The sequence below is a fragment of the Lineus longissimus genome, chromosome 17 (genome assembly GCF_910592395.1).
Source record: "Lineus longissimus chromosome 17, tnLinLong1.2, whole genome shotgun sequence".
NCBI lineage: Eukaryota > Metazoa > Nemertea > Pilidiophora > Heteronemertea > Lineidae > Lineus > Lineus longissimus.
The window spans coordinates 3501137-3639050 of NC_088324.1; the positions used below are offsets into that span (position 1 = coordinate 3501137).

The window sequence follows — 137914 nt, forward strand, 5'->3', positions numbered from 1 at the left end:
GTATTTTGGAAATGCTTAGGGGCGTAAAATCAGAGTGCTATGCGTAATGTGTAAAATCGGCACTCAAATCGTATTTATTACGCCAAAAACGTAAGGGTAGGCAGCCCTGATTCTGTCTCTAATATGTGGTGTTGGATTTATCATTATCATGGTGTAACCCTACCTACCACTCACACTGTACACCCTTTCCACTGCATGTACTCTCCTCCCTGCACCATCCTTCATACAACCTACTACATGTTATTGTACTCACATCATCATTCACTACCAGTATGTCATTGTCTTGTACTAGTGCTAGCTTAAATAGCAAAGTGTTGTCAGTAGTATTAGTAAGCAGTATAGCTTTAGTCTGTGTTTTCTTCCACTGCCAGTAAACTTGACATTTAATAACACCAACCTGAGTGACAACTTCTAGATTATTTTCATTTCAATTGGCTGTGGAGGTGACAGGGGCTAATCCTACATTATATGGAGGATTTATATAAAGCCAGTGTGAGTGGTAGCAGGTCCCAAGTCCTGAGAAAAGGGGAGGGCATCATGATCTTCCAACAAGTACAGACACATAATATACAGATTATAACCATGAAATGAAAAAAAGGAATAAATAAAAAGGTTCTCAGAAACAGATCTCTTTATTTCACCTTTTTTATTTACTATAGATAGTGCACAAGTGCACCCCAGATGGATGACTCACTCGGCATTCTTGCTAGAAGCAGCAGCTTTCCATGCATTTAAGCTCAATCGCCTGTCTTTCTTGCTGAGGTATGCATTGGTGCATTTTTGTAGCAGGCCTTCACTCACATACCTACCATTCAGCTTAATCATTAGGATTTTGTTGAGGTGGTCCTCCCCCAGTCTATTCCTCTGAGCAGTTTTGATAAGCTTCAGATGAGAAAAGATTCTTTCTAGTGTGGCTGTACTCATAGGCAGAGTGGCAGCCACAGCAAGGAATTTGCAGATGGCTGGGCAAGCTGATTGTACTAGTGGTTGTTTACATGCACCAGCACACAAACCCTGCAAGGTTACATCTGTTGAAAGTGTAGAATCCATGGGCCAATAGATATCTTTGAACCTGTCCCATTGTGAGAGGACCTCGTCAGATTCCAAGCCAAAGTATTCTGCTAGTGTCTCTATCTCTTCATTGCCATAGAGGCTAGGAAGCAGTACTCTCTGACCACTCACATTTGAAAAATCCAACACACCCATGGCACGGACAACACTACTGTTTTCCAGGCGTTTATTTATTGAGGCAATTGTAGCATCTATGTATCTGCACTTAGTCAGTTCAAAGTTCTGATTATGCGACTTGGTTATTTTGTATTTCTCAGCAAGTGTCTCCAACTTTGCGAGATGTCGCCCTGGGGTTTCTTTCATGTCCCCAATTGACTTCAGTGTTGATGACAACATACTGTCAATCATTGTCAAATCAACCTGAAATTGAATAAAAGCTTCAAAGTTCAGGAGAACCATGAACTAAATATGCACTGCACAAATTATGAAGATGACACTGCATAAATCTCAGTGGTGACTTCACTGTTAAGAGAATTAATACCAACTGATCTCTAGTCAAAAATTACATCATGGATGGGGATAGACTCAAAAAACTATTAGCACTGTGTCCTACTAGTACCTTTTCCTTCTGAAAATGCAGACTAAGTTGGGCCAGTCTTGGAAGCACGTCAGCCAACAGCAAAATGCAAGCCAGTGTGTTGTACTGCATCATACGCTTTTTCAGACCACTAGCCTTGGCCCCAGCTTCTCCAGTGGTTGGCTTTACCACCTCACTTTCAAGGTCAACAAGGATGGCATCATATGCCTTTCTCACACTATCTACAGCTGCATCATGTGACAGCCACCTAGTATGGGCTGCATGCTTGATTGTCACAGCTCGTCCTCTTTCCTCTGAAGTAAGTAAAGTCTGCAACTGAAAGAAAGGACAAGGACGTGATTAGAAAATGAGATTACCACCACCTGAATTGCTTAAGATCGATTCTGTAGACCAGAGAATTTTACATGTAATTTATCTGATCTGAGATACAATACACATTATCTGCTTTATAAAATACATACTAAAAAGTATTCTATTAGGCCAAAATCTGACTTAGCGACTCTGGCTTAGGCGATCGGATTTACTGTATTTAGCCTACCTGTTCCAATGAACCTTTTTTCTTAGAACTGTAGTTATAGTACTTAAAGAGGGCCTCCAATGTTTCTTCTAAATTGACAAGAACTGGCATCTGTCCAAAGCTGTCCTTGCTTGCAAGGGCAAGCCTATGATTAACACAATGAACTGCAATGATGTTTGGCTCTAAAGCCTTCATTTTTGTAACGACACCATTCACCCGACCAGTCATGACAGAGGCACCATCAGTGCCCACTCCACCAAGCTTGTTACAATCAAGTTCCTTTTCATTCACTGTCTTCACGACTGCCTCATAAATCGTATCTGCCGAACCATCAGGGACAAACATATCCTGCACAAATGCATTTTGTACTATGCCCTCTTCAGTGTCAAAATATCTACATGCCAAAGCTAAATTCTTCTTCACTGCAACATCGCATGTTTCATCCATCATCAGTGAAAAAAATGGACTTTTTTGAATGTCCTCAAGCAGGCTCTCCTCAACTTCACTGGCCAATATCTCCAACAATTCAATCATTGTACTTTCACTGGTGTAGGTTGCATTTTTGCCTTTTTGCAGCAGTGGTATACGGGGGGCTCCTACAGATATAGACAGTTCGACCATTGAACCAAACTTTGACAGAGGCATGTCATTGAAACAAATGTACTTCAGAATTCTGAAGAGGTCGTTAACGATTGGGCGATCATTGACTGTTAAAGTCTGAAGAGCAGTTCCAGTAGAGGCATCTGCTTCCTTTTTCAGTGCCTCAGTGTGTTGTCTACTGGTCTCATGGGCCCTCACAGCATCCAACCGGGCAGTTCGGAATGGCTTTTCAGTCCACACGACACTGCCATTCAGTGCCTTTACTTTATGTTTTTTACACACTTTACAGAAGAAATGACTTCCATCTTCATCACCATGCTGGTGTATCAACCAGTTCCTCAGGCTAGGGTGGATATTAAACCATTTCATGTTGAACCCTTCTGAATGTTTGGCGTTGCATGCTTTCTCCTGACTAGGTCCTGGTGTCGCTTCAAGATCAGCTGCTGCTGGTTCAGTATCTGGAAAGTGTTAGACAATTAGTTTGTCGAAAATTTCATGAGAGATTCTTTTTAAAATATGAGTTTTTGGAGAGAAAACCAGGGTTTTTAAACTAAACACTTTTGGAAAGTGCTAAAGAAATTAATATATCTTTTTCATTTCATGACATAAGTGGTTTACAAAGAACAATTCCAGTCAACAGTTTTGATTTCTGTGTATGTATGTATATACCATATTTAAATTTAAGCGCCCTTTTCAGATTATTATCCGTTCAAAGGCGCTTTTACAATATTAATAACATTGTCGATTTCTAAGACCTAAACTTGAAATAACACAACTGAATAACGTCATTTTCTTAAACATAATTACCTGGGTCACTATGTTCATCACCACTGTCATCACTAATTGGTGTATAATGTGGGGGTAACACTACAGATGCTTTTTCCTCCTCAGAAGTGTTAGAGGCAGGCTCAGGTGGTGGTGGTTGTTTCTCCTTTGTGCTTGGAAAGAAAAAATAATTCGAAGAATGTAGTCACATAATCTGATATGGCATTGCCAGCAGCCCGTTCAGTGAACTTGCACTCGCAGTTGAAGAGGGATTTGTACAAGAATGGCAAAGAAGATATACCCCAGATATACCCGGAAGATATACATGCACGGCACAGACGTAGGACTGATCTAAGTCTATCAATGCCAAAGCATGTGGCCGTGACTGCAGCCCCGCCCACCATCACGATCGGCGCATGCAACCGCCGCTGAAGAACAAAACATTGCAATATATCGGCACAACAATGCTTAATTTCACTATTATTCATTTGATAAAGATTATTTCTGTTTTATTTACCCAAATAAAGCCTCTATCCGAGGACATTTGGCCGCCAACTGAGCCAACTTTGCCTCCTTCTCCTTTGCCCGCCTCGTTTTGCCCGGCATGATTTAATAGTTTCTTCAACTACCACCAGTCTGCGCCACCCTTCGTCCTCTTGCACGTGGCATTGGTGTGACGACCTCGCGTTCAGTGATGAATAATGTGCAGATGGATATACAGGTAGACGTTCTGTTGGCGACGGCTGTTGGTGAGGTAGACCCATCGCTAGCTTGAGGCTCGGATTGGCGGATTGGATTGCGCGCTCGCGGTAACTGCATAAATTATAGACGACGGCACATGGCGGCTTGTAGATAAGGCATGGCGATCATTTGTTGAAGATAATAACGGGCTTGGCGGATTAACTGGGGGAACATTGGCGTCAAAAAAAGGGCAGTATTGGCGGGATTTGAGATCAAGGGGGCAGCATGACGGGACTGAAAGGGGGCATGGCGCAGCGCCATTCCAAAACGGCCTAGATATAACCCTGGTACTCTTCACCATGGATCTGTAGTGTATGGATGTGACCACCTTGAGTTGGAGAACGACGTTTGTACTTGGGGTAACTGTCATCTGTGACTGTTGTTGCATCAATGTAGTCTTTTGGAAAGTTTTTGCTGCACTTTCTCTCCATACCAGTACCATTCACGCTTGGGCTGTGCATGTTGACTGGACCGCAGGGTCCGTGAATGTTATTGGCAGTTATGACTTTGTGGAGTTGAGGATTGGAGAGGCTGTCTGGTAATTCGGCACTGACGACGGTGTCTATCTTCTCTGGAGATTTGGGCTTATCGTCTGGTTGCATAATCAGGAGTATGTGTGCGTGGGTGAGGCCGGGTTTCTGCCATTCAATAGTGGCTGTGTGGGCTTGCACTTTACCCATGACATGTTGTTTTAGAAGATCTTTCAAGAGAGCATCGTACTTCATCTTGAAGACTCGTGCACAGAGGTCTGGTCGATCTTGGGTTTTTTCTCCTTCATGAAGTTCAGCTTGGAATTCTGGCCATTTCGGATTTATAGTGAAGGTTATGAAGAAGTCGGGTTTGCCTAGGTGACGAACAATGGCCATGGCGTTTTGAAAGGCTTCAGAGTAAAACCGTGGTGAGCCGTATATGGTAGGTGGTAAGATAAGTTTTCGTCCTGGGTTGTTGGTATCACCTGCTTGAACAGCATCCAGAAGGCCTCGGTACTTTTCTGCACGAATCGATTTCGGATTTTGTCTAACCCATTGTAGTCTTGAGTTCATGATTTTGGCCCATTGATCAACTGCATATTGTTGAAGGAGGCGGCGTCCTCGCATAATTGTACTGGTGACATCTCTAACCTGAAGTCTGTAAGAGTAGAAAGCAGTTGCTGTTAGCGTGCGACCATTACTTTGTTGCAAACCAAGTTGCCAGCCATCAGTACCATGGGGGAAAAATAGTATATAGTGCAGGGTGTCATAAGAACGATGCAGTGGGCTGATTCTTCGCAGGCCTCCTTCGCGGCAATGTAGTATGACGTCCAGAGATCCACCGACATCTCCTGGAATTAAAGCAGAAACTTCTGAATTTGTTGGCAAATTGTACTGGCGGGTGTGAGCTTCTGATGGCTTGAGTCTGCTGTCAGCATGTAGTATGATAGTAATGTCCTGTGGATCTGGAAGGGAAGAGGTTAATTCTATGGCTGCTTTGAATGATGTAACATAGGAATTGGTGTTTCGGAGACACTGCTGGGCTGTTTGTAATATATCTGAGTCTAGAGATGGTGCATGCTGTAAGCGGTTCTGAAGTTCATGGTCAGTATCATAAAAGTATAGCTGTGCAAACTTTGGAGTTTCATCACTGTGTTCTGGAAGTAAAGAGCCAATGCTGTGGTAGAGTTTGCCTTGAATTTTGACTGTTGGGCTGAAGCCAGGGCTGCGTACCTCTTTACAACCAATAGAAGCCAAGGAGAGGGCATTGTTGTATGCACGTATGTTTGTTAGGAAATGGTTAGACTGTAGAAATAATGTGGCAATTTGTGGTGGTGGAGCAGGCAGCGGATCAAGTATGGTTTTGCCATTTTGGCAACACAGAGACGGCAACTCATGGGGCCAAAGCTTAGCACTGCAGTGGTCACATATATGATTCATTTTACCACATGAATGAAACAGGTTAGCATCTATGATAGAATGTTCTTGAAAGTCTGTGACTGTACTTGCATTGGCAATTCTGTATGAAGTTGGAAGATTGTTAGGGGCGTACACGATTTCGCCTATGAGTTCTTGGTGATGCAGCTGGAATTAAGGGAGGTGGTGTAGTTGATGGCACTGTTGGGGTGGTGGGATCCTCAGTAGTCATAACGAAAGTTGTTGTCGAGTTGCTGCCTTCATTTTGTGTTGCACGGTTTGTTGGGGTGGTGTTGCGTTCATTGCGCAGCCTCTTTGTTGCCTTGTAACGCGACACAGGGAACGGCTTCTTTTTGGCATGATGTGATACTTGTGAGAGCAGTTGTGCTATACCTGGAAATAGGAAGAACTGTGATTATTATTCAATTGTAATGGGTCAGGTAGTGAAAAGTTCAGCATTATTATTTCCTTTTTTGAAGTAGTGAGATTGGGCTTGATGTGTACCAGGAGTGAATTGAAAGTCTCTGCAAGTACTGTAATGGCAATGTTGGATACAATCATAAAGATATCAAGAGACATGTATTTGTGATATCTATGATACAATCTGATGAAAAGGTGGTGCTTGCAAATGTCCAAAGGCAATGGACTGACAGAGTTGTTTTATCTTTTCCAATTCGGGATAATAGTTAGTGCGGAAAGAACTGTGGTCGTGTGCCGACAGAAGGTGACAGTAACACTTAACACACTACACCAACCACACAGGTTCAAGCGTTTAAATATATAACAGCGTACGACCACGATGAGGATGTTGATTACATGGTAACGTAAAATGACCCAAAAATTTCCTGGACTTAAACTTCACTCTGTGTATGATCGTTGGCCAAAGTTTCAGTTATCTTGGTTGCTTTGCATATAAGTCATTTGCTGCCTTCAGATGACCATGGGTAGCAATCTATAAAAGTGAGGGGAGAAGAGGATTGAGTGTCAGTGATGGAACATTTTGTGCGACATATGCAACTTGTCGTCCAATGACGTGCAGGCCATTTGGAACATATTTTCGAAAGAACATGGAAAGCGACCAAGAGAACTGAAAATTTGGGGGAATATGGCACGCAGACTTGTATTGTAGGATTTAATGAAATCTTCATGAGTTCTGTTTTTGTTGGGTCACCCTGTATGATATATGGCTTTCATGGTTATACGAATGGCCCCGAGTGACTTATGAAACTATCATGACTTGGTTGGTACAATATTAGGCATCAAGGAATTTAAGTGCAGCGGCTAAGTTGAGCCCATCTTTTGCATCGTCATCTGCATTGTCTTCCAAGGGGAGGTCATCCTGTTTGTGATCATCTGGGTTGTCAGTGGCGTATTGATCATTGTTGTTGAAGTCATTGGTGGTGTCTCCCTGGGGCAAAAGTGGAGTAGAGTCAAGTGGCTGGGCTGCGTGTTCAGCGGAATGAGTTGTGTCCTCACATTGATTTTCTTGCTTTATGTCAGGGGTGGTGGCGCGGTTATTGTCAACTGTGGGTTTGGATTGTTCAGTTTTTGCTTGGTCATCTATGCAACATGTCTCGTCCATCTGGGACAGGGTACGGTCATCCAAGCCTTCAAAAAGATCATCATCGGAAGGGGAGGTGGGGTTAGGGGCCTCTGTAGTGGTGACTTTCTTTGGGGTACTGGTCCATCTTGCTGCTGAAGTGGACGGTTGCAGAAAGATTTGAAGACATGTCTTGTTGGCTTTCTCGGGTGTTGTTGTTGCATGCCATTTTTTTGCTGGTGTGGTATTTTTTGTTGTAGAGAGGCGTTTACGTGCGAGTTTTTCGTATTGATACTGTTTGGCCAGGTCTGTTTTAAGAGCCGTGAGCTTCTCTCTAAGAATGTTCAGCTTGCTTCTGACATTGTGGCGCATGCACCACAAAACAGTGAGGGCTTCAGGGACGTTTCTTTCCAGTAAATAAACATGGACTAAAGAGACTTCTTTAGCCATGTAGTCTCCCAGACTGTATAGCGTGGTGTCAGCCTCTTGCAGATTTGACGCTGTTGTCGTTTGGACTGACGTGCGGAGAGAAGCTAGACGTTCTCTTATGCGCATGAAGATTGATTGGGGAAGTCGTCGTAAATCCTGCATTGCAGTCTCAGTGGCTGCTATGTTGTGCTGGCGCAGATTTACCTCAAGGTGGGCACTATTCCGCAGCCACGCATTCAGGGCTTCAGAGATGTCTGTGATGATGGACATCAGGATGTTGTGATGAGGTATGAAGAAAGCCATATCTGCAAGAGGAAAAGATCATTTATTACAGTTAATGGTGAAATGCAATTGTGCTGGGGATGCTGGTTATAGGAAGGTAAGAGTAAGAGTCGGGACATAGGGAGAGCTGTGCATGTAAATATTATGATGAGGTGCTTCAAAATGAAGTTCATCTAAGAACATGTTGAGCTTTATAATGAAGGAGTTTGTCATGTGAAGTTTGTGAAAGTGTATGAAAGCCCTCAGCAGTAAGGAACGGTTTGCACCGAATTGATAGGCAGTCTTGATGTAGGCGGCAGTAGTGCTGAAATCCTTGACAGGAATGGATTTGAAGCTTGATAACGTTTGTGTCAAGACGACTTCCTTGCAAGTACTGTTGCAGTGGAATACTGGGGATTGAGTGAGTTCCGTGCTTCTTGTTGTGTTTTGGTCTCCACCTGCTGATAGGAGGACTATGTTAATGAAGTTTGTCACCATGTACTGACCTTGATCTTTATCTTGGAGGTAGGCGATTGAATTGTGGTGGGCGTTAGCAGTAGGACGGCTTGATAATTGACCTGGAATCAAAGAAGGGGTGTTAAGCTGTATGCACCAAGAGGGTGTGAAGGTTGTCTATACAGGAAGTTAAATGCAGTGGTGGCCAAGTCAGGGCCCTTTTGCCCTCAAGTTCCCAAATATTCAGTGTGCACCATCTCAGTTATCAGAGAATACAATGCTGAACCGAAATTACTACATGCATTGGTGAAACTCATTTGTGTACAAAATAAACCGTCGATAATTTTGACAAAAACCAGTTCTGGAGACAGGGGTGGAGATGAAGCTTGATTACGTTTGTATCAAGACGACTTCCTTGCGACTACTGTTGCAGTGGAATACTGGGGATTGAGTGAGTTCTGTGCTTGTTGTCGTGTTGTGGTCTCCACCTGCTAATAGGACTCTGTTCATGAAGTTTGTCACCATGTACTGACCTTGATCTTTATCTTGGAGGTAGGCGATTGGATTGTGGTGGGCGTTAGCAGTAGGACGGCTTGATAAATGAGCTGGAATAAAGAAGGGATGTTAAGCTGTATGCACCAAGAGGGTGTGAAGGTTGTCTATACAGGAAGTTAAATGCAGTGGTGGCCAAGTCAGGGCCCTTTTGCCCTCAAGTTCCCAAATATTCAGTGTGCACCATCTCAGTTATCAGAGAATACAATGCTGAACCGAAATTACTACATGCATTGGTGAAACTCATTTGTGTACAAAATAAACCGTCGATAATTTTGACAAAAACCAGTTCTGGAGACAGGGGTGGAGATGAAGCTTGATTACGTTTGTATCAAGACGACTTCCTTGCGACTACTGTTGCAGTGGAATACTGGGGATTGAGTGAGTTCTGTGCTTGTTGTCGTGTTGTGGTCTCCACCTGCTAATAGGACTCTGTTCATGAAGTTTGTCACCATGTACTGACCTTGATCTTTATCTTGGAGGTAGGCGATTGGATTGTGGTGGGCGTTAGCAGTAGGACGGCTTGATAAATGAGCTGGAATAAAGAAGGGATGTTAAGCTGTATGCACCAAGAGGGTGTGAAGGTTGTCTATACAGGAAGTTAAATGCAGTGGTGGCCTTGTCATATTGCCCCTTTTGACTTTTGTTCAATGCTGAACCAAAACTAGAATTGTCAGTTGAGTCTGCAGGCATACTCTGAAGTCTCCGCCACGGCGTAAGGCTGCTGTGGTGAAAGGTTTTGTTGTGTTTGTGGTAGCGATAATTTAAACGTGGGACATTTAGCTGGCTGTTATATTTTGCTACTTTAGCGGGTGCAAATAATTTGCGAAATGACAAGTGTGAATTGTAAATTGTTAATGGGGTTAAGTGGGGCTTGTTACATGTGGAATTGCGAAAAGCCAAGATATCCACATGTATTATTAACGGAATTTCCTTGAATCGGCGAAAATAAGCATCAGCGAATATTTTCGGTTTATCGTAGCCATGGAAGGGGTTGGACTGTTTGGCGGGGTGTGTTAAGTGTATGGGGGTGGGCATGAATGAAAGGGGGAGGCTTTATTTGTTCAAAATGTTTTTTATTGATATCTGTACTAACATAATGATAACATTATATACAAGTGTTTGGTAGTCTTGCAAGTTTTTATCTTGAGTGGTTTGGATGGGTTTGCATAATAGGCCTCTTTCTTCACCCTGGAATGCAGACTAAACGTGAAACCGCATGTAGTGAAGAAGTGTCTAGACCCGGAAGCTGGGGTTATTTGGAAGTCGTATTCTGGTTTCCAAGGGGGTATTAACGGGAATTGTGCATGCAAGTGATATCTCGACAAGTGAATAAACAATTACATGATGCATTCTCACCAAGAAACCTTCGGACTGATTTGAAATGGCCCAGAGTAAAAAGGTCTTATTATGTATGGCGCTCCAATGAGGTCATAACTCCTTACATATCGTTCACCGTTATCTATTTATCGTTCATGGCTATGTATTTATCATTCAAGGTTAATGTAATACAGTTAAATAGGATTTCCACGCGTTACACCATCAGTCTAATTCGTATAAATTCGACGCTATCGCTCGAACATCGTTAATTAACTTGTTTGGTGACTCACCAAGATAGCGTTGAAGGATAAGGACTTATTACCGCATTGCCTTGCTGCAGCCAATCGGGGCACTCGTTTCAATTCATGCTTTTCGAGACGGTTTGTTTGTGGACTCACTAATCCTCGTTAGCGCTGAACTCCGGGCGTTAAATAATATTTGACGTCCTAAGAGACGTGTAGCGTTTTGAATTCGATCGTAACGGTATCTTATTATACTTTAAGGGTCGTTACATTATACTTTAACGGTAGGAATTATCGTTGAACGATATGTAAGGAGTTATGACCGCATTGGAGCGCCATAATTATGTCATGATCGTGTTTGGCGCTATTCTAAGGGGGGTGCCTTTGGGTTGGGGATGGCAGCATAAGTGATATTGTGGTAACTGTAGTGGGTGTGGCATACTCCGAATATTGTGTTGTATGGTGTGGAGCGTTGGTAGATATGGTCTAGGAGGGTGTGGCCTTTGGTGGTTGTTTGTTGTATCATTTGGGTAAAGCCGTAGTCTGCAAGCATATCTGTTATTCGGTTTTGTGGTTGTTTGTTCAAGTCTAGGTTGAAGTCCCCAACTATAATGATTGGTTCATTTGTTTCACTTCCAGCAATTGTGGTTTGGAGAAGTTTTAGGAAGTGTGGCAGGAAGTCTGTGATGTTGTAAGTTGGGGGTCTGTAGATGTTGACGATTGTCAATGTTGGTGTTTGGCTTCGTAGTACTATATGCTCAATGTTGAGGTCGTTGTACGTTATTATGGCATGTTGCTGGTCTGTTTTGATGTATAGACCAACGCCCCCTTTCGATTTGTTGATGAATGATGTAGCTGAACTGTTGGGTTCGTCTGTGCTATAGCATTTGTTGCGTGGGTTATGACTGAATGTATAGTTTGGTAGTTGCACACTTGAATTTGTTATATCAGTGTGTTGTAACCATGTTTCAGTAAGACATATGATGTTGGCTTGTTTGATTTGACTGTTTTTTGCCATTGCTGATTTGTGCTGTTGTAGTCCTTCAATGTTTTGATGTGCGATGATGAAGTACTCTGTTGCTGGAATGTTTGTGATAGGTTGTGATGGTGTCAGATCTGCTATGGGCATGTTGATCATTGCTTCGGTTACAGCTTGGTTGCAGTATATCTTGCTGAGTGCATCGTCAAGCAGATGTAGACCTTTTAATGATGTGACCCGACTTAGTGCAACATATGCCTGTCCTGCAGAGAATGTTCTTTGGAGTGAGATGGCTGCATGACTTGTGCTGATACCCTGTACTTTATGTGCTGTACATGCCCATGCTAGTTGTAGTGGGAATTGGTGACGTATGAAACGTTTTGCATTTGGCTGTTCCATTTGTGGTTGCCTTTTTATCATGACTGTGTTTGGTGGAATGTTGTGGTTAGTTCTTTGTTTCTTCATAGTGGCTAGACCGGTGTTGTTATCTTTGAAGGTCACACATATGTAGGGTGGAAGGTTTGTTGTGGGATCTGGTGGTGGTATGGCTGCTACGAATCCTTGAGCACCATTGACTAATCCGTCTTGGACATCGAGGTTCTGTATTAGCATGACTTTTGCATTTACAGCTAGGTATAAGTCATCAGACTGTTGGGGAATTACTTGGTTCTGTGGTTCTACTTTCTTGGGTTTTTTAATTGTTGTTGTTGTTTTTGTTGATTTGTAGATGTCTAAGGCTGGTATGTGTTGAATGTTAGAACAGTTGGAGAAAAGTAGGTTGTGGTTGTGAGCATGGACTTCTCTCCTAGTGGGGAATATATGCAGTGTGTCTTTTGGGATGGGTTTGTTCATGGCAGACAGTAACATTTTGTGGTCTCTTTCTTCCATAGGTTTATCTTTGACCTTGACTCTCATGCGATTTAGCATTTCAGCAAAGGGTTGGTCGTCTTTTTGCCTCATGATCTCCTGCAGTTCCCAAAGAGAGAAGTGTCTCATCAAGTTCTTTGGACCTTGCAAGTCTGTGAATAAGGCTGGTCTGATGATGGGTGGCAGCTGATGGAAGTCACCTACAGCAAGGACTGCGATGTTACCGAAGTGTTCTTGGCGTGAAGATGTTTTTTTGATTTGTTGCAAGCGGCCATGTATATATGTGAATAAAGTCTGATTCACCATGGAAATTTCATCAATAATGACTAGTTCAATATTGGCCAATCTTGATCTCAGAGTGTTTATGGTTGTTTGGGTAAGGTCCTTGTAAGGTAATCTGATTGCTTTTGGTACATTGAGGGCACCGTGTACTGTTTGTCCGCCAATGTTTTTGGCTGCTGGGCCTGTACTAGCCAAAACCAGAACTTTGATATCTGCAGGTGATTCAGTAGGTGATACTTTGTTTTTTAGTCTTTTGTCTGCCTCATGGGTAATGCAGTGAATAAGGTGCGATTTTCCTGTTCCTGCTCCTCCTGAGAGGAATATGTGGAATGGCGGATATTCTGGGTCTTGGGCTCTTTGGTGACACCACCAGCTGATGTAGTCGAAGAGATCTCTCTGTTTCTGGTTGAGGTTGTTGATCATTTCTTTGATATGATGCTTTGGTTGGGGATGTTCGTTGACAGTAGGTATGGTTGTACTGGCATGTACTTGTGGGGTTGGCGTGTGACTAGAATTGTGTAGGCCTATTGGCTGTTCCAATTCAAGTACATCTTCTAGATCTGACGTGTCATCTAGTGGTTCTTTTTCAGCTTCATCTTGTTTTCTTTGTTGTTCAGCATCTGGGGCTAATTCTGCCCAGGCATCTTCTTGGTCTTGGTTTTCTGCTAGCATCTCCAGGGCAGCATCAATGGTGGCTTTGTTGGGTTGATATATTGCTTGCTGGTTTTTAATGACAGTTTTGACCTGTTCACCCTGATATTGTCCTAGGTTGAAGTGTTCCTCATGTGTTTCATAGGGGTTTGGTTTCAGGTCTTTGTCCTCTCGGTGTGGTAGATATAGACGGAGAAGGTTTTCATAATATCTTTCAGGGTCCTTTTCAGCATTGAATTTTGGGAAACGAATGACTGCTTTACTTTTTCTTTTCTGGATGTAGCCGAGGTTGCCTTGTAACTTGTATTTTGGTAAGTTGTTGTTGTTGTTGTTGTCCAATTCATTGTCGGGCATGTCATCTGTGGCATTCTTGTCAGGCTTGTTGACGGTGCGATAATGGGCAGCAAAGTCTGCTAGGCTCATTGTGGAGAATGGTGCTTGTGTTGGGCGGGCAGCGTACCTATCGACTATGTTCTTGGTCCAAACACCAGTATCGTTGTTCGTATTGTTGTGTTCGATGACATGGAGTGGCAGCGTGATGCGCATGTTGTCTTTATCAGTTGGTATGAAGGTGACTTCTGTGGTGCATGCTTTCAATGGCATACCGCAGACGCGATATACGGCTTCTAAAATGCTGATCTCACGGTGGTTGAGGTAGACATTACCTAGACGTTTCATTTCTTGAGCTACTTCTAGGTTATTCTGCTTACATTCTTTCTCTGCTTCTTTTAGAAGATGCCCCAATTCCCTCTCGGCTTTGCTGATATACGAAACAATGTACATAACACAACTGTAGGCATCAAGTACATATTGTATGTCCATATTTGCATTCCAGGCACGTAATAAGTGCTGGTTGTAGGGATTTACCCAGCAATCTTCATTAGTCCTCTTCAGGAATGTTGTGTTTCTCTTCGATACAATATCCAGGCTTTCTCGAAAGTCAGTTTCTGTTATGTTGGCTTCTTCAAAGGGGTTTTTGTCAGGCTGATTTGCTTCAATTGCAGCACGAACCTTCAAAATATTGTCTTTGGCCTCCTGTTTCTGTTGGTCAGTGATATCATCAGAAGGTCTAGGGCGTGCTATGAAGGTAATGGTGCTTGGTGGACGTGGGTAATTGAAGCGACATCTGCGGTTCCCTTTTCGACAAGTGTCGGTGTGGCTTGGGCTATGCTTTTGGACTTTGCTTGCGATATTGAACAGTTCCTCATCAAGGGATGCATCTGGTATTTGGCAGGTGATGTATTTGTCAATAAAGGTTGTGACTTCTAAGTCAGTATGGTGGTCAAAGATTGGGGCATCCTCTATCCAAAATAAGCTATGTATATGTGGCCAGCCTCTTTGTTGGAACTCTGTTCTGTAAAAGTAGTTCTTTACGTGACCAATGGGTTCTGCTGGGCTTTGAATGACGTTGGAAATGAATGAGACAACCCTGTGTTCGAACATGCGAGCTGCAGTCACTGGGTTGCTTGCAATGATATCTTGGTGGTGTTTCCACGTTATATTATCAGGGATTGGTTTTCCTTGTTGCTTAAGAATGACTTGGGTAATTTCCGGCCAACGACGATCTGCTGCAGAGAAGCTGCAAAACCATGTAGGGATGCCTAATTGTTGAATCATGGCTATTAGGTCTTTCATGGTTTTTTCCCAATAAGGTGGTGTACCACGAACTGGTTGTAGGAAGCGATAAGCGTCGGCCTGTTTGAGAAGTTGCTTTAAAGAGGCTTTGTCGACTAGATCTGCAGATGTTATTGTATGACCATCTGTTGTTTTCCTAGTTCCTTTGCGCATTGCAATGGAGATGTTAGATTGAATATTGTTAATTTCACTAGTATACTGGGCAAAGAAAATATAGTTTTGATCAGATGCAAAACGGTTGTCGACACTAAACAAGCGGCTATTGTAATATCTGGAGAGAGAGAGTTTGGTATCGCGCTGTATATTGAATCCAAATTGTCCAGTAGGGAACTGAAGAGGAAAAGATTGTTGCTCACAGTTTGGCCAGGTGAATATACCTATGGGTGTTCTACCCTCTCCTGGTGCAAGGCAGTAAACACCGGGGTCAGTGGTGTCAAGGTAGTGTTGTGCTATATCGGTTGGTTGCAATGAGGTTTGGAAGAGTTCATTTGTGTGTTCATCTTGGCTGTTTATTTCATCGAGTGGTTTGGATGTGTCATTGTTTGTTCTGATGACGTCTGTATCGGTGGGGTTGTTATGACCATTTTCACTTGGGGTTGGATCATTGGAGTTGTGGTTAGCTGCTGTAGGAAGGGTGCTACCTTGTTCGTCGTTTTCAACAGGTGGATTCGGTGGTGGACTTTGGGCTGCGAGTGTAGGGGCCTGTTGTGCTGGCGAGATGGTGACGTCGGCATAGTGAGTGTTGTGTTCTTTTAGATAGGTTAAGGCGGTGGTCATTTTGTCTGGACAGGCATATTGGTAAATGTGATGGCCCTTATACTGCAGTTTTCTTTTCAGTTTCAGTTTGACGAGGTGGTCATCTGTGGGGAGGCGTGGCAATAGCTGTGCTGTTGTGTCAACATCACTTGGCACACAGACAACAGGGCCATGAACACCTTTTTGTCCTCCAGAAGGAAGGCTCAACACTTTCATGAAAGGGATAATCTTAGCAATGAGGTGCCTTTCTAGAGAATTGAGGGTTTGTAGTTCAGGTGGAATTGGGGGCAAAGCTAAGTTGTTGAGTGAACACTGGGGTGGGATGTTACCTTTTCTTAGATGGCTATTGCAACAGAAACAAATCCAAGTATTGTCTGTGCCCCATGAGGCAATTGTGGCTTGCATTGAATTATACTTGGCGGGTATATATGACAACACCTGTTTGCGAAATAGCAAACGATTGCAGGATACGCACACATGTACTGGGCCATTTGTACAATTAGTCCTAAAATTGTCTATGGCATTCACAATGTCTGTATTGTCATTAATGTTTTTTTCTGGAGTCTGTACTGGTTTCTTTTTGTGGTAGTTGGCCAATGATGTTTGGCGCTTATGAATAGCATGTGCAGCATGTTTTGCATAGATTAGTCTTTTGGATGCTGCTTCTGCTACAAGGTTTCGTTTCCTTTTAACAGGAGGTTCTATTGCAGGTGATACATCTGCCTTAGGGACCTCTGTTTGTTTCCTTTTAGGAGGCGTTTGAACTGTTGGTGCCTCTGCTGCAACTGTAGATTGAGTACGTATTCTTTTAGCAGGGGGTTCATTTCCTTGTGCAAGTGTTGCTTCTGGAACATGGGTGCGTTGCTTTTTACAAGGTAGTTCATTCAAAGGTACTGCTGGTGGTCCTGGAATTTCTGGGGGTTGACATGCTAGGGTAGCCGTTCTTTCCTGAATACGTTTTTTGGTGGTATGGGACTTATTGTCTGGCACTAGTGTTCCAAAATGGTGACACTGATTGGCAGAATGTTGTTTTTGTAATTTGCCATAGTTCTGGAAGTATTTAGAAAGCAACGGGTTCGTAATCGTAGTTGGTGTTGAAGAATTTGGCACTGAAGTTGATGGGGTGGGACTGGCAAATGCCGATGGTGTCGATATCCGAGTTCCTTGCCGTCGCATTTTATTGTGTGCTCTAAGTTTCTTGGGACTCTTAGCGGTGCCTTTCTTGCCTTGGGCCATGCTTTTATTTGAATTGGGTTTGGTTACTGGAAAGAGGAAGAAGGTTGTTTTCACTTTTCATGCCTTTATTGCTTGGTAAGAGTACAGATGACAAGGAAATGTGTTTTTGGTACAAGTTATGTAGTCTTGTTAGTAAAGTTAGGCCACACCTTTTTTATTTTATGGTTTACAGATTTGTTTCTGGAGGTAGGGTGAAGGAGGGAAGAAATGAATGCCATAGTGTAAAATTGACACAAAATTGCTTGAGGCCGATCAGCACTGTAGATTTATGGATGCAGGGATAAAATGAAAAAGTGTGGCCTTATTCGGAAGTAAAGTGTGTCAGATTATAGAGGGCAGTGCCGTCATTAGTATTTGTTATGCTATGAAATGACGGTCCTGCTCCCTAAAATCGCGTAATCTGATATACAGTACTCCTGTGTAATTTGCAGCATTGCCCGAATTAATGACTAGAGTTCTTTGTACTTGCCAGTATGTGGAGGGTATGATTGTGACTAATTGAATATACAAAATGACTAATTGGATATACAAAATGCATTTTATCAAAAATATATGTGGAGATATAGAATTTAGGTATAGGGAAGTACTGTGGGTGTAATTGCCAGACTATGGAGGTCACTGTGACTATTGGTATATGTTATGCATTGATGCATCTTTCCTGCCCTCATCAGGCTTTTCAATTATTGCCAGTGTTTGGAGAAGTACTTTACGCTTTGTACTGGGATGCACTGTGTGTGAAACTGCCAGTGTGGTCATTTGAATGAACAAGCCATTGAAGGGACTGTCTTTACTTCTATAATACGGTTATCACACACACAGTGCCCCCCCCCCCTGCTCGTAACATGACCCCACTGAAGCCTTTCTGGCACCTAAAATGGCCAAATCTCATCCCAAATGGCCTTCTGATACCTGGAATCCTCAAATCCTTGTTTTGTAGGTGAATGTGTGCAAGTATCAACTAGTCAATTGGGTGACAAAAGTGCCCGAATGCACCCAAATTTATGGGTTTTGTGACCAAAAAGCCCAAACGCAGACAATCTGGATTCAGCCCAAATTATGCAATTGAAAGGCCTGCTCTTTGATATGGCAATCTCACCCTCAGCACTTCCCCGTAATTGGTGGGTAGAGGTTTAATGGTTGATGGCAATATGCATTGTATCAAAAATATCTGACAAAATATAGAATCTAAATACGTGGTTGTACTGTGTGTCGAATTTCCATATTATAGAGGGCAGTGTTGTCATTGGTATGATTTGTAGCACTGAAGGAACTTCCTTGCCCTCTATGATATGGCAATAAGACCCTCATTCTTTTGCAGTAATTGAACTGTAAGGGTTTAACAGTTAATGTCAAAAGTATATGGCAAAATATAGAATCTAAATACATGTACTGGGAAGTACTGTGGTTGTAATTGCCAGATTATAGAGGGCAGTGTATTGTGCGTCGAAGCAACTGTTGTTGTACCAAAATATTAAATCCCATGTGACAAATTTTTATTCAATTTGCATTGCTTTTACCTTTTTGTGTATAGTGGACAAAAATCAGTGGTCTCGCCTTTTATTTCATACTGGATTTTTACTGTACAAGTACGACATGACAACGACTGTCCTGCCCTTTTTAATCTGGAAATTTCACCTACAGTTCTTCTCTGCAATACTTGGTTTTCTGAACTCGTAGAGTGCCACCTAGCTGGTAAATATGAACTATGTTGGACAACAATTACCATTGATGTGACCTCGATCTAGGCTATGGTGAACCTTGACTCCTTATCTGCATTTGGTAATTGGCTGGCAGCGCCTGGACTGAGGGTGAATCGAAGTTGGATGTATTTTTACCTGCAGGTGGCACTTTAGGAGTTTTGATATCCAAGTATTGGAGGTTTGGGGTAGGACTAAATGGATAATATGAATCTATGAATTATTCGGTTGTCTCATTGTTAGAATCGATTTCGATGTCTTGGGGGTTTTCAGCATTGTTGTCTGCTGTTTCTGGTGCATCAAATTGAGAGCAAATTGTGTCCTCAGCTTGGTCAAGTTCTTGCTGTAGGGAAAGTATCTTGCGATTTAACTGCTCGATGGTTCTGTTAGCCGCCATAAGTTTTTGATGTGTGTAAAGTTCTTTTTTGTGGGCAGAACAAAGCTCGGCCTTTGTAGTGTCATGTGCATCCTGTTCAGCACTGAGTTGAAAGCTGGACTTGAAGGTTACCTGGGATAATGTTTGCTTTATTACACGTACGCCTTTCTCAACCTTGGCTTTGCCTTCAGCATGTTGCCCGCTCATTACATAGTACATGCCGGCAAAAATAGCGTCTTGCCACGAGTCATCTTTTGTTCTGGAAAAGACATAAGCATGTGAAAGGGCAATGTGGATGGTAATTCAGCATATGACTGTTTTTGGTTTTAGTGCTATATGACAGGTGCGAATTTCCATATCAGGGAAATAATAATTTGGTGGCAGAAACTACTTTGAAGCACTATCTCAGGGCCAGAAGACGGACTTATGGCACATGTAGACAGCTGTGCATAAGAACAAGCTTGTGAGGAGCATTTGTCAAGCATGATACTTGTCAGTGGAGACGGTAGGCTAATGCAAAATGATTGTTTGCCAACTTGATGTGTGGTAACTAATTACTTGATGGCATAAACTACTTTGAAGCTCGAATGATATATCGCACACGTAAACAGTTGTGCATAAGAACAAGCCTGTGAAAAGAACTTGTCAATCTGAGCAGGTGTTGTGATTGTTGATAAATTGTTAAGAAGGTACTCACTTGTCAGTAGAGGGAGATGCTGGGTTGGAAGTAGCTGGTGATTGACTGAAAATGAGATAAAAAGATTAAGGATATTGCAAGTAGATGTTTTTGAAAGGGGTCACATGACCCCCCTGAAGCGTTTTCTGACCTTAAAACAACCCTAATCTCTTCCTAAATGCCTCAAAATAACCCCCAGAGTGAAGAAACTGTTTTGGGGGGGGGTAAAAAGTGCAATTTTCATAAATATTCCGAAATGACTTTCAAAAATATGCGGCGATGCTGCAGAAATTTTGAAGCCCAAATTAGGCCTAAAAAATAGAGGGTGTAACCCCTCTGATGTAATCTAAAGGTCCTGGACTGTAAGCTGTTAATTTCAGCTGAAACTGAGAAAAGAAGGTTAAGGATATTGCATGGAGATGTTGCCCAATGTGAAAACAAAGTATGAGGTATTGAATGCATGAATTGAGTCCAAACTGGGTAGTCCACCAGGTTGCCAATAAACAGTGGGAGGTATTGTTGGCAAGCCCTGTAGTTTCCAAGTGGATGGTGGATGTACTTACCTTTGTGTGGTTGACTTGGTTGGGGTGTTAAACAATCTTTTGGCTTGTGGCAGGCCTGAATGTTGCGGTGATGTTGTAGGCAATCTGAAAAAGATAAGGTTGTTTAGCTATTTGTATGGGGTATATGTACTAATGAAGGTTTACATCGATTATGTGTGTAACAGCATGCAAGTTGGCAGTTAATTGCAGAATTGTGTTTAAGACCGTCATACTAAAGACGAGAATCTACGTGAAACAGAGCCAGCTGTTGGGCGCTGTCGACCAGAATATTTGGCACCACACTTCCTTTTAGTGCATCATGTAGAAGGGCTAGGAGGACTTTGGTGTTGCATGGGTTCAGTGTATTGGTAAGTTTGAACATACAAAGTGAAAACATAATAGTATAGTTTCGTTTTGCGTCTATTTTGCAGGTTTAAAAAAATCCTGGCAAATTGCATTCCTTTTTTTCGGCCACCCCCATGTACTAAGCATTCCTTAACCTAAGGTGAACTACAGTACGATGCGGGAGGTTGAAATTGCTGGCAATCTAGGTTTAATTGATTGCCTCATGGTGAACTAAAGTGGAGCTCAAGGTGGTTTAACTTACAGAGATGGAGAACTTGACGACCTTGTTTGGCTGGTAGCTAATTTCTTCTTGGCAGGCGTGGATGGACTGAAAAAGTGGAAGCAATGTAGTGAATTTGTCAATAAACTGGACACTACTAAGCATGTTAAACTTGCAGCCTTAACCATGTTAACCTATGCATAGCAAGGGTCTAATGCATCTCTGTTGTTTACATATGTACCAAACTTCTGTTCAAAATATTGGCAAGAGAACGACGTAAATCACTTAGACAATTGGGTGAATAAATAAAAACAAAGCTTAATCCATCAACAACGTAACCTGCATTTGTATGAAGTACTCTTAATCCAACATCGCAGTCTAGTGTTGTAGGAAATATTCTTATATCCACCATCACAATCTGATTTGTAGCAAGCAACTAGCAGTACTAGAGTTTTGGTACACACACTGAATAATAGGCGTATCATTTAAATTTATTGAACGAATTCCCAAACTCGCATGGCTGATAGTGTTACAGCTCGTCCATTATACTGTGTCTACTACAGGGAACCCTGAAGGGGAAGTAGGTAAGGGCAGTCAGACAGTGGGTGGTGTTGGTTGGCCGGGTGGTTGGCATGTTATCAGAAGAGTCAATTTCCCAACACTTGTACTTACCTTTGATTTGTATGATTGCCATTCGATACAGATGCAGAGGGACAGCCACGTTTACTTGTGTGCGATGCTGACATAATACTAATACTATAGTAGGCTATGACAAATCTGGAAAGTAATAATGTCAAAGAGTTTAGTTGTAATGTAGGCCTTACAATATTTAGCCCCAGAAGAGGTACAGTTGTGGGCTACATAAACAATAAACATTTAATGATTCATTAGTACTAGAATCTAGACTCAGAAACATGATTTCGTATATTTCATGACTACATCTGTTCAGACTGAAAGGTTAACGTGCTTAGTTGAGATTCTCGTACTAATGATTCATGCATTTAATCATCGCTGAATTATTTATTGTTAGCTCAAGACACAGTAGGGTTATGGCGCTTCAAGAAGAAAGTAAAGTAGAGTAAAGTAAGCTGATGAAGTGATGGCGGTTCGTCGGCAGAATGTTAAAAGGCCTACGATCAAGGATGTGTATTTATTTGTATTGTACTTCATTGTATAGATCGTCTGCACTAGGCCTACGCCGATGCCGTCACAATGCAATCGCGCACATGCGCAGTTTGCTGAGTGGAAGATGTACACAGGCATCGTGTACATTTCACTGTACATCTTCCACTCAGCAAACTGCGCATGTGCGCGGTTGCATTGTGACGGCACTTGACGATGCTGGACAACGGCCCAGTGCAAACGATCTATAGGCCTAGGCCTATGTCATGTCATGATGTAGCCGGCCCGCTCCGGTGATATCGGTTCGTCGGCAGTTCATAATACTTTAATACCAGTACAGATATTACATTAAGATGTCAGCACAGAATCATGACGATGGATTTATAATGTTCGTATGCATGGATGGTGTTTGTAATGTTTGTACGGCAAGGTTTTCATGGTTTGAACTCGTTTTGAAAGAATCACAACACAGGCCGCCATGATTTATCCAAGCTCCCAACATGCACTGCTGGATTAAACAAGTGAACAACGCCGGAAAGCATGACTGATGACTGGGATGCAGGGCTTCATTGTTTCAATTCCGATAATTAAAGGCGTTGTTTAAACAGTGATAAAGCATCGTCGATTATGCATAAACATAGTGTTGGGACGTGAAAACGTGCACGAGACCTTGCTAATTGTTGTCATCAGCCGAATAAATGTGATAAACGTACTTGCACTTACTAGATTGATTATTCCTAGACGAAGTTTGATTTTCAGCGCTACTCCTGACTGTCAAAATGGCGGACCGGAAAATGAAGCATTGTCGTGAAATAGCCAATAAACGTCAACAAACAAGGCTCAAAGAACTTAATACTACCGATAAAGACTTGAAATAATGAGTCAATAGTCGTTAGATGCCAACAAAATATTTTATTACAGCGTCGTTTTCTCGAAACTACTATAACACTGACCTCGTTGCAAATTTTGCGACCTTCAACAAATGAACAGTCATTTCTGAATGCGCATGTGCAGTCAGTGCGAACATCGTCTTGGTTCCCTCGGCTGTTCCTAGGAGGCGTGCTATTCCTGCCCTCTAGGAACAGCCGAGGGAACCAAGACGTGCGAGTAACGTTCCGAGTGCTCATTGCCGCAAAAACAATCTACGAAACTACAATGTATTGTCGTGAAATAGCCAATAAACGTCAACAAACAAGGCTCAAAGAACTTAATACTACCGATAAAGACTTGAAATAATGAGTCAATAGTCGTTAGATGCCAACAAAATATTTTATTACAGCGTCGTTTTCTCGAAACTACTATAACACTGACCTCGTTGCAAATTTTGCGACCTTCAACAAATGAACAGTCATTTCTGAATGCGCATGTGCAGTCAGTGCGAACATCGTCTTGGTTCCCTCGGCTGTTCCTAGGAGGCGTGCTATTCCTGCCCTCTAGGAACAGCCGAGGGAACCAAGACGTGCGAGTAACGTTCCGAGTGCTCATTGCCGCAAAAACAATCTACGAAACTACAATGTATTGTCGTGAAATAGCCAATAAACGTCAACAAACAAGGCTCAAAGAACTTAATACTACCGATAAAGACTTGAAATAATGAGTCAATAGTCGTTAGATGCCAACAAAATATTTTATTACAGCGTCGTTTTCTCGAAACTACTATAACACTGACCTCGTTGCAAATTTTGCGACCTTCAACAAATGAACAGTCATTTCTGAATGCGCATGTGCAGTCAGTGCGAACATCACGTTCCGAGTGCTCATTGCCGCAAAAACAATCTACGAAACTACAATGTATTGTCGTGAAATAGCCAATAAACGTCAACAAACAAGGCTCAAAGAACTTAATACTACCGATAAAGACTTGAAATAATGAGTCAATAGTCGTTAGATGCCAACAAAATATTTTATTACAGCGTCGTTTTCTCGAAACTACTATAACACTGACCTCGTTGCAAATTTTGCGACCTTCAACAAATGAACAGTCATTTCTGAATGCGCATGTGCAGTCAGTGCGAACATCGTCTTGGTTCCCTCGGCTGTTCCTAGGAGGCGTGCTATTCCTGCCCTCTAGGAACAGCCGAGGGAACCAAGACGTGCGAGTAACGTTCCGAGTGCTCATTGCCGCAAAAACAATCTACGAAACTACAATGTATTCCGTGCTCAAAGTGCTCGAATAACGACGTACTGCCGACGTGGACTTGGAATAATAAATGAACTCGCCGTACGTAAGAGCAGAATATTTTATCAATGTGCGGTTTTCTCGAAACTTCGTGTCAAATCTTGACAAAATTGCGACAATTGAAATCCACCCACAAGCACTACAACGTGTACACACGCATAGGCACATCGGCGCCCTAGGCCGAGGTTGATTTTGCCGAGAAAGTTTCCTAGCTAACCCAAGAGTCTCCTCTCACGGCCACTACGTGCCGTGGCGGAGACTAATTACTACAGTACATGCATAATTGCATTGGTGAAACTCATTTTTGTGTACAAAATAAACTTTCGAGAATTTTGACTAAAACCAGTTCTGGAGGCAGATTAAACATTGAGGAATGTAATGGTGGGTTTAGATTTCCGAGTAACACTTTTTTTCATGAGTGTGATACTTCTTGAAAACGGAACTATGTAACCATGTACATGATGTACAGGCGTCCAAAATGCTAAACCAGTTCTCGGAAAACCAAGATGGTGCAGACTGGTGATGTACTCGATATCAGCCAGCGATTGGCGCCAGACTGGTTTAAGTTACCGATGTGTGCGTAAATCTTTTCTCCTGATGGGTACATTGTGTCCTAAGATGAGCTATTTGTGAATAAATGGCTGTCTCGAGGTGAAAAAGCAGCATTTTTCCTTCAGATATGGGCGCTGCCATCTTGCATGCTGGCGTCAGTGACGTCGATTTTGATTGGTGGATGATGCGCGCATGGAGGGGACCATTTGAACAGGACATCTGATTAGTTGATAAGGGAGGTGGGAGGTGGCTCGGCAATTTTCGTGCGCAAGCACGTGTTGTTGAAAATATTGTGCACGCTGTGACGGCGTGTTTTTTTTGACATTATTCTATATTGGGATGGCAAGTACGTGGTTTAAGACGGGGTTTAAAAAATGGGGGGATTTATATTTGCGAATTGTTGAAAGTGAATTGAATGCCACTGTCAACGACATAATGGCAAAAACTTGACTTTTGAATCGCTCGATTCGCGATTCGATGCAATGCCAATGTCAATGCCATACCAATCCTGAATCCATCCCATTAATGATATTAGGTCGTTATTGATATCTGATGATGATGATGATGTATTTTGTCTGTGCAAAGTTGTAGTAGACATCAGGAGATGCAACGCTCCGCTCATCTATCGGTCACTCGCATGAAAACATGCACATGCAGTAGGCCTATAGTAATGCACGCTAGCATCATGCATACATGCGACCAAGAATAAGAGTAAGATGCTGCAGCACAGGGCCAGTGCATTTTTTAATCGCTCAATATGAAAGCGAATTACGCGGAAAAGGCACTTTTAAGTGCATGTGAATATTGTTTATGATTACTTGAAGAGAATGAGATCATGCTGGAGAAATATAGCGTTCGGTTTACCTGTAAATGTGAAGGAAAGATGCCGAATGATGAGGAGGATGAAACACACGTGCGAATCGCAAAATGGCTGATGGCGGCGCGAGGGGCGGTGGTGATGCGGTGGATCTATAACTCACACGCCAAATTAATGCCTACACGCCGAATTAATGCCTACCAATCTATCTATGCAACCATTTTTATATTTGTGTTTGAAGGTTAGCTTTATTTCCTTACCTTTTAATGATCTTCTGAGGATGTTTCCGTATTTGAAACCTTTCGCGGATGTAGCGAGGGCGGATGTAGCGAGGCGGAATCCTTTCGCGAGCATCGGTAATAGTGGCAGAGAGATTACTGATAGACTTCTCGGCGAAGAGATTATTTTTAATGCAGAGAGATTACTGATGGACTTCTCGGCGAAGAGATTACTTGGAGCTCTCCAGTTGAGGTCATCTCCACAAAGTTGTTATTTATTCCAAAACCACCAAGATATTCGACGTATGACACCCTCAGTGACACTCTTACTTATGATCCACACCTACGAAGCCAAAAGTTGCAAGAATTCGACGCATTTCCGAGGCCCAATTTTGAAACAAAAATCGCCTCCTATTTAGCGGCCACAACGCGCATAATAGTATAGATAGAGTTACTTGTCCAGCTGGCAACTGGGCACAAAACTTTAAAATGTATCACTTGAAAGAGACGATCACTAGTACCTTGATCGAAGTTTTCATCATCAGCTGGCATCACCTCTGTGATATCCAAATGGTTAGCTGAGCCCTCTGTGATATCCAAACAGTTAGCTGAGCCTGAGGCAGGAGTGGCGACGTCATCACAATTATATTGATCTGAAGAGAAAAATGTAATTTTAAGGGACATCCTCTAAATTAAAATACAGTCAAACTATCCTCTTGGCTTGCTACTGGACAGTGAGAATGTGAAGTTATAACAGAAAATGGAATACTGTAAATCGGATACACGTCCATCGCAACATTAAAATTGGTAAAAATAAGTTGCCACTAAAAACATGGAAAAGGCAGATTTAAATTAATTTTTTTGGCAATGTAGGTAGGCCTACCCATTCTAGTTTTTTACATTACTGAAAAGGTTGACCTTGTTGATCGTCTTCACATAAGTCTTATCTCCATGTCCTTTCCTAAATCATTTTTTTCATTTAATTTCTTTGTGGATTATCTAATTTACGCATGGGGCCACAGAACAACCAACTTATTGTTCGGATGAATAAACCAGTTCTGCATTCTGAAAGTTGTCGAAGATTCATGTTCTAAGAAGATTGTGATACAAACACCAATCAGTCTCCCACTCATAGAATACAATACCTTGATTTATTCCAAGGAAGTTGTTGTTATCCTCTAGGAGAAGGACATCCTGCACTTCCTCACATGCCAAACCGGTGATGGAATCTTCCTCGATATATGGGCTTGGTAAGACCACATCATCTGAACAACCTGAAAAATGTAATTTTTCACTAGAATTCAAATTTTTTTTACACAGTCATGGCTGTACAATGCAAATTGCTGTGGCAGCTAGTGCAAAAGGTGTGGCTGGAGTCTCACGCTTTGCATGGGAACAGGCCCCATTAGGAGCACTTATTGGTCATAAAGAATTTGGCAGGAACTGCACCATCTAGCATACATCATATAAAAAGAGTATGATATAGGAATGCAAATGAGACGGCAGTGGAGGGATCGGTCTAGTCTAGTTGTGATCAACAGGATAAAAAATAGATAAGAGAGGAAGAATGAACAACTCCAAATTTGAAAAATCAGAACTTTCCAGCTTTGATTTCCTGTAACTAGTAGAAATTTTTTTCTTCATTTAGTTCTAAAGCTGAAAAATTCGGATTTTTCAAATTCTGAGTTGTTAATTTTTCTTCTCTTATCTATTTTTGTCAGGATTAAACCCCTCAACTTATAATTGTCAGCTGTGTTGTTATGCTCCAATAAGACACCTTTAATTGAAACTTTACTGCAGATATATTTTTGATACCAGAACCGCGGTATCAAATTGCAAGCTACGCCTGTTCCCAAGGAGAATGGCTGAACCTGTAAATGAAAAAGATTCACTCTTTGTTGAACAACTTTGGAAGTCTCACCTGGAGCCTTGAATAATCTTCTTTTATTTTGGCTATCTTGAGCAGAAGCAAATTCCGATGACGAGCTACTTTTGATCAATCTCTTCTGTGTTTTTTTCATTCCAACCTTTGACATCTCTTTTAATTTGAAGCGACTTCGAAGTTGCCTTTTCAGCCACGGTGTTTTTCTAGGATAGTTCCCACCACTAAGCCTCGTTTTCCTCTTAGTGCCTGAAAAAATGGAGGATGAATCTTAAAGCCACACAGTTCTCATCGTGTGAGATGTTCCAGTCCAAGTCTAAACCCTTAAATAGAACAGTGAAACAACATGCCTATAGTTAGCTTCTAGTACAATTCAATGTCGACATCAATGCATTAATGTTTCAAAGAAAATCAGCAAATCCTAACATAGTGGTAACAAAAAGAGATGATACAACTTTTCCACTGTACCTGTATTTTAAGATTATTTATTATTTTGAATGGGAATAGCCAGAAAAAATTGTCGTCACATATTAGGCCCAGCTTCTTGTCTTGGGTCATTTTTCTAATATTTACTTTTTTCCATGAGTGTACATTCAAATCCAATATGACGGATATTTTGTGTTACTTCCAGATTTTGATTGGATAATATATCTCACACTGGGCTCACTGTGTTACTGAAGGCATGAAAGGATAACACTTCAAGATTCATTTGAACATATTTTTTTATAATTTCTTCTTTTTGTGTCATGTACATCAGTAAAAAACTCCACTCAGGTGTATAGGACAACCTAAAACTCGAACGATTCTCCCAGTAGTGAGTTTTAGCAGTCATATTAAAAACCGACCAAGACTGTCAGCGGTTATAGACTCAAATATAGCTTCAAATCATTGTTTTTTTCTTTTCCAAATACCAAAAATACATATAACAAAATAAATCAAGTGCTGTTAGTTAATTTCTGATCATTTGGACGACCAGAAACTGGTCTTCTCATCGCTGATCCATCGTCGGTAAAACCGCCAGTGCAGTTGTTGTCGTTGATTAGAGATGAAAGAAGATGGCGGACAGAAATCCCCAAAGACAGATCAGCAATGTGAAGACCGTTGAAATTCTAAATTTCTAGTGGTCCTAATGATCAAAAATTTATTAACAGCCCTTGATTTATTTTGTTACATGTATTCTTAGTATTTTTAAAAGGAAAAAACAATGAAGCTGTATTTCAGCCAATATAACATATAACTGGCCTTGGGCGGTTATTAGTATGACCCGGGCCGAGTTTTAGTTAGAACTAACTACTAGGGCTGGCCTATTTCAGTATTTGTCTAAGTCTACTTCAGTGCATGCAGTGCATAGGCCTTAGCCTATAATGTCACATGCTCACCTTTACACCCACCATGTCCATGTTTTGAATTGAAATCAGATGCAATACCAGCTGATGTGTAGTGGCTATCCTCATTATCTGCTGCCTCATGCTCATCCTCGTCCTGTGGCCCTGGGATATGTGATTTCTCCTGATTACAAAATCCACTGCCTTGGCGATTACCCCAATTTTGCTCACTATTATCATTCCCACCACCACCACTAGAACTAGAACTAGAAGTGAACCCACCATTTTTCCTAGCACCACCCGACATATCCGAGGTAGACCCGTCAGGTATTTTACTGGAGCCTGAGCCTTGGCCGTTGCTTTGATTGTTTCCTGCATATACAGACAGTGTTTACCTACACTGCGCCGATCGGCAATGAGAATGCGGTCGGGAGCATCGTTTGACAGGGTAGGAAAGTTTAGATTGACGCTGCACTTTCTTTGTTTCGTTCCGTAGTCTTGGCTATATTTTTGCCGAATGCATGTTAATTTTGCGAGATTTGCGGTTGGCCACAGTCCGCAAATTTAAAATGCGCAAATAATACTGTTTAGACTGAAAATTGACAAATCCGCAAAAAAAACCTGCCGCCAAATTATCCTGGGTTACAGTATCTGCAAAAAAAGATGGAATCCCTTTTTGAGTTACTCTCCATAGATTAAAGACCCTTAAAGGCTCATTGTCCAATACTTTCGCCTGAAATTAAGTTCATGCTGGGGAAAAGACTAATGCATGTACCCTAAACTATCACGCATAATGATGCAAATATTGGAAATTTCAGTTTGAATTTTTGAATTAAATTTGATAAAATCGGAAAAACACTGTCAAAACACGGACTTACCTCTGTTATGTAATTCAAAAATAATCTGAAATCGATGTTCACAAGTGCCAGTATCAGTCCAGTATGACAACTGAGGACAAGCCTTGAAACAGAAGATTTCCACGTGGGCAAGCATACTTTCCCGCCTTTTTACGATGTCATTTCTGGGAATATTTAGACAAAAATCAGATCACTTGAAAGCTGAGAATGGCTGCAATATGTTAGACTTCTAGACAACACAGTCATTCATCAAGTTTAATGACACAGTGGTCAAAACTGAGACGGGGTCACAGAAAAACAGATGGATTCCAGTAAACATGTGCTTAAAATTGATGTTTTGACCTTGCTTCTGGCCGATTTATGACGAAGTGTGCTATGACTTCGAGTTGATACTGAGATATGCTGTACTTGAGACCATTGCACATAGATTGGACTTCTAGATGGATAAACTGATTTAACCCTTTACGAGATATTGGCAATTTTGTTGAAAAACTTGATCATTTTACATACAAAATCGGGTGACCTAGACGCAAGGGCCCAACGCGCCGCGTAGTGGCAAAAAAGCGAAGCTGGCGAAACATTTATAACGGGTCACCGTCACTTATTATTGGACTTATAGCGCATTTACGGGGTTGCAACTATTTTGCTTTATAGTGTCACCAGGAAAGAAAAGCATGCGACCTAACGCCGATCTATTTGTATAAAGTGATAATTGGAAGGTATATAGTAGGAAATATCAATAAAATAATCATTCCATGTCGTCTTTTGAGGGCATTTTTGATTGTAAAAAATATATGTGTACGTCACCGTAGTCTCTGCAATGATAATTTTATCAGAGCAGTCTCGCGCAAGTAGAAGTTCTTTACCTACTAGTTCTTCACTTATTAGTCTCAACGTCTGGCGCAAAGCCAGACGTTTTCCATTACGATTTCACTACGATGTTTGACAAGAAGGAGCAGTGCGCGAGATATGCTAATGAGCAGACTTCCCTCGCTTGAGTTTCTGAAGAATGTTCCATATCGCGCTAAGCTCATCACTACTGATTATGACAGGCGTGCAACGGTAGGTATCTGCTCCCCAACTTCCACCCTAATACGGTACAATAAGTTACCATTTGATGGGAATGGGACAATGCCCTCACTGTGTATGGAGTCATAGGGATAAGAAGACATTATTCATTAGTGTTGGTACAAGTGATTTTGCCCAAAAAGCATGCGCATTCAAAAAACAAAATATGCAAGGTTACGGTATCACGTACATGACCATGACGACGTGCAGAAAGTGCACTGGCCAGTGCATACCCTATGGCTATGTACTAGTAAACATGGTAAACATGAACAACATCATTATTCATCGGCAGTTCATTTTACTCCGAGCTTTTCCTGAAACATATAGCCATGATGATTAGGCCTACCATGTACCATGACCAATAACAGCACTAGATCATGTAGATGTCAACAAGTTCACATGAACCGTATAATCCCGCATGGCGCATGTGGGGCATGCGTCTAAACCAAAGCCCCAAAATCACTTGTTTTGGTCTATTTCACTTGTGTTTCCCCCGTCTCCCAGTCCATAATACATTTACAGTTTACAATCCCCGATCATGGCCCAACAAAAGGTCATCGGTTGACTAAAGGAACACAACTGTTCAATGGATTTATAGTTGAATGCGATCAAACTACGTCTTTTCAATCGTGGATTGTAAATTTAACCCCATGGGCCTAGGGAAGGCCCTATAACAATACTTTCGACACAGTTATTATCTCCGCTGCCTCCACCATGTTACACACAGTGCTCACTGCTGATTCTAAAATGCGCCACCTAGTCAAAACAGGACATATGTTCTTCTAGGAATAGATCTCTTTCCAATATTTCGTCATTCCACTATCGTCATCACCTCATCATACTTTCATTGACATTACAGGCACACATCCACAGAGCACTCTTCAAATCATCTACACAGTTGTTATCCAACTAGGATTATAAAGGTAATTTCTTAGCCCCACACAGTGGGTTTCAGTCTTGATAAAGGGGCACTATTGCTAGCAGCTAGGTAGGCAAGATAAAGTTAGACGAAGTAGCCGATAGGGGTCTCTCACCCCTCAAAGTCCGTCACAACTATTCAAGCTTGTACAAGGAATACATGCAGCGCTGACTCTAACAAGACCCAATGGGAATGTCGCACAGTCATCTGTCAAAAACAAGACCTATGTTGCAGTATGATCTCTTGCCAATATTTAATAATTGCACTATCGTCATCACCTCATCATACTTCATTGACATTACAGGTACACATTGACATAGACCACTGTTGCAGTCAACGACACAGTCGCTATCCAAGTAGCATTATAGAGGTAATTATCATTATCATACCTCATTAGCATGTGAACCAATCACGTCGCGTCCTTTGCGATCACGGCAAAGCCTCATGGAATAATGTCTTTCACCGTTGAATAATTTTTCATATTCCATGCCTACAACTTCAATTTCTTCATATTCCATGGCTAGAAGTTCAATACTAATATAATATCCAAGATAAAGTTACAAGAAGTAGTCAATAGGGGTCTCTCACCTCTCACTGTATGTCCACACTATTCACGCTTGTACGAGGAATACATTCAATGCTGAATCTAACAACACCCAGGGCCCTTACTCTGTATATTAGTCACTGGAAGATGGCCCATTTCACTCCTTGCTTCTACTTCACCTATAGTCTCATTGCAAACGCCTCAGTTCTATGATATCACATTCACTTTCAGCTGTCATGCAACGCAACAACTGTGCTATCTGCCATCGCACATCAACGAAGAAGTGCAGCCGCCCACATTCCACCTCACGTCTGTCCGACCAGCTGCAATCCTCGAGGACGCCCCACTGTACCACGATTTCACTACGATGTTTGACAAGAAGGAGCAGTGCGCGAGATAGGCAAATGAGCAGACTTCCCTCGCTTGAGTTTCGGAAGAATGTTCCATATCGCGCTAAGCTGACCACTGCTGACCATGACAGGCGTGCATTGGACTGGTACAGGTTGGAACTGAACATTGAATATGCTGGTGGTGACGCTTTCTGATGAGAAGTTGGTCGTGACTGATGCAGTATCCTTGGACTTGTCCACAGCATCGTTCAATCATTGCTCTCTGTGCTGCCTTGATTCTGTACTTACCCAAATACTAAGACCAAATGCCTGTTGACTGTGCTTTAAGAGAGACTGGCGCCATGCCTAGAGATATGACTGACCCCTATTGGCAAATTTGTATGACTTTATCTTGCCTACCTAGCTGCTGCCTATAGTCTCCCTTTAACTGCGGAGCACTTCAAAGTCAATAAAATGCCATGTTCCACCTTTTAATGTGTTCAGACCGCCATTTTCAAAATAATCAAGTCAGGACACTGCCTTCTAGTCTCATAATAAATTTTGCTTTCCTCAATAATAACATTTCTTCTTCTTCAATGCTTTCATCATTCCAAACTTCTCCTCCTCTGACTTTTACAGGGGTACAGTCATGGCAATCAAAACCCAAATACTGAGACCAAATGCCTGTTGACTGTGCTTTAAGAGAGACTGGCGCCATGCCTAGTCTCTCTTAAAGCACAGTCAACAGACACCAACCCCCTCAGACTCAGAAACCACAAAAGCCCAACCCTTCCTGCTACCTTAATACTTCTGGATACTCTGATAAGAAGTGTGCTGCTTAATGCATACCCATTTTCTGATATGGTTCAATAGTATCTTACCATTTGCTGGCAAAATTTTTCTAGTTTACCATAGTATTGTTTGCTGCCATTCTAAGGGAAATGTACTTTCGTGAAATTCGGGAGGCATAGAAATATAGAACGCCCTATTCCAAGCCAAGCCAAGCCAAGCAGAGCTTAGTATAAATTATCATTTCTAGCTGTTATAAAAGAAATAAGCACATTCTTTTTGGAAAGTTGCATGGACTAGACTTAACTTACTGGTGAAATGTCCATAGAATCTCTTACTGGACTGTTGAGTGAAGGAGGCAGCTTACGTTTGCTGGATGAAGGTGCCTTAGGTGGTGGTGACAGGGCTGAAGTGAATCGTTGTGGTGCGCTGCACCGTTGCGGTGTGCTGCACCGTTGCGGTGTGCTGGAATGTGATGACAAGCTTCTACCTCTGAACTCTTTCATTTCTTCAATCAGACTTGGCAAACCTATATCACAAACTGATTTATGTATTTTATGTTGATGTAATTACCTAGGCCATAGCTATTTTCTTTCAGCCGCATTTCACTGACAGTTTTGTTGTTGGGCATACAAGGGCATTGTGTGAGGTGAAATTACTGGATTTCATGGGTTGCAAACAAATTTCTCAGGAAAGTTAAAACCAGTATTTGACCTTACATTCTTTTTTTAGCTCAAAGGTAAACCAATTTAAGAGTGGAAGTATGAGTCCAAGATCAAACATGGGAAGTAAATACCGAAGATTCATGTTTCTTAACACCAGTTCACAATATTCAAGCTGACTGCCCATGCATTCTCTGCTCTTGTTTCATGCGCCCAGTTCAAGCCAATGAATAGAACTTGCTGCTTTAAAAATTGATATAATTTATCCCATAGCATTCCCAGGGCCAGTAGATCAATGAAGAGCTAACAATCAGTGTTCAAAAGGTCCATTTATAGGATGTCTGTTATAACAAGACAAAAGTTGAAAAACATTTTTAGAGCAGATTTTGAGTAACATGGATTCTAAAAAGGCATGGTTTTACTAGTTTAAAGTGGAATTTCTGATGGTGGTGGCATTACTTTTGCACAGTACTGTAGTAGTACCTCTTCTTGGTGCCTATGGAAACTGGACACCCTGTGGCTCCAGGCCAAATGTGCTGGGATCTTGGAGGAGTTTGGGTCCACATAGGTGCTGTTACAGTGTTGGTGGTTCCTCAGGTTCATCATCTGAAATACAATGATCAATTATAATGGGTTGTACCTTTTCGACACAAGGAACCATGATACGTTTATATATTTATATGTTAGGCAATTCTCATGCCAGTTTGTGTACTTAAAAAGTGTAAGACGATAACAAACCTGAACTTATGTCCACGGCGTTTGGTATTATATATGTGTGGAAGGCCTGCATTTTGTGTGTTTCTCTGAGACGATAGGTTGACAGCTTTCCAAACTAACCGCAAACTTTATATATCCATCGCAAATAACGGGAATACGGCATAGGACATTATATGATTGACCTTACCTTTTCCGCGTTGGCATTTATTACCGGACTCGGCCATTATCCTGATTGCGATAACCTGTTTTGCAAAGTTGCCAGGATCAGAGGGGCTTGGTAACGGCCATCTTTGAAGACGAAATCAATTACCACCAATCTTACACCAATAATTGTTTTTGCACTAATATCTTTAATTATCTTTTAATGCGGAATTTAGGATAACCAATTGCGAAACTATAATATTATTGTATCCTGTTACTAGTGATAGGACTGATGACTTCTTTCATGTATTTCTCGTGTATCTTGTTGTTAGTCATAGTTCTGATTCGGTCCTTGCTCCACTGTGATCTCGTTCCTCCAATTTTTAATTAGTTTTACCTGAGGTAGATTTCCTTTTAATGGGACTACGTTAACCCTACTCATCCATTTTTCGGGTGAAAAATATTTCCAAAAGGGGGGATGATGTTACAGTGGAGTACAGACAAAATAATCTTTATAATTATAGATTGGAACTAAGGCATGATCATCTTTAAACAGAGTCTTATATCTAATTCGGTATTTCAATTATAGAAACCAAAGGCATAATCAATTTCAATTTGCTGATTAACGCAAGAGTATATCTATGTTATTTGGAATGTTAATAAAACTTATCGAGATTGAGATTGTGAATGCGTCAGCACCTCGGAAGGCAGTTCCTCCAAAGATCAGAACCTTATTTGGTGCCCAAGGCATTCCGAGCTGCTGACGGATATATAAACCCAGGGCAAGCCTGGGTAGATCATTCAATTCAAGTCATTCATTCATTTATTGTCTCCAGTAAAGACACATCGACACTTCAACTTCGAGTTGTTATAATTATTTTGAAGGAGCAGCTGTACTGGAACAGTGCAGTGTGCAGGCCCACTGGTATAGTGGACATGCTATGGCTCTCGCCAATCCAATCCCCAGCTATGGGTCAAATAGCAGGTTGAAGACAGAACCATCCTGGTGCCCGACCTTGGTTGGTACACAAAAAAATCAATTAAAAAAATGACGACAGTTCTTAAACTTTCAATTAGCACCATTCTACGATATCCACATTAGTTTGATATGAATATTGTTTCCCCGTGTGGACTAATTCATAACACATGCCCATTTGCTTTGATTTGACCTCACCCTCTCTTGGGACTGATCAGTGCTGGGAGCCTTAGTGTGCATCTTACAACAATTGCTGTATTTGATTCGCCACAAATTGTGCACTTGGTCTTCTCCCTACATTGTGATCCCTGCAAGCTTTAGAGATAGCTACAAGTTTCCTCACACCACACTGGACAACAGCCTTTAAAAGGCGACCATGAGAATACACATCACTGACTTCACTCTGAGCTTGCCCATTCAATTCTCATAATTCCCTGAGAATGATGATGGTACTCTTGGTAGACCATCTTCTGAGAAGGAGGCAGGTGGTATGTTCTGGGGTGCGATTTTAGTGTTGCATTCCCAAAGTCGATGATCTTTGGTACAAGGTTTTCTTTGGAAAACAGGACATTGTTTCCATGGAGATCATTATGAAGAATGCCTCGGCTGTGGATAAAAGCCAGTCCATCTGCTACTCCCCTACACAGTGACATCCACTGCATTTCACTGAATGACGAATTCTTCATGTGGTGGGCTAAGCTGCAGTTTTGTGTACACACAAGTTCTAACACTACCGCTTTTTTTGTGCTCATAATTCCATAAAGGAAAGGGATGGCACTGTGTCCTCCCTGGAGATGTTGAAGAACCTTTGCTTCCCGTAACAAATTACCAGTAATTGCCTCTTTCACAGCCACACTGGTACCATTAGCTATGAAGGATGCTTGTTGTATTGAAACCTTTCCATAAGCCCCAGACCACTTAGGTTCTTCATCATCACCGGTAGGTTTAACCAATGTTGCACTGATTGACACCGGCATACACTTCAAATTACAGTCAATTGCCTTAAGAGCAGATTTTCTGCTGAACTCATGGTCATTCACAGGATTATTGCAAACATACGAGCGGACACTAATCAACCTCTGACCTTTGAAACTAGAGGAAATTTCTACTGAATCTTTATGTGTGGAGCATTTTGTCAGTTTGCTTTCAAAAGACTGCAACTGTAAGTCCTTGGTAGACACTAATTCTTTTAACATCTTGTTTTCTTCTTCTACCACATTCAATGACCTCTCTTTTCGTATATTTGAATTTTTCCTGTAACGTTTGTTTGCGGCTTGTTTTTTTAACCGCTTGATTCCTTCCGCTCTGACCTTATCGCTATCTCCAATACCTGGTCCATCTACAAAAAAGTTGGGAAATATGGGGATGGGGTATACTCGTCCTCTTTTGTCGTTACAATGGCACTCATTGTACGATTTGAAAACCAACGGCTCTTTTAAACAGGCCATGTCCCATGAATTCCCCATTTCCTCATTTATTTCAAGCATAACTAGAACTGAGAAATTTGCTTGGCAGCAAATTTGATGGTCCCAAAAAGAATAATGGGGTGATTTTTAAAAGAATCTGGGTGTAGAAAGAGCTGAGTAGCGAGTAGGCTGGGTAGTTTTATTTGAATTAAGAAATGAGATCTGCAGTAACAGTGCAGTGTATAAGTGTTGGCAAATAGTATTAGAAATGAGGGGTTTGGTGGGGATTCGAACTCACGCATTCTACAGCACCTGATCGCCTAGCATAGAAATCGTACCAGCAGTCCTGACCTATTAACCATTCGGCTAAATCCTCAGACTTTCTACGGCACCTGAATATTTATATGTATACAGAGAGGACTGGGCATTGTCAGACTTTCGCCTCAAGTCTGACAGTGCCCAGGCCTCTATGTATACATATAATATTTATACATATAATATTTATATGTATACAGCGAGGCATTCACATGGTATGTAGGAAGCAAACAGAATGGAATGATAACCCTACAACAGACTAGGTTAGACACCAGACAAGGAAAGCCAGGATGTTTGCCTTCTATCATACCAAACATAGAACACCTTCAGGAAGTCTCAAGACCTCAGCGAGGCATTTACATGGTATGTAAGAAGCAAACAGAATGGAATGATAACCCTACAACAGACTTGATGAGACACCAGACAAGGAAAGCCAGGATGTTTGCCTTCTATCATACCAAACATGGAACACCTTCAGGAAGTCTCAAGACCTCAGCGAGGCATTCACATGGTATGTAGGAAGCAAACAGAATGGAATGATAACCCTACAACAGACTTGATGAGACACCAGACAAGGAAAGCCAGGATGTTTGCCTTCTATCATACCAAACATGGAACACCTTCAGGAAGTCGCAAGACCTCAGCGAGGCATCCACATGGTATGTAGGAAAGCCAGGACCAAACAGAGAACACCTTGTCTCGAAATTTCCCAATTTACAACTCACTCCAAAGCTGTATTGTGCTTTTTCTAGACACTATAAGGGTTTAAAGTTGTATATTTCAGGGTCAGATTTAAGCTAAGTCCATCGACTGAAATCAGCCCATGTGGGGAACTAAAGAAAGTTAATAAGAATGACTGACGTAGTATGCTTGGAGGGGGGAGTGGAGCAGTCATGTTTGTGGTTTTGTTTTTTACGATCAGATGTTGCAGAGGTGAGATAATGGGGGAAAAATGTACTCGGACTTCGCCCATTTCTGACACTATTAAATTGTCCACTTTGGACTTAGCCTTACTCTAACTCTAACATGTCTAAAGTATAGGAAATCATGGGGCCGAGTCCATTTCTGACACTATCAAATTTTCTAAAGTTAGTTTTTTCCCTCTACTAGGCAGAAAAGTGTAGTATTTTTAACATAGCTTTCCTAGATTAAAAGAAAAATACTTCTGGTGAGGAAAACACAAAAGAAAACAAAATCATTTCACGTCTACATCATGAAGATGTTAGCAACTTTCATTACGTATATATGGTTGTATCGCTATCTGGACTCCCTCCCCAAGTTATACACAATCTAGTCTTCACTAGTCCAAAATGATAGGTCACAGTCTTTGTAGTAGAAGTAAAACTGGATACCGTCACTGTAGTTCACAACAATGTCCATCGGTCCCTATTGTTGGGCTGTTGTGTTGCTCCACCGACGCGCGTTTCTGCCCCTCTAGGCTTCATCAGGGTGGCTGGGGTTGACTTGCACTGTCTTGTTCAGTCTTTGACCATTAGTCAAATCAAAGCATTTATTTAATCAATGAAAGCCAGTCACACAATCTAGTCACAATCATTGGCCATTAGTCAAATCCAAGCATTTATTTCATTAATCGAGAGAAAAAAAATCATATTTATATCATGAACTATGTTTATTTGACAATAAATTCAAAGAAATATTCAAAGTAGAATTATAATTCTGTGGTGCAAGTTTTAAAGAAAAAACACCCTGTATAACGCAGGCCAGTCTATTTCATTCTCAGAAATAGTTCTTCAATGCGTCACTAATAGCATTTGGATTGTTATTCCTCGTAACAAACTCAGTAGTCACAGCCCTCATTGGCACTTCAATGTCAACTAATCGATCCTGAATCTTATCCAGCCATTTGTCATCAAATGCGTCGCCTTCCAATTCGCACGAATTATGAAGTGTACAGCAGGCTATGAAAAGATCTGGGACATCTTCGTTGTTAAAATCAATGCTTTTAAGTAGACGCCTCCAACGGCCTTTCAAGCGCCCAAAACTGTTTTCCACTACCATTCTGTTTTTGCTCAGTTGGTAGTTAAAGTTCTTTTGCTTCTCTGTAGTTCCTGTGGTTTCTGGGTATGGCTTCATAATCCAGTGTAGAAGAGGATAAGCGGGATCTCCCAGTATTACAGGAGGTAATGTAGCACCGTTGACATTTACAGAGACATCATTCAAGTATCCATGCACCTCAAACTCTTTGAATAGATCAGAATATGCCAAAACACACGCATCATGAACACTCCCTGGCATTCCAACGCACAGATCTCGAAAACAATACCGATCATCAACAAATGCTTGGCAACTGTAGCTGTAATAACATTTTCTATTGTAGAAATCTGTGTGCCATGATTGGAATGTGGGTGCCATCTATAGCCCCAATACTGTTGGGAAAACCCCACTTTTCTTTGAACCTGTTCATGATGTCATAAGCCTCCTCTGATGATGGCAACTGGATCAGTTGAGGTGTTAGTAAAGATACAATGGCTTGAACAACATCCTTTACAAATATTGAAAGACTAACACGAGATATACCAAATAGGTCCGCCACAATTTCCAATTCACCGGTTCCAGCAAGAGTCCTCAATACAGCAGCCACCTTTTGATCAACCGGTATGCAGTTACGCATAACAGTATCCTGCTTCTCTAGTTGAGGTCTCAGCAGTTCACAGAGCTTGTCAAACGTTGCCCGGGACATCCTGCAATTAAAAGTAGATCTTGTTTTAGTGAGGGATGACCGGTAAATGAAGAATGCAATGACACATCGAATAAATTGCTGATTACTAACAGAATATATTCAGCGTTCAACCTAAAAATAGCATCAAAGCATTTGTCCATGTATAGAAAATAGATTATTTTTGTAAACCTTCTACATGTACTTTCTATTTTTGTAAAACTTAATATAACACCAGCCTAGTTGTTACTTTTTTTCTAATTTGATTGCTCTCCTGAATTTTCTACGCCACTGTTTATCATTATATCTCGCTTTTGCAATCAGCGTCCACCACACAGATGTCCGTGGTTCAGTCCATAAAGACCTGAAATGTATTGATAAAAATCAGCGAGGTCGGACGTAAACACTGGTGATGTGGGCCTCCTGGCCAAAAGTTGTTTAAACGCATAAGGTCCATAAGAAGCTGATAACATGTATAAGTATAAATGAAGCACTATGACATGACAGACTTCGGTAACCTCCTTGATAAGCAAGGACTCATGTGCATGTAAAGGCAAGTTAAGACCTGTGTTTACAAACAAGCACCTGTCCCATGGTAGGGCTTCTCACTTCCTGCCTAGACTAGACACCGTCCAGACCTGTTTGAAGTGGACCTACAATATAGTAGGCTCATGTGGGACCTAGTGTTGGGTGTACATAAATGTACATATAACATAAATATAGGACTTCTTTGAATGGTTCCCTGGCCTGGGTCTCGATAGGATATCAAAATACGGCAACTCTGGATCTAAAATGATGCCAGGTCATGAGGTGCTGAACTGAATACCAGGAATGGAACGAGTTTAGAATCCCCGATCACACCCCAAAAAAGGTCATCGGTTGACTAACGAAGCACCACTGTTCAATGGATTTATAGTTGAATGCGATCAAACTACGTCATTTCCGATCGGGGATTCTAAATTTTAGCCCCAGGAATCACAAAATTTACGAATCTCTGTCTATCGTACACACCTTTCAACAGTAGCGTCAGAAATGCAAAGCTGCATGTTAAGCATGCCAAGAAATGCATTCGCCAAAAGTTCCATTTCTAGAGCACGAATCTTCAGCCCATCTTCTTGCCTAACCCGAGCAGACTGCAGGGCATATCTCCTTCTCCTTCTTCTCGAATGTTTCTTCATATCCATCAGGAACTTGAAAAGCAAACACATATTGAACGACGGCATGACTTTTTGCTCCTAAAGATCGTAAAGTTTGAAGAGCAAATAAATGTTATTGTGCATGAACAGATTTCCTGCCGGGAAAAACAGCCAAAGTACCAATAGCGATAATCTTTACCTCCGCGTACCGAAACTCTTAGAGAGCTTGCCTGGTATCATTATAACCCGCATTGTGGCGCTAAATCGGTGACACCACCGCGACATCCTGCGGATTATTGGTGGAACCAAAAGAAATTAGTCCACATCAGTCCTCATTGCTGATGAGCGTCTAAAATGAGACCACATCCGGTTTTGAATGGGGTTCGATCGGATCGGATCGGAATGCGGTCTTATGCGGTCTTTTTGGAAAGCGTCTAAACGGAGACGGAGGTCCGCGCACTTCTGATCGCTTGACCCAGTTTATACCTGGAGATCAGCCTCCTTCCACGTGGTCACGTGACTGAGGGTCCTAACGCTGAGGCTCCTCATGGAAGGGTCTAAACTATATATAACATCCCCCTTGTTCAAATTACGAACTTGATGAAGATAATAATAGTTTAGACTTAAAGCAAGAACAAGTTGTTTTAAAATCTTTGGAAGTGTTTATACATTCTGACCACTGGGGCATTTAAACTTCCAAAGCGTTGATACAGACAATCGGAAACAGGGATACCTTGCTTGTAGGTTACGTAATAAAATTGAAGAGGCTGAACTAATCTCAGCTAAGTTTAACAAAGTCAGAGAGTGCAGTTCCACAGTGGAACATAATTAGACTGGTCATCCGAATACATGAAGATAGTAGACATAAAAGCACAAGAAAGTGAGCACAGCTAGCCTGAAATGAAATGGTTAGTTATGCAGGGCTTAATATCACTACTATAATCCTAAAAGGATTGGCCTTGTTCCAAAAAAAAATTTGACAACAGTCATTGCCAAAAGATGAGAAATATCTACTAAAAACTTCTAAAAAGTTTGTACAAATTTACCAATAATTGCACAAAGTTAAATTTTAAACATAGTTCTGCATGAGAACAACAACAATAATAATCAAAGAATGCACTATCATATTGTAATGTTTATGCATCAGCGTAGCCATAGTGACTGTACACATATATGGTGGCTATGGCTAAGGTACACAATGTACTTTAAGGAATGTCAATATTGACATCACATGACTTTCCTGGAACTGAATCCTGTACACAGCATTGAGTGCATTTTTAGACAGAATATTTGGCACGTAGCCCAAATGATGCAATGAAAAAATTACCAAAACACTTTAATCCAAAAATACAGCCTTTCTTCAAGATACCAAGATTTACCAGCTTATTGAACTCTTTGTCAATTTGCTTGCGATTTTCCTCTGGGATAGGATATGGGCGGACGAAAAATGGACTGTCATCCTTCAATTGGATGTCCACTTCAAAATTGGGGCACGTGCCAATTTCGCCGTAGAGGCTGAATGCCTCTTTGTAGGTATGTGGCAAAAAAAAATAAAAATAAGATCCCAACATGATGCATATCACTGGAAAGGTCTTTAAAAGACCTTTCCAATGATACTTGAACCAGCTTCCTATGACAATTATTAAGCAAGTTATGACATTTTATGATTTGCTTTTTATGCTCGTTTTGGCCGATTGTTTTAACTGGAAAAACAATGCGACCAATTTTGAGACTTGTGACCCGTTTCATGGATTTTCATGGATTTCATGCCATAACTTTCTCAATTCTTGTCCGATTTTTAAAAACTTAACCTCATTGGAAAGCCCAGTAAAAGAACAAGAAGAATAAGCTATTTCCAGCCTTATGACATGTATGATTTTTAATATTAGTACATTATGGACTTACCAAAAATCCTTTTCCTATGACTAGTATGAGAACAGAGAAGTCAACAACGACATGGCCGGGCTCCAAACACTGACGAGTTTTAGAAAAGTATCCATTAGTTCCTGAGTTTGAATCCTAAGTCTCTTGAGCTGTGCATTCAGGGTCTCAGTCTCAGTGTCCCACAGTCTTAAATAACATGAGCCCCCCCCCCCCCCCAACACACTGTTATACAGTCTAGGATAATGTGAGGTCCCCACACACGAAATCAGCTGCCAAAGCAGATTTCTTGATATCATAGTCCACAGCATCGTCCTCGTAGGTTTCACCCTCACTCCAGTATCCAACCACATACACCCCCCCCCCACCTCTCTTCAATGACTTCTCTATCTTCCCATGGTACACTGTTTTGTCTTGAGAGTCTTCATCGTACCACACATGGCAAATTCGTTGACCAACTATCTTCCCACCGATGATGTCCTGAACACCTTCCCTGATATCAACTTCCATGTCAGGAAATTCCGATGCAAGATCTACAAGAGGCTTTTTTAACTTGGCTTCAAGCTTGTTCCTTTGAAAGGTGACTTTCTTTTGCTTCTTAGCCGCCAGCCTCCTTGAAATTTCTTCCCGTATTTCATTGCATTTTTTTCGTTTCTTCTGGCGCACTTCCCCTCCCAAGGTAATTGCGAGGTTAATCAGTTTCTGTCTTTTTTCAGGCTCAAGACTGTCCAAGTAATCCACAACATTGTTCTTTTGAGCACGGATGCGAGAAGAAATGTAGCACAGTGTAGCATTCGGGGCATTGTCTTTGACTGCACTAAACATTCCCATAACCTGCTCTGCATCAATGTTGTGACACCTGGCCGATTCTGTCTCCTTTCGCAACTCTGCTGTTATGTCCAAATCAAAGTATCGACTATACTGTTTCTCCAGAACAGTAACCACAGCAGTGAGGCAGGCTTTCATCATTGCTTTGAACAGATCATCATCAACTGGACCAGACTGAAGTTTCAGCAGCCCATCGTCTTGCTTCAGTTCTCCTCCAAAGAAATCATCAGTCATTGTGAGAGTTTCCTCTGGATTTGCGAGACAGGTTCGAACTTTAGCCAAGACATCTTTTACAGTACCAATCCCATCAACATGACTGATCTGTGTCGTTGCCGCCGTGTAAAACTTCCTCATCCATGGACCGGAAAGAAGCTTGCCTATGAGGCCAAGTATCTGAATCTCCACTTTGGCTTCCGGAGATGCAAAATCATGCGCTATGCCAGACTGGAGGCCACCACAGGAAACAGTTCCTTCTTGAAAGAATTTCGAGAAAAATGTTTCATGCTCATTCAGCTGTCCGCAAATATGAAACATAATGTGAAGCCGGTTGCCCCTATAGCGTGGTATTAATCCTTTTGGCAAACCAGCATCTAGAAGAGCAGTAGTGAAACCCTTGGGGTCACCCCGCCCATCCTTGAACCGAAACTTGTTGATTGCCAATACCAGCTGACTAGCCATGCACTCTGTTCCAAACAGTTTCTTAGTAAGATCCTTTGGCTCCGCTACCTTGAGGGCAGACCTAGTCGAACTAGCTATGGTATCCAATGGATGAAGGTGGCAGTTGAGTTCATTTAGTTTGGTACCCCATGAATCCTCCAGCCGAACTATAGTAGCATGGTTCACCGCTGCCCGGTCAGTCATGGTGTTACGTACATGAGAAATAATATTTGATCGGCAAGAGTCAAAGTCAATGTCATCATGAAAGGCACAATAGATCTAGGCGACACGATCAACGGATTCTACAATGTGGAGTTCGTAGTCCTCCGCAGTTCCGCCTGGTAACTGATCCAGGTCGATCACCTGACATTTCTCTTGGTTGGTGGCATGTATCGAATTCACATGAACTCCCTCCTGGGTGGTTGCGTCGAATCCAAGAGTTAGGTTTTCCTCAAGCACCAACATTTCTGCCGCCTGGAAGTCTGATACAATGCCAAGTTCGCGTACCATTTGCTCAACTGTAGTCCTATGTGGTACTTTGTTTACAGTTACCCCAAACCTTTTTGCAAACTTCTGAATTAGGATCGGAATGTTTTTTGTTGGAACGTGGTTCACAATGGCATCATACACAATCAACCTCATGTCCATTGAGAATGTTTTGTTGCCCTCCTTTTCCAAACTTGGTTGTTCTAAGGTCTGAACAGTTTCTTCTAAAGTCATCACTCGTTCTTCTAACCCGCCAATTGTATCATCCTTTTCCTGAATTTTTTCCTTAAGTTCCACGAATTCCGATAAGGGAACATAATCCATGTAATCGCAAGCAAGTAAATCTTTCTCCTTCTTTAAACGTTTGTATTTTCTCTGCTTTTCTTTTAGCTTCTTTTGTGTGACGGCAAGTTCTCGGGCAGTAACATCCTTTGACAGTTTGATTTTAAGGGCACTAATCAGGGCATCTTTCTTTGCCAAAGCCAACTTTTTCCGATTCATATCCTGATTTAAGTATTTCACTTTAATCCTCTTCTGAGTATCTATTCTAGATCTTAAATCTTTCACAGATGTGAGGTACCTCTCCTTCATTGCAGACTTTGTGTGCGCAACAAAGTCCAAGCGTCTCTTCAGCTTCAACTTTCTTGGCGTCATGGCTTGGCTGGATCTAGATGATAAGGACCTAATTGGAATATTTAAATCCTACGGAGTGACTGCCTCAGGTACAGACGTCGGTTCATCACGTTCAGCAGATGGGTTGACACGGACAGTAGATTGAGATGAATCTGTTGTCTGTTCACACAATGTGTAAGGCGTGTTACAGACTGCCGAAAACTTGTCCATATCCGATTCCTTCGAAACATTCTTGTATTTGTTCACTGATATCCTTAGAAGTGACTTCAATTGGCTTCGAGTAATCCTGCAGTGCGTTCTTTCTTCTATCGCCCGAACGGTTTTTACATCCGACTGATTACTGGCGAAAAACAGGAACAGCAAATGTCCATTTTGAAGACGTTGACGGTCATCAGGGCCAGGAACAGAGGTGAAGTTGTCTTCCAGGAACTGGCGGACCTTGCCAAACCCTCCTCCCTTCTTCCTCCCTATTCCGGGCATATTGAACCTGAAAATAATAAAACAGGATAAGTAAAATGTTAAAAGTGTCACAGACATGACAGAGTACCCCACTTATACATGTTATATTAGCAGAACAATATTCTAAAAACAGTTAAAAAAAGCACATGGTGATTTGTTATTGTTTATAATGATGTTAGCCAATAAGATTGCAGAAATAAAGCCACATGACCTACACACAGGAACACACGTGGTAGTTTGTTATTGTTTATAACGATGTTGGCCAATGAGATTGCAAACATCGTGTCACGTGACCGGGATTGGCTAAAAATAGCTACCATCGAGCCGTGGCATATCGTTCCAAAATCTCTAATCATCGGCGTTACAAATACAAATTATAAATAAATTCTCATATAAATTACTATAAAACAAGTTATTACACCAATATGTCGTAATTTAAGTTGGAAACAACTATTTGTATGCTGGTAAACAAGGATGATTTGGAGAGCAAAATCTTACCGCAAAATGGCGGATTCATAAATTTTCAGCGTGGACAAAACTTTTTCCTGAAAAGATTTAGATGTGTTCTAATTGTTCTACTGGCTTCAAATTTGGACCAGACTTGGATTATATAATGTAGATAAAGACTAAATAGCTTTGAAAGCGAACATCACTTGCCTTCGGGTAAATCGTCGATGGTCAAAATCACCAAAATGTTCGACGAAGATTTTTTTCAACTTTTCCTTGTTGCATTGAAAAATTTCGAAATCGATGGGGACGAGGATGATGTGAACCACGTCATCAAATAGTGCGTTTTCTGGTAGCTCCTAAGAGAAGCAAACACAGGGCAACGAAAGAGGACCAACCTCGGGCCAACGATCGAGCAGTGGATCACACCTGTAGCGCAGCGGATTAGGCAGCCTTTGTGCTGTCTGCCACATACCTACTCTTTGTTCCGTAGAAGTAGCTCATACAAGTGCTGCTTCTCATCCGCACTAAGAGTGCTACCTTGCGTTGCAGCGATATTTGCTGCTCAATTATATCCTGGGGTGACAACTTGAAGATAGGATCATCGATATCCAGGTGAGGGTACCTGAGCAGATTTTTATAATGAAGGTCAGATACGCACTGTTAGTGTGTGACCCTATTATTCAAGGAGCCACTAGGGACTAAGTGGGTAGCATGAATATGATCTGACAAATCAGTGAACGCAACAGGACGATTATCACGGAAAGTGACATTTTTCTTTGAATTGTTCGTAACCCAGAGAATGGCTGCACTTTTCCTGAGCTTTACCAACATGTATGATGGACAATATTTACTGAATTGCTCAGTAGGCTGCAGCAAAACCTCAGTATGCTTGAGCAACTTAGGAACTTTGCCTTTGACTACAATACTCCTAGTCTGACCTGGTCTCAAAGTCACTGTCTGTACAGGGGTGAACTGGATACGCCTGGGTCTGACAGTTAAGGTACTGGTTGAAAAGTCAAGTGTACCATTCAATTCCGACAGGGTCCGAGCACCCAAAAGCAAATATGGTCCGGTAAGGTTGTCTGCAACAACAGCATGAATGCGGAGCTTATGACCTTGGATAAGAAGCTCAATATTTATAGCTTTTGTGACATGCAAGAATTCACCGTTTCCTATGCGAAAATGTATTGGATCAATGTCCATCTTGGGCAATTTTGAAAGATAAGGAGACTTGTTGACAGATGAACCAGAAACTAAAGTGCGTGTTGCACCTGAGTCAACAGCAATTACTAATCCCTGCTTATCTGGGAGGTAGCCTTTTACATAATTTTGTGTAGTGAGTTTTAGATCAATTGGCTCTGGGCCCAAGTATTCAGATTCATGGGATGAAGAATGTACAGGATTATTATTTAAAACATTGTTACAACTAGGGGGCGACACAATATGGCCTGTTGACCGTCCCCTATCTAAAAATGTGGCTGATAACTAGTATAGTTGGTCGTCTGTTGTTGTCCTTGATTGTTGTTAGCAGAAGGGTCCCAGTAGTTTTGCTGTTGATATGGCTGCTGCTCAGACGGGCTATATGTAGGCTGGTGCTGATAATTGTAGCTTGGTGGACGTGGTCGTTGAAACCTGGTATTTGCTGCTCGGGCTGCTGGTGGGACGAAGTCAGAGGGGAGCTCTCCTCGGGCGACTTGAACCTGGAAGCGGTGGCAATAACGCCAGAAATGACCAGTGCGGCCGCAAAAATGGCAGGGGTGGCTTTCACGGGTTCGTGGACGGCTTGGGGATTGCGACCGTTTTCGCTGCTTGTGGGCGTAGTCGTCGCTTCGAGACGGGCGGCTGGATCGCGGGTATGGCGATGTGGGTCTTGGACTGCGTGGTGCGTCTATGTCCTGGCTTTGGAAAGCTGCCTAGGCCTGCGGTGGCGAGGCTTTGTCCATCTTCAGGTCGCCCAACTTGGCTAGGATGGCATGGAGGACGTGGTCTGTGGCATTGGTGGCGTGAACTTGGTCCGCTGCTGTTGAGAAATGTACGTGCTGTGGCGTGATATCAAGGAACCGCTGCGCACATTCGGCGATGGCGTTTGAATCGTAGTCAGCGTCCATTGCCATTATAACGGCTTTCTGACAATAAGGAGGCAAGGTTTGTAGCAGTTTGTTTTTGATCTGGTTATCATCATACCCAATGCGGAGTGAAGCCAGCCTAATTTTACTTAGGTGCTGTTGTGCAGTCTGGTTTGCGGTGTAAGTAATCGACTCAAACTGCTGTACATTGGCAAAGTGGGAGTGGGTAGGGGAAAACCTACTAAGAAATTGTGCCTTGAGGTCAGGCAAGTCCTCAAATTCTTGGTCCTCGGCCCAAAGGCGAGCATGTTTAGACAGGCGACACTCGAGAAGGCGCACAACATTGTTCATAGCATCGTCATCACCTGGTTCATGCAGGTTATGTGCCTGAAGATAGTCATGGAATGACAGCCACCAAGATGTGGAGAGTTCATGACTTAATACTTCACCATCGAAGTATGGAGGCAATAAATCAGTGGGGCTCAACGCCATTTTGGTTTATGTTGTCAATCTATTATATTATGGGAAAAAGATAATTCTCTATTGGAGGATGGGGGTGGTGATACTGTTCAGTTGGCTGGAAGAAAATGCTGAAATGGCGGTGAAAAGTTAGTTACATCAGGATGTTGCATGCACTGGAATGGGCGGAAAAGTTAGTTACAATACATTTCAATGGCGAGGGGCGAAGGGGCTGTCTTAGTGAACTGAAACAGGGCAAGAAATTGTATCACAGCATGGTAATCATAAGGCAAATCAACAATCACATGTAAGTCTATTAAGGAACAGTTGATCCATAGTCTCTGCTGGAATGTCACTTGGTGATGTCACAATCACTAACAGTCGGCAAAGTCTTGAATGAAGATTATGATGAAACACACAGTCTTGACTAACGGAGGAGACACAGTCTTAGAATCTGGATGAAGATTACGAGGAAACACAGTCTTGGATGATGATCATGAGGAAACAGACGAAGTCTTGGAGAATACTTGGTACTGGCATATCATGGTACGTGTAGACATCAGGGTCAGCTGATAAGACAGATAGTGACGGCTGTCAAAACAATTTTTACAGTGTCTCGGAAACGGGGATCACAGAGTTGAATCCTTGAGTTCGGGACGGAATTGGTGATATACAACCTGGCGGCCTGTTGAAGTTGAAAATCGGTCCTACAGTAGAGAGTAGTCCGTTATAAGATGTTCCGCTTGAATATATTTGCCATTAGAGGGCATTTTGAAGGATGATGGAATATCCTAAAGTCGGAAGATAGCACATGAGCACGTGTGAGAGGATTCACGAAGTCCCGATCAGAGAAAATTTACGATAAAGCCGGTTCTCCACCATGTCATGTTGGGATCGTCAACATAATTCGAATGGACTAAGAATATCCTCTTATCATGTTATAAGTTTATTCACTATAATGTCCTAGACAAGAAGCCACATCAGGGCAAGAGTCGGATGACCAGCAATAGACAATAGATAGGGCAACGCATGACCTATAGAGACGGAGGTCCGCGCACTTCTGATTGCTTGACCCAGTTTATACCTGGAGATCAGCCTCCTTCCACGTGGTCACGTGACGGAGGGTCCTAACGCTGAGGCTCCTCATGGAAGGGTCTAAACTATATATAACAGTAGTCATCCTTTTGTAGAAAGCTTCCTTTGCCACCAGACAAACTGAGACACATCCACTCTTGGTGGCGTTGCGCTATCGTCTTTGGGACATTTTTGAAATTCTTTCCTCTAACAACATGTCCCTTCTCCAAACAATTCAAACCTTCGAATCTCATGCAATAGTGTTGTCTACAAGGACCGAATCTTCGTATCTGACGAGGCAAATGTATCATATAATGATGTTTTGGTACAAAATCAGTTGGGAATATTTCAGCAAAGCTATGAAGGTATTGTCCAATGAGATATCTAAGGAAGGATACATCTTGCTCTGTTATCTTGTAAGCAAAGCACAGAGATACTATTTTCAGCAGATTCAGAAAACAGGACAGGTGATCATCACATTCAGCTATGTTCAGTTTGTCAACAAGCAAAAACGGAAGGCAGAACGCCAGATGAATTATCTGGGAGGAATACTGAGAAAGTGTTCACCCTTTGACAGATGATTCTTCAATATCGTAAGTATCACAAGGAAAATTGAAGTTTTCTATAATCTATAAATGCATTCACAGTAGACAAAAGTAGAATCTTTCTTTCACAAACGAAGTAGGAGAGAATAAGCCTAACCTCCTTATTCAAGACACCTTCTAAAATCACATGCATTACATCTTGTGGAAAGCACACTGTTGCATCAAAAAATGGGGCAGGGTTCATGACACTCAGTCCACAGACTCCATAAACCTTGGAAAAATGTTATCTTGCCTTTCTTTTCATAGAACTGTCTTCAACAAGAGAACATTGTTGCTTAAGCTCAGTCAGTGTGCGATCACTGCACTGCTCTACAAAGTGTTTTTTATTCATTTCTTCGTTCAGAACCATACAATTGCGACACAGTCTCATAGCTGAGCCTACTGATTCTTTGAATCCAGCCATCAGGTTGCTTGCAGGAGTGTCACCACTAAACAATAATAATGCTCCTTTGAACACTCTTTGTTCTCCTTTCACAGTGAATTCATATCCTTGCTCAAGCTGGCTAAGGCCCTGCAGGAAGTTACTGAATATTGCTGTTCTTGCTGACACACCATATTACTTTAGGTGACTTGTTTTTGCAACACCTAGCAACTGAATTGCTTTTAGGGATAATATAAGGTGTGGTCTAATATTCAACAATATCCAGTAAAACACACCAACTTTGTGCTTCTTTGATTTAGCTCCTAGTGCATTCGCTACTTCCAAATCATCATAGTAGGCACATATCTGCAGTGCTTTTTGATCCTGTGAAAAAATTGGATGTTGCTTATAAAAGGACCCATCCATGACATCACCAAAAACATTCTCTTTATCACTGAAATGAGGATGGTCAACTTCATACAAAATGTCTTCATTATTCAAAAGAACATTTAGCTGTGTCAGGAAATCAACATAGTATCCTTCACATGCAACCTTTTTAATTTTGCCTTTCATCAATTTCCATCTGTGACCGAACACCACAGCAGATGGCTCAATCAAATTCAATTCCTCACAAGCAAATTTGTTCAACAAATATGGAGTTTGTACATTTTTAAATGCTTCAGAAGGGTCAGGGATTCTACTATTTTCAATGGGCTCAAAAATATCATCCGCGTTATCAATACCTCTTTCTGCAAGTGCCTTCAGAACATGTAAGCGAATACAGTGATACTGCTCACTAAGCAGAAATCGAGTTTCCTCCATCAATCCAGAAAGTGCTCCCTGGGTCAAATGATGCCTATGGCGCAGGCTAAAGATGAATTTCCCTTGGTTAAGACAAATGTGTTCACTACATGTAGCTCCAACTGTATGGTGATTGGTTTCACTAGCAGGCTGAGCAAAGTCATCAACTGACATTTCCTCTTCCTCGAGCACATTTTCTACAATGCTCGGATTTTCAAAGACAGCAGATAATTCACCATGTTTCCTTGAAATATGCTTTCGCATTGAATTTACCTTACTGTATACATCTGCACAGGCTGGGTATGGACAATTGAGTGATAAATTTGGTGAATGCCTGTGTAGTTTTTGAACATGAGCAAGAAATGTACCAAAATCGTAACACGAAAAATTGCACAATGAACATGAATGACACAAACTGGAAGTAGAATGCTCCATGGTCAATGGCAACTACACACACATTTTACAGAGATTTAACAAATCGGTTGTATTTGGTGGACCTGTTATTTGCTTGTCCTTTTTTGTCTGCTATTTCATAGCAGCGATCCTGGACGAAATGCAAGAATCCTCGGTGACGTCGTGGAAAACAGATGTCGAAAACGTAGTAGCAGGCGAAGAGAAGGTTCAAAGCGGAAACTAGCGATATGCAGTCATACGAGAACAGCAGGTCGTTCTCCACGTAAACTAGAGCCTGCTGAATTTCATGGTCGTCCCCCTTCGGGACAACTACGAGCACGAAACAGGGCTGTGGGACTTTGCCATTACCCAGGGATGTCATATCGACTCCTTGCTGCAAAAAATAATGACCTATTGTTACTATATGTGCAATGTATCAACCAAACTCAAATCCATTACATGTATGAAGTCATATTTCACAACTTTACACAGCAGATATTTTTTAAATGAAAAAAAATGTCCTTTTTTTAGTTTATTTCTGATATTTTCAGCTGAACCAGGCAAACCTGCAAAAACCTTTTCCATTTCACCATGAAATACTCCGAGGTAGTGGTTCTTAAAACTTGCACTCTTTTATTCTCAGGAAATCATGGCATACCTATCATAATAATCCTTGATTTAAAGGGCATGTTCACTTTCGTTTTGTGACCAAGTTTTGTGATCCTTGGGAAAACGGAAAAAGCGAGGAATTTGAAAATTGCAGGGATGATACAATGATTAAAATGATTAATATTGGGTGAAATGACAATTCGTTTACTTGTCATTAACTAAGACAAAAGAACAATTGAACTGATTAGGCCTTGTGAAAATGCCATGATTTTCTAAATATTACTTCAGAAATGGGTTGTGCCGGTCATGAGAGCTCCAAATAATCCAATAATTTGATTCATAATTATCAGAAACACCCCAAAAAATGACTTTGAAATTCATCGTTTAAGGGAGAGTTGACCTCAGATGAACTATTAATTCCTCAAGCCATTTTAAAAATAGCCATTCATTACTTCGAGTTGGGTATTACATGAATCTGTTTGTAACACAGCAGATTGAACCATTCAACTGTGGGGGTGTGCACTGCGTGCTGGACAACAATGGCCACAGTGAACAATGAAGGCCTAGGGTTCATAGGCCTATAGAATGGCAGATGTGCTGAGCTGCCATCATTTTCCTATTGAAGGACACAAAAAGCCAATTGTTTGAGTTACCTGGGCCTACTGCTGATGAACTTTCTAATAGTTTTCTTTACTTTTAGCTCCTAAAAATGTCGTAATAAATGTATTGAATCTCAATATGGCCCTACTCTTTCATAAAAATGACTTGTTCTTCATCAAGAGGGCATAATGAGAATGAATGATGTCTATAAAAGTGATCAAATCCAAATGGACATCAGAAAGAAAAGAAATGATAATAAAATGAACCATTTCATCGCATTTGCTACAGATAAGAGTTGGGTTTTCCCCTGGATATCACCAGTCTTCCTGTTGCCTTTTTTTTCTTCAGGGTGTTTCTAACAAATGAAACCAATGGCAAATATGAAAGCGGATACCAGTACCATTTCATTTGTGAGAAAAGTATAGTTTGGTGTTCATAAGCCTACTGTCAACACATCTATACTAGGCATGCTTGAAATCCCTCAATTGTGAAGCACCCACCACAATGAACTGCATGCAGTGAAAACTACCCAGTGGACTTAGGGGACAGACACACCAATAAGAGGACTTTGTATGGCAATGAATGCTTTAGATGATAAGGGAAAGAGCAAGCATTTGGCCTTCTGGTTTGATGTTCCCCCCCCCCCCCCCCCGATCAGTGTGATATAGCTTATTATTGTAGTTTGTTTTTTCTTCTATGAACAGAACTTGTGTTGAACCGTGCAAGGCATACATTTTTAGTTCAACAACAAATGGATTTGATTACATGAGGTTGCCAAAATCATCATCAGCGCCACCATAGGAGTAAAGAGAAACAATCGGACAGAATTTGCAAACCAGGAAAACATCCCAAGTGCGCATGTGCGATCAATCATTTTTGCCTGGGGCGAGGTGGCAGATTATGACCAGTTGTTTATCTTTTCTCCAATGGTGGCACTGATGTCAAGTGTGGCAAATGAAATGATGATTACCTCTGAGACATACACTGGAAGTGTTATTTGTGACAAATAACCCCATATCTAATTTAACACATTATTCTTTCAAAATTAAACCCAAACTATTTTAGCAATTGTCATCTGAACATTGTTATTCTTCTAATTGCCCGAGGAATTTATTGTCTGGCCATGCTATTGATATACTACTGTGAAGCCTGCAACGCATCTGAAATTGAAAAACGACACTGGTTATTAGAGAATAAAACTTATGGTATAGGTTGTCCTACCTATCTGCAATCAACTGCCCATAAATGGAATCATCAGTCACATCCCCATCAGTTTATCCACAGTCAGAATCACCAGTAATCCAAAGGAACAAAAGATAATCCAGGACTTGAATCCAGCAAAGTACGTTATGAACACAGTCTAGGCCAAACGTCAAATCACCTCAGTATCCAATGGAACAACAAATAATCCAGGACTTGAATCCAGCTAAAGTATGCTATGAACACAGTCTAGGCCAAAAATTGAACGTCAGAATCATATGAATCATATGAATCTAGTCAAACTGCTTTTATGAACATAGTCTAGGCCAAAAAGAAAACATTCAGGGTAAAGTTGTTCCCTTGTTGGTCCCAAGGTGATGCAGCCACTGGTTGCCTATCATCATCCATCCTCCACCAGATGTTGTTGGGGTCTCTTAGATAGGCGAACCAGTGGCCCACATTGCACTGGTCCCCAGAATGGCACATGATGCCTTGAATTATCTTGCCATCTAGGGTACCTCCCTCTGGAGGTCTAATCTTGGTCATGCACTTTTGATTGCCTGATCGTCTGTTGACCTCGATTATAGTTATAGGTCCATCTACAGTGATCTGAAACCCCTGCGAGTGGCGTTCACAGACTCTCCCATTTCGTCCTTGGAATTGACAGTGACCCTGGAGAATACCTGAATTTGCAAAGTGATCATGGTAAAGATCGATAAGTGACACTGCTTGGGGGCCACGTGGAACGTTAATCCTTAACACGGTGCCATCCCTCACCAACTGTAAGTCAATGTGCCCCAGGGGGCAGTGGAATTGCCCTGGCCACGAAGTGAGAACTCCTTCAGGTATACTGAGTTTTTCCAACAAGCTCATTAGAAATTCTCCTGCATCCTGGTATACTCCTAGCACATACCCTCTCCCATCAATTGTGGTATTCAGAGTGGTAATGAGTTCCTGGACAGAGAAAGGTGCACCCTGTCCAGCCATCCTGGCACAAATATCAAGAAAGGTGTTGTCCACAAGATTTGGTTGATCACCTTGTATGTGCTGGCCAAGATTCACATGATTTAAACACTGGAGCACAGCATTGCTGTAGCAAATGTTTGCGTCATTGATCAGTCGTGATCCTGGATATTGGGGCGGCATGGGCTCATCATTCCTGTCCACATCAGCAATGTTGGTCACTTCAGAGTCATGGGTGTCAGGGATCTCAGATTGTTGGGGACTTGTGCTCTGTTGTGGTGGGCGTTGTCTTTGTGTCCTACGGAAAACTGGTGTGCGACCCCTTGGCGCAGTGTAGCGAGGCTGAAGGGGTTCTGGCAGCTTTGGGTCGGCTAGATGACATTTTCTTACTACAGGATCCCGAAACCTCTCCTCAGCACACAGTATCATCAGAAGTGCGGCTACATGGGCATCTGACGTGAGCATACGGGAGCCAAGGTCCCTCTTGGCAGCTGTCCCACAAGTCCAACCACAAAGTCTCTGTAGCGGCCCAGTAAATCCTAGATAGTTCTCCAACTCGCTGTTCCTCGGTGAACCACTCTGTGTGAACACTACTAGAGGCCGTTTCATGTTCCCCGGGTTTCTGTTCGTCCTGTTTGCCGATGGCATTTTCATCGTTATGATGGTCACTCCTGTCTCGGGCCACTGGAAGTAAGTTTCATTGTTCCAGCCATCCGGAATCTCATCGACATTTGTGAAGTAAACACGGGTGGTAACTGGAAGTTCACGTGCCATGTCCCAGTATTCAGCAATACTTTCGAATTGGCCCATTTGAGCACCGATTTCGAGTTGCTTACAATGGGTAATGTAAGAACAACCCCTACGAACCAAGTACGGTCCAAGAGTGAATTCGTATATCTGCTGTGCACTAAGAGCCGGCAAGTCAAGGCGGTCTCTGAGTTGACCAATGTCTCCGACTTCAACACTGTTCCACTGAATACTCCTGGCAGAAGGGAACTGCAGCACATGAGGAGGAAGAGTGACTGAGGGGTCATGCAGGAAGTTACTGATGTTGAGTCGGTGCTTAATCAGCTTCGCCAGGCGAACCTGCTCCTGATCATCCACGAACTTTATGTTGAATTTTGCATGGAACTGATTGAAATGTGACACTGCAGCTAGCCATATAAGGTAGATACGAGGACAATTCACATAATCATTAGGTATACCATATTTGTTGCAAAATTGTTCTCCAAGTGGTTGGAGGAACTGATAAGGTATTATGTCCAGGATTTTTTCATCAGCAATAGCTCCATGAAATTGTTCTACTCCGAATCTGAGCTTTCCAACTATGATTTTGCTGTTTTTTGTGAGAACAGGGTCGCTGGGAGATGCCGTCATCTCAATTTTACCACTTGTTGGATCAACTTGGAGAATATCCTCATCCCCCTCACTAGGCCATATTAGCCTGCAACCATTCTCAGAACACCACTGCTTCAGATTTGTCACATTTTGTTGGCTTACATTATGTGGCACATAGATGTACCCCTTGTCCACAGCGAGTATCACGAAGTAGTCCGAGGTTCCTTGAAGGAGAGACAGAAGTCCCTGAGGTGCGACCTCACTGTCAGCCTGACTTTCGCATAATTGCAACTCAACACCACACAGATTGCTATCACCACACCTTGGGGTGGCTGCTGCAGCCACAGGAAGTGTCAAAACCACATGTCCTGTAGTATCCACCAAAGTAGAAAAGGTTATGAAATGCCCTCCCTTTTTGGAATAATAACAATCCTTCTGTTGCTCATAATCCATTGAGTTCTGCACCTTCACTTTTTTAGAATCCATGCTTGCAGCAACAGGCATCCTTGAAGAACCATCTTTTGGATCAGAAAAGTAGGACAGCAACTCACTATGGATGGGGGATTCTCGACCTTTCATATTGGAGTAAACATCATTTTTCTCAGAGTCACTTAGGTTACCAAACCACTGCAATGGAAGGCTTGAGCTATTGAGAATGTCAGCACACAACTCAGTCCAGAAAATGTCATTGGCAGTTGGCAGACCTATATCAAAGTACGCAGCCAAATCACGAAACTCTACGTTACTCCGCATTTTGTGCCGATACAACAATACTCTAGCAGAAGGATCCAAACTACGGCAGGTTGACTTCTGGGTCCTCCCCTGCTGATGCTCCCACACAAGCAGCCAGAACTGTTCCTTTTTCATGCCTGTGAGATTCTCTAGCTTCCAATCTGGCATCATCCATGGCTTTCGCATGTGATTCCAGTCCCGTCGTCGGTTCTCAGGCCATTCATGTCTTGGAAACTCAGCATCATAGCAACTGTCTGATACCCCATAAACATATGTTCCATCAGTGTTGTTTTCACTGCGGCTGGAGGTTTGGCCAGGCCTATCGTTGGGACTGGCAGTTTCAGAGTCTACGTCGTTGTTAGCAGCAGTCTCCGGTTCATCATCAGAAGAGGCGGTGTCCATTGGTTCATCATGGCTGGCGGTGTCCATTGGTTCATCATGGCTGGCGGTGCCGATTGGTTCATCATGGGTGGCAGTATCAGCGTCATCATGTTGACCATCAATTGTCCCATTGCCTTGGACGTCTGGATTACCTTGGTGATATTGAGCCTGTAATAGAACAAGGAATTGTTGCAGTTACTAGTGAGTTATACATGACACTTTGCACTTTGCAGGTGGGCTGCTGTAGGCACATGCCTTCCCTATTTAATACCTTTTTTCTCCAGAATCAAATGATTTTAGTTTTAATCAGCTGAAGGCTTTGACAAAGTAGTGGTTCATGAACTTACAGCAGTCATCCAATGCATGGCAGTACCAGTCCCAAGTGTGCAATTTCAGAAACTAGTGGACCAATTCAGAAAGTGCTGATACTTGGTATCAAATGAAAATGTACCATGAATACATTTTAGTTGAAATGTTACAATTGCTAGGTAAAATCATTTTATATCTTTAAAACACTGAAACCTGGCAGAGAAAGAACTGACCACCGGTGTAAACCTTGAGGGTAAAATGATGTTTACATCGTATTTCTAATCTTTTGCTCTAAAAATCAGGAATCTTCGTTTTAGATACCGTATACGCAAATATTTTTGTGAGGAAAGATTTCGCGATTTGGCCCTGCACTGACTATTTCGCGAGGAATAATGTTCGCGATGGGATCCCAAAAATCTTTGTAGAAAATTCCGATATTCTCCTGATCGATGGAATTGGTGCTAATCACTCTGAAAAAATCACAGAAATTCGTCACTGTGTGGTTGTTTTCCTAGAATTTTCCTTGTTTTGATTTATGTTCGCGGGGAATAATCTTCGCAATACCGAATTAAATTATTGTGTATACAGTAAGTAGGCATTTCGTGTGTTACTCAATTTCAAGAGTGCAATAAATCATTGCAATCGACTGATATTTTCTGAAATCGCCCTTGGGACATGGACTGACCTTACCCCTGCAGCCCCTTATGGAATCTTTGATCTTAAAAAAAGTAAAAACTACCAACCTACGCTATATTTTTTAGTTTTGTTATCAGAAACACAACCTAACAAAAAAGCAGTACACCCGGTAATGGTATTTCTAAGAATCTATGAACGTTTTTGGTAGTTTTCACTTTTTATAAACAATCACTATTCCAAGTTGTAAAGCCCATTTACAATGTACACAGCATCCTCATCAGAGGAAGCCCTATGCACATTTCATGTACATTTTTTTTGGTTTTCACCCTGGCCCATATTGCTGGATTGGCAGCCCTTTCTAAACTAGTGGAGATACTGTAAACCCCCTTATTTTCGCTAGTGACTTGATGACCGTATTTCACCCTTTAATCAAATGTCTCCTATGGCAATCTAAAAATGCATGATAAGAGTAATACAATTTCGTGCCTTTTACTTGTATTTTTGCGTTTAACGAGAAAAACATTTAAGAGGTTTACAGTACTCCAGAGGATTTTCAAACATGGTGGCTTTCCCGAATTTGACAATGGCCACCTGTTGGCCTGGGTCGTATGTACACACCCTCTTCAATGAATAGACCTCTTGCCTTAGTCTGACTCAGGGGCCGATTGGCCGGGGGTAAATTCTAATGGCTTCATGAATTGTGAATCCCTGTATCTCAAAATCAACTTGGCCGATTTTCGCCAAACATTTTACTGAAAGTCTAGATCAGCAACATACCATTTTTTTACAAATCTCTGTAGAATGTTTATCATGTCTACAAGCAGAAAAAGTTTGGTGAAAATCGGTCCAGTAGATTTTAAGATATAGGGATTCACAATGTATAAACGACATTAGAATTAGCCCCCCCCCCTCCATCAGCCCCTTTATCGGACAAAGGCAAGAGGTCTATACAAAACCCTCACCAACAGGATGGCAAAGCTGCTCAAATCGGGAAATCGACGATGTTCGAAATGCATTGGTTCACATAGTTCGGAGGATAATACTTACAAACAAATCTCTATTTATGCAGTAATGCCGAAGATGTCTTTGTAGATTTGAAATTCGCTGTCCACTCTCATGTATCAATGCCCCACAACCTTCACATACATGGAGCACCATGTCTAAAGCTGGCAGTCTTCATTCAATGCACAAACGTCTAATGTGTTCTGATGGTAGAAAGCATGCTGGAATCTTGACAAAAGGAACTATTAGGAATGATGATGTAACATCTTATGGTTTCCTTGACCCTATTCAAACACTAGACATTAGACAATATTTTCATGGACAGGGTCCCTGCAGAAACTCATCTGTTGAATAGATTGTTCTCATTCATGCACAGCTCTATTGTCTGAATGACAGAATACAAAGCAGGTGCTGTCTTTGAATAGCTCAGCACCTATTATTGATAAAATCCTCCCTTCCAAAAGACCCTATGATCCGGAAAAGTGTTACATTCTCCAGAGAGTAGGCCTAAAGGCACATTACGCAACCACAAGTAATCTCAATCAACAATGCATAACCAATTTATAAAGGGTAACAACACCTTTCACCCCCAGAGAGGAAATGGGGCAGTCTGACTCGAACTTCACTAAGATGGTCATGTAATCACCTTATAGGCCTAGTAATGACATAACATTCAGGGTGATCATAACGACCCTATTTCTTAACGTCTTAAAACGAAAGTGAACAGGCCCTTTAGCTAACCTACCTGAACTGTAGTTATCAGGGCGTCTTTTTTATCCTCATCCTTCCTTGGCTTTTGTTTTGTTTCGGTTTCAATGTAAGCACAAACGTCTAGTTGCCTCTTTACACCTGGAACATCCGTACATTGCTTCCCGATCTTCTTTTCGACCAGTTGAATATGATTTGCCCAATTAACCAAGAAGGTGTTGATTTTGAGATAACAAAGTTTATCTTATCACAAACAGGTTTGAAACGGATAAATTACCTTAACGTTTCATGACTAGTCAAGTCATTTCATCAGAAGTGTCTTAGTTCTTCTGTTGACCACTAGAGGTAGTGGCCAACAAAACCTGGTCCCATACGTGAGGTAGTTTGAAGCCCCCTTCATCTCTATTCATGTTGGGTGTTTTTCTGATCCATATCGACTCCTTTATCCAGCGAAGGTATCGATTGGGTTCCCGGTCTATAACCTTGCTGTCCCGCCAACTGATGGAATGATTGTCCTGGGCAACATGGTCCGTTATTGCCGATTTATGAAATTCCCCGAGGGATGTTTTCCTCTGGCTGCGAGTGAACTGTCTCTTATCCGTGTTTTGGGACACATCCGTTTGATGTTCCTTTATCAGAGTTCCAAATTTTCTCCCTGTCTCCCCGATGTACGATTTGGGACAGTTTCCGCATGGAATCTGATACACGCAATCAGTAATGTTCGACATGTCTGGTTTGTCTTTGGGATGGACGAGGAGTTGCTTCACGGTCGTGTGGGGTCTACTCGCCATTGAGATACCCGCCTGCTTCATGAACCGCGAGATTGGCTCTGTGATCCCTTGGATGTAGGGCAGTACGATGGGGGGTGTCTTCTTGGTTGGGGCTTGCTGCTTGGCTTTAGCATTAGTATGGGACCAGGTTTTGTTGGCCACTACCTCTAGTGGTCAACAGAAGAACTAAGACACTTCTGATGAAATGACTTGACTAGTCATGAAACGTCAAGGTAATTTATCCGTTTCAAACCTGTTTGTGATAAGATAAACTTTGTTATCTCAATATACAACTGAACAGATGAACCTCATTAAGGGTGTTGATTTTGTCTCTGGAAACAATCAACTGAAATTCTTCCAGGACCTGCAAAAGAAAGGCATAAATCTATTTAAATGGCAGCCATCTCGTAATGTAAACAGTCCTGTTGCATTACACACGTAACATGTTGTCCAAACAGGTACGCCTACTTATGTTCAGAGATTACATTCTTGATTCTTTGCAGCCCCACTCCATCACCGATGTGTCAGAGTGCAGCAAATGCATGCTTTGGTAAAAATACACCTGAACAATTCTCCCCATGACTGCTTCTATGCCGCCAACCATCTTGACCATTCCCATCACACAATCAATCACAACTCAGTGATATGCCCTTAGCTGAGCCCACGGCAGGCCGCATTGGGCAGAGCAACCAGGCATGCCAAATCAAATGGAAATAGGGGTAACCTTAGCAAATGTATTCTCTTTCTCTTGGACTTTTGCTCTTATTGGTAATTGACCATTCACTTACCCATTCTCCTTTTCATAGAACTGGGAATGTTTCAAGGATACGGGTAAATGACGAAGACTTCTCAATTATTTCCCTCCTCTTTTCAAACATAAGTTCGAGCAGCCGCTTCACTGCCGCCTTATCTGGCTTCTCCTTGATGCCTTCTACTTTCAGGAATTTCACATTTTCTGAAAATTAATCAAAAACATGATCTAAGAATAGACTTTATGTTAAATTTCATTTTAGCACACACTCAATCACAGCACACAAAATTTGATTTTCAATATGAACTGACAAGCCCTTAGCCACGGACTACCAAGCAACATGAACCTCTCTGATGTCATCAATCTGACAAATCTCTCTTTAGTTATTCAGGCATGGGAGTGAGAGTGTTTCTCCAACAGAAAACCTTAAAATCACTCCCTTCAATTTTGAAAGGACTGGGTCAACTCCTGCAACTCAATGGTTCTCAAATTTTTCATTAGAAAACCTGATTTCAGATAATTGCCTGAAAACTCAGTCTCATGCTTGGTTATTCCTGGAAAACACTTGAATCATGAAACTGGTCAGATTTATTTTTGATGCATACCTTCGTATTCATAAGTGTTGTCTGGATTGACTCCTCCCTCCATCTGCAGAGCGACAGGAAGTTTTGACTTTGCTTGTTCGATGTCCCTTTTTGCTTTCTTACGAGCATAATGTACGTGGTTCCCAAACTTTGTCTTCAGGGTCGCCTGAAATGAAATAACAAGAATGTAGAATTTTTAACAATCTTCTGAAACTCGTAGGTCATGCGACTCTGAAGAAGTACTAACTAGAATTCGCTGATATCTGCGTTTTTGAGAACTGCCGTTGCAGTCCTGAATTCCGTGTCGAAGGTTCGGAGCCGGACATCCCTTTTTTGTTGTAAGGCGAGAACGCCTTTTTTCAAGTCCTTAGCTTGCTTTTTGGACATCGTGGTTACTCGTTGCGTTGTGTTGTACTAGTTGCATTGTGTTGTAGTCGTTGCGTTGTGTTGTTGAGTGTAATCCTGGTCACGGCACCATGTCGAAACTCTGGGGGTTTCTACTTCGGGAAAAGAGGAGCGGCAAAAATCATCAAGTGACTCGGTTGGTTTCTATTATAACACTGAACTTTATTTGATCTCTCACTACCGTCATCTCATCGTACACAGAATATAATTTACAGCCCCTTATGGTGGACACATGTTTTGGAGTCTTTCTCAGCTCGGAGAGGTCATCGTGTCGAGCGAAAGAATAATAAAACTTGATACTACTCCAAGTGTTTCTGTGCCTTTGAAGTCTGTAGAATTACCGACACACGTCAAGCCAAATTCTATTCATGCAATGCCACACTTTTAAAGAAAACACCACATTGGTTCACTGGACGTTGATAAATTGGACGACAAGGCTAGCAGTAGCACAAGTCATGACAAGATGTCTGGTGCTCATACCGCATGTACATTACATACATTGCACCCATATAGCTTTTAATGATCTTATGAGCTCAGTCATCTTACTAGCTCTCTGTCCCTGTTAGCCGTTGAGCCGACCTATCGTTTTCAACCCTGGATATTTCCGAATCAGAAGTAAGCGTTATCACTGTGAATTACTCACCCATGCACAGTCTCCAAAAGGATCCTTCCACTGGGGGTAATGATGCACAAGTGTGCGGCATATGGCGTCATAGTCTTTCGAAAGGTCACCTTTTATCCCTGTGTAAAAGTTAACAGCCTCTTCGACAAAAAGATTGTCTGCTTGATTGGAGTTACCCAGAAGGTTGTTATTTATCATCTCTTTCATTCGGGAACTGAATGGCGGCGGATTCACCACTTGGAATAATAGTCGGTGCTCAGTCTTCGGATGAACAGTGGTGTAATCGACGGTTGATTTTGAAGTGATGCTGTGCGTGTCACTGTCAGACATTGAATCCGTGAATTCCATTGATGTTGTGGTTGTCTCAGACCTGCCTACCCTACCTTGGCTCAATGTGTAATCATGACCAAAAAAATGTGTAAAATCAAGGAACTATGTGTAATGTTGAAATAGTAAGCATAAACAATTTTTAAAAAAGAGTAAAATTCGAACCTAAATGTGTAATTTTATTTTATGTCAATTACCGTGAATGATACACCATACATGTACACAAGTTACTGAATGGAGCCTTATTGCTGACCCTTTTGTAAGCAAAATCGATGGGGTGAGAAATCCCCTTCATCATTATTGTCTCTGAACAATGTCTATTGTCGAGAGACAATAATAATAATAATGTATAACTTGTTTTAACATAAACATGACTGAACAGTTACTAGCAGTCTTGAACAATGTCTATAACTTGTTTTAACATAAACATGACTGAACAGTTACTAGCAGTCTTGAACAATGTCTATTGTCTCTGAACAATGTCTATAACTTGTTTTAACATAAACATGACTGAACAGTTACTAGCAGTCTTGAACAATGTCTATTGTCTCTGAACAATGTCTATAACTTGTTTTAACATAAACATGACTGAACAGTTACTAGCAGTCTTGAACAATGTCTATTGTCTCTGAACAATGTCTATAACTTGTTTTAACATAAACATGACTGAACAGTTACTAGCAGTCTTGAACAATGTCTATTGTCTCTGAACAATGTCTATAACTTGTTTTAACATAAACATGACTGAACAGTTACTAGCAGTCTTGAACAATGTCTATTGTCTCTGAACAATGTCTATAACTTGTTTTAACATAAACATGACTGAACAGTTACTAGCAGTCTTGAACAATGTCTATTGTCTCTGAACAATGTCTATAACTTGTTTTAACATAAACATGACTGAACAGTTACTAGCAGTCTTGAACACATTTTCCTAATGGTAGGCTACTTCAGGCTTTTATAATAAGCAGACTTGATCTTCTTCAATCTATCACTCGAGTAGTCACTCCTACCACCATTGAGCAATCTCCCCTTTACCACCATCAATGCATCAAGGGTATTTGACCCCATTGATGCTCTCTGGTCCGTTTTGTTCTTACGGACGCAACTGAAGATCCGTTCACAGCTTGCATTGGCATGTGGGATGGTACATATACCAAGCATGACTTGTGCGAGGTTCTTGTAAGTGAAATGCCCAGTAGAATCCTTCACTTGGCCAATGGCGGACCAGGTTGCATCAATCCTGTCTTTCTTATGGGGTTGCACATCTAAGCTCTGGTAATCTGCAAATTCCAACTCCAATGTTTCTCTTGAAACACCTGAAATAATAAGAATTGCACAAACAATGAAGTTATTTAACTATTAAAGGAACAATTAAAGTTCAGGGATGCCTGTAAAAGAATTGTCTGAAAGGAAACACCAGCACTGAAATTGCAAGACAAAGTCAATTACATTATACCAAACATAAGATCAATCAGTGATCAAAGTAGATTAATTTTATCGGCATGTAGGTATATATAAAAAAAATAGCTCGGCCCCTCAGGTTGCCTTGATCATTTGTTGAAACATGATGATGACCTACCTTCAGGGAGAAGACAAGGGAATCTTTTGATGAAGTACAGGAGGTCAGTAGATGTGGCACCATTGAGACGTAAATCAACATCAACTACTTCAGCATGCCTTAAGAGTTCTTCGTCAAGGTGAAGCTTCTCCTTTATATAGCGACAACCTTCCAGAAAGCATTGTCTGGCGGTGGCGTAAAATTCCTTGATGCGGGAATCCCTCAGACGGTTTTCAGCTTTCCTGGCAATGGCTTCCCTGGCATTATCACCAATGATCAGATCGTTATCCAGCTTTTGCCCAACTCCATTTGCAAGTGACACCCCAGTAGCTGTTCTCCCATTCAATGCTCCTGGCAACTTAAACCTGATCAGAAGGTCCCGGAGCAGTTTATGGAGAGTTCTCCGTAGGACATGGATAAGAGGAGCCTCGGACTGAAGTGTCTCATTTGTCTTATTGAAAACCGCAAGCACATTCTCCAGGTACATACAATATAGTTTATTGGTAGGCGAGCGATAGAACCTGTACATACGCCCAACCCTTGTCTCAGGCTGCTCTTTGCCAGCAGCCTTGGTCTCAGCATCAGCAGCATCTTTGAACAAGCTATATAGTGCTTCCCAATTTTCTAGGATGCGATCAACACACCGGCTTACACTAAGCCATCTAGTAGAGACATGCTTGAGAATCTTAGTATGTCGTCCAACATCATAGAGTTTCTGGTAAGTGTCCAATGCAATGAGTCTGTTGCTTGATTTATCCAAATAGAAAAACGTGTCTGTAAGCACTTCATCAACCTTGAACGGCAGGGCAGCGGCGAATTTTTCTGCTGCGTGATGTATTAAATGACAGGGACATCCAGAAAGAAATATGTCACTGTTCTTCTCTACCATAAAGGCAAATACGCCCTTTCGGTTACCAACCATTACATTGGCATTATCTGTGCCAAATGCCAAGCAATTTGACCAAGGGATAGGCTCATCCTCATCTTTCATTTCAGCATCCAACAGGTTGAAGATGTTTTTGCCTGAAATTACAAAATATATAATAACTCCTTTTTATGTATGAAAGGATTCCTGCAACTTGGCCAATTAGAATCTGCTGTGATACAAAATGGCAGGGTCTCCGCCAGAGGGTAAACAGGGTAAACAACCCGTACCCTCAAAAAAGTTTAGGGTAGGCCTACACATAGAATTGAACAAAATATAATTATTTCGCATTATAGACCTAGAAATGTGTTGACCAGATATTTAATAGCTAGAAATATCAGTTCTAGTTGATATTTGTGATGAAAATCACCTGGAAAACACATAAAAGGTCTAAAATGAAAAATAAAAAATGTTGAGAAAAAAAAATTTGAAATTTTTTTTTTGGGGGGGAGGCGTACCCTCAAAAAAAATCCTGGCGGAAACCCTGAATGGGAGGTAGCCTAGACCGTCACGTATTATAGGTATCATACTGTATATCAGGTAACAGTTATCAATTACAATTACAATTATTTTATTGCACTAAAGTGTACAGAGACAGTATGGCATTTAAAAAGAAAACATACAAAAATATAAGATTACAATACAATGAAAGTTAGTAGAAACATACAAATGAAGTGAGTAAGCAGAGTCAATACTACTACTATATCAATCATTAACCTCAAATGAGATATAGGCCTATATGTGAAGGCTACACCAATACAAGACTGATAAGGAAGGATAGAGCTTACCTGTAGCTGGCACCCCTTCTAGAACAGGTACTGACAGTAGTTGAACCGTCACACCATCCTCAATCGAAGAGCTGCTGACCACCACTGGAAACTGTTTTTCCTTTTGGTCATTGGACCCATCTGTGGCTATCGAGAACGCCCCAGTCTTCATCTTCTCCTTCATCTCGTCTTTAATCTCTGCAGCCATGTGTTTTACAATAGCAGTTGTCTTCGACCGGCCACAACCATACAATTTAGCAATTTTGGAGTCCGGAAACGCTTCCTTAACCACCTTGGTAAACTCATCGGCCGCCGTCAGCGGCAGATTCATCTTGACGATGAATTCAGTCATTATTGTCTCTGCTTTGACAACTTGAAGGTCAAGTGCTTCGTTGCGTTGGTGGAAGAAATCCCCCACATTGTGGGTATTCTTTGCAGCCTTCATCATATCAGTGTGCTTTTTACCTTTTTGGTGACGCTCAATATCATATGAACCCGAATGGGCAATCGAAAAATCAGATTTGCAGTACGAGCATCGTGCATACTTCTTCCCCCTGTCACTTGCAGAGATGCCCGGAAAATCGCAGTATTTGTTGTTGAACCGCTGACCTGTGGGTTTCTTCTTTGCAGCACGTTGAGGCCCAGCATCATCATCATCAATCATAACACTGTCATCATCCGACATGTCGCTCCTGTCATCGTCGACATCGAAGCTAGAAACCGCAGCTGGCGCCTTCCTCTTCTTGGCAGACGACATGTTTCCATTCACTGTCTACCCGTCTGCTGACCTCGTTCCACGCGCCATCTGTTATGCATTACGGGACGTGTGATATTTAGGACGTCAGCAGATCTTCCAGCCGCTAAGGTTGATATTAGTTTACTTTTTTAACACAGCGCGGCGCTCGAGTGCTTCTAAAATGTTGCATAAATTACTGAGTGACATGTGCGGCCGGCCGGCGTTGCGTTTGGTACGGGGCCTTACTTTGATTCCAAGGGCCGAACTCATTTTTGAAATAATATTTCAAAACGGGCAGAAACATAACATTATCTTATTAGGATTATATAAATAAATGAACAAAGACAGCAACAATAGATCTTTATTTACAAGGCTACAATGTGTAATGGTTTTTTTTAAAAGTCGTATTTTGGAAATGCTTAGGGGCGTAAAATCAGAGTGCTATGCGTAATGTGTAAAATCGGCACTCAAATCGTATTTATTACGCCAAAAACGTAAGGGTAGGCAGCCCTGTTGTCTGCATCGAATCGACGGAACTAGATGAAGTAGACATCGGACTTGGAGTATTACTTGCGCCAGGAAGCAAAAAGCTGAGATTGGGGGTTGATTGGCAGACCTGAAAAAAAACAAAATGCTTAAAACCAGCCAACACTCACACTAACTCTATTAGCGATTGGGCAATACTAGATTACTGCATGGGCTACTCAATCGAGTTGGGGTCAGGGTAAAAACATCCCTCCCTCTTGGAGTAAAAATCATGGTTTTTGAAGTGAAATACCAGGGGTACAAAAATCTTTCACCTTAATCATGAGAAGTACCATGATTTTTGTCAAAGTGATCCTTTCTCGCCCACGTTAGAAATCCTGGGGCTGCCCGTGCTGCCATCTTCTGTTATTGACCCATGCAAAATCATAGGCATTTCCACTCAAGGGGAAAGTCTAGGATGCATTGTCAATCTCCACATGCTTTGGGAATATGCACCAAGCCTTGGGCAGTCCTGAGGTCATTGAAGTGACAAGCACGAGGTGTTCCCAGTTTCCTCCTACACTTCTCCTGAGCCCTACACTTACAGGGCACATCTTAAATATTGTCATTGTTTTACTTCTTAATTCCTACTGCTGCGGCACCAGGAACCATTAAAAACTACAGTACCAGCTACCGGTAGGTAGACCAGCTACCGGTAGGTAGACCAAGTGGCACCGTACTTATCCTAGTAACCTGTCTTCCAAATGTTGCACTGTAGATCTGTGTGAACTTTTTGCATAGTCCAATTGGCTTTATCAGTTGATCTATTACATCGGCCGACAAGGCAAGCAATGAATCTCCATCAATGTTATTGTCTGAAAACACAAAAAATTACTACATGTAGTATAAAATACACAAATACAGGATGGGTCATACATGCCAAAATCCAAAATCCGCCTCACCAGACAAAGGCCTATTAACTTAAGACTGCCTCTATATAGGCACTTAAGACAATTTTGCAAAATTACTCAGACTGTCTCAATCTTGGGCTCTAATTAAAGAGCAAGGAAAAAGAAAAATATTGATACCTAGATTGTCCAGATCGGTTGAGGGAGAGCTGAGCTATAGCCGTGGAAAGGTCCCTATTTACGCGCCCCTTCCTCTATTGTTTTATCATTACAATTAAGGCAAGAACTGTGATGTAAAAATAGGTTATTCCACAAGAAACAAGGGTACAAATGACCCTTTAAAAGAATGACTTAACATCAACCCACTGCAATGAAATGCTGACATGTTAGATGCAGGAGGTTAAAGTATCCATTGTCATGTCATTGACGTGACCTTGACCTTCCTTAACCTCAAGGTCAAGGTCAAGGTCACGGCCAATGCTAAGTTCAAATTGTCATGCTGTTTGGCCTCCCTAGCACAAAACTATGGGCAACTATGCAAGAACTAGGATGGAAATACCTACAGAAGAGGATAACTGCAGCATAGGGCCTACACCACTTTAAGTAAACAATCAGAAACTGTCTGCTGGCGGCCATATTGAAATCCAAGATGGCCGACACACGACAACGCTGAAGAAGACACGCAGACATGAAATCAAACACACCCTATCATGTGATATATCAAAATGGTAGAGGAGGTCATAAGGAACGCATCTGTTCACCTAAAAAGGCAATTAAAACATTTTTTTGCAAGGTTTTTCCTGAAAACAGTAGAACCTCATTAGGCCTCTTAAGTTAGGATACGGAAAGGAGATTAAAAAAAACTTGTAATACTACAGGGGCAAGTCTGTCTGACTGAAACCAATGAGAATGAGTGCAGTCTCTGTAGACAACAGAAAATTAACACAGCTGGGTAAACATTGCATCAAGACTTGGTAGGCATAATGAAGTTCCATTGCAGCAGGTGTCTGTTTACTCACCATCCCCCCCCTTCCCCCATGTTCTAGAATTGGGGAAGAAAATGTCAGTCTCGATGTAACTGAAGACCACCAAGAAGGTAATCAGTGAAGGCTTGTGAGACCGCGATCTTTGTGTCTTCACCATCATCTTCAGCCTCGCCCTCATTCCAGTAAGTGACAGTGTACTTTTTGGGTTTGTTTTTGTACGTTTTGAGCTCCAGGACATGTCCATGGTACAACACATCTTCGCCACCTTCAAACCAGAAATGTTCAATAAACTGGTTCTCCAGCAAAGAATTGTCTTGCATCAGTTTGTTGAGGTACTCCAACTTTGGTGCACAGTGACAAATGCTTTTCTCCTCTAAAAACTTGGCATCGAGGGGGTACCACTCTTTATTATCTTCTCAATCGAGTTCCTGAAGGTCTGCTCCCTCTGCTGGACTTTCTCTTTTTGTCTCTGCTGGTATATCCTCTCAACTTCTTCCTCCCTAGCTTTCCTAATTTTGCGCACTTCACGGGCTCTGGAAACGGCAAATGAGACAAGCTTGTCTTGTTCCACTGCATCTTTTGAGTCGAGCCATTCGATGGTCTTGTTCTTTGACGCCTTTACCTTGCTGTCGAGAAACCTGACTGATGCATTGGCACCTCTGTGTATTTGATGGTCTGTCATTCCCAGGATCCTTTCACTACAGATGTTGTGAATGGGTGCAGATTTGGCCTGGTTGATCATCTCAGGAGTTGGAGAGGACAACTCTCCTGATAGGTATGGTTTCATCTGTCTCTCCATCACAGCGATGACTCCAAAGATTAGCCGAAGCAGGACATCCTTCAGTTCAGGTTCTGCATCAAGTATTGTGGTCCTTAGGGTAGTCAAAATGATATCATCCTTGTTGAGGGCATCCCCGAAAACGTCGTTCTCCCGGTGAAGTGCAGTCAGCGGGTCGTCAGACAGCAACTTCAGCTCACTGAACACGCTCTGGAACTGTTACACAACTTCAAGGTTGGACTTCTTTGCTGCATTGCCATACATGATTCGCATCCATGGTCCAGTGACCAATTTTCCAATCAGGCCAAGAACTTGGAGATGGATTTGGATCGAACGAACCCCAAGATCAGCAATAAGTGAAGTTCGCAGACCAGTCCTTTGGTTGCAGTACTTTTTTAAATAATCAAGAAGTTCAATTCTGTACTTGAAAACAATACCAGCAAGATGGAACAGCACGTGCAGCCGGTTGCCCACATATCTGACAAATAATTTGGGTGATATATTGTTCCTGATCAAGAATGATTTTAGTCCTTAGGGATCCCCTTTCCCCTGCCTGTACCTCATCTTTGATATGTTATAGACAACTCTGGCAGCCCCACACTCCTTCCCAAAGAGGGAGGTGTGTGAAAAGTTCCAATTTTCCGCTTTCTAATACTTTCAGTAACCGGTTTGCTGATGCTCCTTTCTTTGTTAATACATCAGCCAGTTGTTCTTTTCCATTGATCCATTTGAATTTCTCTATATCCTTTCTTTCAATGGCTTCTCTGATACCACTTATTTCTATTCTCAACCTCTTTTCTGAGACTCCTTTGTTGGATCTGACAGCCTCATGGAGTGATTTGCAGTCTGTCACACAAGTTATTCTAGGGCTTTCTTTTATGATTTCCGAAATCAGAGAATTGATAAAGAAAGCATTATCCATTGCATCTGCCATTGCCAGGGTTTCTCCAGCCAGTGTGCTTCTCACCACTCGTCTTATTTTCTTAGAACTCCAGCATAATGGTGAAATTTTCTGTTCTTCTCCTTCTAGACATATGAAGTGTCCTCCTTGAGTAGCTCCATTTTCCAAATTTCCAAATGATGCATCACTAAATACAGTCAACTTGGGGTTCTTCAGTTTACAAAACTTAAGTGTCACCTTCTCACTTTTGGCTTTTCGGATTACTTTGTTTGTCTCAAACAGATCTCTCACTTTGGCTTCCTTGACTCTTGAGGCTATATTACAAGTATCAAAGATGATGTCTGGCCTGCTCTGTCTCCCCAACCATAGAAGTTGGCCAACCTTTTCTCTCATGATCTTTCTTTCCGATTCTGTTACTTCAGCATCCTTTTGGTCCCATCTTTCTCTTCTCAACTCTATGTATTCTAAATTGTCCTTGTAAAAATTCTGATCCAATCTGATTTGTCCCATGTCACACTGTACCTTTAAGCCAACATACTTGAAGCTTTCTTTGTCCTCTCTCCCAACAACTAGTTCTTTTCTCACGTTCTCTATCACTAGTTTCTCAAACTCAGGTGTCCCAGCCCATAGGAAGTCATCTACATGACATGCAAGAATTCCTCTCAGTTGTTCCTTCTCATCATGCCATATGAACACAGCTGGTTCAAGTTTGGACACCACTCCTTCGTATTTGTTCATGCATGATTTCACCTTTTTGTACCATTGAAGGGAAGCATCTCCAAGTCCATAGTCACATTTTTCTAACTTCCACAGTTTTCCTTCCTTTTCTTCAGCTTCTTTTGGAGGTTTTATGTATATCTCTCTTTCTAATCTCTCACCTTGGAGAAAGGCAGATTTTATATCCATTGATTTTGGGGTCCATTCCTTCTGTGCCATTATGGCAAGAATTATCTTCAAAGCCTCTGTTGAGCAAGTGGGAGAATCTCTCTCCATTTCAAGATCACTTTCTTCATAGCCTCTCGCTACAAGTCTTGCTTTTGGCACCAATTTTCCATTCTTTTCTTTCATACAGCATACCCATCTGGTTGAAACAGTTCTTTGTCCTTCATCATTTACAGTTGAGTATACCCTGTGATCTTTCCAACTAGTGAGTTCTCTTTCTTTAGCTTCTTCAAAGACACTCTGTTCTGTTATATAAACTTCATTTTCTTGCTCCCCATTCTGTTCATCAGTTGTCATTATTGTGACTTTCCAATTATCTAGTTCTTCAAGATTCACTGACATGGTCTCAACTTCTCCATTTTCACTAGTAACGCCCATGTTGTACCAGTTCTTATACTGTCCCGTCTTTTTTCCAGCTCTGTTGATGACTGTAGCTTTCCTTGTTTCTTCTTCATCTTTGAACTTAATCATTACATGCTGTCCTGGTTTGAGAGATGTTGTTTTCAATGTCAATGTTGGAAGTTCTGTGCTGGCATCATCTTCTCTCATTCTTTCTGCATTCTGGTCATCTACCCTTTTTCCTACTATCTCTTCATCTTCGTTGTTCACATCAAGATCACTATCTCTCTCTTCTGTTGTCTGGTCTCTTCTCTCATCTTCACTGTCTATCTCTTCTTCATTTGCTGCCTCTTCTAGTTCACTATTCTTGCCTTCTACTGATTTCATTTCCTTCTCTTCTTCATCAATTTCTATTTTCTTCTCCACTTTCTTCAGTCTGCATACATGTACTCTCACTAGCTGGCTTCCATGTCTGACAAAGACTACTACTCCATCTTGTCCTATCACACGACCTGGTCCCCTCCATTCAGTTTCATTGGGTCTTTTGTAGAACACTTTATCATTGTTCAAGTACACTACATCTCGGCTGGTCCGAGTTTGTTTCCGCAGAGCTCTTCTGATTCTTTCTGAGCATTCAGCTTCTGTGTATGCACTTCTAGCTGCATGCATTGCTGTCAGATGTTCTCCAACTTTCTGGCTTGTTGTTACCCCTTCAAGTGCTGGTAGGCTTTCTTCAAGAACAGAGGGTAAGTTGGGATTAACACCGAACACAAGTTGGTAGGCACTGAATCCATGTATATTGCTCATAGTGTTTTTAGCAATCAGAGCCCAACTCAATGCAGTCTCCCAGCTACATTGTTTGTCTGCTTTAACTTTGGACAATGTTTCTGTCAGTGTCATGTTGTGCCTTTCACATATTCCATTGGACCACGGACTGTAAGCTGCAGTCGTGAGAATTTCTATACCAAACAAGTGACCCATCTGCACAACTTCTTCATTAGCGAATTCCCCTCCGTTATCTGAAAATATTTTCTTTGGAGCACCAAACCTACTTATCCATTGACTGATGAATTTCTCAACAATTTCTGTTCCTGCTTTTGTTTTGACAATTGCTCCTGCACTGTATCTTGTGTAAATGTCTATGTGTAAGAACCAAAGTGAAGGTTCAAGCTGATGTAGATCCATAGCTACCATTTCATTCCAATTTGTTGCAAGTGGCAAAGAAACTACAGGTCTGCTCGGTGTCTTTTGAAATCGTTGACATATCTCACATTCCCTCGAAACCTTCTCAAGCGTCTTCATCATACTTTGGTGCTTGATGCCCGCTTTCACCAGCAGCATTCTCAGTTTCTCTTCTGAAGGATGTCCAAATTGACGATGAAGTTTCACTATTACTTTCTCTTTTTCTTTGGTGCTGTTAATCATCAGTACTTGTTGTGAATTCAGTTCTTCTTTTATGGTTCTTCTCTCAAGCAGATTCAGACAGTAGTGTCCACTCGAGGTTTGTTCTAAATGTACAGTCCTACCAAACAGTTTTGCTTCATCTTTGTTTAGGTCTAAGATGGCTCCAGCCTTTTTCAACGACTCCTTGCTTAACAATAGAGGCAAGTCTAATTCCACAACGTCAGTTGTAATGTTGCATTTTGTATCACCTATGTAAGCTGGGATAGTAATCGTCTTGGAGGCTGTCACCTTGACCCCATCACCGAATCTGTATACGCTGCTGCTGCTTTTTGTTTGTTTAACTGTTGATGATCGTTCTCTGTCATTCAACGTTTCAATGTACTCATCAAGCCATTTATTTCCACAGACAGTCTTAGTGCATGCTGTATCTAATATGGCTGTGCCAAATGTTTCAGTCATGAATATGAGGTTGTGGTTGTCTATTTCACTGGTAAACAATGTTACATTGCACGACTCTTCTTCTGTTACCAATCTTACTACTTCCTTTGAGTCCTTATGCTCACAATCCCGAGCCCAGTGATATGTACTTCCACAAACAGCACATCTGGATCTCATGCCTTTCTTATCCATTGGATTTGTTCCACGCTGTAAATAAGGCTGTCTCTCTGTTGCCTTATTCTTGAAGTAGTGGCTCCTGCTATTTCTGGTTTGGTTGTTTTTGAACATCGCTTCCTGTTTTATTGTCACACCATAGTCATTTAAACATTTCGATGCATCGTTTTCTCCAAAGATCCGTTTCAAAGCTGATTTCATACTTTGGAAGTTCAGTTCCTTCGCCGCTGTTAGTGCAAGTTATCTCATTTTGGCCTAGACCTGCTTTATCTAGAATTTTGAAGGCTAGAACAGCTTCTGGTAATTCTATTTTATGTTTCTTACTAAGATAGTACAGTCTTTCAAACTCAATGATATACTCCCCAATTGACTGTCCTTCAACTCTTTGGAAATTTTCAAATTTGGTGTAAATGCTGTAGGCTATATCGATTTCACCTTTTTGTACCATTGAAGGGAAGCATCTCCAAGTCCATAGACACATTTTTCTAACTTCCACAGTTTTCCTTCCTTTTCTTTAGCTTCTTTTGGAGGTTTTATGTATATCTCTCTTTCTAATCTCTCACCTTGGAGAAAGGCAGATTTTATATCCATTGATTTTGGGGTCCATTCCTTCTGTGCCATTATGGCAAGAATTATCTTCAAAGCCTCTGTTGAGCAAGTGGGAGAATCTCTCTCCATTTCAAGATCACTTTCTCTTATTCACATCTTTCTCTTATTTGCTTTTCAAATGTCCAATTTTCCGCTTTCTAATACTTTCAGTAACCGATTCTTGAAGTAGTGGCTCCTGCTATTTCTGGTTTGGTTGTTTGTGAACATCGCTTCCTGTTTTATTGTCACACCATAGTCATTTAAACATTTCGATGCATCGTTTTCTCCAAAGATCCGTTTCAAAGCTGATTTCATACTTTGGAAGTTCAGTTCCTTCGCCGCCGTTAGTGCAAGTTGTTTCTCATTTTGGCCTAGACCTGCTTTATCTAGAATTTTGAAGGCTAGAACAGCTTCTGGTAATTCCATTTTATGTTTCTTACTAAGATAGTACAGTCTTTCAAACTCAATGATATACTCCCCAATTGACTGTTCTTCAACTCTTTGGAAATTTTCAAATTTGGTGTAAATGCTGTAGGCTATATCAATTTCATCCTTTTTGTAAACCTTGTCAAGGGCTGCTAGAAGTACTTTCATTCCATCATCAGTATTGAGTTCACTTGTTTCAAGTTCTTATGCAATGGCTCTCGCCTGACCTTTTAGTGATAATGTGACTGCAAGAGCTTGTTTCTTTATATCAAGTTCTGTCACAAGTTGCCACATAGAAATTTCATTTTTCCATGTCTCATAATCGGAATGAGATTCACTTCCAAAGGTTGGGGGGTTTTTATATCCGGCGGCCATCTTTTTCTTTTGTTTGCTATTAAGTACAGGCACTGATGTACAGGGAATGTAAATGTATATGCACACAAGTATCCAGCTAACACTACACAGAGGTCCTCCTTGTAGATTGTTACACAGCCTCTGCTACCATGAAAAGTTTGTCATTACTTACTGACATTGGTTGTATTCCACTCACACAGTCACTCCATATGATGGGCCGGCCCAGGTCTCTTGCTTGTGATTATTCTTTGTCATGTACTGGTATAGTTTATCCTCTAGATAATATGTCCTCCTGACTCAATCTGTTCTCCATGAACAACTCTCCTCAACTACCTTAAAAAGTCCCTCCACCCAAAAGTACACACAGATCTGTGATGTCATCACTACATCAGCACAATGTCATTATTTGTGTGTAAGTGGTCTGCTAGTCAAAGTTAACAGTGTGTACATTATAGTCCTTCTCAATCTCTTTTAATATTGATTTTGCTTTACCAGCAATGCCATCTAGAGGATGAATATTGCACTTTAATTCAAGCAGCTGGGTTTCGAATTCCTCCCCAAGCCTGACCACAACACAATGATTTACAGACACTCTGTCACTTATTGTATTTTTGATACGCCCAAACACATCTTTTTCAAATTGTTTCACATCGATCTCCTTGTACATCGAGTAAGTTGTAACAATATCTCTAACTGTTGTAACAATGTGGTCAACATAATCCCCGGTTTTCCCTCCTGCAAGAACTGAAATTTGTAACGCCAATCCTCGGGGTGGGTCTCCTTTAAACATCATGTGAACCTCGTTGATATGATCGTCCCGAGCACTGGTAGCATCAAATGCGATTGTCATGTCAGTCTCAACTGCCAAAGACTCACCAACCTGGATGTCACTAAGTACGCCAAGTTCCAACGCCATTTGGCTGACAGTAACGCCTGAGGGGGTTGAATTAAGTTCAGATCCTGTTAACTCCTTGACAATGGAGTTGATAACATTACCAGTATTGTCCACAGGGACCTGATTCAGCAAACAATGGTAGACAGCTTTGCGGTAAGGAGTAGAGAATTTTCGTCTCTTTTCCAAAACATCAACATCCAAAACTTCATTGTCCTTGTCCACAATGAGCCGTAGGCCTTCATTCTCAAGCTCAAGTTTCTTGTTTTCTTTCCTGAGTCTTCTCAGCTCCTGCTGTTTTACTGCAAGTAGCTTTGAAAATTTGCAGGTGTGTATCCTAGTCCTCTTTTTCTTTTGAACAGGTGTTGGGGTACCTTGCTTGTTCAATGTTCTTACAACAGACTCGGAGCGTTTCAAGTTCAACTTGAGTGTAGCCTTGTCAGTCCTTAGTCTTCCTTCGATAGCATCTTTCCTTTTGCATGTCTGTCTACGACCCTCATCGGAAGAAACATATATCTTATCAATTTCCCGCCTTCTTTTTTCGCATAACTTGCTTAATTTCAACACAGTTTTTTGCCGTTTGGAACATTTAAGACAATCAGTTTTCAATTTCTCTGGTAAATTTTCAAATGATGTCTTTGATGCACCAGGAACAGTCTTTTTCGACGTGGACACACTTGCCTCATCTCTTGCATCAGCAGAGGGGATGCGACTAACATGCTGAATTATCATCACAAATTCCTCTTGCAGTTTATCAATAAGTCTATGACCCTGTTTAGAAAGATTGAGTTTAAAGTTTGCAAAATTCACAACTCGGATTACCGCTCTTTTGGTTGCATCAAAGTTTACTGTACCCTGAACTAAGTTATTCGCACTGGCTATCTGAATCAATCTTTTTGTAGTCGTCACATAGTCCTTCTTATCATGTTTGGAGTGCAGCCATGCAACGAACCCCTTGCGTATCATTGGAGTTTGGAGACGGTCACCGTCGTTACCAACATCGTCAGCGAAGGACTTTATGAAGCGGTCTTTGTCAGCTGCTGTTCTCATCAGTGGACCTTCAGATGGTACAGACGGCACTGAAAAGTTTTTAAAAAATTATTAGTTACTACAAAGCTTCTTTATCAAAGAGTATATAATAATCATCACTTCCATTTTTAATTACATGTAGGCCTAGAAGTTTTTCATCTAAATAAATCAATGTTGTTATGATTATCATTGTTGTTAATTGTAACCTTTCACATTGACCGGCAATCATTCTCTCATTGAACTCCAGCAAGATCTTTTTGTATGTAGAATCACTCTCAGACTCAGATAGATGTTAGGGAAAAACATTCACCTTCACAATCACCAGAATACTCTTCTGTAGTACTGGGTGGTGTTGCAGGTGCCCCTGAAGAAGCAGGGACAACCATCCTGAATTTTGCTGCGCCTGGAAAAGCAAGAAACTTTAATCATGCAATAAAATCCCCCTTTACAAGAAGATATTTTCATGGTTTTATAGGTGAATTATCAGGGCAGGCCTTGACCATCACCTCAAAAGTAAACAATAACTTGATCATTGAAAAAAACCCAGCCCAAGGCCTTTTTCAAAAATTCCAATTCCTGTCATCTGTTTTGCCATGTGCTCTTGTTTACAAAACATAGTGACGTATCAAGTGGCTCAACCAATCAGGAGGCAGTATCAGGTCACGTGACCGACATTGCCCCATAATGAGCAGAAATTAAGCCATCGATGGGGTTTCAATATCCGACCCATCCTTGCATATCAAAAGCAGATTTATCCAGATGATACGCTAAACATCTTCCTGATATATCATTCTTTCATTGTAAGTTTGTATTTTATCGTAGTTTGCATTTGGAGGACAACTATGGTGATGATGATCTGGTGAAATTCCGATCGTCCGTTAGCTCATTATGTATTGGCATGTACATGACCCGAAGAAAACTTTCAAGTTCCCGTTCGAATTTTGGCCTGAAACTTCGCAAGAGGGAAGTTTGATAAACATAGAAGGCGCCTAACATACAATCTTTGATGCCTGGGGGGTTTGGGTAACATTTTTGAGGGGTCAAACCTTACCTTTGGATTGAAATTGGCAGAACTTCGTCCAAACTTTGTCAATTTTGATCGGGTAAAAAATCGAAACGGAAGCGAGGTTCTGGTCTTGACCAATGGCCATGCCTCATTGTGATTTGAGCAAAGCTAGACGTTTACAGCGAAATTTTCGAACCCTGCCAATTTGCACTTTTGAAAAATGATGACGTCATCGGCTTTTGCGATGAGAGACGTCGGCGATTGCGGATCTTCTAAGTGCCTACTCTATAGATCATGTACACCAGTGCTACGCAGCGCCCGTTGCTACGCATTTCGCCCAGAAATCAGATGTGCACGCACCTTGCTGAGTGGCAAAATGGACGTGACGCATTTTGTGTACCGGTTCATTCGACAAACATTATGCCACTCAGCAATTAAACTGTGCGGCCATTTCCTAGTTCTACCTGTCTGGTGTACACGATCTAGAGGTCTACATTGTATAGCATGAATGTAGCTTACGTACCGGGCGGGTCTAGGAATTAGGGCTAAATAGTGGGGATGGATGTACCAGCTGTGTACATTTGCCTGTACATCAACAAAGCTGGGGGGTCCAAATTTCCACTTTTAGAGGGACTACTATCATTAACAAGCCAAAGCCAAAGCCAGCGATGGCAGGCAGGCAGACGTTCAACAGCATTTCGTGATTAAGGGCAAGGCAAACAGCATGCTTTTACGATACATAGATAGGCAGCTGATACTAGTGATAGGGCCTACCGTGAATACCTCCATGGCAGAACTGGGAAGAGCAGTGTATGGCGGCCACGCCAAATCGTATCGTAGATCGTAAGAATTCAATTAACTGTTTTGTTTGGCGCCACCTCAAATCCTTTATTCATTATTGTCCACAGAGCTTGTAAAGACTGTAAAAAGAATACAGTGTCCTAAGTAAACCATCAAAATATCCATATTGGCTATTACAATTATCATATACCTCATTCTACAGTTACAGCAGATCAGGGCGCAGTGAAACTTTAGGGTAAATCGGTATAATACACAATGTTCCCGAATGTTAAGTTCAAAGGTTGTCCAAGTCAAGCCAGTTTACGGAAATCAGCAATAAAGATCATCTCAATTCGCGGTCTTACAGAGTTGTTCATTACAGTTAGTTTCTAGTCACGAAACTCATCTATTTAGACGTAAACATCATTCTAAAACAGCGCTGCATTATCATTTCCTGGTTACATCCGGGCAGCATGGACAGTGGCGCCGTCATGGCGGGACCGGCCATTTACAAACTAGCTGCAGAGTCCTGACTGCGTGTTGAATCACTTCACTTTGAAACTCAATAAGGCAATATTCAGGCCTGTTATTTATCAAATAAGCATTCTGCACGATCTATACATATTCTATCATAATTACCTCTGTTGCCACAGACCACTGCCTGTTAGACAGCCCGAAACAGACGAAAAACAAAGAGAAGACGAACCTCACGAAGTTCTCTCACAACTTAGAAAATGGCAAAAGCATGGACCAGCCTCGTTTTGAACCCACGCCAACAAATTCGGACGGGAAAAACACAAGATTTGGCGGCAAATTTAAACACCACTAAAAATGAAATTTTAATTACTTACGGCTTTCACATGCCTCCCCTAAATTTGCCTACAATTTACAACAAGATGTAAGGGAATGCCTCCCCATGACATCCATATTCCAAATCAGTTCAACTTTAAACGTTTGTCCACTTTAAATACTACAGGTCAGCTTTAAATCACTTAGATAAAGTGAGTTGCCAACATATCCTCTTACTTGATGCAGTCTTACCTCACTGCAACTATTAGTGACACATAAGCATTAATTCAAATGTTCTCCTAATATGATAACACCAAAAAATTTTAATTAACAAAATAAACAATACCGGTAACCTGAAACGATTAAGTTGTTGTAACCACAACTATGTAAAAATATCAACAATGTTCCGCTATTATGCGTGAAAACGACGCCGCAGCCTGCGTTGTTCCGACCACATAGATTGTCACATTTTGCATATAGTAATCAGCAGCAAATATTTATGAACAAAACACAACTGACTAGAACAGTACAAAACCACATGATCATAGAGCAACATAAATAATCATCAGGTTTTGCATGCTCAAAAGGCAAGACACTGTGCTATGGTACCCCACTTATTGATCATCGTCTTCACTCTCTATTAACAACACTAACTTGTGAATACATAGATAGGCAGCTGATACTAGTGATAGGGCCTACCGTGAATACCTCCATGGCAGAACTGGGAAGAGCAGTGTATGGCGCCACGCCAAATCGTATCGTAGATCGTAAGAATTCAATTAACTGCTTTGTTTGGCGTCACCTCAAATCCTTTATTCATAATTGTCCACAGAGCTTGTAAAGACTGTAAAAAGAATACAGTGTCCTAAGTAAACCATCAAAATATCCATATTGGCTATTACAATTATCATATACCTCATTCTACAGTTACAGCAGATCAGGGCGCAGTGAAACTTTAGGGTAAATCGGTATAATACACAATGTTCCCGAATGTTAAGTTCAAAGGTTGTCCAAGTCAAGCCAGTTTACGGAAATCAGCAATAAAGATCATCTCAATTCGCGGTCTTACAGAGTTGTTCATTACAGTTAGTTTCTAGTCACGAAACTCATCTATTTAGACGTAAACATCATTCTAAAACAGCGCTGCATTATCATTTCCTGGTTACATCCGGGCAGCATGGACAGTGGCGCCGTCATGGCGGGACCGGCCATTTACAAACTAGCTGCAGAGTCCTGACTGCGTGTTGAATCACTTCACTTTGAAACTAAATAAGGCAATATTCAGGCCTCGTTATTTATCAAATAAGCATTCTGCACGATCTATACATATTCTATCATAATTACCTCTGTTGCCACAGACCACTGCCTGTTAGACAGCCCGAAACAGACGAAAAACAAAGAGGAGGCGAACCTCATGAAGTTCTCTCACAACTTAGAAAATGGCAAAAGCATGGACCAGCCTCGTTTTGAACCCACGCCAACAAATTCGGACGGGAAAAACACAAGATTTGGCGGCAAATTTAAACACCACTAAAAATGAGATTTTAATTACTTACGGCTTTCACACAGTGTGACTCACTTTCAGTACATGCTATAAGACCTAAATGCACTACGTAATGCACATGACACGCCGGCACTGTACTGGGTGATAAGTGTGGAGCGCAGAAAAAAAGCGAACATGCAAACCTTTGAAAATATTCACTACGAGGAGAGGAAATTTTTCCATCTGTAGCCATTCTCCGACCTCTTCTACAGTTGATCTTTTGTGAATAAAATTTGGGAGGTCTAACGAGTCCATGTTAGGCGTAAATTCGAAAGACAATTCGGTGGTCTTGTCAAAGTCCTCTCCTCCCGTGGCCATGTTGAAGAAGTGAGAAACATGTGTTGAATGGCCAATTATACACGCTGTTATGAGTGGGGAATACCCACATTTGTGTAGACGTAAAACAAATAATTTGTCAAATTCCCGATGGCCCGCGGATTGCCCCAATTGTGGAAACCGTAGTCGGTACAGCTCCCCACCCCCCCCCCCCGGACAATTCTCGGACATCTCCCCCTGGACATTTGCCCCCCGAGATTTGACACCCCTCCCCCCAAATCAGATAAACTGCCCATATTAGTACCACCCCAGTGAACTCTTTTGGGTGTCCACAGGCGGGGGGGGGGGGGGGGAGTTCGAAACATGTAGAGGGGGCAAATTGGCCGGGGGCCGGCAAAGGTCTAAGGTCAGATATCGGGGGGGGGTGCGTCCTAGAAACCCTTAGATCACAATAGTGTTGGCCCACCATCAATGGGTGGCGCTCAGCCAGCATGAGTGGGTAATACTTACCCAGTGCGTTACCCATCATGCATGCTGCCCTACTGCCCATTGCCACAACTATAGCCTATGTTACCCACTATAGTTGGCGCTTCCAGCACTAGTGGGTACTGCTTACCCAGTACCACAAACATATGCTACCCACCAATGACTGGGTGCCCCTACCAGCATGAATGGGTAGTACTTACCATGTGCCGCAAACATATTACCCATTATGATGGAACGATGCTGCAGGCTTGTGGGTAATGCTTACCCACTGCCACAAATATACATGTTACCCACCATAGTTGGTGGCGCTGCCAGTATGAGTGGGTAACGCTTACCCATTGCCACAACTATACATGTCACCCACCATCATGTTTGGCGCTGCCAGCATTAGTGGGTACTGCTTACCCAGTACCACAAGTATATGCTACCCACCATCAATGGGTAGTACTAATCCAGTGCCACAAACCCACATTACCCACCATGATGAGTACGGTGCTTCCGGCATGTGGGTAATGCTTACCCAGTACCACGAACAGATGTTACCCGCCCGGATGGGTTAAAACGCTGCCAATTTGAATGGGTATTGCTTACCCAGTGCCATGTTTCGTCAAGTAAGATGATCGATGAGAAGACACAGTGAGGAGATAATTATGCTGGCTAAAATCTAACAACTTTATTCAAGACATGTGGAAAGTAAAACTACATCGACGACTTCCCAGTGGGCCGTGGCCCAACCGAAGACACCACGCAACATCCTTCCTCTTTTGAGGAAAGGAAACGCAGAAAGTTTGTAGTAACTATCAAATGAAACTAGTCAGCTATTAAGCGCAGAATGTTTGTACTAACTAATGAAACTGATAATCCACTACATAGCGCGGAAAGTCTTAAGTGTACCCTACTATTGGTGAACACAGATCACAATTCTAAACGGTCCACAGGTTTAATAGTGAGGTTTCGCAACCACCCATTTAGGCCCTACGACGACGTTTATCTATTGTGTGAATTTACCTGAACAATATATAAACGTCGTCGAAGGGCCTAACCGGGCGGTTGCGAAACCTCACTATTGACTCTACCAGAACGCGTAGTACGGATAGCCGGAGTTTGGGTTAACATGGTCACCAGGCTTAAGCGGCTTAAGGTCATGGCGACCACCATTACGCATCTGAGCCATGTTGAGTTTACGATTTTCCATACGTTCCTTTTCTCCTGATGGCAGGCGAGGGAGGAGCCTGTCTTGGGTAGAAGGTATGAGTGTTTTTGTGCGGCGCCCGAGGAGTCGCTGAGAAGGGCTAGACTGTAGGCCTTCCGTTGGGGTGTTCCTGATGTTGAGTAGCCTCCTTGGCTGCTTTGGATTTTGTCAACAGTTTCTGAGCCACCTTCACGGCGGCCTCTACAGCACCATTAGCCTTTGAGTTACCCGGGCTAATGAACTCGTGTGTGAACGACCAGTTGGTGCTGAATCGCCTGAACTGATCAGACGTGAACTGGGTTCCGCGGTCCGAGACTAGAATGTCTGGAATGCCATGCCTAGCAAAATGCATTTTCATCTTCGCAATGACGGTGTCTGCCGTGATATCATGGAGGTAATCCAGTTCGAAGAATGAACTAAAGTAATCAACCGTAACGAGATAGTTTTTCCCTTTGAAGGAAAACAGGTCACTTGCGACCTTGGACCACGGACGGTCCGGCACATCATGCAAGTTCAGAGTCTCTGGGGGCTGCTTGTCAGCGAAGGTGGCACAGGTATCACAGGTTTCGACAAACGACCGGATCTCCGCTGACATGCCTGGCCAGAAAATGAGTTCCCTGGCTCTACGTAAGCAGGAGTTTATGCCTAAGTGGCCGGCGTGCAACTTAGCCTTTAGTTCCTTCCGCAGTTCCAAGGGGATAACGATACGTTCTCCACGCAACACAATGCCATCCTGCACAGTTAGTTCATCGCGGTGATGGAAGTAGGGGGTCAGGGTGACAGACAGATTATGCTTAGGCTGACGTTACATAGGCCTCATTCGTTCACTTCCCACATGTCACGTTCCCCTTAATGCGTTCGTTCCTCACTGAATGCATGCCACAAGGCCGTGCATTCACCGAGGAACGTTAAGTAAAGCTGGAACGTGACATGTGGGAAGTGAACGAATGAGGCCTATGTAACGTCAGCCTTAGAGTCCGGCCAGCCTTTCAAGATGGTGTCTTTGAGAGACATCAACGTTGCGTCCCTTTCAGTTGCACGTCGGATTTCATCAAGTCTCCGTGGCTTGATGGACAAGAAAGACACATTGCTCATGTTAACCGAGTCCATCGAGTCAGTTTCGGGAAGTGGCGCGCGAGACAGGGTGTCTGCAATAGGGATGGAGGTTCCAGGCTTGTAGGCTAGATTGATCTGATACTTCTGAGTCCTTAGAAGGAGCGAGTGTAGCCGCCTGGGCGCTTTACAGAGCGGTTTCGTGATTATTGACACTAGCGGCTTATGGTCAGTTACCACATCTACCATGCGGCCATAGGTTTAATGGTGGAACTTTTCCAAGCCAAAGACCACAGCCAGCATCTCCGGTATTGTGAAATTTCCTTGTTCGATTTCAGGTACCGGTGTGCCCTGGCAAAACGTGCACCGAATACCCGAATAGTATAGTTCTATGTGAACCCAGCAAAAACCACGTTCAGTAACCATGTGTCCCATGAAAGTTATCTCAGATAATCGCAGTTCAAGCTTTGCGATGTTTAATTTGATCCCTTTCTCTCGACAGCGTTGTAGGAAAGCTTCCAGGTTGCGATCATGTTCCTCAGTGTTCCTTCCATGAATGACGACGTCATCGGCGATGCATTCGACTCCAGTGAGTCCGTCGATGGCTTCGAGCAATTTCCTTTGGAAAATCTCAGACGCGACATTCAAGCCAAATGGCAGACGCTTCCACCGGTAACGACCAAAAGGAGTCTGAAAGGTGATGAGGAGGCTCGATTCCTCATCTAGTTCGACGTGCCACTATCCTGACGATAAATCAAGCTTGGAGAAGACTCGCGACTTCGCCAAGGTGTGGAGTTTGTCTTCCAGTATAGGTAGCTGGAAGTGTTCACGTTTCAGTGCACGGTTGAGTGGCCTCGGATCGAGGCAGATGCGGAGTTCTCCAGATTTCTTTTCAGCTAGGACAAGTTGGCTGACCCAGGGAGTTGGTTGCTCAACTCTGGCAAGCACATCAATGTCAGATAAACGCTCTAGCTCTGGCCTAAGCTTAGCAAGAGGTGCCACTGGTATGCGGCGCGATGGTGTTACAACAGGCATAACACCTTCATCAACTTCCAGGTGCACGGTGCCTGGGAGTTTCCCAAGCTTGCCGTCAAACACATCAGCAAACTTGTCTAAAACGCTCACAGCTGCGATGCGTTCCATAATGGAGTCGTTGATCGTGACGAGTTTCATCCCTTGAGCAGCCTTGAGGCCAAGAAGAGGCATCAGGTTCTCCTTTACAACAACAAACTCAACTGAGTAGCGCTTACAGTTTTTTGGATTACCAATCACAAGCCTACACGATCCTACCGGGTGAATTTCACTGCCGTTCCACATTTTTAGGCGTTTCGTTGTGGGAGAAAGCTCAGTGTGAACAGCCAATCGTAGAGGAATCAAGTTGACGGACGCTCCAGTGTCCACCTGGAATGTGACTTCCTGTCGGGAATCGGTCAACATCATCCGGCATCGTACATCTTTCGGTGAGTGACCATTACCAGGTCGAATAGAATCAATCCACTCACAGTCATCATCATCTAGTTCAGAGTCCTCATCTAGGAGTTGGTTTACTTTCTTGGTTTTGCCCTGCTTTGTACACTTTGCGGCGAAATGGTTCAGACCTTGGGAATTTTGACACGATTTGCCCCACGCAGGACATTCGGATTTCCGCACAATGTGAGTACGACCACAAAACTTGCAATCTCTAGCAGTTTGAGATGGTGTAGCACCAGTTTTCTGAGTTGGTGGCGCCATCTTAGACTTATTGCGGTTTTTGCTAGAGCGCTTCACAAAGTTTACCGATGAGTCAGCATTCATGGCCTTTTCGTGGGCCTCCGCATTCTCTGACGTTTTGCATATTGCGATGCAGCCATCCAGGGTCAGGCCACGCTCCCGCAGCAGTCGCTTCTGAGTTTCACGATCACTTATGCCAAGGACTATTCGATCCCTCAAGATAAGAGTTCACAGTCTCCTTGTGATAATTGCAAGTCTTCACTAGCAACCGAATAGCAGCAAGAAAAGTCTCGAAAGTTTCATCAGTCTTTTGATTCCGCTGATTGAAGACAAATCGTTCAAACGTTTCGTTAATTTCTCCAATGGCGAAGTTATCAAACTTAGCCAAAACTTCGTCAACAGTGCGCTCGTTTTCCTCAGTTTCAAACTTGAAACCATTGTAGATCCTCAGACCGTCGTCCCCAAGCGTATGTAGTAGTAAGGCAACTTGATATGCTCGGGTCTGCTTGTCAAGGTTCGTAATGATCGTGTAATTCGTCCACTTTTGCTTGAAAATTTTCCAATTTTCAGCAGAGTGCCCCCCATCCAGATTTGGAGGTTGAGGGGGACGGATTCCATGCACAGGGGCAGGATCACGGGGGGCAGCTGCAGCAGCAGCAACAGGAGGCTTTCGCCTCAGGTTTTGGACTGCATTTTCGGTCTACCCGAGCGGTCTTAATTATACAACCAATGACCGCCAGCTCGGTATTAATTCCTTAACCCAAAGCCATCGGTAACGATTACCCATGGGACAACTTTGACTTTTTACAGTGTATTGGCTTGACCCACACTAGCAACTATTGGTGTCTCGCCTTCTTTGCAAGCTATGTTGAGTAGAAATATAGAATCAAATGAGTTATAAAACACGCTGGTCATACATGTAACTATATTCAACGACATATTTTCTTTGTTCAAAACTACTTCAATTGTAGTATATATTTTGAGTGATCAATGGATACAGTTGACTTAGATGTGAAATTATTTATTATGTTGTACCTACCTCAACAAGGGCTGTGCCTATCTTTTTCGACCGGTGCCAAACATCGATGTAATGCGTCACTTTCAGGATATTTTGGACATCAGTATCTTCCAGTTGTGGGAAAAGTGCCTTCAGTTTAGTCTCGGAGCGCTGACTACCTTCTGAAATGGGGAAATGCACAAATATATACATGTATTTTTACAGTAACAGAAGAAAAAGGGATACGAGACATGAAGAATTTTCATACTGACTCCTTGAAAAATTTATAAAAAGAACCTACAGGTATGATTGCTGAATGCTGTGAATGAATAAAACAGATGCAGAACGTAATCAATAGAGTGGTCTTGCCTCTGGTTGGAAACCAATGAGTAGGTGGTCTTGTAGACACACAGACTACAAGGTTTTTCAAAGATATCAACTTATCGTTTTAATATGTCAAGACAAGTATCAAATGTGTCTTTATAATCACTTGTAAGGCTTTACCTAAGAGTACTCTTGTGGGTCTGTGATCATCTGTCGTGAAGGAGTTTATGCCGACTTTTCCACTGAGATAGGCTAGCCCCAATATCGCAGCGTGCCGTTCCATATTAGGACTTTTCAACCCGACCTCCCTCTTATCGGTCGTGGTCAGCTGAAAACAATGTAACTACTGGTCGCATCAATAAACGAGTACTGCAGGTACTTGGCCGAAAAACCTGAAAGAGACAAAGTGTAATGTACAATCACACAACTTCTACATGTGCAATCTAGGGAGCAGTGTCCAACTCCCAAAACTTCCCCCGTACAGCAACCTAAACATTTTATCTAAAATAATCTCCATAACCATTTCAATCACAACCATATAGTCATACTCCTGTAATAAAGACAGAAATAACACAGTGACAACTTACCAGGACTGTCACACCTTCCATCACCACACAGATCAAGGGGCTGTCCCTGCTTCGCTAAGCTTTCTATAATTAGACCATGAGCAAAATCATAGTACCTGTTGACAGCAGGCATCACATCTTGTACCCGGTGGAATGTCGAGGCAGAAGGAATGACAAGATTCATGAATTTGGCTAAATGAGCCACTTTGGCGTAACTGTTCCCTGTCATAGTAATTAAAGCCATGAGTAATAAATTTGTGGTATAAATACCAGTGTCCTTGTGGCTGGACTGCCAAGAATTATGTACATGACGGGGCTTAATGCAGCACTTCTGTTGAATGACAAGTGCACCCCCCACAAAGAAATTATCCGTTATAACATCAGCCCCACAGATCTGACACAACTGTCCTCTGTATTTGCCATTGAAAAGTTCCTTGCACTTGGACAAAGAGCAAACGAACAGCTGATCGGCAAGGAGGTCTTCGTCAGCAGCAGACATTCCACTCTCCAACTGGCGCTTATATCCATCGGCAAGCAACCTGGAAATGCAATAAAGCAATATTGTAATTCATGTTCTGCAGTTTAGTAATTGGATGATGTACAGTAAGTAACTTTGGTTACTTGGTTGGTTATTGTTAAAATAAACTTCTGATATTAAAATAATATTCTTGGAAATTACTGTATAGTTGGGCAAGATGTGATGGCCATCAAAAGGCTCTCGGCAAGTACAAAAGGCTCTCGGCAGGCGGGAGGGCAAAATGATCGGGGCACCTCCTGGAAATTCTTTAGCCAAAATCACGGTCAAAAAGTAACACATCTCTTTCAATGGAAATGAAGTACATAGACACGAAAGTACGAACAAGGCGTTTAATAAACACTAAAACCAAACTGATTAAAACTTGAAATAAATTATTATGATCACTGGGTATGCATTAATTTTGCATGATCAAGTCTATTCCCAAACCGGTACATGTAATGTTTTATCATGTTGTCCCCAGTTGCACTATGGCGAGGGGATTCAAAATCTAGAAGACCCCTAAGCACAGAAATCGCAAGTAAAGTCGTCCTCATCCTCCCCATCCCCCGCACATCTGTTATGTGCCCATTCTTGGCATGCTGTGCCCTGTATCATGCTATCTTGCTTTGTTGTGCTCCACATTTCGCCACAGAAGACACATTGAGCATCCTCTTCATCAGGTGGATTGTCCTTTTGGATGTCAGTTGATTTCTTCGGACGCTTGGGCAGTGGTTCATCTCGAGCTGACTTCGTCGGTTTACGTTTTTTCTTCTTTTTCTCATTCTCTTGTGTTTCCTTTGCCTGCTTGGATGCTTTCCGTTTGGCCTTCCTTTCCTCAACTGCCTTCTGCTTCTCAGCTTTGGCCCTTTTGTTTTCTTCAAGACTCGACTTGTAGGGGCTGCTGGTCAACACTGCGGTGAAACCACGACGTGAGTTTGCTCGTTTATTGGATCTAACAGTAGATGTTACCTTTGGTGGGGGTGAAATCACAAATAGAGAAATAAAAGGGGTGGCGGATGTTTGAGGTTCTGACGAAGGAGCAGATGTGTTTAGGACTGCTCGCGGAGTACCAGGCATATCTGTGACATCTTGTTGAGTGGCAGGGGCCTCTCGGACTACTGGCTGACTGGCAGGCGCATCTGGGACTGTTGGCTGAGTGGCAGGGGCCTCTTGGACTACTGGCTGACTGTCAGGCGCATCTGGGTCGACTGGCTGAGTGGCAGGGGCCTCTTGGACTACTGGCTGACTGGCAGGCGCATCTGGGTCGACTGGCTGAGTGGCAGGGGCCTCTTGGACTACTGGCTGACTGGCAGGCGCATCTGGGTCGACTGGCTGAGTGGCAGGGGCCTCTTGGACTACTGGCTGACTGTCAGGCGCATCTGGGTCGAATGGCTGAGTGGCAGGGGCCTCTTGGACTACTGGCTGACTGGCAGGCGCATCTGGGTCGACTGGCCGAGTGGCAGGGGCCTCTTGGACTACTGGCTGACTTGCAGGCGCATCTGGGTCGACTGGCTGAGTGGCAGGGGCCTCTTGGACTACTGGCTGACTGTCAGGCGCATCTGGGTCGAATGGCTGAGTGGCAGGGGCCTCTTGGACTACTGGCTGACTGGCAGGCGCATCTGGGTCGACTGGCTGAGTGGCAGGGGCCTCTTGGACTACTGGCTGACTGTCAGGCGCATCTGGATCGAATGGCTGAGTGGCAGGGGCCTCTTGGACTACTGGCTGACTGGCAGGCGCATCTGGGACTGTTGGCTGAGTGACAGGTTGTTCCACGTCAGTTGGCTGACAAGCAGCAAACTCATGTGGTTCAAATGTATCCCTGTTGACCGGATATATCCCTGTCTTTCGGAACCCATTCATCGCTGTTTTGGTAGTTGATGCTCTTGTGTAGGCATTTCCGAACAGTTCGGCGGTCTGGAATGTTGTCACAACTCTCCCTGGGTGATTGCGTAGCCATTTCTCCAGTTCTTGATCGTAATAGGTCATCAAGGGTTTCATGAAGCTTACGTCAAGTGGCTGCATCTTATGGGAGCAATGGGGTGGCAGACAGAGGAGCACGACACTGTTATCCCTAGCAAGATCAATGACCTCCAGATTTTTTGTATGAGTGGCATGTCCATCCAAAATGAGCAATACCGGATTGTCCTTGGTGGCACCAGTAACTTGCAAGAAATGCTTAAACCATTGAACAAAGATGTCGAGCTGCATCCAACCACTCTTATGGCATGCATAAATATGGAACCTGGCGGGGCACCATTCATAAGCTCAATTTTCATCCTGACCCGGGGAAATATAAACAGTGGAGGAATGAATATTCCTGTGACATTCATACATATCTCTGTTGTAACAAGTTGCTCACGTTCAGCTGACACAATACCTCCAACTTGTTGCCTCCCTGTCTTTGCCAGGACTTTTGATGGTCGTAGTAATTCCAGTTTCGTCACAGTGGTGGAAATTGATGCTTGTCGATTGCTGCCTCATAGAGTTCGAAAAATTTCTTCACATTAGCAGGGTTGAACGACTGAGCCCTTACTGCAGATGTTGCCTCAGGTTGTCTCAATGGAATGTAGTCTGGAATGGGAAAATGGAGAAAACTGATAGAGCTGAGAAGAAAAGAAATCCATGGCTTGAACATTTACCAAGTTCACTCAACCCTTGCCGAATTTCCTTACACTACAGTAAATTTATAGTAGGCCTAGTTTTCACTTTCATGATAATTTGGGGCAAATCATGCGATAGCATACCTTGTAATGGTCCATAACCTTGGCATGACATTTGGCAAATTTGTTCTTGTCGTTACACCTTCGTCGGAGAGTTGTTTTTGGCACATCGAAGTCGGAACATGCTGTCCTCAGTGAACTGCCATTGTTCACTGCGGCTATAGCTTTTTTCATTGAATCCTCGCTCCATGACTGTCTATTGGTCTTTATTTTATAAGTACGGACCATGGTGGTTGCTGAAAGAAAGAGAATATCAAGATTGAGTCAAAATCTTTCTTACCAAACATATATATACGGCAAGAAATGTACGGGGGCAAAGTTCAATACTAGTATGTTTCACTTTCAAAAGAACTATCATTTATGTATACCAAAAGTAGGCTTTAGTAATTTACGTGGGGGCAAAAGGCTAGTCAATCACGTGTGGGGCAAAACGGAACGGGCCAGGGGGCAAAATGGAACACGGATCCATTTTGCCCCACATCCAGGTGGACCATTTTGGCCCATGATCATTTCCATTTTGCCCTCGTGTACACAAAAAATGGCTGGGCCCAGCAGGTCAAAAGTCACTCATTTAGCAGTGCAAAGTTATCATCTTCAAAAGCAAGGAATAGATGTGAGTAATCTATTGAACTATGTGAACTACCTCGAGTAGAAAGACAGGCTTACCTTAGATCAGGGGGTCAAAAAACTTTGAACGGTTGTCAGCGCACGTGTGCTGACCTAGCAGTTGCGTAATTTCACATGGTGTACATGGTCACTGAGTACTCGAAGTAGGCAAAAGCCTGGCAGATGGCAGCACCTCCTTGATTGATTTTTTTCAGCTGTTCCGTTTTGCCTCGTGGTGCCGTTTTGCCCCTACTTCCCCTACGATGAATTTTCAGAAAGTAGTGATGAGAAATTCCACATTGTTGTTTTCAAGAATACCTTATGATTCAATATTCCAATGAATTAATTGTGTTAGATGATTGTTAATGAAAATACTGCACATGCGCGCTAAAGACAGCCATGGCCTACAGAATGTTGATTTCCTAAATTGTATTGATTTTCACTGTATACCCATGGCTTGGAACGGTATAAGAGTTTGTGATGTCGATGCCCGCACTCACTTGAATAAGGACGAGTTACGATACAGAATCTGCATCGATTGATAAATGGCAACTGTAGCGATTTTCCTCCTGGTTGACTCGGTGTCGTGCCGGATGCTTCTAAGATATAGCACCATCCATAGAGTGTCACACTTGATCATTGTCACAACCATTACTGTGGTTTATCACAACCTGGTTAAAGACTTGTCTTGACAAGTCTAATATATGAATAGGATAACCCAAGTACTCTATAGATGATCCCAACGTACGTTATCCGAAGGGCGCCGCTACAAAGTCTGTGGGTAGGTATAAATGGCCAACAAAGTCATCAATTTAACGAAAACGTAGATTTCTTTTCATCTTTCTGTCTCATAAGGTATTTTACATCGATCATGCTCATAACCTTGCTCAGCAATAAATTCCTGTAACATAACCTAACTGTCGTTTCATATATTTGCTTTCATATTTAGGATAAGCCATGGGTGGCCCGATGCCATTTAAAGTAGAACTCTATATTATTAGTATATTCACGACCTTTGTCAACTACACCAGCGGCGTCCCGACGGGGCGGAGCCCGCCGGGAGCCTGAGTACCAACCTTTCGGCTTGAGACACAAGTCAAGAGTGATTACATAACAAATTTTTACGTCATTTATAGCTTCACGACGTCACGCCACATCCAATCAAGAGGCTAGAATCACGTCACGTGACCCGAAATTTAGTCAATTTTTGAGAGGGAATGCCGAATATAATTCGAAACGGCAAGCATGCGGTTCTAATAACCAGAAAACTGAAACATGGAATTGATCCCATATTGTTAGAAGAAAAGATAGGAAAAACTTCCATGGCTTTTTAATGGAAGAGTTTTGAGCACTTTTGAACTAAACACAGGGCATCTAGGAAATGACGCCGCCGTGCGTAATGGTTAAGCCTTTAACGTAAATGGATGTGACGCCGCATTCTCAATTTATACCGATACGATCACCTCGATAAAGCCCGCACCACACGGTGAAATTTGCGTGATGCAAGTGACACGCGTGCACGTTGCGACAGGCAAATTCTCACTGTGTTGGGTCGTTTTTTGCTGCGTATCTTCCTCGCGTGTCGAGACGCAGCCGATCTAGCATGTTTGATATTTTCTCGACACGCGAGGAAGTTAATCACCGTGTGGGGGCTACCTGCAGCAATGTTGCGCGAGTTCGACGAATCACAACAAGCAGATCGGTCACATGATTTATAGGTCAGTCACATGATACCAAAATGGCAGCGCCCGGGAACTGTCAAATCCTATGAGCTAGGAATTGGAGCTTCTCCATCAGCCACGCTGTCCTCTTTGTAAGACTTTTCCGAGCACTTCCACTGGTCGCTGGTTTGTTGTTTCTTGTGAAAGTATTACGCAGCTGTCTCAGCCGGGTTTTCACCCAATCGCCTGTATAAAAGTTGCAAAAAAATTCCAGTGAACTAAATGCTGTGGTTGAAATGATCTCTGGTCCCTGTCTCTAAAGTCAGGCGAACGTACATCGTACAGGGACGGGTATTCTGGCCACAAAACAACTAATTTGTCTTCGGCCAAAACATCTGTCGACTCAATGGGAGCTGCCATTTTGGTATCATGTGACTGACCTATAAATCATGTGACCGATCTGCTTGTTGTGATTCGTCGAACTCGCGCAACATTGCTGCAGGTAGCCCCCACACGGTGATTAACTTCCTCGCGTGTCGAGAAAATATCAAACATGCTAGATCGGCTGCGTCTCGACTCGCGAGGGAAGATACGCAGCAAAAAGCGACCCCACACAGTGAGAATTTGCCTGTCGCAAGATGCACGCGTGTCACTTGCATCACGCAAATTTTCACCGTGTGGTGCGGGCTTAACTCTATAACGAAACATATAACCTTCAATCGAACCCATCCAAATCTTTCTAATGATTCTCAAGATCATATATACAAAATTTGATAATGGTTATATGTCTAAATCTTACATATTTTAACTTCTAAAACAGGTGTCGGACACTGGAAGCTCGAGCGTCTAAGGTATTACGTCAGTAGAATAAGACGGCGGAATCGCACTTCATCTAGCTTTGTCATTAAATGTCTTAAACTTAAAGCACATAACCCTAAAATGGTTACATACTGCTGGTAGTTGACATAAATAAGAATTCGTATTCAGGATATAGTGAGATTTTGATGTACGGTTTAGGAAATATTAAAGAATGACTGAGGGACGTGTGTCCAGACCGAAAGTGTACGTCGTTGTCAACGTAAAGTGATTTGACGCGGATCACAGGCCGTAGAAGGCGTGACCCGTAAAACTTGATAAAAATAGTATCATAGATGAGTCATATCCCGAAAAAGACGTACACCATTGTCTCAACAATATCTCTGACTACAAAGTCGTAAAACATGAAAGAGTTCGTATGCGTAGGCCTGACGTTATTTCAATCGATATACGGTGGATTGTCCGAAAGAACTGTCATCCAGGCGCGCGGAGAAGAGTCCGACGGCGCGTCAAAAGTGTCCTATCAAATCTCTGATTTCTTCATCAAACTTTCGATCATATCATGATTTGCATAGCAAGAATATGAGGTGAGTGACCGCAAGTACATCATCTGGGCGTAATAAAGGATTTGGTGAGGAAGAAAATATGTTTTAGATGGAGTTTTGAAACGTAAACAAGTATAAAACTGTAGCGGTGTAATGAACACGAAATGTACACAGAGCATAACAATGGACCACACAATGTGATACACACAGAGACAAATACTGTTACGTTATGTAAAGAAACGACCAGTTTGATGATTTATGGCACTCAACTCGGATTCAAAAGCTTATTTCTTATCTCAAACTAGAGTATCTGTATTTTCACATACAACAAACCCAAACTAAGGCTCGAGTGATGGAGGTAGTAATCAAGGAGCAAAATTTAAAGGGGGAAAAGGGAATGACAGTCTTACTTGCTGTACTGGACAAACAAAGGGGTGTTTCAGTGGCAGATGGAGACTATGGAAAGGAGGGTGGGAATAATTTTGAATTACACGTAAGAATTTACCAAGAATTCTACACAACAATAGGGTGTAATTGAGACCACAGGATACCATTGCAAAAACTATTGTTTTTATTTAGGAAGTCAGCATGATATGAGCCCTGGCTGTCTGAGGCTGGTGTTCGCAGTATATACAAACAGTTACAATATGTATTGTTTGTTCATTAGAGGTAAGACAGGGTTTCCGATGATTCAGTAAAACCTCATTTTTCAACTAATTTTTCTCTGTGCTACATTGGGTGAGGTCAAATCTCAGAGTTTACTAAGTGTTAACACCAGGTGTTAAGAAAGTGTTCCAAAACCCCGAGATTTGACCTCCTCACTTGACTTCTAGTTAACACTTTCTTAACACCGAGTTGACACTAAGTTAACACTTGGTAGACACCTAGGGAACACTTTGATCGCTCAGGTGTTCCCTTAATCTGAGGAAGTGGCCAAGTGTTAAGAAAATGCATTACAGATCGTGTACATCAGGTGTTAACCTCCTGGAGGTTAACACCTGTGAGAGGTCAATTCTTAGAGTTACAAAGGCAGCCATGTTTGCGATTCCTATGTTTCAAGTTGTTGCCCTAAGACATAATAGAAGAGCAGAGAACTTTATTCGAACGCCTGCCCACAGTGGAGAACCGATTGAGCGGCATATGAGGCTCAACCAAGAACAATTTGATCACCTTGTTGATTATTTTCATGGATGGAGGCAGGCTAATCACCAGGGGAATGGCCAAGTCAACGCAAGTACATCTTCAAGAAGAATGAAAACTTTTTTGCACTACCTCGCTTCAGGAGGCTTTCACAGACAGGTCGGTTATGCTGTTGGTTATGCTAAGCCAACTGCAATATTACATGTGACTGAGGTTTCTGACTTTTTCTTTGACATAGCTGCGCGTCATATTTCATTCCCTGAGCAGGATGAGTTTGATCAACTGGCCCAGCCTCTGGTTGATATCGACGGAGTTGAGCGGCAAGTGATTCTTTTCATAGACGGCGTTATTGTGAAAATCCAAAAGCCTGATAGGGCTGGTGATGCGTATTACTGTGGGAGGCCGGGGAAATGTTGCGACTCCATCAACGTGCAGTACGTTGTAGATCGATTTGGCAGGGTAAGACACGTTATAAGCGGAGTACCTGGATCGACGCACGACAAAACAGCGGCCGAGTGGTCTCGAGAATTGTTCGACTTCCTTGATCAACTTCCAGAGGAGTATGTTATGCTTGGTGATCCTGCCTACAGGAACCTGCACCGATCTGTGCTGATTACTTTTACTGGAAATAATCTTCGACAGGAACAACTAGATTTTAACAACAGATGCACTCGACTCCGTCAAATAGTTGAGAGGTCTATCGGATGTACTGAACTGATATGGAGGATCAATCAGCTAAAAGAGAATAGGTACGCTGCGAAATATGGCCCTGTTTTTCCATCAAAATGCACTGTAGCAACATTCGTGTTACACAACCTTTACACCAATTTCTTGGCTTGAACCATATGTGAAAGACAAAGACAAAAGTAAAATAACTGAAAATGATTGCTTATTCTTAGTATCCCCAATTTAGTAACTGAAAGAGAAGCCTACTTGGCTGTCCAATCTGTGGCATGTCACTACTTGTAAACAAATCCTGAACCAAAAATATGATGGAATAGTCATGGCTAGAACTGAAGAAACAAAATAGTCTGTTATCACACAACAATTGTACCTCTCTGTTTTGTGGGTGTAGTATAGATGAAGCCACCACTATAAAGAGCCATCTATAAAATTAACTAAAACTAATTCCTTGCTGTTAGCGTGACAAATCGCAGTTTCTGTAACTGTTTTCATCAATAAAATGTTGTTCACTCAGCAATCATGGTAATTAATTGCATAAAAAGAGTCTTGTCTGTATGACGGGACTCGGTGCTTGAAAAATCCGGTATTGAGCGGGTTAGTAGGGACTGTAATTTAGTCGGTATCAGGTAATTGTTCAATAATGGTTATTCCTCTCTCCTCCAACACAGCAGCACGGAATAAACGAATCTCGTACACAAGTTCACGGAGCGTATCCCTGATTTATTTCATCAAGTCACAAGTTTGCTCTTGATGTTGCACAGAAGAGTTTATGAAATCACTTTCGTCCCTGGCCTTCTTTCCTGTGGTCACCGGGGGCATCATTTGTGAAGCAGGACGTTTTTTTCCGGCACTGGTACTGGCATCGGTTCCTGCCTGAACAGTTGGCGTTCCAGACCTTGATGTCGAAGGGGATGGAGTACTCCTATCTGAGCTGATGACAACACCGCGGTCATCTGGTATGCTGCAGTTTTCATCGCTAGGGGTTTGGGGTCGGGAGTTCGTTGCAGATCCTGGCCTAGTGATGCCGGTTGGTGTCATAACAATTGCAGGTCTGGCTGCCCCGCCCTTCGGATAATAAAGTCGATGGAAAGAGTCAAAAAGTTCAAATAATTCACGAGAGTCCTTGAGTTTTAAACCAGGGTGCATATCATCTGTTGCAGCCCCTGAAGCCTGCTGTGTCTTGATGGCATCTCGATATTCCTTCCCTAGGTTCTTAAGCATATTTTCAACCACTTCGGCGTGGGTACCAACGTGGTTCCCTACTGCTGCATAAAATTCCTGGACCAGAGCATTCTTCTTGGCACGACGAAATGCCTCATGGTGATCAATCATGTACTCAAGAGTTTGCATCCTCTTCTCGAGTGTCCACTGGCCGTCCATGATGACTGCTCAGATGACAGACTTACACTAAAGATCTACGCATAGTCCAATTCAACCTCTCTTCAACATGGGCAAAGTGCCAGACCTGTGCAACCAGGAAACCAAGTGAAACTAACATCATTATGTAACTGTGGCATGGATTATTTAACCCAGGTGTCACCAAGGTGTTAACCTGAACTTGGTGTCTAGGGTTCAGGTTAACACTTTTCACAGAGATTACACTTGGATAATCTAGGTGTAGAGTTAACTCTGAGATTTGACCTCACCCATTATATTCCCATTTCACTACCTAATACAGGGTGTGAAAATAAGTTCCGTAAACTTTATCGTTGAATAACTTTGTCAATAGAGAGGTTTCGAGCCATCACACTTAGCTGACCGACTACATTTAGCTATCTGTAACCGTAATCGTCTAACATTTTTCTGGAAGTGTTTTCGAAAATTGTCCGCTTAGCCAGTCTACGGATAGCACTCTTTTGCTAATTAGTTGATTTCTCCTGGGGATTTTCGGAATAGTGGATAGTAGGCCCGGGGAATTGAATTTGGGTTGGTCAATTTCATTGGGCCTGTTAAGGCTCGAATATTTAGGGCACACAAACGCTCAAATAACATTCAGTCTTGGCCAATCAGATGTCTGCACAAGGCGTACATGTACATACATGCAAACCTATATTAGGTAGGCCTATAGGTTAAGGGTATACATTCTTCTAAGCCTACGATTAGGCCTATATACTTTGTAGATTCGAGGGATGGCCAACAACATGGACTTGATGCAAATGGCAATGGAAGATGAGGATGACGAGTTTGTGTATTTTCTCCTAGCCAATCAAAATTTAGACCCACCAAGAGGCATAACTTATGACCATGCGTGGCCAAGATTAAACTTGGCGGACCAAACTATGTTCCAGTGCTGGAAAAACTTTCGTTTTTGGAAGGATGACATAGTTCGCCTGTATGTGTTGCTGGGACTCCCTGAACAGATTACGGTGAGGAATGGTTGCACTTGCAGTGGAGTTGACGCATTGTGCATGGTGTTAAGAAGGTTTGCGTATCCAAATCGACTTTGTGAGTTGGAACAGTTTTTTGGCCGACCTTTATCTTCCCTCTCCATGATCATCAACTGTCGAAAACTCCGCACTTCGGGTTTTCTACTGGGGAGTTGCTGACTACAAATTGATGTTAAGAGATGAAAGAAGGTGCTTAGACGATTAAGCTTAGCTTAATCCGCAAGGATTTCCTCAGACTTCCTGGCTCCATGCAGCTGCAGCGACTTGTCGAACTAATAACTTGATTCAGGAAATGACTTGCGTAATTCCTGACATTCCCCCGCCCGCAAGCACATGGTTAATCCTTTAATCATATGATTATTTTAATCCCTGAATAGTTAACAGTGATTGGCTAATCATCCTCGGTGGTCTGCAATCCAGACTGACTGATACTAAACGGTGTTCGAAAACGCTAACTACACAAAATACTTGAAGTAAACATGAGATGGTAGATAAGCTTCAATACATGCAAAGTACGTTAAAGAGATTAATCCGTATTGAGATTCTAAAGTTTCTAAACTAAATGTCGAGATGATGATGATCAAAAGATGAATATCTATAGCACGATGGTGTCAAACATGTTATAACTAACTAATATTCCATGATAATGTTCTAGTATTTCAATATAGATGAAATTCAAATGTCAATTCGATTATGTTGATTGTCTCTTCAGTTTCTCATGGACGACAGGCGTCGTAACCCCGACGGAGGGGAGCATCCACATTACTATACATTGCCTAAGTGTATAGCTTTGACGAAGTGAATATTAAAACGGAATGTCACGTACGCTACAATATCTACTGTCCGTAGTAATCCAAGTGCTCTCTGATTTTGAGCCTCGTAATGTCAGTGGTTGACCGTTTTGGTCGAGATTTTGTTTTTTGAACAGATTTGATTTGCGCAAGGTTTTCTTAAGTGCAAGTTTCGTCACACCAATCAGTCCCTCATGAACGCCAGCGAACCAGCTGGCTTGTACGGGTGCATATTTGAATGTTATTTCTTTCTTAGACAGGTGGTTTTGGAATTGTTCTGTTCCCACAATGTTGTACAGCCTTTCAGCTCGGTGTCGGCGCTTGTAAACGTTTTGGCATTGTCACAGTAAATGAGGCTAGGCACTGAATGTGTTGAAGTGAAACGTCTGAAAGCTCTTAGAAATGATTCAACAGTTAAGTCCGGCGTGATTTCAAGATGTATGCCTCGCGTGGAGCAACACGTAAAGAGACAAACGTACACTTTTTGCATCGAGTCCTTAATTCGTACGTAGAGGTGTGATGTAAAATCTACAGCAGTGGACTTGAAAGCTGACAAGTCGTTAATCCGAAAGTCTGGCAGTGGTGGTGCGATGGGAGTCAGATATGGACGCCCAGACACTTTCTTACAGATTACACAATGTCCGATGATTTTCTTAACGGTTGAGCGCATTGATGTGACCCAATACTTCTCCCGAAGATAAGCCATGGTGGACCCTAAGCCGTAGTGTACCACGTTGTGGTGGGCGTTCCGGACGATTAACGTTGTTATGTAAGATTGATTTGGCAGGAGAATTGGGTACTTCCTGTCTGAGCTGACGTCTGAATTAGTAAGCCTCCCGCCGCACAGTTGATCTTCTATATAACGACCATCAGCACCATTTGCGGACACTAGACAACCCATGGTTCGACCCTGCACAACTCCAGGTATATGCAGACGCAGTTCACGAGAAAGGCGCACCACTGCGAAACTGCATTGGTTTTGTTGATGGAACCATACGACCGATTTGTAGGCCAACAATCCACCAGCGTGTTTGTTATAACGGCCACAAACGAATACATGCGCTTAAATTTCAATCGGTGGTCCTACCATGTGGATTGATAGGACATCTCTATGGTCCAATGGAAGGACGGAGGCACGACTGTGCCTTACTTCGTGAAAGTCACTTGATGGAACAGAGTATAGATGCAACCGATCGAGGTGGTGTTCCATTATGGGGACCCGGCGTATCCGATCAGGAGGTATCTTCTCAGTCCATTCAGAGGGGCGAATCTAATGGCTGGAGAGGAAGAATTCAACACTAGAATGTCTTCCGTGCGCGAGTGTGTGGAATGGGAATTTGGGAACTTGGTCCGAAATTTTGCATTTTTGGACTTTCGTAAGAATTTGAAGGTTCTCTTGTCTCCCGTGGCCAAGTACTACATGGTTGGTGGCCTGCTCCTCAACTGCCGCACATGTCTCTATGGTAACCAGACCAGTCAGTACTTCCACCTACATCCTCCAACCTTGGAGAACTATCTGGTCTGAAATGTTTGAAAACAAAGTCCAACACAAAGGTCTGAACAATGACTGCTTTATTGCCAAAATATATATGCCTTATGTAACATACATGTACATGTACATTCGAAATGACAGTGGCAAGTTATATTTTGTACTTTGGATCGAAAAACTAAAGAGTTGCATTTTCATCTAAATAGTTGTTTTAACAGCTTGTGTGGTTAGTGCTCTTTCAAAGAACACTGACCACACACGCTCTTTGGGAGTTAAAACAACTCTTTAGACACAAATAATTCAAAATCAAATAAACTTTATTGTCACTATATAAAAGGTTATTTACATAGGTATATGACATATAAAGTATAATACATGATGTATACATTCCTACACAAAGCTAACCACTAAAGAACTAATAAGACATAAAACAACTAGACAAAATCATGACATCATTAAACAAAATAACCAAGTTATTTTATCAATTTCAAAATTTTCCATAAAAAGGCACCCACGATATGACAAATATTTGTATCATTCCCCAGTAAACAATAGTTAAAAATCTGTTGACTCCCAAACTCCCGAAATATACCATTAATTAAATTTAATTCTTCTAGGGCTTGAAAACGTATTGCCTTCAGATCAGGCTGAACACATTCCATAAGGCCGAAGTTACATAGACCTCATTCGTTCATTTACCACGAGTCACTTTCCGGGTTTTTCTTTCATTCCTCGGTGAATGCACGCCACAAGGCCGTGCTTTTACAGGGGAACGAAAGCAAAAGCGGGAAAATGAGTCCTGGGAACGAATGTGGTCTATGTAACTTCAGCCTAATGACATGATACTCAGACCCGATCTCACCTGAGTTACACAAAGAACATAGCCTTCTTTCCCTCGGGATATTTTTTCTTCTCCCAGACTCAATATCAAAATCATGATCAGAAAGACGGACCTTAGAAATAGCTCTTCTAAACAGAGTGTTAACCAATGAGTCTAAATACCGTTCTCTTCCAAAGTTGACCTTCAGAGAAGAATACAACTCCAGCTTACTTTTGCTTTTAAGTTCATCCATCAAAGCACGCTCTAACAACTCCCTAATCTTCACCCTTATTTTCCCCACAAATGACTTATTTACAGAATCTAAATCTAAATCTACCAAGTCAATTCCTATCAACTTCAGTAAAACAGCTGGGAAGTCGAAATAGCTGGAGATGCCAACTTGCAAGTTCTTAAACTCTGCTCTCATAGCTAATTGAGCTAACTCATTATTCATAGATGTAATATGATTTATAAAATTTAAGACCGATATGAAAATAGTATAAGATAAAGGAAGACGCCCCACCTCAGCCAGAACGGCAGCATTACACGTTTGGCGCCGAACTCCCAAGATTGACTTACAAAATTTCACATGCACCAATTCATGATCAAAACGTCCACAAAATACCTGTTTTCTAATGTGAGCAACTGTAGGCTTACGAAAAACATAAGCACCCCATACCTCAGAACCATACAAAAGTTGTGGTTTTATAAGAGAATCGAATAAACTGAGCAGAGTCTTTACTTGAGTACCCTGGTAAATATTAAAATGTTTATTCAACTGATAAACTGCCTGCTTTGCTTTAATTGTTAATGTCCGCTCTGCTTTCTTAAAAGATCCATTACAAGAGAACATAATACCAAGGTACTTGACAGATTCAACAAACTCAATCTGTTCATCACCAATTCTAAGGGAAAGACCCTTCTTGAACCTTTTATTGAAACATATTGCCTTCGTTTTCGATATATTAACAACCAACCGCCAGCGCTTGCAAAAAACAGACACTTTATCTAAAGCTCTTTGTAAACATTTCGAACTCTGAGACAAAATTAAGAGGTCATCCGCAAACAATAAACTGGAAACAATTCTTCCTTCAAATATTACTGGGTCCGTGTCTGGAGTATTCAAGTAATCTGGTAAGTCATTAATGAATACGTCGAATAATGATGGACTCAAAATACACCCTTGGCGGAGGCCAATATTCTGTTTGAAAAGATCCGAGAGTCTGTCATCTACTTTAACACAAGAAACAGATTTCTCATAAATATCCCTAATCACTCTTACAAATTTCCCACTTATTCCACTTTTTAGAAGTTTATAAAACAAGCAATTATGATTTATCCGATCATAAGCTTTTGACAAGTCTACAAAACATGCATATAAAGGACGATGCTTTCGCTTAAAACTTTGAACAATAGAAGACAACACGAACATGTGATCAGCAGTTCTAAACTTGGGACGAAAACCAATCTGATTCTCACATAATATTTGATTTTCTGAGAGGAACACATTTAACCGGTCATTTAGAAACCCTGTAAAAACTTTACTCAAACAGCTTGACACTGTCACTCCCCTGTAATTATCTACGTTAGTAAGGGAACCACCTTTATGAATTGGGGAAACAATGCCCGTCCCCCAAGAGCTAGGATATGATTCACTCTTCAACACAAGATTACAAATTTTGGTAATAGCCTCAATAATAGCTTGGGGACTTGATTTTATCATTTCATTCAGAACCATGTCATTACCAGCCGCTTTACCGACTTTCATTTTCTTTACAACCCTTGTCACTTCCTCAAGTGTTATCTCACCATCCAGTAACTTACAAACTTCATGTGCCCCATCCTCCCTAATCATCTCATCTAATTTAGATGACATATTCTTTAAAAAAACTGTCATCAAAGGACTTGTTCGTAGATTTTGCTAAGTTATTCAATAACCCATTGAAATGATCATACCAAGACGAAATATCATCAATGGGATTCTCTTTGCGGCATTTTTTCAACTTCCGAATAAGAGACCAATAACCTTTCGGATCAGATGAAGCAATACTAGTCAACTTAACCATTAAGGCATGTTTTGCCTTTCTATTTTTCTCTTTCACGACTTTCTTAAACTCTTTCTTCTTCTTCATAAACCGACCACGCAATATAGGATCTCTTGGATCTTTACCAAGGGCCTTTCCTAAAGAAATAACCTCACGCTTCAAGAAGATAAATTCTTTATCAAACCCTAATTTATCCTTCTTAATCACTTTCTTTCTTCCCTTCTTTTTTAAAGTCATTTTAGCTGCAGCCTGTAAAGTGGTAGTTAATTTTTCCACAGCTAAATTACTGTCATTCATAGAATCACACAAAATTCCCTGAATTTCCTCCTGCAGAAAAGGCACATTAAGAGCTTGCACAAAATTATCTCTATTCAAATTATCCCATACAAAACCATCCAACCTAAGAACATCCCTTCTTGGTATTGTGGAAATACGATCCCTCTTCAAATAACTCACATTCATAAGTAATGACAAGTACGAGTGATCCGACATGTGGTTTGGTGATGATACATAAAGAGATGAAATGTTTTTAAACACAGATTTGTCTGCGATAGCATAATCAACCAAGCTCACTCCAGCATGCGTGTGGCATGACACCTGGCCCAAATAATCCCCACCCACGCGACCATTGACGATTCTACACTCATGTAATTTACAAAAGTCAAGTAAATGCCGACCATAAACATTCAATCGAGAATCCCTATTACACCTGGTTCTTAAAGTCTCCCAAATCGGTGTATCCAATAACCGATCGGAAATGGGTGAGAACCTTTGACAATCATCAAAATCGTCCTCCATTCCCGTCCTAGCATTGAAATCACCCATTAGCAAAACACCACCTAGCTGACTGTATTTCTGATAACCATCTCCCAACAGACTGAAAGCATCAAAATCAGGTGATGCTGTGTAAACGATAGACCCCGTTGGTGGTATGTAAACAAAACAGATATAGATATCATCCTCAGTATCAAAATGAGTTTTTATCAATTTTAACCACGCACAGTAAGTATTAATCTCCAATACCTTCACACCATGTCGAACATCTTTACGAACAAAAACAGTGGTGCCACCTGATGACCTGCCTCTACCATCACCACTATACTTTCTCCCAGGTTGCGAAAAGTGAATAAATTTATCTACACTTGTTATCTCATCTATTCTAGTGGAACTAACCCACGTCTCTAAGCATGCAAATATATGGACGTCTTTAATAATATCATAAAATGATGAGTCATTACTGCACTCAAAAAGGCCATGAACATTCCATGACCCAACCCGTAAAGCTTGAACAGATTGCTTCAAAGGCATCAACAGATAAATGCGAAAGAGTTTCTCCCAAGAGAAACTAAGTATTCCATATAATGTTCATAACACAAAGAGTCAAAAGATTGGTCTAAGCTTCCCAACACTAAGCTTTTTCTTCCTAAACAACCTCAACCTAATATCAAACAGGAAGCTGACTACACTAATAACAAGGCTGGGGCATAGGCGGCATAGGTGGCATGGACGGCATACCCATCCACGGTACTGGGTGTGGCCTCATCCATGGTGGTGGCATATTCTGATGCTGGTATGGAAAAAAGAAAGGCGGTGGTACCATTGGCATAAAACTCTGACCTGCATGCTGAAACCGATTGTCAGTTGTTTTCTCTGTATCCAATGGAGCTCTTTCCTTCAGGGGTCCCCTTCGTTCACTAGGGGATTTCACAAACAGCTGTCTCTGTCCCCCCTGCTCAACGTGGCCACGAAACCCCTCCTCCCTTGGACTATTGACCGGACTATTGAACTTTATTCCAACTTTGTTCAAACAGTTCTAGAGATTTCGACACATTCGCGTCAACCCATCGTCATTCACATGTTTCTTATCTACTAAGTGATTGTTATATACTCTAATCTCCCACTTACCTGTCCCATTTCCAAACCCTATCGCAAGTGACTAAGTCCGAATATTGCTAATTTGGGTTGGGGCAGAGCTCAATTTATGGAACAGCCTGGAGTAGTGACATGACAATGGACACTGTAAGGCTTTACGACAATCTTGCCTAGTCACGTAGTCGTTTACGTGTACTGCGGCTGGGCGACCGGGGCAATTAGGGTCACGGTTTCGTAACAGCTCAAGATCACTGTGGCGATTCGTTCACCATTTAACACACTGTATTTACACAATGGGAGCTACTACAACCGATCAATTGCCCAATGGAATAAGGTGATTATAGAAGAGTCCTGGCTATTCTGCAGTTAAGCAGTGAAGTGGTCTAGGAACACCCACAAGGAGTCTTTAAACTGTGATCGGGCCTGATTGTTGATTTCATCACCTGTAGTTAAAAAGAGTGGCCTCGTCTTTGACATGGAAGGGTAAAGTCACTAGATTGGAACTGGGACGAAAGAACAGGGTGATCTACTGCCTGATAATGGGCATTAAAGAAAAAATTGAACAGAAGATTAACATTCTGATAAGGTTTTATTCATCATGAAAGTCAACATCAGCGTCATCAGGGTCAAACTCAAGTTCATCATTAACCTCTTCAAGTTCCCCATCTGCTGGATGCGGGATCACTGGGTCGTCATTCCCGTCCGGAAGAAGTCCACTTAGTCTCCACCCACTGACTATCACTTGGAATGCCACTCTTTCCCAGGCGAGACTGATCATACGTACTACTTCCTGGCGGGAAATCTGATCACAGTGTCCATCATCTTCGGTATGTCCAATCTTCCAGGCTTTCCACACCAATCTGAGATGACATTTAAAACTGCGATTTACAGTTAAGTCCAAAGGTTGCAAAATTGAGGTGCATCGTCCAGGAATGAACGAATCCTGTCCATTTTGCCGCGGAATTTCCTCCGTAAACAGATGATGTCTATGGGCAGGGTAGCGATCCAAGATGAGGAGAAAGGTTGCTCCGGCAATAAATGGCACAACAATGGCTTGCAACCATTCGATCAATGACTGATGTCTTGCCCAGCCATTCGGAGTACCTGTAACCTAAGATTAAAACGTTTCGTTTAGAAATAAAGAATAAATCGGTGCAATTCATGAAAATGTATGACTCATTCTCCGATTGTATTGTTGCTCAGCCAGCTGATAGCTTTGGGAAATGGTTTCAAAGATCAACGTACTGCAATGATTCTAAAAATAGAACAGGATTCGTAAAAAGACCATTAAACACGAGGAGCAGGCAGATCATAGAGCTAGCTCCATTGGCAGTTGAAGATGATATGGTCATCTAACAGCTAATAAACCAGGATTAGTTAATGAAAAGGTTTACTTACTCGCACGTTCTGGGGAGCATGGGCTCGCAGTTCTGCAATAACTTCGCCTTCAGCATCCAAGCCCCTAAAGTTGACCTCAGCTGGTAGTTTTCGTCCATCGCTGGAGACGGCCAAGGTTACCGTGCATCCAATCTTCCCGTTCCCTCTTGAGGATCTGATGTCGATCGAATGTGATCCTGTTGTAGCCATTGTGGTTTTCGGCACCATGTCAAAGTTGACAAATGTTTCATCCATGTTGATGATCACATGGAAATTTCCATTTTGGATGATTTGAGACGTTTCCCTACGATAGACGGCCGCTATTTCCATAGCGTTGTCGGGGAGGGTTCGCGTGTCCTTATTCTTTCTTCGATGGCTTATTCTTTTTCTGAAAGGAAAAGGAGACCACTTTTAGCTTTGAAAAACGAAGCTTACTCCCCCATTACTGTCCATTTCTTGGTCATTGGGCCCATTATTCCATTATGGCAGAACAAAAGTTGTGAGAGAACCCAACCCAAGTGAGATACCAATTTACGAAATGGCTTCGTTGTTTTTACCTTTCTTTGAATCGGGTCAGCCAGTGATCTGACGCTCGGAAATCCTGATTGCGAGGCCTTTGCGCTCTCGTCTGCTGCCTTTGTTCCTCCGACAGATTAGTCCACCATTGTCTGTATTCTCTGGCTGCTTGTGACTGGAGATCGATCCCGGATACTGGAATTCCATGCTGGCGGCGTTGAATAAACCAGTCGTTGAGCTGATTTTCCATGTCTGCCCAAAACGCTGAAAAGGACAAACGGTAGGCCTATCAAGCAGACGGTGAAGGGATGAATCGGAGGGGGAGAAGAGTAGAGTATGCCTGAAATCTAAGAAGAGTCCCTGAATAATGTCGAACTATGGATAAAACCTCATTTCACAGTGAAAGCCTGAACTCACTGTCGCGCTTTTGCGCCGCGTTTTCACCGAGGCGCGGAAATCAATTGTTATTCATTAGGTGAACAAAGGATTCCCCGCCCGGCGGTGAAAATGCGGCGGAAAAACGCGTCAGTGAGTACAGGCCTTAATCTTATGGGCCTACTTCACTTAAAATTGTACATCTTTCGTAAATTCCTGACAAAAATGAGTTACCTTGTTCATCATTGCCATGCTGCCGAATCCTCCGCCGTCTCCTCTCAATTTGGGTGCACCTGTCGCGGCGTTCCGACATCTCTTCATACTGGTCTAGCCATCTTGAGAATGTCCTTGGATGGATGCGGTGATGTACGGCAAAAGAACGACAAGACCGGGCATGCGCAATGCCCATCGCATGGTGCAGCCTAAAAGTATCCACGTAGTCCAAACGCTGATTCAAGCTGTAGCCATGAAGATGTCTCCTTTCTTGGCCTTCGTTAGCCGCACCATTATTACCTCCGTCGTCACCACCATCACCATGCCCACCATTACCGCCACCATCACCGTCGTCACCGTTATCCATCGAATTCACGACCCAAAATCCAATGGCAAAGCAAAAAATCCAAAACAAACGCATCTCGTCGATTAACAAATCGAACCTCTGACAAAAACATCAATGAGTACACAAGAACTGTCCAACTTCTCTTATACTGTTTTGGAGAATACGTAATTGTTATGTCACTGAGGTCATCCGTAACCTCACCCGATTAGGCCTAGTGTAATTCTTTGCCAGGCTCTGGGGTGTGACAAGGAAGTCGACAGAACAATTATAATATTGATCCAGGGCATTCTGTTTCCGACCATACCCCACCCCATTTTATTGGACTTAGGATTTTCTGATGATTTTCCGGGTTCAGGAATGGGACAGGTAAGTGGGAGATTAGAGTATATTGCCATGAGAACAAAAGGTCACGTTTGGAAACTTCGATAATCTCCTCTTAAGTTCAATGTTAATGTCATTTACTTTGAAATCCTGCCTAGGCAAGAGACCTGACACAATGACTTCTGATCCAGGGAAATCATTACAGCATTTCTGGACAAACTCAGTTATGATATCCATACCCTCCTGCACATCTGAATCTAAGTCGTTCGTTCCACAACATATGATAATGGAACGGGGGTCCTCGAAATAAGGTCTCTCCAGGATATGGAGACCGTACTTTTCTGAGAAACATTTGATCACCTTACTTTTCACTCCCGGGCATATTCGATTACGTCCAATCTTTAGGCCGTTAGAACCAAGGAAAAGCACAACACCATCTGTCAATGATCTCCGCTTCCTAACCGGGGTAAATCCATTCTCCTGGTTGTCACCACTTTCCTCCCCTTTGGCAGCCGATGACACTGCCCGGACTTAAGACTTGGGTATGCCTTTCCCAACTGGTGTCTCTGGCGAGGCTCCGAGTTCTGTCTGGGTGTTACTGTTTCTGACCACAGTTTTAGCGCTCACCCTGGCCTCCAACTTCCTTAGTCCTTTCTCGAGCGCCTCTACTTTACTCACTTCCTTCTCAAATGCGCTCTCGAATGAGTCGAAGGTATCATTGACATCCTTCTCCAAGTGATCGATCCTGTCATTTAAATCATCTTTTACATGTGTCACTTCAGCCCTGAAACTGTTCTTGGCAGCGACTACCTCATCGGATAACCGACTTGTAGTCAAGTCCATCTCGTGCCGCACACAGTTCCACTTTTTTTCAAATGTCTCTGCAACTTTTTCCACATGTTTTTTTTACTGAGACCTCAATCTTGTCCTCAAACGACTTTAGTCGAACATCCATGGTGGATAGGCGTGCATCCATCGATGTCCAGCGTTCATCCATTGTAGTTTGAAACACATGAAGCGTGCCATGAATAGCCTGAATTGCCTCAGTAATTGACAAGAGCGACTTATCATACACCGAACTTTGCCTCCTCTTCGTCTTCCTAGCCTTAATCACCGTACATGGGGCTTTTAGCGTTCCATTAAGGTCCTCCTCCGATTGGTCACCTTCAGCCCAGCTATCCTCTGATAACATTGAGTCCTTACTACCATTAACATTAGGTTCAGAACTAAACAGCTCGTCACCGATTACTTGAGAGCTTGTCTTTACCTCATCGCGTAACTTTGGAAAAAGTGTAACGAACGTCTCCAAGGCATTCTGAGCAGTACTCTGCACCAACACCCGTCCGGTACGAAAAATACTCACTGATAACTGGCAGTCTTGATCTAAATCTATAAACATTTGTTCCCCATACGGAATGTTACGTTTTCCACCTAAATGTTTATCGAAATGCCCATATAAAACCTCTTGCCATCTCAGTGTGTTATGCGTCATGAAAACAATATCACAGGGTGAATACGTCACCTGCCCTTTAACAATGTCACGACTATAGTCTATAAACATATGATCAGGCTGTTTCCTTATAATTCCATCTCTAAGGGTTTTCCTCCGTTTTGAAGCAAGCTCGGGGTTAATATCAATTTTTGGCTCACCGTAGGGGAGTCTATACAACACCGCAGTGTCCGTCGTCCGTCGTCGTCCGTCGTCGTCGTCGTCGTCGTCGTCGTCGTCGTCGTCGTCGTCCGTCGTATCCTAGTTCAAAAACAGTGGCACGTTTTTTAACCGCTAGGCCTATGAACTTAAAACTTTGTACACATGACCCCCTAGGTCAGATGACCCATGACACTAAATTTCTGTCCGATCTGATTCTCTACTTGGCCACCAGGGGGCCAAATGTGGATATCTAAAAAGTGTGATATCTCGCTTATTAGTGACCTGTTTTCGATAAAACTTTTGTGGTAGGTACTCATAGCAAGGATACATCATATATCTTACGGGTTTTTAATTTGATGTACTTTTCAAGGTCGCAGAGGTCAAATGGCGTGAATTGGCCGTTTGAGTGTAACTATGGCACGTTTCTCAACCACCAAAGCTATGAGCTTAAAACTTGATACATATAACCCCCTATATCAGATAACCTCTGGTGCTGAATTTCAGCCTGATCTGATTCTTGACTTTGCCACCAGGGGGCCAAAACTGAAAAAGTAAGAAGTGCAATAGCCTGTTTATTAGCAAATTGTTTTTGATGAAATTTTTATGGCAGGGACCCCTAGCAAGGTTACCTCAGATGTTGCACGATTTTTCGGAATTGACCTACTTTTTAAGGTCGCAGAGGTCAAATGGCGTAAATTTGCCGTTTGAGTGTAACTATGGCACGTTTCTCAACCGCAACAGTAATGAACTTGAAACTTTGAACAAATGACCCCCTAGGTCAGTTGACCTTTTACACTGAATTTTGGTTCGGTCTGATTATTGACTTGGCCACCAGGGGGCCCAAACTCAAAACTCAAAAAGTGTGATTTCTCGCTTATTACTGATTTGTTTTTGATAAAAGTTTCATGGTAGGTACTCCTAGCAAGGATACATCACATGTCTTACGGGTTTTTGATTTGACTCACCTTTCAAGTTCACAGAGGTCAAAGTTGAAAACTTTACCGTTCTTGGTACGTTTTGTCGTTGTTCAATGTAAAGAGTTTTAATTTTGTGTAATGATGCATCTAAGAAGCCACTATTTGTATGCCAAGTTTCAGCCAGATCGGAATTCAAATATGGCCGAAATTGCATGTTTTGTGGGTTTTTCCTCGTATTGTGGCAATCCAAAGGTCGTGAGTTCAAACCCCGGTCAAGGACAGCCAAAAATATTTGTATTTTTCATCTTTTCCTTTTTTCTTTTCTGAGTTCTATCTTACATTTTCTTCATTTTTTGATTTATTTGGTGCCATAGATTTAATTAGGCGGCCATCTTGGAAATCGTTTTTTGCCGATTGCTGTAGTGAGTGATGAGTGATGAAATTGTTATGGTCAGGTGGATGTGTCTACATCACATATCACCCTGGTTTGTTATTTGACCTACCTGTCGGGGTCACTGAGGTCAAAGTTAAAAATATATTCACCATTGTCATACTGTAGCACTTTCTGTAACTGTCTACTAAAAATACTTACGGTGAGCACAATGGCCCCTGGCCGTTTCATTGAAGAGAACTCTAGAAACTAGCAAATCCTTCCTCCCAGTACTCACTGTGGACCCACAGTCTGACTCGTAATGTATATCGGGTCGTTTATCATTATTGGCCTCTACATTGTGTACATCCCTACATGATCCTATGGAATTAGCCCTTGTCCTCCTACCTGTACATGTACCTGTAAATACGATTCTTTCGTTTTTAGAGTGATGAGCCAGGAATATTAGACAATAGAGCATCTCTCTAAATCTCATGGAGTGAGTTTCACTCCATATTGGGTCCCGGGAAGGACCATTTCATGGAGTGGGCCTTCCCGGGACCCAATATGGAGTGAAACTCACTCCATGAGATTTAGAGAGCTGGGGGAGGGGGGGTACACTTTTTTAACACCTTATGATTTCTTTGCAAAAGAAATCATCAATTCCATCATTTGTTTGTCTTTCTCGACCCTTGCCTCCCTTTCCATGCGTTCGACATTGAACCGTTCTTTGTCCAATTCCAATTTTTCTTTAAGGTACTGCACGTAATCTGCGGATGTATCAGCACGCCGTTTTTTTGGTGGTGGTGGGGTAGCATGTTCATCTGAAAACAAAATTACCATAATTAAATTCTTGTGGGTTACTATATTGTTGTAGCATAGATGCAGGAACAAAAATTTCTGATCTATACCATTACTATTGTTCCTAGGACCTTCATTCCTATGACTACAATTTAAATCACACCTACTCCCATGCAGTCAAAGGTTTCCACATAAAACCAGTAACGTTTTGCAACCTGTGGAGTAAAATTTAGGCCTGAATCTGTGTCTAACTAACCTTGTTGTTCATCATCGTCGTTTTTCTTTCGTGTCTGAACAAGTGTTTCCGTAGCAGCCTTGCGAATGTATTTGCCCTGCTTGTCTTTCATATCAGCATCAGTCTTGTCTGCCGCCTTTTTGGACTTTTCTTCATCAACTAGCTCGGCCAGCTCGGTCAGAAGCTGGGTTCTCTCATTGAACTCCTCATCAGTTCCGGACCTGAAAAAAAACGACTGTACAGAATGAAGTGCTTTACACAAGCAAAACTTCCCCATAAAAATTATTGTATTTCCATATAAATTGTAAACAGAATTTGTTTATACCAGGAGCAAGGAAGAAACTTTCTGTGGCACCATAGAAATTTGTAAACAGACCCCAAGATTTTTCAAGATTTGTTTGGAGCAAAACTGAATGTTAAAATTATCTTTTACATTAAAAATCACTTTACAAACATGGCAAGGATGCAAATTAGAAACATACTTACGCCCTCAGGGAATTCATTTCGTTCTTTCTATGTGCCTCTTGTAAGGTTCGAACCCTGTCTTTGCATGCTCGGAGGGTTACATAATGGTTAAGGTTTGTTTGCTGCAAGGCTGCGTTTACATTTTTATGTAGAGTATCCCAGCCAACCTTTGAAGATGGTTGCCTTGCAACCATCTCTCTCAACAGAAAAATATCCAGGGCTGGATAAAGGCGAATCGGCTTGGCTTTTGCGGCCGATGTTCCTTCGCCAGCGTCCATTCTCTGAAATATAATCACAATTATTTTAGTACCCCAAAAATAATATTTTTCTTTCCAAACATTTATATGGAAATCCTAGTTACCATTTTCGTTGGCCCCGCCTTTATAGGGCGTCGCAGAAAGTGTGTCCCTCATTCCTTGACAAGAATGAGCGAAAACTTTCTGGGACACACTGTGTATAATGAATTTTCATAGAATCCTACATAGGCTTTTTATAGATCCTATGTGGAACCCTTTGCCTGTGTTCAACCACTCCTGGCCTACACATGGCTCGGCATTTCAAAAGCGAAATACTAGTAGGTCTACAACATCCACATCATTCCCAGTGCATGAAATGTTAGGCCTACATGCCCAAATAAATAAATGTATGCAATAAATTTGATTTGGTAAATTTATTCAAGCAATTTGTACCATGTTTACTAACCGTTTCTATGTTGTGTGTATCCAGCTCTCTACTGGTCGTTTGCTATGGATCCAAACCCGTCAACTTATGGTACTGGGTGTAATACGTCACAGCACAGCATAAACTGATTACCTAATAGTCATCGTTCACCAAACCGTGTGACTTCGAAACACCTTTTGCACCCGCCTTTCTTTTTAAAGAAACGAGGCATTTTGAACGGTTACGTGCGTACATTCAAAAGCCAAATTTTACACCAAAGGACCAAATAATGCCGCACATGAAATGAACATGGAAATCAATAATTCATTTGAATTATAATCTATATGACCGATTAATCATGGATCATCGCATTATTGATAGAATCACGCTGTTTTTCTACTCTTCTGACGCTCACCTTTATCTATGTAGTTCCAGATAGGTCTTCTCGAAATAATCTATGTATACGTCACTAGACCACAAAAACTGATGACCTAAACGTAGTCGGCCAGCTAAATGTGATGGCTCGAAACCTCTCTAATAATTAATTATGCCCCCGCTCAACGAAGTTGAGATGGGGGCATTATGTTCTCGGCTGGTTTCCAAGTCCGCGTCCGTGTCCGCGCCCGCATCCGCGTCCGCGTCCGCGCCCGCATCCGCGTCCGCACTCTATTCCGCTCTATAACTCAGGAACCGCTTGTCCGGTAGACTTGAAATTTTTATGGTGTGAAGGCCTAGGGTCTCGAAGGTTCCCTATTGATTTTGGGCCAAAGCCCAAATCCAAGATGGCCGCCAGGCCACCATATTGTTTTTTTTTGCATTCCGCCGCCTAACTATAGAACTGAGTGAGTGATAAACCTGAAACTTCTGTGGTGTGATGATCTAATGTAGGGGAGGTGCCCTATCGAGTCTGGGCCCGAACTAAAATCCATCATGGCCGCTAGGCGGCCATCTCTGTTTTTCGCATTCTGCCCCATAACTATAGAACCAAGAGAGTGATAAACCTGAAATTTCTGTAGTGTGATGAACTAGTGTAAGGGAGGTGCCCTATCAAATCCAATCATGGCCGCCAGGCGGCCATCTTTGTTTTTTTCGCATTCCGCCCGATAACTTGTGAACTGAGTGAGTGATAAACCTAAAACTTCTGTGGTGTGATGAACTAGTGCAGTGGAGGTGCCCCATTGATTTTGGGCCCGACCTAATCCATCATGGTCGCCAGGCGGCCATCATTGCTTTTCGTATTCCGCCCACTTACTTTAGAACCGAGTGTGTGACAGACCTGAAACTTCTCTGGTGTGATGATCTAGTGTAGGGCAGATTCCCTGTCGACTTTGGGCTACACCCAAAATCCATCATGGCTGCCTGCCCCACTACTCAAGAACTGTTTGAGTCACAGGCATGAAACTAATGTGGTATGATGGCCTAAATGAGGGGAGGTACCCTATCAATATATGACATGGCACAATATCCAATATGGCTGCTCTTTCCCTTACACTCCAGAACTTCAAAACCAGTTCAGCGACAGGCATGCGGATGCGGGTGTTCACGGAGCGAGGGCATACATTGCGATTCGTCTCCATCGCGTTATGTCTAGTTGTTTGAAGCGTGGTTGAAGCAAAAGCAATTATTGTGGTGCAGAACCAATTAAAAACGATTAAGCCGTTTAGCCACAGTGGGCCCGCCATTCTTTGCAACAGGCCCAAAATCTAGTCAGGAATTGACTAATCTTACTCTCGGTGTAAACGCATGAAGTTTCACAACGAAAGCTTAATGTCCATTCAAACTATTGCATGATAACTGACAATAGGCCAACCAATATTCGTGGACACAATAATGATATCTCTATTTTCTGAGGATACAATTGATCGAAAAAGAAAAACATAACTAGTCTTTATCTATTTCTCATTCTCCAAAATGGTCATTAAAATTTGGCTCGGTAAAAAAGCAACACCCTCTTTTAGCAGCTTGTCACAGGTCAACGGTTCGGTCATTTTTTATCGGGTTTGCACCACATGAATCGCCTTTGCTTCTAGTTTCTATTGCCGAAAACGGCACTTGAAACAGTGATTTCCGACAAATTCATTCAACGATTAAGTTTACAGAACTTTTTAAAACCCTGTATTGTCAACTGTTAATGATATCTGCAGTGAGGTGGGGAAATGTTTTCAAATCTCTCAAATGTTATTGTTTTGCCCCAGAGAAGCAGATCTGCATACTTACAAGCTTTACCACAGAGATCCATACTGCTGAGTCAATGGATTCCAGTTTGAGATAATACCTGTTGCATTTTTTAGTAGGGGGCAAGAGAAAATTGCCTGCTTTAAGCCCTGAATGATTAATGATAGAGGCTCAATTAAGGCTCCATTCAAATTTGCATGAAAATCCATCTACAACCATCACATTTGGTCAATATTTATCAGTCTGTACACGTGGATGGGTCATTAATGACGTTTCACAGATTTCTTATTGGTTGGCTGTTTTCATGCACTGTGTAAATCACTGATGGGTTTGGAATTTTCTACCTCGGTGGTATGGAGATCCATAGCATTACTCGTAAGTATGCTGATCGGCTTCTCTTGGGTGTGTTTGAGGAGAAAAAAAATGTGTCAAAAGCGGTCTTTTGGACTTTCACCCACTTTCTGGAAATCGAGTCACAGTAGATTTGTATTTCCACCTTCATTTTTATGAAAATTGAAGTACGACTTTTTAATTTTCGTTGTATCTTTTTGTATCTTTTGTATCTGTATCTTTGTGTATGTGCTTGTTGCATGAGCATAAACGTCTCAGTTGTCAAGGTTGTGGCAAACTAAGAGGGGTCGCAAGTTGGGCCCCAGGGCCCAAACTGAGTGGTATATTGCCTTTTTCAGGCATAGAACCAAACCTATACAGAGCGGGTCATGGCAAGCATGGAGCGCAGACACGACCCGCTCCGTATATATTAACCCTCCTGATACGAAGCTCGCAAAATGTAGGTGGTGCTGATGTCATCTGGCAGGAATTGCGAATGCTGTCTCTTGTCGACGAACGGTTCCAAATGTGGGGTATTATGTAGAATTAAAGCTCCAAACCATAATGTGGAGAAAACCGAACAAAAATGTGCAGAAGGTGCCGTTAGCTCGGTGTTTGGATTGCATAGTATGGGGCTTTAAAGTGAATTGATTATGCTTATTGCTATTATCATATGATTAATGTAGTTCACTGATTTACTATTGTACGGTAATAAATTTCTGCAGTGTATATTTTTGTTTTGTCTCTTACATCATATCTAGGCCTAGGGGCCTGCTGTTTAAAATTCCAGTTGAGTAGGGATGCCAATTGCTAAGTTGTCAAATTAATAATCAATTGACCACCTTCAACGCCATTTAGCCCTAGGTAGGAGGATGTAGTGATCTCCAATTATCATTATACATTATTACATGGGGACCCCTCTCCCCCTTCTACATATGGCCCCTTACTTGGCCCTGAGTAGGAGGACCTGGTGGTACTCACGGCCAGAATACAACAGGACTCGCACCACATTTTATTCAATCTGGCCCTGGGTAGGAGGACCTTGTGGTATCCAGCTACCCAGAATGCAACATCAGGACCACCTTTTATGCTATATTTGGCCCTGGGAAGGACCTGGTGGCACCCAAAATACAACAGGACCATGCCACCTTGCACGCTCTCTGGCCCTGGGTAGGTAGACCTGGTAGTATCTAAATAATAACCACAATGCAGCAGGATCACATATTATGTTATTTGGCCCGGTAGGCAGACCTGGTCATCCATTTACCCACAATCCAACTGGACCACCTTTTATGCTACTTGGCCCTGGGTCGGAGGAACTGGTAGTATCCAATACCCACAATAGGACCGCCTGTTATGCTATTTGGCCCTGTTATTGAAGACCTGGTAGTATCCAATTACCCACAATCCAGCAGGACCGCCTGTTATATTATTTTGCCCTGGGTAGGAAGACATATGGTATTATCAACATACAATTCAACAGGACCGCCTGATAGTGGTAGGTCTTATCCCTTTATCCCGGTAGGTCTTTTCCGGTCCAGAAAACTAGGTATGCCTGCTAAAATTTTGAAGAATAGAGGATACCCTACAATAGTCCGATGACCACTAAAGTCGCTGAGATCCAGTCCTCCGCACGGTAGACCTAGTGAAGTTTATTGCCCAAGGCTCCACTAAGAACTGCAAATTCAATGTAGCTGGATGCCTGCTGCAGTCTGACTGTCTGACTGGCCATCAGATAACAGTGAAGTGTGTGCCTTATTAGTCATCTCCTAAAGATTTTCTGCCATGACAATCTTCACTTCATTTGTTACTGCCAACTTAGGTTGAAACAGTGAAACCTGGGAAAACAGGATAAGTTGCTTGTGTAAGCAAGGACCCACTGATTATTCCACAGTACGGCATGACTGTTTGAAAAGGTTCCTCCTAATCGCAGGGGGACAAGAGGAACAAGGATGTCCTATTATTCCCACTATTACGGCTTGACTGTGACGTTTGTATGCATTGAAAGGTACATCTTGAAGTCATATGGGAGAGTAGAGAGAAAGGACGCCATGCATGCCATCACAGTAAAAATAGCTTGAATGTGAAGTTGTCCTGCCGTGAAAGGTGCATCCTAAAGACACTGGGGAGAGAGTGGAGCAATGACTCCTTGACGTTCAGTCTAATAAGGCATATCGGTGCGTTGTCCTTCATTAGAGCACATTTTGATTGTCACATCAGGAGTGAAGATGACGCGGATTCACTGACATTCATTACCGCTTGGGTGTGACATTCTTTTTAGTGAAAGATACATACTGAAGGACTGGGGCCGGTTTTACCGTGGCGACAAAAGGTTCGTCCTTGAAGTCACAAGGCTGAGTTGAATTATCCTTGAAGGTGCCGTTTTCAAAGATGATTGTTGCGCACGGTAACTGTCTTTTAAATCGGAAATGCGATTTTATGGTATGCGATATGAATCAATGTTATCTTACGTTGATCCGGATTGTTATTGGACGTTCACTTTTAAACAGTCCTGAGGGAAAGACGAAAAGAAGTGACCACAAGAATAAGGTTATTTTTAGTCGTGTGGTGTGGGGTTGAAAGTTTTCAAAGGCGGCAAATTTGAATCGAAGGGGTGAAAGGTAGCAAGCCTTGATAAAAAAAGTTCAACCTGATCACATGAAGTTCGGCTTATGATAGTTTTCTTGATCAACAAAACCGATAATATCGTCAAATATCCCGCTATGACTGTCTAATGTTTCATTTCAAAAGATAATGGAAACTACGGTAAAAAAGATTTTTTATAACCACCTTCTACACTTTTCTTTGAAGTCCAGAGCTCTCCTCAGAATGGCGGAACCTTAAAAAGAAGGTACAGAAATTTCCCGACAAATCCCTGATAAAATGCCCGAGGGACGATGGTTTGATGATAAGTTATTACGATGAATTGAGAGTAGACATGACATAACATTTTTTCGATTATTAATCATAATTATTAATTATAATAATTATTGATTATTAATGCAAAGCGACCCGTCTGTGATGAGAAACTTGCATAATTCACTATTTGAGATTTTCGTCTATCACTGAAATTTCGGTAAAATCGACACTTTTTCACTTGGACTCTTGCCACTTGGTGACAACATAGACACACAACTAAAACCAAGTGAATGGTGTGTTCCATTGATCTCCTACATACCTTATAGGGGGCCATTTCTTACTACAGCCTGTACCAGCCTGATCCCCAAACAGGCAACAATTTTACTTCTTCATTTTTTTAATCGTTCATTCAGATAGTCAACAAGCAGGACAGGCGCTTTATCTTGACCTCCATAATGAGATGCTTTATATACACCGCATTCTTGGCGAGCGTGGCAAAAGTATGTCAAGTGCAGAAAGCATTGAGGTGACTTCAAGTTTGCGTAAAATTCCGGTAACCGGAAAAACGCCGACCGACCGACCGACCGACCGACCGACCGACCGACTGACCTGCCAACCTACCATCCCTTTCGCTTCTCTATAGCACATGTATCTGTGTAGTGCCCAGCGCAATGGACGTGGGTCCGACGTGTCTGACAGCAGCATATCCAGTCAATTATACCGGGAAAACGAGCCCACGCGGTAAGGAACTGATAACGATACTCTAAAGATATGCTTTGTCTACATGGTCGGTGGATATAAAAACATGATTTGGGCCTAATCTATGCACTGTAGTTTTTCTACTCGAGTGTCTCGACCGATGCAATGCATGAACTGCAACGCGCAACATGCATTTGTTGTCATTTGACCAGCGCACGTGCGCTTGTTTACCATTTCATTTCACATGACCTGCTATCGTGGATTGGATATATCACATTGACTTATGAGACCTGTGACTCAACTACGAAATTCCTTGGGTTGGTAGGTCGGAAGGTCGGTCGTTCAGCGTTTTTCGGCAGGTCAGTCAGTCGGTCGGTCGGTCGGTCGGTCGGTCGGTCGGCGTTTTTTCGGTTACCGCTCTAAACCGCATTTTGGAGGGTACGAATTATCAAGATTTTGTCTTATATTCCTCGAGTAAATCAGTTGTATGATCGTCCAGTCACGAAAGAAGAAAAGGCTACAACATTTTGCTGCGATGCTTTTGGAAACTAGACAGTTCGCCTACCAAATGTATTTGTCTAACAAATATAAAAATGTAAAATTTAGTGAAAAATGACGAGTTTATAACTATTTAGTTTGACCAGTGTTGGTCATATCACGCGCTACCCAACGTTTGATATAACCCGCCCATTATCCGAGAGCTATAATACCCCATTGTAATGTGTTCTGTTCAGGGATGGGGCTCACGGAACACGAGGTCCAATCTTGGGAGGACCTGAACTGTTAGAATTTGGTTCTAAAGGCGCCTGTGAACATAACGTCTTTTATTTAGTACAATCATTATATAATACTATGAGCGATGTTTCGTTTTAGTGGCCGAAACGTGTAATTCTTTGTACGCCATCTGTGGAGGTCTGATTATCCAATGATATTAGCTGTCAGTCGCTATAATAATGTCAAAGGCATTCCTCTCGAATGATAAGCACATACAAATGTATAGCGTGCATACAACCGGTCTTATACAATTACCCTACTTATCTATCAGTCCTTTGAATGAGAGAGATTACCTGGCTAATGATCTATGATCTCTGATGATCTTCCTGACAGAACTTTATGTCCCGTCAGGGCCCTAAAGTTCCACATAAATAGGACAAAACCTCCCGGTATCCGCCAGGGGAGAGAGCGTTTGTTTTTGTCCTATAAGGAGGGAAATAAACGAGAGATAGCGGCCGCCACTATTTCAAGGCGAATTGTGGAGACTATTCGTCTTTCCTACAACACCTTGAGGACTTCCTCTGATCTTCGTGCGCTAGCTAACATCTCAGCGCACGAAGTTAGAGCACTAGCCACCTCCTAGGCTAACTACCGAGGAGTTGCTCTTCAAGAAGTCGTTTCCGCTGCATGTTGGAGTAATCACTCCACATTCTCTCGTTTCTACCTACGAGACGTTTCTTCCCTCGTAGATGGCATGCACACAATCGGCCCGATTGTGTCTGCGGGGCATGTTGTTTGATCCTGGCTATATCAAAAGAGGGGGGGGGGGAGCCCGATTGAAGAGTCAAACGCGCATCTTGCACCATTTTTTGATATGCCCTATCTTCAACAATCCAGGCAACCCCTAGTAGACTAGAAAGGACGCAATTTCTTATTGTTGTTTAGCAATAACTCATTCTACACCCTTGAACATGCCTCACTTGCTCTAAGCTCTGTTGCCGGAAAGAAGATGGTTTTTATTATGCAATTCTAGCGCTTTCCGGAGAATGGGTCTATTACTCTCTATAAATACGATTGTAATACCGAGATCAAAATACCGGTCCCCCGGTTCTCCCCATTTCTTTCCCCTGGCGGTCCTCCTTAGCTACTATGCCGGTGGTGCCTCCTTGATGGAACAACAGCTCAGCCTTAGGTAAGTCCTCGTTTCCCACCTCCAATAGGTTGCTGGGATTCGATGCAAAAGTGTTCCATAGGTAAGTTTGAATGACACAAAATGCCCATTTCCTTACAAGAAATGGCCATTTTGTTAGTTCATACTTACCTATGGAACACGGCCCTCCCGCCGTCCCCACAAACGGGACATACAATGGAGTAAGATCTAAAAGTGAAAAGTAAGAAGTTGCTTCGTTTCAATAAAAACACCCATTCTTCACCCAAAAGGTCATTTTTTAATTGAAATATTAGATAAATTGATTCAATCTACACTCCAGGTCTTTCTTGCAGCAACCAAGTTAGAAATTAATTACTAAATTTGAACAGCTTATAAAAATATGCTATTTACCATGCCCCTTATCTTGATTAGAATTTTGAAATCATGTCAGTAGGAATTGACATAGCCAAATTCCTTTACTGCTTCCCATGTGCTCTTGTTATTAATATTCAATCATGTATCACCAAGAGCCTAATATTGTTCCATATTTTAGGTTCTTGCTGTAAACATGGCTGATTTGAGGACAAAGCACATGATGATTCTGCTTAGCCACATTCAATCTGAACTATACGAATGATATCCTTCTAAACCGTTTAAATATGAAGAATAATTTGATCAACTATGAAATTTATAAAACATTCTTATTATTTATTTTTAAAAATCAACTTATACTAAATATTCATACGCACATATATAATTTATACAACACTTATCAAATTAATTACATACATTTTCCGTAAACAATGAATGTTTCACGAAAAACCTAATGAATGACGTTAATATGAAAAATTCCAAGTGGTGTTTGCATTTATCATCTGATTTATACTATCAATGATATAAATAAGCAATAAGTCACCTCTAACCATTTGAAAAACAACGACAACCTTGAAAATACCAGAAGACTTGCCCTTAATAACATCCAAGCAAAAAAAAAGCAACTGTTCATCAAATGATTCTTTCCCTTTACCCGAAAAAAATAACTGAGAAAATGCATTTTTGTCAACAATAGCCAACCACTAGAAACATGCAATTTTCGTTGACTTAACTTTTTCCCTTTACCCGAAAAACAACCTGGGAAAATACATTTGTGTCAACAATAGCAAATCACAAGAAACATGCAATTTTTGTTGACTAAACTTTTTCCCTTTACCCGAAAAAAAACCCGGGAAAAGACATTTGTGTCAACAATAGCAAATCACAAGAAACATGCAATTTTTGTTGATGTAACTTTTTCTCTTTACCCGAAAAGAAACCCGGGTAAACAATTGCAATGATAAGAAACTTATTGTATTTGGTGCCCTAATTTGGGAGATATGGTTTGAAGTAGGTGTTGATATTATTCAATCTCCAAAAGCAGAGTTAATATTCAAAATCACACTACTGTCACCGCGGAGGAGTATTGATATTATTATGAGCCAGACTGTATACATGGTACATGTACATAGACATGTACTTGATAACATGCTTTGCTTACAAATGTAGCTACATAAACGCACCAGTCTCTGTTTGCCTTTTTTTGCGCAATACTTATTCCTAACAACTGTTTTAAGTTTACATAACAGTGCTTTGCCATTTGTTGATTTTTGTTTCAAATTAAATTTGTGCACAGATCTTCATTGCCCAGGTTGAAAAACCCAATAGGGTTGCTGTGTTTAAAGGGGGACTATAGTCAGTACCAGTGGGGTTAAATTGCACATCTTCTGGTGACTTATATGCACCGTGTTGTATTTGAATCACCACTAAATATTTTCCTCTTACAGACATGAATAGTTTTGGTGTCCTGTGAGATAACCCTATTTGAGTGTGTAACTATATCTTGCCTACCTAGCTGCTGCCTATAGAGTCCCTTTAAAGTAACACAGTAGGCTCACAATGAAGGGTGCACCATAACAAATAACAATAGAGCCGAAACCCACAAAATCATAGACCCTCAGTCGTTGTCATATATGTCTTCAAGAACATATTGCATTACATTTAAAATCTGATATGGAAAATCGGAATAGACCCTTTGCAGTGACGTCACAATGACGGCCAACTTTGGTGCAGATGACGTCAACCTGGTTCTTTTAGAGACTGCGCTGTGTTAGTCTTGTTGGGCACCGTGCTGCATATTGAAAACAGTCTATAGCATATGAATACACAATCCACCCAAATTAGTATATGATTTTGTGAGTCCCTGGGTTTTGAAATTACAATAATCAAGTCACTCTGTTATTCTAAATTGAAAAAATGTCTACAAGTGATAGTAAGCATTCATGCAAGCACTGATGCATGTAAAGTGTACTTTCTTCAAGCATTTCAAATTGCCTATTCAGTTGAAATACTCCATTGTAGATGGCTAGCTTCTGTACAGGCAAAACTCTACTAACATGTAGATGAATGGCACCTTAGCATTGAAATTACAAACATACAATGTGTTTTGCTTATCAGTCATTGAAAATGTATTCATTTTTATAGTTCTAACCGTTGAGGTATAAATATATTTTGAGTCCTATGAAATGAGTTTTTGAAGAATATCTAAACCATTGAAAATGAAACAGTTACTTCACAGCAACTGATATCTGATGATATCTGCTAATAAGGACAGCATCACATGTTAACAGGCCCAATTGACTGCTGGTGCGGGATCGGAGGACGCATACCTCACTTCATAACGTGACTCTGACTCTGACTGCTTGGATTGGCTAGGAAAAGTGAAAGCTTGGATGAATACAACTATCTACTCTTCCACACTGAGGATGCACCTGACATCATCGAGTTGCATTTCGGTTTCACGAATGCAGGTAACCTCTCTCCCATGACGTCTTGCCGCCAATGTAGCATTTCCTGTAATAAAACGTATGAAAGAACTATAAATTTTACATACTGATTATTCATTGTCATTGTTGTTTTGCGCTTCATTTGAGGTATGAATATCATATTCACGGGTGAGTTGACTGTTTGGGAAAAAATCTTAAACAATATTGAAAAATAATCATCAAGCTAGCTGAATAGGCTGATAGCCATCTACACAAGGACAAACAGAGTGTTTTTTCTTAATAGTACATTCCCATTTAGCTTACCATTACTTGAAAAGAAACAGCTCATCACATGATCTGTTTCACACGAAAATACTTGAATAACTCTATCGAAGAAGGCTGCCTCAGATTTCAACTTCCAACAGTTATCAATGTCTATCATTGTGAAGTCCTGATTCGTTTTCCCATTCGGTGTCCAGTAAGCTACCACGAATGCTGTTACCTTATCCCTCATTTGTCCAATTTGTTGTGCTGGAAGTATAATCATTGCCATTTTAGTGATGATACATATAATAATGATATGAATTGGTTAGAGCGATTGGTGGGCTAAAATCTTGCTTACAGACATCGATTGCCTTAATGCGATTTATATTTTCAGAATAAATCTCTCTCTGAGACTTGCCTTTGCTCAGCACATCACATGGCAACATCAATGTAATCGAGTAACTCAGAGGCACTTTTATACGAACAAAACAATAAGAAAAATGCACAGATGTTGAAATAGTATTTTTCCCAGCCTAAAAACTGAAGACTAAAATGTCTTAATTAACTGTTATTCTATTGTAAGCGAACCGTAGACGAAGTGCTCCACTAGATGTAAAGTTTGTTACTGTTACTTCATTGGTAAAGCACACTTACTGCTGTACGGTATTGCTATTACAACTGACTGCTACATGTAGATGAATGAACTAAACAGTTTATTTAAAATCTTACGTTTATTTACAGCTGGGTTGTACCAGAACCCAAGGTCTATTCCGGTCCAATTTTGGCCACTTAGTAAGTCCTTTGCTTTTAAGGCCTCCTCGACTGTGTCGGCCATGGCCAAAAGCCGGTACAAAGTACTGCCGTGGGTTACGTTGATTGCTCTTGTAGCCAAGGAGACATTCTTTAGTGTTGTGGAACTGGCCTGAAAAACCAATACGAAAATAATGCGAACTGCAATTTAAAAATTTATGCAAAATGTTGACTGGCTGGAGCGGGCAACGTGATGTGTCTTAGCCAATCATGTTCACTGCTTCTCACTTTCGGTATGAGACTACAATTTGTCACAAGATGAATTGAAATGCAAGAAGCACCTTAAGCTATTTGAATAACATTTTAAGATAAACGTTGTTTTATATGCAAAATGCATTGTCTCATGTCTACAACCCTTACTTTGTTGTTAACCCTTTGCATGGTATAGTAGGTAAACATCATGGTGAGCTCATTGGAGTCACCAGATGACACAGGTTATTTTCTATTCAAGCTTGCAATTGCAAACTATTTGTTTTTACAGCAAGTAAGGCAACAAAGTCTTCATCTCCTCATAGCACCACCTTACTTTTCAAAGTCGCATCCGTTCTTGCTACATATAAGTGAGTTTCCGCATTGCTCACGAACAACGATTAAGATTTCTTTGTATAAGTGCATGTAATCTGTTCAATTACAAAGAAATCATAATCGTAAGCGTTGTTCGTGAGCAATGCGGAAACTCACTAATGAGTTGAAATTACCTTGCAAATCACCAGTTGGCTTGCTTTACTCACTACATCTGGACTTATGTCATTTTTTCCAAGTTTGAGGAAGTTCACCTTGGACACATTGTCATTTGTGTTCACTTCCATTGTTCTACTGATGAACGCACTGAAATAAAGACATTATTACTTATTATAAAAGGCCTTGGTTACAGTGTATCATTGTTTCTAATGCAAAATACATTAGACCTTGTTTTTCCCTATTTAATGATAGTTGGAATACTGGCGAGAGGGCACCATCCGGGACATAAGCTCTGTGGCTCTTTGTTGGGAATCTTTCCCATCGCTTTTTCAAAATTCCAAATGGCTAAGGAGAAGAAAAATACACAACAGCTTACCTAAACGACTCAGGAACAGAGCCCCCACTGAAAGAATAATCTTTCCAGTTTGAAAGCAATTCATCCTTTGTTTCCTCTGGAAAGGCACTTGTTGCTTCCTCCCATGTAGCCTTGCCGACACCATTCAGGAAGGCACGTTTCACCTTCTGTAACAGATTCAAATGAATTGTTATTTAAAAAGGTAACAAATCAAGATTTGTGAATATATTCTCCTGGTCACAGGTTAGTGAAAAAAATCACTCTCAAGTGTCTAATTATGTGAAATAAATTATGACGAGATGAACATATTTGTCTTAATGTTATATCCATTGCATGACCAGATTGGGCTATCACAAATCATTTATAATATTCAAACTGAACTTGGCTACCATGGCGAATTATTTCAAAACTAGATTGAAAATTTAGCCCTTCATGTCAGCTACTTAAAATGATGTTGTCCAAAGTTTTTGTCACTGTGTAATAAGCTTATATACCGTTAAAACTGCATGTACTCATAAATTCACCTGAAGGCCTTTAAATTCCTTCGCTTTTTTTTTCATTTCGGCGATAGAAAGATCCTTGTTCATTATTTTCTGCAAAAGCCATTCAATGTCCTCATTGTGGAGGTGCACCATAGCACTGAAACAGGCATGTTGCAGATCTGGCTCTGACATCTGTGAGTATGATAAAGTAATAAGTACATTCATCAATTATATAAACAGTACTTGGTTTATCGCTCTGTCACATTATCGTGTATATATCTATAAGGAGTACCTGGCAGAGTGATCCAATATCTGTAGCAGTAGGCATGTTACAGTATTTTGTTATCTGTCAAGAGTTACTGGTACATACTGTGGAGACGCTATTAAGCCGATTGAACAGTACCTGTGGAAAAAGCCTACATGGCGTGTGATAGGCCTACCGGAACTTAACCGGCTTAATAGAGTAGACACAGTATATTGTTTGTTAGGCAGCCGTTACATAAGAATGTACAATTCACTTATGAGGCGAACATGTACGTATCAATTGTTGAAATCTGTATCAGGCCAGCTGCATAGACAAGACAACCACTCGCGTGATATTTCAGTTCAAAAAACACACTCGTTTGGTTTTCTTATTTTATTTGACCTACTTTTCTAGGTCGCAGAGGTCAGTTTTTACCTATGGCATTTTACAATGCCGGCACGTTTTGTAACTGCTTTAGCTACTGATCCCTAACTTGGCACAAAAGTATCACTTGGTGGCCCTGACTCATAGACCGAACTGCGACCTTTTTAGTAAACGGTTTGGCCACCAGGGGGCAAAACGTCAAAAGTTATAATTTTCACGAGATTTTTATGGCAGACACTTCTAGCAAGGGGGAATCATGTAACTAATGGGTTTCTTATTTGACCTACTTTTCAAGGTCACAGAGGTCAAAGCTAGCTTAATCACCGAATGGTAGCATGTTTTGTTTCTATTTGAGCTAGAAGGTTCTAAACCATCTAGGGACCCTCTATTCATACCCTAAATCTTGGTCTGTTAAGACAGTAAGTATGGCTGCCAGGTGGCCATCTTGAAAATCAAATGAAGTCCTATTCATTGAAAGCATGACAAAAAAGTGATACACACTGCTTTATACCAATGTCCTAAACAGTGCTGTAAGCTCAACCTGTTTGAACAAACGTGAGCACATGGTCCATGGACCATTTAATTTAAGCCAATCCCAGCTCGCACTCCTTGACCGGCCAGGATTAATTCATGCATCTTGAACTTTGAGTGTTAGAGATAATGATTTGAATCTTGGTACAATTGTAAAAGACATTTTTTAAAGACCTCATCTCTGAAAATATATTTGAGGAAAAGTCTTTTCACGAAAAAAATATTGTGATTTGAAAAATTTAATTTTCTTAAAATCGCTCCCGTCTCTTATAGTGATGAAAAAGCCTTTTCACGAAAAAAAACCCGGGATTTGAAAAATTTAATTTTCATAACTGCTCCCGTGTCTATAGTGATGAAAAAGTCTTTTCCCGAAAAAAAAATTGGGATTTGAACATTTTCTTGAAATTGCTTCTGTCTCTGTTTTTCTGTTTCGCGAAACGAAAAGGGGGGGGGGTTAAAAAATGAAATTTTACAGAAAATTACTGCTGTAACTTTATTGTAAGAAAAGTCTTTTCACAAAAAAAAATGGGATTTGAAAAATGACATTAGCTAAAATTTATTCTTTTCTCTACATTGATCAAGGAAAGTCTTTTCATGAAAAAAAAATGGTTTTTGAAAAATGAAATTATCTATAAAAAATTATCTTGTTTCTGTAGTATTAAGACTGGTCTTTTCTCAAACAAAATATTTCGGATCGGAAAAATGGAATTTAAAAAAATTACTCCTTTTTCTTGCAATTGAGAAGTGGTCTTTTTTTCAAATAAATATATCATCCCTCTAGATATTCATTGAGAAAGTCTATTCACAAAACTATGTCATTTTTACTATTCAAGGTACATGTTCTTATTCAAGTGTGTGGTTTGGCCAATGTTTTACTCATAATTTTGTAAATATATCGTACATGAAGTAAAAGCAGTTGTACAAACAGTATAAGTCCAGTAGTCTTTAATAAATTATGATCCTTCAAGAATCAAAGGTGTTTCGTCTTAATTAATTTTAACATTTTCACGACATTCGGCTAACTAGTGCACAATGCTGAAAATAATGATGGATCGCTCAGCCATATCACTTTCCATTCAACAGAGGAGGAAAATGTTCAAGAAATAGGCGTTGATTTATTTTTGACACATGGCACTAGATAATTTACTCGAAAAAAGTCATTTTGAATATTCACTGGAAGAAAAGTAACTGAAAAACAGGCATTTATTTAAGGACGAAGCAACTTCTTACTTTTCACTTTTAGATCTTACTCCATTATACTCTTTGTTAACGCTCAAGAGTAAGACTGAATATGGCGTCATGAGATCGGCGCCATCTCGCGGGATCGGTCAGGGCGCCGCCTGGCGGCCGAGCTGTTAACTCAGTTCTCCCTTTGGAAAATTAAAGGGATACTCTTGTGTTTGAGCCCAAATGGAGTAACATGCAAAAGTGTTCCATAGGTAAGTATGAACTAACAAAATGGCCATTTCTTGTAAGGAAATGGGCATTTAATTCTTATTATAGCGTAATCTAATTCAAACTAATCGGGCTCACACGTCATTCATCATAAAGCATGTCAACACATAATAGACAGGTTTCGCAATACGTACGAACCATGTTGTACAAATTACGAAGGTCTTATTATCTCGTCATTTGTGCTCACTCATTAATGTAACACTCGTAAATCATCTTCTGATACTAAGCTGTAAGAGGAATCCGTCGATGAAATACAGTACATGCATGTATATCGTACTTCGTCGTTACTCACGCGCTCATAGCTTTACGTAAGACTTGCGAATCGAAACCTGCCTATTGTCTTTAATAACATCGGAAGTATAGTTATTAAAAACTTTGAAAGTTTAAAAACTATATATTATGTAAATTTCACAGCTTTTACATGTTTTGATCTAATAGTTTTTGTACTGACTACATTTATAGCACACAGTGGTATTACATTCCTGACGACTAGATCATTCTGTCACCTTCCGCAGCGAGTGGATAAACTATACTAGCAGTACCATAGACTTAAAAATAAGGGTTATGAGCTTCTGAAAAAACTTCTTTTTAGCTAATTTTATGCACCCTCCAGATGTTTTTAACGGAAATGAAAAAGCCGTTGACAATGTTTGAGGTTTTTTTCACCAACACAAAATCGTTCACATGTAGGTCTAGCTCCAGTCTCTACGTTAACTGTATCAGATTCTTGAAATCTTAGGGATCAATATCGAATATAAATCAAATTATTCAACCTTAATTTTAAGGACAATTTTTTCTCTGGTCAACCAATATAAGAAACTGACGAAGATCTACAGGAGCATGACCTTACCCCGCCGATCCCTGGTCCAGACGTCCCCATGAGGATATTGCCCAGTGTCAGTCTTTTGTTTGGCTTGTAAAAGTAGTTCTACTAAACTCTTACCAGAATCATCTCGTTCCTAGAGCAAAATAAGTGTCTAAAGCTTATTTCTTAGTGGAAAATGAATATCACCAGGGCAAATTTAAAAACACTTTAGCAATCAAGCATACTGATTGAATTTAATAAATTTTCACAACAGTAATGTTAAATTGATAGTCTGTGATTAGTTTTCCGACTTTTATCACGGTAGATGCTCGCAGCATATCCAAAAGTTGACATGGAGTGACCTTCACATTATGCGGTTGTTCTTATTGATAGAAACAGAAAAGGGAAATTCCCAAACCTTTCCCCCAAAAATACGAACTACTGAGACAGAAACCACCAAATACCCCCTCGTTTTCTTAACTTTTTAGCCCTATGAAGACGACCTATATTTTGCTTACATAAGGATGGGTTGTGTGCATGGCGTAGTTTAAGTTGCATTAGGCGATCCCATTTACGACCGCTTTGGAAATTGACAGAACTGCACGTCAATATTAATAATATAATTGAAATAATACACAACCAACAACGTAGACTTTAATCACTTCGATGTCGACACAACGGCCGTCACCATCTTATTGATGGTGGTATGTCTCATGCACAGCTATAATATATTTCACGGTCACGTGGTGTGACGTCACCGTGGAACTTCCTTTGTATTCATTATTTGCTTTCAATACCTCCATAGCCATAACGGCAAAGTACTGAATGTTACACTTATCTGATTGGCTAAAAGTTTCCCAGCGATTAGGGATTTTGAATTCCGGATTTCGAAATCAACTTTTCGGATTTGAATTTCGGACTACGGATTTCGAATTTTAGATGGGCCATCTGTATGGGCTAGCGTAAATTTCAGTAAATCCCGTTGTAGTTTCGAATTGACCAAGGCGATTTAAAATGGAACAACGTTGTGTTCCTTTGCATTTCAGACACCAGTTTGTTCGTTCTTAATGGCACTGACAGTAATATACGGTAAATGCGTCTGCAGATTCTCCATCGTTAATAAACTCTTAGATTTTGGAAGCAAACCGCTGCATCTTTGTTACCTTTTGGTCCAATATCCAATATTGTCACCCTGCTCAACAGGGGAGTTAGCTTCCTCTCTACCGCAATACGAAGCTACACAGCCATAGAAGACCTACAGTTTGCTTCTTTTCATCGCCATTTCCTTCTGCAGTTCCAAGCCATCAGAATCAGTCAGGTATTACTCGGTTGCTCCACTCTACTTGAGGCTGTTTATGTTTATACATTGGCTGTGGCTCCGTGTAAAGGCTTTGTCATTTATGGCATCGGAATTTCTCCACAGAAGTTAACATCTGTGTCTTTAAATGCAAAACTTTTCAAGACATTTTAACTCTACGATTTCAAAATCCTCCAGTGTGAAATACGGTGCAAATTACGCCAAGTCAACTAATTTTGGTGAGGTTCTCTCATTTAATGGATGTGATCATGAGGTTAAGCTGAACATTGATCTTCAGAAAAACGATGTCGTTTCGTTTGCTCTCTACTTTCGGCAGCGTCACCATAACAGACGATGTGAATCTATAATTTGGATTTCTGGAAGACACTCTGACGTTTACATCGTAAGCTATCAAGATATACAAGTAATGTGTAATAACCGACATCCTAAGAATTGGGCGCGAAGAACTAAAACTGGAAAGGCACTCAAGGCGCGTGTTTGGTATTTTCTTGTTGTAACGGTGGACATAGTAAGAAATATCCATAAGATTTACCTCGACGGAGTAAAACTGAATGCTAGGAAGCTACCAAAATATGTCAAGTTCAGATCAGGTCGCTTTCATTTTCTTGGTCGTCGTTTACCCATCCCAGGAGGACGCTGCACTTCACATCATTTTATCGGTGCTATGTCCAACCTTAGGATTTTTCCATGTCTGTTGAATCAACGGGAGGTTCCAGGTATTTATGAGAGCGGTAAGTTAGAAGCTTTTCCAACCATGAATAATCCATGGAAAAGGCTTAGGTCCATATAGTCGTCAACGTCTTCGGCGCTGGACCTCAAACACGTTTGTACAAAACAAATTAAGTCAGTTAACGTCCGTTGTATTAACTTTAGCTCGGCGTAAATATAGTTAAGTTCGCTAGCTTAACTGAAGAAGGTTAAGAGTTAGTGCCTTAATTTTCACCTATTTAAACTATCACACCCGGTTTCTGTTTTCATTGATCAGTTGTTTAAGACAAGTTTAACCAACTATAACGTGGCGTCAACTCCTCCAAGACGTATTATGCAAACGTAAAGTGAACGTGTTGGTGACTTCTGTTGGAAAACCACAGGCATGCCAGGCCCTAATAGATAATTTCGCAACCCAACAGTAATGTTAGTGTTAAGCTTTGTCATTCAGTCCTCAGCATTCTAAATATTAGTATAGGATACCTTAGACAGGCCGTATTTTGTTACTGGATATTTCCCATCCATTCCTCGGACAACGCACAACAATAACCTGTATACATAGAATTCACATTGATACAAGAATGAAGATTTTCTGGCCGAAAATGACAAAAATCAATGCATTCCACCAATGTACACAAATGCATACTTACGAAATATAATTCGATACTTTGCTAACAACTTATGAACGTTGAAATTGATCTCAACCTGAAACTGCGGCAATAAAGACCTTGAACATGGCAGCACGTTCTCAGTTCCGTGTGGCAAGGCTTTGTGATACAGTCATTCAGTCACAGCCAATCAGATTGTGGGTATTTTTACATATCACTCGCCGAATCCTCATTTCCCATTGTCATTCCAGTTAAAAATGAGAGTAAGTACGGCACACATTCTCAAAAACTATTTTAAAGGGATTCTGACTGCGAATGTTGTCTCTTTAACACAGACCAGTTTGAGACCTACAGTTTTAGTTTGAGGTACTTCAGAGTTATAGAAGTTGTTCCTTGCTGTCGATTGTGTCGGTATTGACGTCTCTTCACACACCACTCGGGTGGAGTGGCCAGTATGTGAATTTGACATTTTGATATTCATTATACCTCGATCTACCCGTCCGTGGTTTTGTGAGAAATGCTAACTATAAACCCTTGTCGTATAGAAAACCGACTGATGTTCATAAAGGAAGACGATGACTCTGACTCCATTGCGAAATATCTTATAACAGAGGGCCTGTCCGTTCAAAGGTCCAATGCAGCTTGTACGGTCATGACAAGAACACACGCAATGAGACCTGTAAAGCCTTTAGCTTTAATATTAACACAAACTGTTGTGAAATTTTACAAGATATGTAAAAAATCATTTCAGAAAAGCAAGGGATACAACGTTACAACTTTGTTCCATAGAGGAGGATTCGACTAATTGTGTTAAATGTTATTGGATTCTTCGTGAGAATAATTGAACATCAGGAGAATATTATGTTGATAGCAGCGTGCTTGTGCAATTTACAGATCATAGTTACATGGTAGCTATTTCGAGATTTCTATTTCGAGATTAAGAAATGACAAAAGACGTGGACAAAATCTATCGATTGCAACGAAGTTTAACAAACACACGCAGATATCAAGTTTACGCATCTTGGCATTGTCCAAGACATTTATTGATATCATAGTAATTGGATGTTTATATATTGATGTATTTCCGTACTGACATATGAACAGGTACCATGAACAGGGTTATGTCCAGTGGGCCCTCAAATACACACACTAGTGCACAGTGCATAGACGTTGTACGAGATGTTCTATAAAGCAATTAGTGTATTGCTGACTTGCTAAGGAACTAGATGGCGAACCCTAACATATACAAGAAAAACTTCGCAAGAGCATTTGAATGAAGCGACACCCAAATTTATTCGGAAGGATGAATTTTATCTTAGGAAAAATCCTTGACCAGATTTTTGTGTAAATATAAATATGTCTTTGCAAAATCCGATCTCCACTTCGGCTTTAAATCCGAATCATCCTTAACCACAGTGGACAGCGGTATACCATTAACATGTCCGTATTTACCATAAACAACATTTCCTGTAGCAGAAGATGTATGTTTCAAACTGACCGTCTCCTTAGGCCGTGTTCCAAATAACAACAACCAAGATACGCATAAACCAAATTTGGGTGTATACGCATTAACAGTGAGGGAAGTGGGATCATTTTCTCTCTTCTAGTAGGTAAAACTATGGTGAAGTTTATTTTCATCTGGCATATTCGCATGCCTTATCAAAGCCCTAACTTTACTGACAAAAGTATCGGTTTTCCATCAAATCATACATATTGGAAATCGATAGATTTCGAAACTCTTTATCTTTTTGCTTCCAACTCAATCAATACGAACATTGGTTTCATTGATACGACCATGCGTAAATACAGTTAATGAGTTTTGAACTATTTCACTGCGTGTTTTATCCGTGTTCAAGAAAGCTCTTTCTCTCGTGCTCCATCCTTTGATTTATGTTCGAAGTATGAGTAGAGCAGTCCAACATGTCGTAAAACAACGGCTCGTTTGCAAGTGTCACATCAACTCTGGTA

General features: G+C 41.7%; 6 protein-coding genes across 6 annotated transcripts; all 6 read right to left on the bottom strand.

Moving 5' to 3' along the window:
* Positions 1-690: 690 nt before the first annotated feature.
* LOC135500956 (zinc finger protein 862-like) lies at positions 691-4097 on the bottom strand. The gene is made up of 5 exons (XM_064792673.1): positions 4009-4097; positions 3534-3664; positions 2148-3184; positions 1631-1924; positions 691-1431 (listed from the first exon to the last, which is right to left on the bottom strand). The coding sequence occupies exons 1-5, from the start codon at positions 4095-4097 to the stop codon at positions 691-693; spliced, it is 2292 nt and encodes a 763-aa protein (XP_064648743.1).
* A 7185-nt stretch (positions 4098-11282) lies between these two features.
* LOC135500957 (uncharacterized) lies at positions 11283-16109 on the bottom strand. The gene has a single exon (XM_064792674.1). It carries the CDS (start codon positions 16107-16109, stop codon positions 11283-11285), a length of 4827 nt encoding a protein of 1608 aa, XP_064648744.1.
* A 527-nt stretch (positions 16110-16636) lies between these two features.
* LOC135501653 (uncharacterized) lies at positions 16637-81368 on the bottom strand. Its single transcript, XM_064793887.1, has 6 exons — positions 81295-81368; positions 21853-21957; positions 21223-21288; positions 20637-20720; positions 20095-20139; positions 16637-19656 (listed from the first exon to the last, which is right to left on the bottom strand). Exons 2-6 carry the CDS (start codon positions 21924-21926, stop codon positions 19242-19244), a joined length of 684 nt encoding a protein of 227 aa, XP_064649957.1. The 5' UTR covers positions 21927-21957; positions 81295-81368; the 3' UTR covers positions 16637-19241.
* On the bottom strand, positions 65847-69365 carry LOC135501626 (uncharacterized). Its single transcript, XM_064793843.1, has 3 exons — positions 68176-69365; positions 66484-67485; positions 65847-66220 (listed from the first exon to the last, which is right to left on the bottom strand). Exons 1-3 carry the CDS (start codon positions 68909-68911, stop codon positions 65847-65849), a joined length of 2112 nt encoding a protein of 703 aa, XP_064649913.1. The 5' UTR covers positions 68912-69365.
* A 4318-nt stretch (positions 81369-85686) lies between the features above and the next one.
* Positions 85687-86181, bottom strand: LOC135500958 (uncharacterized protein K02A2.6-like). The gene has a single exon (XM_064792675.1). It carries the CDS (start codon positions 86179-86181, stop codon positions 85687-85689), a length of 495 nt encoding a protein of 164 aa, XP_064648745.1.
* A 5091-nt stretch (positions 86182-91272) lies between these two features.
* LOC135500959 (skin secretory protein xP2-like) lies at positions 91273-92775 on the bottom strand. The gene has a single exon (XM_064792676.1). It carries the CDS (start codon positions 92773-92775, stop codon positions 91273-91275), a length of 1503 nt encoding a protein of 500 aa, XP_064648746.1.
* Positions 92776-137914: the final 45139 nt, after the last annotated feature.

Coding starts and splice junctions, on each gene's coding strand:
- LOC135500959 (XM_064792676.1), bottom strand. CDS start 92,775: ATGCAGCCACTTGACGTAAGCTTCATGAAACCCTTGATGACCTATTAC.
- LOC135500956 (XM_064792673.1), bottom strand. CDS start 4,097: ATGCCGGGCAAAACGAGGCGGGCAAAGGAGAAGGAGGCAAAGTTGGCT. Junction 3,665..4,008: donor CGGATAGAGGCTTTATTTGG/GTAAATAAAACA, acceptor TTTCTTTCCAAG/CACAAAGGAGAAACAACCAC. Junction 3,185..3,533: donor TGATGAACATAGTGACCCAG/GTAATTATGTTT, acceptor AACACTTTCCAG/ATACTGAACCAGCAGCAGCT.
- LOC135501653 (XM_064793887.1), bottom strand. CDS start 21,926: ATGTCAGCATCGCACACAAGTAAACGTGGCTGTCCCTCTGCATCTGTA. Junction 21,289..21,852: donor GGCAATCATACAAATCAAAG/GTAAGTACAAGT, acceptor CCACTTTTTCAG/TCCATCCACGCCTGCCAAGA. Junction 20,140..20,636: donor ACCAAGTCAACCACACAAAG/GTAAGTACATCC, acceptor TCTCATTTTCAG/TCAATCACCAGCTACTTCCA.
- LOC135501626 (XM_064793843.1), bottom strand. CDS start 68,911: ATGTCGTCTGCCAAGAAGAGGAAGGCGCCAGCTGCGGTTTCTAGCTTC. Junction 67,486..68,175: donor AGAAGGGGTGCCAGCTACAG/GTAAGCTCTATC, acceptor TTGTAATTTCAG/GCAAAAACATCTTCAACCTG. Junction 66,221..66,483: donor CCCTTGTCTTCTCCCTGAAG/GTAGGTCATCAT, acceptor TTATTATTTCAG/GTGTTTCAAGAGAAACATTG.
- LOC135500958 (XM_064792675.1), bottom strand. CDS start 86,181: ATGTCAGCGGAGATCCGGTCGTTTGTCGAAACCTGTGATACCTGTGCC.
- LOC135500957 (XM_064792674.1), bottom strand. CDS start 16,109: ATGACCACCGCCTTAACCTATCTAAAAGAACACAACACTCACTATGCC.